Source organism: Cupressus sempervirens, chromosome 3 (genome assembly GCF_028749045.1).
Source record: "Cupressus sempervirens isolate cs-2001-9-10 chromosome 3, ASM2874904v1, whole genome shotgun sequence".
In the NCBI taxonomy this organism is placed as follows: Eukaryota; Viridiplantae; Streptophyta; class Pinopsida; order Cupressales; family Cupressaceae; genus Cupressus; species Cupressus sempervirens.
The window spans coordinates 223,266,346-223,410,524 of NC_143120.1; the positions used below are offsets into that span (position 1 = coordinate 223,266,346).

At 34.5% G+C, this 144,179-nt stretch overlaps 1 protein-coding gene across 2 annotated transcripts; it reads left to right on the forward strand.

Moving 5' to 3' along the window:
- Window positions 1-28,231: 28,231 nt before the first annotated feature.
- LOC149565640 (DNA-directed RNA polymerase 1B, mitochondrial-like) lies at window positions 28,232-92,089 on the forward strand. 2 transcript variants are annotated; one of them, XR_016362064.1, is made up of 21 exons: window positions 28,263-28,953; window positions 33,563-34,004; window positions 36,641-36,859; window positions 36,961-37,088; window positions 37,190-37,256; window positions 37,487-37,545; window positions 38,168-38,282; window positions 38,810-38,923; window positions 39,156-39,287; window positions 39,405-39,824; window positions 39,968-40,018; window positions 49,258-49,328; window positions 58,843-58,927; window positions 59,135-59,287; window positions 59,498-59,572; window positions 83,776-83,865; window positions 83,980-84,027; window positions 90,971-91,020; window positions 91,185-91,299; window positions 91,387-91,490; window positions 91,650-92,089. XR_016362064.1 is itself a non-coding variant. In XM_089819152.1 (20 exons), the coding sequence occupies exons 1-20, from the start codon at window positions 28,487-28,489 to the stop codon at window positions 91,758-91,760; spliced, it is 3,066 nt and encodes a 1,021-aa protein (XP_089675278.1). In that variant the 5' UTR covers window positions 28,232-28,486; the 3' UTR covers window positions 91,761-92,089. The 2 variants fall into 2 exon arrangements, 1 of the variants encoding a protein (XP_089675278.1); XM_089819152.1 differs by lacking the exon at window positions 90,971-91,020 and having other exon boundaries at window positions 28,232-28,953.
- The last annotated feature ends 52,090 nt before the right edge of the window (window positions 92,090-144,179 follow it).

A 144,179-nucleotide genomic window follows, 5' to 3' on the forward strand; every position in this document is an offset into this window, starting at 1 on the left:
ATTGAGTTTATCAATCAAGTCTGTTTGCTAAAGAGATAGTTAATTAATTTCAACGTCCTTTTCTTCTGTTTCTTCTTTGGTTTTGTCCTTTTTCCCCATGACTTCACAAAATTTGACTGATTGAATTTTTTGTTCTCTTTTCAACTTTTTGACTTCTTCCTAAAGAGTAAGATTCTTTTCAAGTAGATTTTTTATTGTTGCATCAACTTCATCTGAACTTATTTCTTGATAAATGTCTTCAATTCTTTCTTCAATGTAGAGATTGTCATTCATTTGTGCTACAAGATATTTTCTTCTTTCCAAGGATTGAAAGAGCTACTCCTTCATTTTCTTGAGTTGATCAATGGCCAATTGCAGATCCAACTTTTCACTTTCAATATCTTTCTCTAGTCTATAGACTCCCATTATCTCTAATCTTCCCTTAAGCTACTAAAATTCTTATATGAGAACCAATGCTCTGATACCAATTGTTGGAAATTTAGTATAGACTGGGTGACTGGGGGGGTTGGGGGTGAATCAGGAACCAATAAAACTTATACTTTAATTCACCAATTAAACCACCACCACATAATATGATATATTTTCATGCATGGAAGAATGAAAGCAATAAAACATTCATAACACTTGACATAATATTTGGTAACCTAGAAACCTTCCAAATAGAAAGTAAAACCAGGGTCGGAATGATATCCACAAATTGTATTACTACAGTATAAAGTTGGCTTGTTAAAGCTTGCAATTGATCACTTCTGATGATATGCCATGTTAGGAGCAATAAGGATTGTTAGGTCCACCTTGTGAAATGATTTATAACATACAATGAAGTATGCACTCTGTTAGGATATTTGAAATGAGACTGTTAAGTCCACCTTGTTAAAGGATTTGATTGATACACCTGTTAGGATGAATTAGTGGTTGATCTCTGATCTGTAACTTAGTTTGCTGAATGAGATTCCTTTAAATAACACCGATCACCTTGTTGTGATAGATAAGTCTCTACTTTTCCTTATACTTCTTGAAGCATTCTTTAATTCACACTCATTTGCTTCTTTCTTCTTCGATATCATTACATTAGATGTGAACCATATATTACATATATATAAAAATTCAATAAATTACCTTTTGGAGTTGACTATAATACCAAATTTAAACAATCTTCACAAAGTTGGCTCATTGTTGTAACTCAGGTTCTGAAGACCACTAGGGTGATGTTTTGACACTTGACAACACTTGTCAACACTCAACAAACTCTGGCACTTGGTTGATGTAGATGCTCAATCCGTATTGATCACTTGGGGTAATAGGAACTTGGTCAGTACTGGTTGACTCGACAAACACTGAATAACTCAGTAGACTCGTTTGACACTGCATGGCGTGATCAATACTACCTTTGTTCACTTTGTTAACATTGCAAGCTTGATAGATGCTACAGAGCTTGGTTAACACTATACTTTATCTCATATGCTCGATAGACATTATGAAACTTGACATGAACTATAATATGTCTGATTGGCTTAGTAGCAACTGAAACATTTGGCTTACACTAGTAGCAATATGATAAGCTTCAGTAGCAATGTAAACAATTGACTAAGTGTTGAGACGCTAATAGACAAATTATTTGACCATAAGGTTAATAGGTCACTATAAAACTTCTTGCTTGGAATACACACTGTCACTTGGTCGATACTAATGGTTGGTCAACACTGAGATTTTTTGGCACTTATTGTGGCTCGGTTGACACTAGCATCACTTGACATGTTCATCAAAATTCCATAGTCTTTTACTCTGTTACTCAGTCAAGCCTACATAAGTGATCTATCTTTGCTCACACTTTCAAGACTTGAACATTATTGTCTTCTCCTTTATCAACATGATTTAAACAATCACTTTTTCTTGTCAAAGTCTAACTAACCAAATGTCCATTTCTAGTTTCCTCTTCATAACTCAATCTTTCTTTTAGATGCTTTTTTTATGAACAACTTCTCAAATCCTCTCCATCAATAAAATAGATATGACATTTAGATCAGATAGCAAAGTGTCTCACCAATAGCTTTGACATCAATGACAACACAACAATTGTTCCAATTGTAGTTTCCAACACTATATTACTAATTTCTACAAGAAAATAACCCAAAAAAACCCAATAGGGCATCTTTTAAAACTAGGAAACTTGTCGAAAAATTGAAAGAAATGCCCTTGAACATTGAAGAATGGTGAAACACAATTATTTCCTTGGTAGCCAAAAGACTTTTTCTTTCTACCACAATATATTTAGCACGAAGGGGAAAAATACTTAATTACTTGGTTGGGAATGCAATCTTCCCACCATTTTGATCAATTTTTTCGTGTAAAAAATAGGTTTGTTTTAGAGGACTATGATCCCTAATGTGCTAAACTCAAATTATTGATCCATACAATCAATAATATAATTTCACCTATTTAATATGATGCTTATGTGTCTACAAATAGCCACAAAGGGATTCACCACAACCTTGGTTGAGGGAATTTGTCTAGAAAAACTTTCCTAAATATACTTCTAGATGAGGAATGGTGATCCTTGCATTTGGAACTTAGTTGCATCCCACCTTGACCTAGTTTTTCCTATAGAAAAAGGAGGATTCAACTCATAAACCCTTGGAAAAGAGTCATGCCTTTAATCTAAGGTTTCAAAGAAAAAGGCTCAATTTCTACACACAAGGACCTTATCTATTTGAGTTCCCAAGGAATGGTGATCCAATCCTCCATTTGTCATTCTTTATTGATTGATAGGGCTTGAGAGAATCTTAAAGAGTACAAAACTTACATAACTAGATTTTTGCATGTCTAGAGGAATGATGTTAACCTCAAAGGAAACCATACCAAGGAATGTAGAAAAAGAGAAAACTTATGTCTTGTTAAGAACCTATTGCCATTCTCCAATTTTGACATTGGTTATAGGATGTAATTTGTGAAGAGGAGTTTGTGTAATTAGTATTTTTCCCAGATATTTGTAAAGCAGTATTTATCCAATACATTCTTAGTTTTAGTTACACAATGAGTTTATGCCATATTTTTCTTAGTTTCATTGCAAAGCATAAAGATCTATTAATAAATTAGTCTCATCTTCAATGAAGTCAAGACTTGTGCAACAACTAAGAACTCTTGTGCAAGAAAAAATAACCAATTGAAAACAACCTAATTATCTTGTGTAGAAAAATCACAGCAAAAGCTATGGGTTTTCAAATGTCTGATGATGTAAAGAAAATTGGTTTTGCACTGCTTGACATTTTGGGTCTTCCAATTTTTGATACACATGCAGTATCTGCTCATAAGAAGGTACCTCTAGTTCCCTCAATTTAGATGGTTGGTTTAGGACATCTTGTTCAAAAACCCCATTCAAATAATCTTGAATCAATAGCTTGGGGGGGTATTTCTCATGTTGTTGTTGAAGGATCGAGCTCAGGATGGGAGGTGGCTCCATAACCATGCTCTGATTTTGGCTGGGGTCACTCAGTACAAACTGCTACAGAGGATGTCAAGGATATGGCAAAAAAATAGTTTATTAGCATTCTTCTTCTTTTTTTGACTTTTCTTCTAAACTTCATGCATGTTTTGTAAAAGAAAAATTGAAAATTTTGGTTGTTATGCTTGTTGTTTCAATATGTTTGAAAATGCAAAACTTGATAAAGGCTGAATTTTGGCGAATTTATGTTCTTTCCATCAATAAACTATGCTTGTCAAGATTGATGCTTGTAATTTGTATATATTGCGACGATGTTGGTTTTTCTTTACTGGTTCTTTCCTAGTTGAGTTCTTGAACCAGTTTTAAATTTTATATATATCAATGGCTTGTCCACTTTGCCAAAAAAAAATTTATCTTGTGTAGAAAATAGGATTTATATTATAATTATATGAACTCACATACAACACAAATACTTTATCATACACTACACAACAACACAACCTTTCTAATAATATTTAATAGGATCAAACTTCCATAACACCAGATATATAGCCTTTTTTTTAGTTGTGTGCTTTTGGTCAAAGGATTCTTCTCTCTTTTTCTTTTTGTCATAACTTAAAAGTCAATTTCTAGAGAAGTTTTAAAAAGGGATTCAATGGAGTTCACATTAGTGGTTTTCTTGAATATATATATTTTTTATTTCATAGAAGCTCACCACTAGATGTGTACAAATAAATATTTGTTGGAATAAAGGGTTTGAACTCCATTTAAGGGGGTTTTCATGAAAGAGGCAACATTTATAAGAAATGTAAAAGGTTGTATTTTTGACAAGAGAAAAACAAAGGGGAATATGAAGAAATCAAAGTGGCACTATCAATAGATCCTTTAAAGAGACCATCTCTAGCACCATTGGATCATTCAAATATCATTGTAGTTCAGCCCCCTTTTACCAAGTAGTATGCTTGAAAGAGACAAGCCAATGAGTTAATTAATATGACTTTTAGGAATTTGTTATCAATTGGCTTGTGGCAAAACCATATCTGCATCTAAAGGATAGTCATCATAATTTAACTTTTGTATTCAAATATTGTTGTTAGCCTTTTAATAAATTTCTTCCAACTATCTACTAGATAAATCATTCTTGATAATAATCTCAACACAGATAGAAGAATAACCATTAGATTCTAATCGTGACAAAAAATGATTTATTTTAATTTTTTTCAATAGAGGCTTTAAAAATAGATATATAGAGAAAGATTAACAAGTTACATACAAATAAGAGATATATAGGGAATTTTTTTAGTAAGTCAATTGAAAATAGGAATCCATAGTTTTAGACTAAAGAAAGTTTTATCTCAGAATTACATGTCTTCTTAGTGGAAGTATTCCCTATCGAAGGGGATTTATAGACTATGGAAACCAATATTTGGTATTTGAAAAAAATCATAAAATATTCTCTTTCTAATTGTTTAGAATGAGAAGTCAACCATTCGTGATGTTGTGCTAAGCTAGGTCATGTTCTTTGAAATTTCTAGAAGAGGATAACTTGCTTCAACTATTCTTTAAAACTTAGGTGTGGTTTATTTTGAGTTTTTTTCCTTTTCAATCATCTCCAGTCTTGTGATTAAAGTTTATGTACAACCTTTCCTATGTGTATGAATATCTCAAGAAGAGAATAAAATTTCTTGCAAGAGTTTTAAATAATTAGTGAAAAAATTCCTATAATCAAGATTGTAGCTATTCTCACTCCAAATGCCATTGTTTTTCTTTAGAAAGTAAGAAATTGACTAGCATTGAAAAGGGTTTTTTGCATCCTTGGTCAATTCAAAATTGTTAGAAGAATTATTGTTCTTCTAATATCAAAAAACCAACCCATGCCTAGACTTAAATTGATTCTTCGCCTGTTGCTTAGAGATTTAAGGGGGGTATGGATTCCCTATAAATGAGTGAGAGAGTATAAGAATTAATAAAAATGAAGAAATGATTTGAAAATTTAAAAAATAATTTATTTATTTTATCACTAATCAAATCTTTTATATTGATAACCAAAAGAAAGTACATGTATGTTGGAATTCTTTAGAATAATTGAGAGGGGATGCATCAGTTATCCAAGGTCCAAACGTACAAACAAAACTTTTCAGTGCTCAACAAATTTATATCCATAAAACCATAATATGCATGCATCCATTAGATCATAGAATACCTCAACTTAGTAAGTCATTATCCTGGGTCAAAATAACTTTGTAGAAATGTAAACACGAAATGCTACAAACTCATTCACACAATTTGACACAAGGATTTTACGTGGAAACCCAATTTGGGAAAAACCACTAGTAACATGCTACTCAATTTCAGTCTTCTGAAGTGATGCCCTATGAAAGGCCAACTCTGTTAAAGGACAATACACGCTATTAAATGTGACCTGGTTAAAGGATTTCATTAACCATATTAGGAATGTACCTTGTTAGAGGACTTCAGAACATTCCATTAGAATGTCACACAGTTAAAGGACTTAAAAATGACTATTAGGTCAACCTTAATCCAAAAGATTTATCCACACTGGTACAATTGTTAGAAAGTAACAACATGACTTGATTTGATAACAACTTACAAGTCACTTACAGATTACAGGTCTCTGGTTCAGTCCTCCATTTTGATTGGTATTCATACTCTTTATCTTTGATAGCTCATTAACCTTTCAAGCATTCATCCTCTAAAGCCTTCTTGATTTGTATGCCAACTGTTGTCTCCTCTATTCGGCCACTAGATGAAGCAACACCCTAGACTTCTTATCTTCCTTAGGTTCTGGCACATGATAACCTTTGCTTCTAGCCTGCTATCTCTATAAATAGAGAATTTAGATCTTTTTCTACTTAACCACAATCATCTATTTTAGGGTTAGGTAAGATTCAATGAATCTACCCACTTTTCCATTTTAGTCCCTTTAGAAACTTCTTCTACAATCTTCCTTGAATTTCCCTCAAAATGGTTTACCTTGAATTATGTGCCACCAACTCATCATAGTTATCTTCCACACGCTTCACATAATTAAATAAATCAAATTAGTCGGCTTAGATTCATCAAATCTTTAATTTAACACTTTTTGCTATCACTGGGCACTTACAGTATTTTGTCACTCAGCACACACTAAGGTTTACTGATGCTTGGCATCAACTAACTTTACTCGTCATATACTAACTTTCAATTGGATTTTGTTGTTTCTATTATTTACTTGACACCTATTGATTTTCACTCGACTTCTATTATTTTTTGCTCAGCTTGTACTATTTACAAACACATTTCTTTACTTGATCTTCTTCTAGTTTTTGCTTAAGTAAGCTTTCATTATAGACTTTAAGTAGATAAAAAATACACTATAGTATCAATGTCTTACTTGGTCTTACTACTCCTTTTATACACTTAAATAACTCAACCTTTCTCTAAGTTCTCTTGTTATCTTCTCTTTTCAAATCCTCTTCATCAATAAAAAAAAAGATAATATTTAGACCAAAAAGCAATTATCTCACCAACAAGTAGCAGATTTGACATCATTGACAAAATAATGATTATTCCATGATAGGTTCTACACTTCAAACAATCTCTTTTCAACAATATATAGAGATTGTCACATTGTGACCAAAAAGGATCTCCGCTAGTTAACCACCTACCCAACACTATCCAACCATTACACACTTCATTTACATTCATTAGAATGATCACAAAAAACTATGAACCCAAACCCCATACAAGAACCAGATCCATGACCAACTATCCCTAAGTTCAAAAAAACAAAACCAGTAGCCTACTCATAGGTGAACTTGGGAATTCCATCCCCGCCACTTAGTCTAGCCATCGAAGCACCACTCCTCTCCTCTACAACATCACCAGGACCCTTGAGTGAAACATCTACCCCCTCCACCACTCCAACCTGTCCACCGATCATAGTACCCAAAACCGCTCTTGCCACAACCTCCATGTTAAGCCACAAAGAGATGTTGATGAACTACCAGGGGCCCATCCTCGTCGATTGTAGCCATCAACCTAATTGGCATTTCCTTCCTTTATTTCTTGGCATTCAAACCAACTACCCTTGCATGATCACGAGTCTATAGAACCTCGACTAGAAGATGCCACCCCTTCTTTGTATTAGGATTCAACCACGGACAGAAATAACAATTACATGCAAATATAAACAATATCAAAAAATAATAGATCACATAGAAGAGAACACAAGACACCAAGATTTAACGTGCTTCACCCAAACCCTAGGCTACATCCACCAAACAACAAGTCTAATATTATTACAATCCAGTGATTAAAAATTGATTACAATTTGTAATCACTTACAACTTAATATCGCTGCAAGAAGCAATTTTTTGCATCACACCTTATGAAACAATCCCTAACCCTAAGCCCTTTTATACAATTTTTTTTGCTACTTTAGGATTAAAATTAGTTACAACATGTCAACCATAATTTGGTAAATAAATAATAACCAATTGGCGAATAGTAGCCAATTTTTTATTATTTTTTATGAAGTATGTACAATACTTCCTTGATCAATCACCACAAACTAACAATCTCCCACTTGGGGACTGATCAAACTCCACACTAGACAACAATCTCCCACTTAGAGACTGGTATGGGAGCAATACTGCTAGCACATGGGGCTCCCACTAGATCAAACCACCCTAGACTTTGTTGTTCTTTTATTCTGTTAAGTCTAGAAGACCAATCAAAGTTGAAGAGGAATTCAACTTCTCCCTTGTCAATACTTTTGTAAACATATCTACGAGATTGTCATATGTATTAGGGTAAAAGCACAGATCTATGTCACCGTTTAGGATACCAAAACCTGTTTTGGTCAAATCTCATTTATCTATCAAAACTCAATTTTTTTCAAAAACTAAAAATACCCTTTTATAGATCTCAAATTCAATATCATCATTATATAATTTTTTGAGTGTTTTGATTAGTTATAATCTCAAAATATTATAAGTTGGTATTTCAACATTTCAAAATATGCTCCCTCAAAAACAGGAAAAAAATAGTAAATCATATCAAAAAAATTTAAAAAATATATTTATCTCTATAGGAGAGAGTCCTCTTCACGAATATGTAATTTTTTTCAAGAAGGTGTAGGTTTGATAGGGAAATCTTGACGGGAAGGAAAAATAGTTGGATTTTGATAAGGTTGAGTTTGAGTACTTATAAAAAAGAAAATATACATCAAAAGTAAATATTTATTTTTTTGTTCCCTAGCTATACATGTCATCTATAAGATATTTTCAAATTAGAACAAAAAAAGATGATTTGCATATACTTGTTTGACAAGAACTATACTATATATTTTTTACAGTTAAAAAAGGGACTTCAAAATAATTTTAAAATGAACAAATTCTTACTCAAAATTTTTTTAAAAATAATAGGCATAAAATTCATCGAATTGTACACATTTCATTAGTTTACATCATCTTCAAATTCTAAACACAAAAACTCTTTTTTTGTCATTAATGTTGAACTGCCGCATTCTGATATCCTATTTCTTTATAAAAGGTGACACAGGTAAGTGCTTTTACCCATTATCTTGTCCAGCTTTAATTGTCCATCATTCAAAATTGATGAAATGAAATAGTACTGCAATTGACTGTGTTTTGTCTTTGAATGCATGGCTGAATTCTTTGCAAGATGAATGGTCCTCTGGCTATCTGTAAACAAATAATTATCCCTCTGAGGGTGTCCCAATTCTTCCAAAAAGAACTAAAGCCATATCATCTCCTTGGTTGCCTCTGTAGCAACAACATACTCTGCCTCTACAGTGGATAAAGCATTAACCTTCTATAACCTAGAAACCTAGCTCACTACTACCCCACATGTAGTGCCTACCCCTAGTTAACTTTTTTTATTTTATTACCAAACTCTTTTAGGCTAATATATGTTCCTGCTTAATGATTAGTAACCTTATTTTCTAGATTATTGGATATTTGTTTTGTATTTAGTTGGTTTTATGATAAGACTACTTGGTACAAGTGACTTCATGTATGCATAATTATACCTCGAGGATGATTATTTACTATGATTTCAATTATTTTATAGTTAGATGGATTATTTATACGTGTTTTATATGGATACTTACCTCGTACTGCATGTGTATGGTGTGCGTGTATGTTTTCCTTATGTATGACGTTTCTAATGTGGTTAAGGAAGGGAGTCATAGTCACTTGCTAGTTGAGATTTACACAATGCACCACTTCCTGCCATTGCTTGTTTAGTTTAGAATATATGTGTTTGTACATGCATGGATTTTATGCAAATTGTACGTATTAGGTATTGACTTCCTTGAATTGCCAGGATGAGCGTACCTTATCGCAAAATCTCAATGGTAAGAGAGGGGAGATAAATTCTTGAGTCCAGATCCTAACCTTTAAACCATTTGTCTTGAAAAATTAGGACAAGTATCTATGATGATTACCCTTTCAAATTCATTGTATGATGTAAATTCGTTATTTTAACCCTTGATTTTGATCTTGTATGTGGTATTTTATGATGGGTTCCCATATTTAGTCTTGTAAGTCTTTTGTGATTTTTCTATTAATTAGTCAAATTAAAAGATTTATTAATAATTTAATTTAACAGAATAATTTTATGATATTTTTTATATTTAATTAGATTTAATTAATTGGGAAAGGCATGAACAATGAAATTTTTTTGTTAGAAAAAGGATTACTCACTAAACAGGAGGATATATTATCCAAAGAAGAAATTTTTTGGAGACAGAAATCCAGAGAAAAGTGGCTAGATGAAGGGGATTGGAATACGACATTTTTCATAACTCCACCCTTTATAATAGATTGAAGAGTAAAATAACTAATATTAAAAACCTCCTAGGTGTTTGAATTGAGAAACCAAGTGAAATTGCAAACATCATCGTGACACATTTCCAAGAAATATTAAATAATTATGAAGGTTCGAATAGAGAGGTGCAAGATTAAATGCTTAAATTTATCTCCAAACTAATTTCATCCACGGATAATAAGATATTAAATAAACCTATAACTTTGGAAGAGGTGAGATCAATTGTTTTTAATATGAACTTGGATAAATCTTCAGGTCCTAATGGTTTTTAGGCCTTCTTCTTCCAAAAATGTTGGGATATTATTGGGGAAGATCTCTGGAAAGCCATCAAAGCATCAAGGAATGGTAGAGCTCTTTTATTAGAAATCAATTATTCCTTTCTTACACTGATTCCCAAAAGGAATGAGCCTAAGACTACAGAGGACTTTAGGCCTATTGCGCTATGTAACATGGTCTATAAGATTTTCTCTAAGATTCTAGCAAATAGACTTAAGGGTTTCCTTCCAAAGTTAATTTCTGAGGAACAAACAAGTTTTGTTCCTGGTAGATCCATTATTGATGGAATTCTTAGAATCCAAGAAACCATTCATTCTACTTGTAAGAGTAAAGAGTCTTGCATGTTCATGAAATTGGATATGTAAAAAGCTTATGATATGGTGGATTGGCGATTCCTGTGTAAGGTTCTTGAAGCTTTTGGATTCTCCCATCAATGGATCAATCTCATTTTTAAATTTATTTCTACTCCAAAATTTTTAGTACTCATTAATGGGACACCTGAAGGTTTCTTTGAAATTTTGAGGGGTATTAGACAAGGAGACCCATTATCTCCCTCCTTCTTCATCATTATGGTGGAAGCCTTCTGGAGAGTTGTGTCTAATACCTCCTATAATCATAAAATTTATGGCATTACTGTTGCGAGAAACATGCCCAACATCATGCATCAGCAATACACATATAATACTATACTACCTGGCAAAAGTACAATTTCTTAGGCATTGGGACTTAAAGGCATCATAAAATCTTATATGGTGGCATTTGGTCAAAAAGTAAATGAGAACAAATCTGAAATCTATTTTTTAAATACTAAAAAAGAAATAAAAATTAGATATGTAAGTTGATGGGTTATAAAAAAGGTCACTTCGCTTGTAAATATTTGGGCATTGCTCTAGAGAAGGGCGCATAATCTAGTAAGGTTTGGCATAACACCTTTGAAAAATTAGATGCTAGGATTGAAAGTTGGAAAAATAAATGGCTCTCAAAAGCAGGAAAGACTACTAAAATTAGTTATGTTTTATCAGTCATTCCTATCTATCCTCTTTCCTGCCTCTCTATCTCTTAAAGTAATCGCCTAAAATTTGAAGCCAAGCTTAGGAATTTCCTTTGGAAAGATTGTAAGGAAGACAAAAAATTGACGCTTATCAAATGGGAAAATATTTGTAAACCTAAGGACATGGGTAGTCTTGGGATTAAGAATTTGGAATGGTAAAACAAAGCCTTAGGAGCTAAATTAATTTGGTACCTTTTTAAAGAAAGAGATCATAAATGGGCAAAGATTTTATATAATAAATATCCCAATGTGGAAGACCCTCTGTCGATATTTAGAATGAAGAACCCTCCTAAATGTAAGGAATGTTGGAATTTATGTTAAAGTGTCATGATTTAATTTGCAAATTTCTCATCTAGGATGTCAGTTTGGGAGATGAGGCTTTATTTTGGGAGGACTCTTGGGATGGACACCCTCCTATAGTTTCTAGACCCTTCCCTAAGGAGCTCAAGGATAGATTAGTCTCTTTTTAGGATGTTAAAGTCTGAAACTATAAGACAAAAATCACCTCAAAAGGAACAAATAGACGGGTTTGGAAATCTTTGGTAGGGGTGGGAGTAGATGCTATGGCTATAGAAGCCTTTGAAAATATTTTTTTAGATAGGGAAATCAAGAAAACTAGAGGAAAGATGAACTAATTTGGGTAGCGGTGAATGATGGAAAATATAGCATGAGAAATGGTTACAAAGCTCTATTACATTCACAAAGATGGAATAAAATAGATATTCCTCTCAAGCTCTATTGGGATGCCACTTGTCTCCCCAAGGTAGGATTCTTCTTATGGGTTGCTTTCCAGAACAAAATTTTAACAGTAGACAGGTTATGCAAATTTGGCTTTTAAGGTCCATCTAGATGCGTGTTATCTAAACATAACAATGAAGATGTGAACCATCTATTATATAGGTGTTCTTTTTCTCAAGCATGTTGGGAATGGATTAGACTTAGGTTAGGGTGGTCTACACCTTTGCCAAAATCTTTCCTAGATCTCCTCAAAGGATGGCCCACAAATTTGGTTAAAGGTATCTATAGTAAATTATGGAATATATGCCCTTCAATCATTTCATGAGAAATCTGGAAGGAGAGGAATAGACACATTTTTCATGACTCTAAATTAAAGTATGAGGAGTTAATTTTAAAAATTGAGGATAGTATAGTGGAAGTAACTAATTCCCATCTAAGAAATTCTAGGAAAGAGGATCCTTTCCTACATGGGACGGTCTTATGAAGAAGAATTGGGTCAACTTGATTAACCCCCCTCTAGTTTACTTCAAGAAAAGTAGGGAGGCCAAGGAAAATTGTAAATGGTCTCCCCTCCAAAGGGTTGGGTTAAACTCAACTTTGACAGGGCAACTAGAGGCAATCCAAGTATGACAAGGATTGGTTGTATCATTAACAATGATACAGGCAAATGGATATCTAAAAAAGCTATGTCCATTCGGCCCACCTCTAACAATCTAGCTGAATTAGAAGCTCTAGAAAAAGGACTGCATCTATGTCATAAATTAGGGGTGACAAAAGTTATCATAGAAGGTGACTCTCAGATCATCTTAAATGTGATTAGGAAATGTACCACTCCTAATCGGGTCCTCAACTCTAAATTAGGCAAAGTTCTTGAGCTTCTAGACTAGTTTGATGAGAGTAGGATATGTCACATTTTATGTGAAGGTAACTAGAAGGTAGATCAACTAGCCAACAAAGGTGTTGATGGTGTTAATTTCCAAGTTGTTAATAAAGTATAACCGATCTTAGCTATATCTCCTTAGTCACTGGATTAATTATTTCCTCTTTCACAATTATTTAGCCTTTTTGATTTTAGGAGTTCATGTTTTCCTTGTTGTTTATTTTTATGACGTCCCTCCATTATGGAATGTTATATATGCTTTGATTGCCAACTATGTTAGTAACTATGATTGGTCCTCACCAGAGATTTTGAATGTCTCCCTTTCCACTAATCATATTGATAGGTGGCATCCTTTGTTATTTGATCTAAGTTGGCATTGATATCATGATTTTTGTCCCTATGGCTCCTACATCATTTTCCTTTTTGTTTTCCTCATGTAGCGATCTAATGATGTCATTGATTCATGAGGTCATGCCAGAGTGGCTTTCTAGACCCTTTGCTTGTATTTGTTTTATTCACCATGGTCATTTTCCTCTTACATTGTTTTGTGCATCCTTATCTACAAATGGAGTCCAACATCTATGTTTTTCATGCTAAGGAAACTCGTACTATGGCCTTCCACAACAATGTTAAACCAGAATGTTGGAATAGAATTCTACAACTGATGGACAGTATGTCAAGGATTGTCATGAGAAGGGCTATTGGGGAAGGAGTCTTTAACTATAAATTCACATGGAGGACAAACAGTGATATAATTAGTTCCTTCATTGGTTGCATGGCTAGAGCAAGGGTAGAGCATGAAGTCATAATCCGACTTTACTGTGATATTTTTGACCCAACCTAGAGAAAGGGGCTTGAGCAAGTGGTTAGGAGCATTGATGATAAGTTGTGGATTCCTCTGCCTGAGAAATACATGGATCTTCCACCAGGGTCTCCAGATCTAGAGGTTGCCTACCGTTGCCCTTTGTTAATCATTTGTGAGAACCTAGCCTTTTACAAGGAATGGCCCAAGATGGAGGCAAGTATCCATTTTCTTCTGCATTGGAGGGGCATTGTTGAGGAGGAGAATAGGGTTTGGCTTACAAATTACCTAAGTGTTTTCAATGCATATATTCATCCTGGGGTAGTATTTGACAATCTGGATGCCCTAAGTTTTTGTACCCCAAATTCAGAGAAGACCAGTCGGGCTAAATCTAGTTTCGAGTTCCCTCCCAACTTTCATATGGAAAACCCTAATGATATCTCTGAAGTGATTATGGTATTCCCTAAGTAAGGTTTTCTCAGATGTCTATAAATTTTTAGGTATTTCTAATAGTATTGATACCAATGTATCCTTGCTAAAGGGTTTTTGTGATGGACTCTACCGATGGCTTAGTCATTTTTAGCTACACTTAAGCATTTTGGTTTTATATGATACTCTGGGTTACAGGCGCATGCAAATTTTGAAAACTCTATTACCATGGACTTGTAAATAGGTGTATTATGATATCAATGATATAGATGTTAATGTCTGTTGGGGTGGCTCTAGCTCTTTAGTAATCGTAAAATGTGTGTTATAGTCTTCTTACTATTTTTGAAAGGTTCATTTTAATGTAGTCGAGATAGGGAAAGTATGAATGGAAGTAAGGTAGGTTGTTTATTCATGAATCTTCAATTAAATGAAGTGCATTAGCTTTGATTATGCTCATAGCTATTTGATTTACACTTATGGATGTATGTTTTACAGTATATAATTAGCTTCTTGCTTTAGTATTCCAAATTGATATCTTAGATTTAAAATTATGTATCGAAATTTCTTGGGAAATATGGAGGTTGTTCCTATGATTTTGTTTAAAGGAAGGTACTTCATTTTGTCTACAGTTTATCAAAATTTTGGAGATAAACAAGGATGGTGGCCTCATATCTCTCCTTAACTATGTACTCAACATTTCACTCGCATGCTATGTGCTAAAATTAGTAGAATTTATAATGTATTGTACTTAATTCAATGGCATTTGGCTATCTACCTCTATCCATAGTTGGTCTTCGATTTATGTTTTCATTGCTCTATTGCCATCCGATTTCTTCTCCTATTATGTTACTATTAATATTTAGTAAGGCAATCTCTGTGTTGGCATCTAAATGTTGGGCATGCAGTTTAGTGGTGTTGGCCAAAGTATGGAAAAAAGGAATCAGTGATGGATATTTCCAGTCTTCCTTGCTGGAATTGAGCAGTCAAATCTAAAGCTATATCTTGTTTTTGTTATTGCCATGATCTCGATTTTAGGCTTTTAATCATTCTTTATTGTCCTGTTTGGTTAGGCGTAATTAATTTTATGATCTTGATTTATATAGGAGATTTTAATTGCATCTATTGTTGTCCTATTTTTGTTATTTAAGTAGGATTTATGTACACTGATTTGCATTAGATGGAATTCTATCTTAATATTTATTATTAACCAGTTTGATTGCAAGATAGTAAGATAGGGATGAGCGCATTTGGTCTCTATTTATAAACAAAAAGGAAATATTGGAATCCTTGGCAAGAGGCATTGGTGGCTTCAAAAAGTGATGTACTTGATTATCACTATAAACAAATATTTACAATGTATTGTATAATTAGGATTTTTTGACTGGGGTATGCCCCTTTTATGTTGTAATAATATATAACTGAGGTCTCGAGCTAGACTAGAGGTTTTCTTTCCCCGTTCTTTCCTACTAGTGCCCGTTTGAATGGTGGAGCGCTATTGTAATTATTTTATCATTAATAATATAATATCATGGCCTTGGTTGTTTACCAATCAAAAAAGAAAAGAAAAAAAGAGGAAATTATAGTTCTATTTTGAGAGCATAATAATATTTAATTAATTTAATAATAATATATTTAGGAGATCATTTTTTAAATAAATGCTAAATATTATTATTACTTAAGTTAATAAATAGTATATTAGAAAACACTTCAAAAATTATTAAGAGAGAGTAAGCAATTAGTTAATAAAGTTTATTTTAATTAAAATGCATAAAGCTTATGCATGAGATTAAAATATAATAAATTAATTAAAAAGAGAAAGAAAATAAATTTAATAAAGATATTTAATATTGCAAAAAGTGTGCATGAAAACATAAAAGAAAAGTTAATAAAGAGTTAAAAGTTTGTGATTAAGGAGTTCCTTGGGGCGACCACACAATCAGTGCCCCAAATTTAGGAGAGAACTCCTTATTAGCAATTGAGGGTTTATTTTCCAAGGATGAAAGTTTTTTTAGAACTAGGAATTTTGGAGAAGGAATTTTCAGAGAGAAGAGATTTCTCTCACAATCTTTGGGTGTTTAACATCAGAACCAGGTAGATTCTTTTGTTTTGTCACTCAGTTAATTATGAAATTTAATATCCCTGTCTTCTTCATGACTATGAATTGTATATCAAAATTTCATTGTGATGAATCTTTCAATATTTTATCTTGAAATTACTGGTATGCATGTTGATTTCTTTTGTATACGTGAGGAGTTAAAATATCATTAAAACCCTCATTCTGTAGATTCATAGTTGCAAATTAAACCGGGAAGGGTTTTGAAATGAAATGGAAATTTTAAATTGAAAATTTGATTGGTTCATAATATTTTTCCTATCAGAGTATTGATAGAAATCTTATCCTATATATATATATATATAAGAAATTTATTGGGGGGGTTGTTATTAATATTTATTTAAAAAAAATTAAAACTAAATAAATATATAAACACACACACACACATAGTAATAACATTGGTGGGGAGGTGGGGCCATCAAACCCCCACCTCCCACCAAACCCCCCGCCATGGTAGCACAGGCTGCTAGTGGCCATTAAAGGTCGCATGACAGGCCTAATGCCATGAACAATAGGTACACTTGTTGTCATGGCAACAGGGCTGCCGCGACAACAAGAAAGGTCGACGAACCTTTAAAACATATAATTTGTTATTAAATTTTTTGTAATTTTGTTTTATTAAATATTATTAATATTAAATTTAATTATTATTTTTATTAATTTTATTTATAAGTTTTTATTAATTATTAATTTAATTATTAATGAATTTTTAAATATATTTAAATAGAGTTAATTTTAATTAGTTCTTAATAATTTTATTAATAGTTTTGTTAATTATTATTAATTAAAAATGAATAATATATTAATATAATTTCTTTCATAATTATTAGTTAAATTTAATGAAATTTTAATTAAATATTATTGGGTTAAGTTTAACTTTATTCATTATGTTATTATTTAATGATTTTGATTATAAAAATAATTATTAATTATTTAAATAATAATTTAATCACTAAATTATTAAAATAATGAATTATTGATTATCTCATAAAATAAGGATAATTGTGCTTTTTATTCAAATACAAGAAATGGGTTAAGTAGTAAGGGTTAAAATGTAAATCTTGTGTCAAAAACTTACATTGAAAACAAAAATTGAAACCTTACTGTTAACTCAACTATGTGTCTTCAAAATCAAATCAAACTATAAAACTACACTGTTATCTGTATGTTGTCTTATGATTTGGGTTTTGGGGTTTGGCTTAGCTTTGACTAGTCTTAGGATGTTACCAAAGGCTTAGGGGTTCTGTGTTTGTGATGTCATGATGATGATTTGATCTCGATCTTTTAAACTCAACCGTGGTAATGTGTCTGGTATGCTCTATGAAGAGTTTGGATTTATTGTTCATTATTTTTTTTCAATGTTCTTGTGTGAAACTGAGATGAATGCTATGACCTATTTGAGTTAACCTTTGAGTCTTCGATCAATTATTTTTGGGATGCTTTCCAGTTGCTTATAAGAACTGAGGTGTTATTGTGGATTATCTTTCGATTCTTTCTAGTCACTTGTATAAGGTTGAGGTGAAATTTGTGATTCTTTGATTTGTACTTTTATGAGCCTAGGGTAGGTAATCTATATGTTAAGTTGGGAAATGGTTTGCAATGGAGGCTGGGGCCCAAAGTGGTTGCCAGGGTAACCCATTGTAAGTTGTTAATAAGTGATAACACTACACTAAATGAGAGTAAAATGAACCTAATAAGAGTTTTTGTTTTCCTCATCCATGTCTCGAGTGCTAGTATAGACTAGGATGGGAGTAGAGATCACGCTTGGTTGCTACCATGCCTTATTAGTATGAAAGGATACTAGTGCCACATAGAGTCAGTAGGGGGCTAGAGGATTAAAAGACTAGTCAAGTAACCCTAGAGTTGGTTTGTGTGATGACACTTTCTGACTAGGAGTATAGATCTCTTACGTGTCTTTGTTTGCCTCTGGGTCTAAATGTCAACTTATCTTGGAACCTTTGAGTTAGATTACTTTTAGGGTTTTCCTTGACCTAGATATTGCTTTTGATTTTTGGGATTGATATCCTATTTGGGACTCGAGACTATCTCCTCAACATGGTGGGAGTAGACCTTTTTGGGTTACTACGAGGTCAGGGGGTAGTGCTTTTTAGTTTTACCATTGAGATTTGTTCGTTGATGCTATGGCTAGAGTTCTTTGTTCTAGATTTCCTTTCATTCTATCTTTGTGTATTATGATGGATGGTTATACCTATATGATGGATGATTTTACTCATTGTATTGTACTTTGTTTCATGGATCCGAAAGGGATGATGTAGTCTATTTTATAAATGTATATTATTTTAGCCTTTCATATCCTGTGACAAGTACAATGGATGATTATGCAATCTGAATCTATTGCCATGTGGCATTTAGAACAAATGTATATTATTTAAATGGATTAGACTTGTAATTATTCTTTCACGTGGATGTGTTATTTATTAGACTAAGTATTAATTAAACTTAAATGTGACTCAACGTCTTGAGATCCTTAAGGAATGTAATCTTTTATGTTTTCTTATGTATGGTTATATGTTATTGCTTATGCTACTTTATGATTGTTGTACATGTTATTCTTAAAAAAAAAAAATGTTTGGCAAATTTAATAAAACTTTAGGTTAGTTCTTTTGGATCCCTTGGCGGGGTGTTACATCACTAACAATAAATACATAACTTGTAGTACTCTACCTAGTATCAATATCCCCTTCCAAATTAGAGTCAACATATCCTTGTAAATCAATAGTAGAGCCCCCAAAGTGTAAACACTTATCAGATGTACCTCTCAAATATCTAAGAATCTATTTGACTTCATTCCAATGCTCAATTCCTGGATGACTCATATACCTATTAACGACTCCCACTGCATGTGCAATATTTGGCCTTGTACATACTATAACATACATCAAACTTCCTATAGCCGAAGCATAAGGTACCTTGGACATCTTATCTTCCTCTTCATGTGTCTTGGGACACATCTCCTTAGTCAACTTCAAATGACCAGATAATGTGTGCTGAAAAATTTAGCATTCTCCATAGAGAAATGTTGCAACACCTTTGCAATATAGTCAACCTAAGATAAAGTCAGTTTCCTATTCTTCCTATCTCTAAAAATCTTCATACCAAAGATTTATTTTGTTGCCCCCAAATCCTTCATAGCGAATGCATGTGTTAACTGGCATTTCAGTCCCTTAATGTGATCCATGTTAGACCCAACTACAAGCATATCAACAACATATAAACATAAAATAATGTAGTTTTCATTATCCAACCACTTAAAATAAACACAATGATCTGAATGACACCTACTATATCCATGCTCATGCATAAAACTATGAAATTTCAGATATCATTGTTGAGGTGCAAATTCTTTTACAACTAACCTGGCTTTAAATCTTTTCTTACCTCCATCCTCTTCTTTCAACCTATAAACCCACTTATTATGTAAAGCCCTTTTACTTGCAAGCAACTTACATAAATCCCATGTCTTGTTTTCCAGCAAAGAGTCTATTTTGTCTTTCATTGCAAACTCCCACTGAATCTTAGCATCCACCTATACAACTTCATCATAACATTCAAGTTCACCAACATCAGTTAGTAAAATAAAATACAAAGAGGGAAAAAATCTTTCTAGAGGTCTACTTAGCCTTGTTGATCGTCTAACATTCACTGGTGTGTGTGGTATTTATTATTGCGATTGTTACACATAATGAGGAATTGTTGGAACATCATCTTTTGGAGTATCATCCAACACTATATAATCATCTTCTTTCTTCTCATGTTGTTGCAACCGATCTTTGTACAACACTTTCTCATTGAATATGACATCCCTGCTTCTTACAATTTTACGATTTTCAAAATCCCAAAGCCTATAACCAAATTCATCAATGCAATATCCAAAAAAAACACATTTCTTTGACTTAGCTTCCAGCTTGGTTCTATTTTCAAAATCTATATGAGAAAATGCTTCACAATCAAAGGTTTTGAGAAAAGAATAACTCACCTTCTTACCAATCCATGCTTCCTCTAGAATACCACAACCCAAAGGAGTAGAGAGACCTCTATTAATCAAATATACAACAATATTAACAGCCTCTACCCACATGTTTAAGGGAAACCCGACATGCAACCTCATGCTCCTTGCACACTCCATTATAGTCCTATTCATTCCTTCAGCCACTCCATTTTCTTGTGGTGTCCTTAGAGTAGTTTTTTGTCTACGAATACCATTAGTGGAGCAATAATCTTCTAATTTATGACTGCAAGACTCACCACCATTATCATATATGAGACATTTTAATTTCTTACCAATATCATTTTCAACCAAGTATTTTCATTTCTTAAAAGTTTGAAATACATCATATTTCTATCTAAGGAAATAAACCCATAATTTTCTAGTTGCATCATCAATAAATGTAACATAATAATGAGAACCACCAAGGGAAGATACCTAAGCCAATCCTCATACATTTGTATGCACAAGCTCTAATTTCTCACTTTTATTTTCCTTCCCAATCTTCACAAAACTCACTCTCTTTTGTTTTCCATACACACAACTTTCACAGACATATTAACACATTTGAGACCTAGTAAAATTTTCTTTGAATGAAGTACTTTCATACCTTTCTGACTCATGTGCCCAAGTCTGTTGTGCCATAGCATTATATCAGAATCCACAACAACTATTTGTTCTCCTTGCTCAACTGTAGCAACTAATCCTGAACATTCATTTTTCTTTGAAACAATTAAAGTAGAAGGAACAATATGACCTGCACAACGATATAAAGTGTCTACTTTCACACCTTTTGCTACTACAAGGGAACCTTTTGAAACCTTCCAATTTTTATCATTAAAAGTAACTACACAACCCTCATCACCGAGTTGCCCTGCTGAAATAAAATTCCTACTCAGCCTTGGAACATTTCTTACCTCATGTAATAGCCAATGATTCCCATTCTGCAACTTAATCTTAACTTTTCCCTTTCCAACAATTTGACAGGGTTCATTATCCCCCAAATAAATAAGCACAAGATCCCCTTGGACATAATCAATGAAATAACCTCTATGAAGTGTAGCATGAAATGAAGCACCATAATCTAAAATTCATGAATCATCAACACTTTCTAAAGATAGAAGCAAAGCATCCTCTTCGGATTTGTTACTTACCACATTTGCCTCCTAGTCTCCATCTTGCTTTTCCCTTTCACTTTTCTTTTGAGTCCAACAATTTTTCTTCTTATGCCCTAGTTTCCCACAGTACCAGTAGTCATTTGTTCCTCTCGATTGAGACCTCTTCCTTTTTGACTTTCCTCTTGATTTCCCACAATTTTTAAGAATTACTTCCTCTCTCAGTCATTCTACCTTGACTTTGTGCATTCAAAGCACTTCCAGATGTAGATTCACTTGAGGTTTTCCTACATGTTTTCTCACTCAAAATAACACCAATCACACCATCATATTTTAGAGTATTAGATCTAGAAATGGAATTACTCACAACCATTACCAAGACATTCCAACTTTTAGGCAAAGAATAGAAAATAAAGAGAGCCCTAATTTCTCCATCAAAATTAATACCCATAGAAGATAACTGACTAGTAATAATATTAAACTCATTTGAATGATCTATAATAGATCCACTTTCTGCCATCTTCATATTAAATAAATGCTTCATGAGAAATACCTTGTTTGAAGCAGAGCACTTTTCATACAATTTTGCCAGGGTTTCCATGAACTCTTCTGTTGTCTTTGCTTTTGTAATGTTAAATGCCACTGTTGGTGCTAGGCATAATCAAATGCTTCCAAGTGTCATTCTATCTAAAAGATCCCAGTCGTCATTTGTCATAGATCCCTGATTTTTGGTTTTTCCTTCCAATGACTTCCATAAATCCTTCTGATAAAGATAGTCTTCCATTTGCATCTTCCATAACTGAAAGTTCTGCCCATTAAACTTGTCAACCCTCAACTTACCCTTGTCTTCCATCGCTACCACTCAATCATGAGACTTACCTACAAAGGATAATTGAAAAATAACCTCACTTGGATACCACTTGTTAGGATTTAATCATGAACATAAATAACAATTATATGCAAATATAAACAATATCAGAAAAAAATAGATCACACATAAGAGAACACAAGACACCAAAATTTAATGTGGTTCACCCAAACCCTGAGCTAGGTTTACCAAACAACAAGTCCAATATTATTACGATCCAGTGATTACAACCTGATTACAATCCATAATCCCTTACAACACAATACCATCACAAGAAGCAATTTTCGCATCACACCTTATGAAAAAATCCCTAACCCTAATCCCTTTTATACAAGTATTTTTGCTACTTTAGGGTTAAAATTAGTTACAACATGTCAACCATAAATTGGCAAATATATAATAGCCAATTGGCAAATAGTAGCCAAAAAAATTTATGAAGTATGTACAGTACTTCCCTAATCAGTCACCACAAACTAACACTATGCATTAGGGAAACACACTTCCACAGGACATACCAACAACCACATCAACAAGGGTTGGAGCTCACCATCACAACAACCAATCAACCTCCATGGACCAAGACCCATATGCAACCCTACACCAATTTCAACTCTATGCATATTGTCCTCCGAATCCTTTTCCCGTTTGGAGTTCTAAATAGGTCCGAGTCACATGTTGCACCTCCTCTTTCTCCCTTCTAACCATCAATGCTAGTGCAAGAAAGAGGGATGAGATGTCCAGATTGGAACGAGGGTGCCAATCATGAACCAAATCTGCTTCCCCAAAGACTGAAAACATAACCTTCCAAAAGTCTTCCCCATTTATTTTGAACACATTGGCAAGCTTCTTGACTGTGATCGACTCTGTAAATGACAAAATCTAGCCCAGAGACCACAAGGAAAATTTGCTTCCATTCTACTAACCCAACAAACACCACTGCAATCACAACCCTGATCAATGTAACCAAAAATTGGCAAAAATAGGGGTGTGAAAGCCAACAAAAGTCACCATCAAAGCCTCTAGAAAAAATTGTGCAATAATGAATGCACCATCATGTCAAAACCTATCGAAACACTCACACATGCTAGCCCCTTACATTTGTTCTAGACACTTGCCAAAAAATGAAAACTGCCACCACCATTTTGGATAAAACACAATACATGATCAATCCAACAACTTCATCTTGCTCAAAGAAGTTAAATCCTTGGGACAATAGAGCTAAAATCTCTAAAAAGTTCAAAGTTGTCACTTAGTTTCCTCCTTGCACCCACTTTTGATAGTTTGTTAGCCAAGGAACTAGCCTCCTTGGGGACACGAGTTACCCAAAAATCATCCATTTCATTCAAAACAACTCGAATATGCCGAATTGATTTATTCAAATACCATGTGTCCGACTCCACTATCATGATCCCATTGACCATGTTCTATGAATCACCTTCAAGGTGAAGTCTTTGGGCACCCAACTTGATACCCAACAAGACTGCCTCAACCATCACTAAGCATTCAACCTGATTATTGGTACCATATGTAATTCTCTTCACTCCAATGACTAGGATATTACTGTTTGCATTCTTGCCACAACTCCAACTCCCAATGGACCATGGTTCCCCTTTGAAGCTCCATCAAAGTTGATTTTAATTCATCTTGGATCAAGAGGCATCCAATTGATCTTAATTGCTACATCCACTTTCGAAAAAAGGATTATCCCTCTAAGACCCATTAACAAACAATTAAAATTGAAAATTTAATTATTAAATAATTACTATAAATTCTATTTAAGAATAGTCATTTTTATTTTAATTTGTACTAAAACTATAAAAATCTATAAGGCCTCAACTTTAAGCCAATTATTAATTTGAACTACATGAAAAAACACAAACAAACTTATTTATAAATAAAATACATAATCTTTATAAAAAGAATAGAATAATTTAATATAAAAATCTAACATATATTCTTTAAAATCTTAACATGATAAATATTTTAAATGAAGAGAGCTTCCAACACAATAGTAAATTGTGAGCTTCTTATCTCACAAGTCTTGAAATTCAATTTACTAAACAAATAATTATTATTTTCCTTGCCTTCGAAAACACACACTTAATTCTTATGAATTGTCTATATAATTAAGCCGATAGGCTTATTGTGGGAGCTTTGCTCCCAAATTTACTTTTTTCATCGAAAATGTTGTAAGACTTCTCAGTTTTATGATTTTTTGTTGGTGTAAAAAAAACTCGTTTTTGAAAATTGAAGTTTCCTTTAGCATTGTCAATCTTGTGGGAAAGTTTCTAATTTTTATTTCTTCTCCTTAAGGTTCTAATTTTCCCTCTATCTAACTTATATGATTTACTAATTAACCTATGTTTTTATCTCATTTTTGACATTGTGAAGGCTCTATTGGATTTTCTTTTTGATCACCAATTTCTATTATTTTCTCTTTTTGTGCATGTTCATTATTTTTGCTCATATATGTAGGGATTATAATGTCAAAATTTTATATACTGGTTTGAATTGGTTGACAAGTTTAACATCATGATAAATACATAGTAAGCAGTTACAAAATCCATGCATATATATATATATATATAGAGAGAGAGAGAGAGAGAGAGAGAGAGAGAGATGACAACAAAGAATTGTAAACAAAACTAAATCATATTAGTTATATTTTTTTTCTTTATTTCATGGAACTATAGATTTGTTTTAATTTCATGCTCAAATCATTTTTGAGAAGCTAATTTGATTTGCAAATTTATCCATCTTTCTGCAAATGTCACGTGCTCGTAAAAATGTGGTGTTTATGGAAGATCTTAGAATTGCATTATTTTTATCATCAAATATGTTGACAATGATTCATGCTTTTTATAAATCTTAATAATAATAATAATCAATTTATATGTTAGTTCTGATTTTAGATTGATGATTAAACTACTTATTACTTTATCTTAAAATTAAAAAATAAATTGTCTTAAATTAGAATTTAAAATGCAAAAAGACAATAGAATACAAAATTTATAAAAACAAAATTAAAAGATTGAATTTGTATCTAAATTTTATAGAAAAAATATAGAAAAAGTATTTTCATATAAGTTATAATTTGAAATGATATGCATCAAAACCATCAAATAGAATAGAAATATTTACATTTTTAGAAAAATATAGAAAGTTACATTATGTCTAGATTTTTAGTTTTTTAATTTTAAATTTAAGTTGATTCATTTTAGAAAATTGAAAATAGAAATTTATATAATTTTAAAATTTGAAATGACTTATAAGAAGAAGAAAAATTAAAATATATGTTTTGTAAATATTTCTTTTTCTTTTTTAAATTTAGTAATTATTAAAATAAAAATAAAATGCATGCAAAAGAAAATGTAGTTTACGTATCTTAGAAAGATTCTTTTTGTATCTACTTTTGGTTTTAAATTTATAGTTTAATTTTATCATTTGATTTGTTTTACATAAAACATTTAAAAGTTAGAAAAGTTTGTTATATATGTAGAATAATTTCTACCATTTTATTTTTCTAATAAAAATATTGTTTATAATAAAAATATAGAAAGATTATTTTCATATCAATTACAATTTGAAATGATATGGACCCAAAAAAAATAGAATAGAGATATTTCTTACATTTCTAGAAAAATATAGAAAGTTTACATTAAATTTGAAATGATTTATAAGAAAGAAGGAAAAATTAAATATATGTTATACATATTTATTTATATCTTTAAGGTTTTAAAAAAAAATAAATTCAGTAATTATTAAGATAAAAATGAAATGCATGCCAAAAAAATTTGTTTACATATCTTAAAGATTTTATTTTTATCTAGATTTTACTTTTGAATTTATTGTTTAATTTTATAATTTAAATTTTAATGCAAAAACATTTAAAATTTAGACATGTTTGTCATATAAGTAAATTATTTTCTACGTCTTTTTATTTGCATAATTATAACAATTATTTATTTATTTAAATAAATTAATTTATTGTAATGCCAACGTAATACATAATATAAATATCTATTTACCTATATTATAATAATGTATTTTAGGGTCACTATATTCGCACAACTGTTAGAACTATCGAGGCACTTGCTATGGTTCGCCTTTTAAGCTATCTAAAAAGAATCGAAAAAATGGAAGAGGATAGATGGCCGAAAGTTGTCTTTAGGGACACACTATGTAAGCGAAAAAGGACATGGATGCAACAAAACATCAAGTGGATGAGTAAATGGAATATTCATTTCAATATGTGCCCCACAAATAATAAAGAAATAAAGGTCTTTGTTATGGAGAAATTCTACAAGAGAAATTGGGGAAGCGAGATTGGGAGGAAGAAACTATATTATATATATGAGTTCAACCCCACTTGTGATCAACTCGAAAAAGCGTACATAGGAGCCAACATTTCTTGGAGAGCTAAAATTCTTATTGCTCAGCTGAGAACCAACTCTCACCAACTTCGTTATGAGACCGGGCATTGGAAGAGGCCAAAGGAGGCTTGGGAAGAGAGAATTTGCAAATTTTGCAACTTTGGGAAAGTGGAAACTAAACAACACTTTATTCTAGAATGTGAGGCCTACAAGGATAGTAGGGATAAGTTTGCGGATACTATATGTGACAGTTCTTGGCATAACCTATTCAACGAAGAGTACATTGAGCAATTGGGGGGGCTCATCATTAGTCTACACAAGAGGCGAACATCGCTACTTAAGTCTGCTTGAGTTGTCTTGCTGTCCCATAGGCTATTTTTAGCCTCGTGGACGTTAATTTTTTTTTATCTATCTATCTTATGTAAATTCTAACTATAACCACAATCTCAATCCTAACTATAACCATTATCACAATTCTAACCTTCATCATTTTTCCAAACCCTTACTCTAGGCTAAACCCCAATCCAAGCTTTAATCATAATGTAACTACAATGTGACCTTAACCATAGCTTAAACCTTAAACATAATTTGAATCCTAACTTAATTCGATTCTGTGTATGGCTTGAAAATGGTAAACACCTACTAAAAATATAAATCCATATATCTTAATAAATTAAGCATTGACTTAACATTAATCTTTATTAATTCAAAAGTAGAAATCAAATCCTTACTCTAAATAAAATTGAGTTTTCAATACCTTCCAGAATGTTCTCCAATTAATTAAACTTTGAACCTAACTCTAATTCTTAGACAAAACCAAGCCGAAGTCAAGATTAATTATCATATTTTGTGATTAATTAATATTATTATTTGTTAAGTGCAATAGATTCAAACCCAAGACCTTTTCAATAAAAAATTCACAATTTACCATTGTGTTGCAAGCTCTTGCCTAAATCTAAATAAATTAACCTAATCCTACACCATGTAATTTGTAATTTTTTTTTTTTGTGTCTCATAGCCTTAATCCTAAATAATATTAAAAATTAAAGATATATTTAATCATTAATTCATTTATACAAATCACTCTAATCGTTTGCACGTACATAAACGTGCAACATAGATTTAATATAAAACCCTTTCAAAGTTTTAACCGACTGGAAAAATCTGGTGAAAGGAAGGCTCTTAATTCATTATTATTATGAAATGCCGATAGTAAGTACATAGATTTATTATGAAACCCCTTACAAAATCCTTTTCATGGGACCGTAGGCCTTAGCATAGAGATAAAAGTCTTAACTAGTTTATCCTAATGTTATGTGGCCAAAGAACAATTTTGTTCAGATATTTTTTAAGGCAGCGAAGTGGGCGACGGTGGCGGCAGGTTTTTGCAAGGGTTTATAAATACGCTGACAGGCCTAAAACATTTCTATTTCCAATATTTATGGTCTAAACGACGGTTGCCTTCGGATAAATATAGTATATGAATTGTTCATAGTTTTAAGTGATTGAGTGAATCTGCCTGTAATTCATCTGCAGATATGTCAAATGCTTTGACAACACATTATTTATTTTCGCCCTTTGCCTGCCCTGTTTTTGCTGGGAGGCACAGAAATTCTGTTTACGTTAAAAATAAACCACAAGATGCAAAATTTAGCCTTATCTCTGACTTCTATATTTCTAGACCAGGAGTGCATCGAGGCTTGTTCAAAGAGAGTACTGCAAATGCAAGTTGTAATTCATATTCAGTGGTGCTTGAGCGCTCAGCTCAGGTGGATTTGCCCATGCTTAAACCAGAAAGTTTTGGTTTTGGAGGGGAAGAGGATCTTGATAAGGAATTTGCCATTACCACCACGACCCTGGTGGAAGAGGAGGAGGAGGAAAATGACCTTGATAAGGAATTTGCCATTGCCTCCACGACCATAATGGAGGAGGAGGAGGATGGGGCCTCATCCGTCGGCAGTAGCATTGGTACTAGAGGAGGTCATATAGACATCAAGCAACCAATGTGAGTACTCCTTACTCTTCTTTGTACTAACTTTAATTAGTTCCATCCGGAAAACACATCGCTGCAAACAAATCCCTCATGTAATTAGGTCTTTTCCCCTCGAACTTTATATATACTATTACGCACAAACGCCCAATTACAAGTCCATCACGAAGGTGCAATTTTGTCCTTTGGATTTGAGTTATACCATTACACCCGAACGCCCGATAGCAAGTCTCTTATCTAGGTGAGTCTCTGCCCTTTCAATTTTATTTATATTACTGAAACGCTCAATAACAAGTTCCTCGAGTACGTACGCCCCTACCTTTGAATTTTATTTATTTGAGTATACATATCGCCCATAAAAGTCCTTCACATTAGTACGTTCCTCAAGTACGTACGCCTCTGCCTTTGAATATGATTTATTTGAGTATACATATCGCTCAATAAGAGGACTTCACATCACTACGTTTCTGGCTTTTGAATTTCATTTTTACGAACTCCCGTTAACAAGTCCTTTATGTAAGTACTCCTTTGCCCTTTGAACTTTATTTATATTGTTGTACCAAATGACCCAATAACAAGTCCATTACATTGTTATACTCAACTGCCCAATAATAAGTCCCTCTCTGATGCAGCTATCCCTCATATAAGACTCACTCTTCAAAACAAGGAAAGCACTATGTATTTTTTTGAAAATTGTTAAATCTAAAAGATAAATTGCAAACCACAAAACAGAGAAAGAGAGATAGATTTATCCTGGTTCATCACAAATGTGGCTATGTCCAGACTGAAGAGCAGAGCATATATTTATTCAGTCACTACAGCTTACATACACAGGGATTTGCCCTTATATTTATACAATAGTCTTCAATAGAAGACAAAGGGTCAAGCAAGAAATAAACAGTTAGGGAAGATGAAATGAAGAGTTGGACTTCACATCCAACAGTCTCCCACTTGAAGTTCAACTCATGCTGCAACCTCATATCTGAACAACCTACCACTTAAACTCTGTTTTCCCTTACCAAATCCCATTGCAAGAAATTTTGCCAATAGACAATCATCACAGATGAAATAGCAACCACAGCCAATTGCTAATCATATCCAACCGATTATAAAACATCAATAGATTTATGCTGAAATATCCAACTCATACAACAGTGAGCAATGTCAACCAAAAATGGACTCAGTGTACCCATTAACACACTAAAGGTGTGACACTAACTTGAGCTGATCTGCAAACTGCAACCAACCTGCTGCAAAATATCACAACCTCTTCCAACTCCTTTCTTGGGAGGAACACCCATGCAAACCATAATATCAGAACCTCTTCCAAGTCCTTTCTTGGGAGGAACACCCATGCAAACCATAACTCATCCTTCTATGGTCCATAGTTGGAAAATTTGCCAAAGGCAAAAACTCGCCAAGCCTCCCAAAAGTTTAATCGGGAAAAACTCGGCGATTTATAAAAAAAAAACTCGGGAAAACTCGGGAACCTTAAAAAACTGCTGAAATTTAATCAAAAATACATTTATTTTGCAAAATTTAATGAGAAGATGCATTTAATAAGTTAATTAAAGAGAATACAAAAGAAACAAGCAGAGTTTAGATATATATAAATGCATAGTGCATACAAATGCAACAAAGAATAAAGAAAAACGAGTTTTTGCCCTTTTAAGCCGTCACAGGCTGCAGGCCAGGCAAACCGCGAGTTTTTAATAAAAACTCGCCGAGTAATTGGCGATTAATTGTGTTGCAGCCGAGTTTTTGGATTTGCGAGTTAAGTGGTGAAAAACTCGCCAAGCTGAAAAAATCGGTGATTTTTTAAAACTCGCCTAGTATTCGGCGATTTTTCCATCTATGTTCTATAACACCACTAAGTGCTCAGCTATGTCAAGTATGATCTCCTGTACCTCCCCAAATGAGAGCATTTACAATACCCATACAACATGGATGAAAGCTCCTATAAATAAGAAGATCAAACTCCAAACATTCCAAAACTAGGAATAATCTCAAACCATCTCCTAAACTCAAATGCACAAGAAGATAAATCTGCCAAGTAGACCAAGGGTGGGGAGTGAGAATGCTCCTCTAGGATAAACCAAGTCACAATGACTCGTCTCCAAGAACAATCTCCACTAGGTCCATAATGAATTTGTGTCCATCCATAGGTGTAAGTTCCTTGGACTTCATGCTGAAACCTCCAAAGAGAAACCGTCTCAACAAATGTTCTCTAAACCAAGAGAATTTTGTAGCCTCACCCAAGCCTCTTAGTTTTCAAGAGCACCTTCATGGCCAGTCTGCCAAAGTACACGATACCAAGAGTGCTAACCAAGATCAATAATCAAAACTCCCACCGCATTTCTGCATTACTTGGGACTGAACACGACAACTTGATCTACATAAATCAAAACCTTATGCTTTAAGGAGCAAAACTTGTCAAGAGAACCTCTATCATGCCAACGCTTTAATCTAGAATCAAGAGTTCACCATAGCACAATAACAAGCATCTCCAATCCAATGAAGGCAACCATCTCATGACAGCAAAAATTTCTTGCTAAAACTCCCACTGCAGTGTGACACCAAACTATTCATGATATCAAAAGCAAAATCTGAAAAAGGATACCAATCATCACACAATCAGCAGTGATGCCTGAAGCTGCAATTTCTCCATAATCTGGACAAGTAGAATGAGAAATTGACGTTTCCCAATAAAGTATTGAGAAGTCTCCCATAGCTGTCTCCTTATACAGGAGTACCTTGATCATCATTCTTTATTGACTCTAAACAACCGATGCCTCTGCCTCACTAATGTATTCAAACAATACAGAGTCTGCTGTAAAACTTGCTCTGTCTTCACTCGGAAGAGCATCACCATACCCACTCAAGTTGTTTGAAATTTGATGCTGGAGCACCACCATGTCCTTTGCTACCACCACTGAGCTGCTAGGCGAGTCAATATTCTCTATAAGACCTTGACTCATCGATCATAGCAACGGCACTGATTAGGAATGACTTGCAAGTAGTTTTGAAACTAACTTGAGCTGCTTTGATGGCAGTCAAATGGCACTCGGAACCAAAACATGTCTATATCTGATAAATCCACCTCTATTTCAATTCCATAGACACCCTGGACTCTTCACGTCCCAGTGCTTCCAGTCACCTAGTCAGTGTGCTCTGTTTGATGTTCCCTTACAGCTTTCTGTGCCTTCTCTAACACTGGAGCCTCCTTCTATTGTGCACTGAACTGAGGATATGGGTACTTCTCACCCATCTCTTTTGAAGGAATCCCAACAGTCACAGGTTTGACCCCAGAAATATCCTTTCCTCCAATTGCTTTGTATGCACGTTGTTTCTCGTTCTCCTTGCTAGGGAAGAGAGAAAATCGTCCATCTCGAAACACCTTGCTTTTCCTCATAACTACTTCTAATTCATCACTATGGCAATTTCTCATCTTCATCTGCAAACAATCACTGCCCGATCTCGCTCTCTGCTCCACCTCTCATCTCGAAGATGTCATTTTGAAGCATCTAGTGTTACCTCATTAAGCATGTGCCCTGTTTTTCCCCGCTCCATCTCTATCGGTGCTCTAACTTAATTGTCAAGGGAGCTGGTTCGGCTTAATCTCAATCTTAAGCAAACATAGGAGGCCATCAAACTTGCGGTCAAAAGCTTTATGAATTCCTTTCCTTAAAGATAGCCTTCCTTTAATTTTGTTGCAACATGATGAGGACCTTCCATGGTTGTCATGCCTGCGAAATCTCAGAAAATTATCAACATCTTCTCTGGGCAATTCAAATCAATTACTCATCTGAATCATCTCTAGTTTTGTAACACTGCACACGCGTAGTGAATCAGTTTTCCCCGTATTTGAATATGATAACCACATCCTTTGACTGAACTGCTCTTTTTGTCATCTCAGACCTCTTTTTCTGAGAGCACCTGCAATGGATCTTGAATAGGGCTTTTCTATTCTTATGGTCAATCCCATTCTTCCTCTGCAGTCTTGTGTTTTAACAGGCCTCTACTTGCCTTGGACTCTTGTAGTCTGCTCTCCAGGATCTTACATGGTCCGATACCAATTGTTAAATCTAAAAGATAAATTGCAAACCACAAAACAGAGAAAGAGACACATGATTTATCCTGGTTCACCACAAATGTGGCTACGTCCAGACTGAAGAGCAGAGTATATATTTATTCAGTCATTGCAGCTTGCATACACAGGGGTTTGCCCTTGTATTTATACAATAGTCTTCAACAGAAGACGAAGAGTCAAACAATAAATAAACAGTCAGGAAAGATGAAATGAAGAGTTGGACTTCACATTCAACAAAAAATCTAGCATTTGTTCTTCATGATCTGCATCTCCTATATTGTAAATCCAGAAAGCATCTGTTTAAAAAATGCGCATTTTTGACAATCTCTAGATTTTCAAAAAAAAAAAAATTCTTTGCCCTTTAGTGCTTGCTGAATAGAGATTTAGCCAGTGCCTTTATAACCTCCACTTTGAATTTTATTTTTCACAAATGTCCAACAAGAAGGCACTCATGTAAGTGCCACATGGTCCTTTGAATTGTTTTCTTCATTATGCATAAACCACTCATTGCTTCTCTCTGTTTTCTTCTTGTAGTTTTGGGAAGAGACTAGAAGAAATGGTGTGTGGAAATTCAAAGGCATCATATAAAGACCGTGTCTGGCAGAGAGAGCAGAAAGAGTTGAAAAGAAGGCAGTTGAAGATAGAGACTGATGCATGGGCAGGGGCAGTGGAGGAGTACAAGGAACTTCTCAGAGAGATGTGTGCAAAAAAACTGGCTCCAGAACTGCCTTATGTGAAGGCACTTTTGCTAGGGTGGTTTGAGCCTCTGCGTGATGCCATTGCTTCCGAGCAGGACTATCATCGGTCGAGGACATGCAAGAAGATTTATGGGATCGAGTTCTGTCAGCTGCCAGCAGATAGCATGGCTGTTATTACACTGCATAAGATGATTGAGTTGTTGATAACAGGGGAAGATTCCACCTCTATTAAGGTTTGTCGTGCCACACTGATAATTGGCGAGGTTATTGAGAATGAGGTATGCAGACAAACGAATTTTAATTTGTTATACTTTTTCTAGGCATTGCAAGTTTCTATGAACTGGATAGGATTTAAATGTAGGACTGTACCATGACTTTGATTGCAATGCTGGGTTGTCCTACCATTGATGTGATTTGGTGTGTGGTTTGTTGGCTGTGCCCTGCTTTGGTTTGCGAGGTTCATGTACAAGTGTACCTATCAATGTAGAACATGTTTGCTGCAGTTATTTGCTGTCTTATTGTAAGATTGAATCCAGGTAATTTTCCTCCAAGGAACACTCATTATCATTATTCCACGACCCATTGAATCAAAATTGACTTGATAAGGCAATGATTGTAGGAATCACCCTGCTTTTCTAATTGGTCCAAGACTTATCAAGGAAACTGTTAATACTCTCTAAGCAAGCATTAGATCATTTACACTTAATGTTGTTTCCTCACAGGCTAAGGGCAATTTCACCTTTTGTATTTATGCTGAAGAGTAGGACAAGGAATAATAAGCAATTTCAAGGCACAACTCAGACCTTCAAATGTTGGTCTTGGCAAGGGACACTTCGCCCAATATCCCTCGTTGACTTTTGAAGATTGTTTGAGCTACAAAGGCCCAACCTTGAACAAAGGGATCCCTATGAATCCACAAACGAATCTCTGCTTCTTCTGACCTTAAGACATCCCACTTGTTCCAACCAATCACTAATTAATTGTACTTGATGCAATTCAGTAGTGTCTCATTCACAATTAGGCTAACTAGCTGACTGAACAAAGGGCATTTTCAGATAGCCATTTGCTCCTCTATAACATACCTCACAATAGACTAGGGTTGTTTTGGAACTCCTCGCCTAACGATGGACTGGTAATCTGATGTGAGCCCCAATTAGCCCTATTCTACGAAGGAAGTATATCAAACTCTTACTTCCAATTCTCAATTTGAGTTTCAGAGGCTTAGGCAAGTGTAAAAGGGTCTGAATATGTCATTTGCAAGGTTTAGAATGGTACCCATGTCTCCCTTTTGCATAACCCTTATTCTAGCTAGTTGATAAAACAAGGAAATCAGAGAAAATGACACTAGGGCTTTCTCAAGCTCAATCAAAACACCATGAGGTCAACCTGCAATTTCCAAAATTAGTTAGCCCATTGTATATCCTTCCCAAACCCTGATTTTTAGAATTTTCCTTTAATGGCTTGTGCTTCAATCTCCAAATTTGTCGCCAAATCCTCCAAATAGTAGGTCTGTGGACTATTTTTACTAAAATTGCTCTAACTTTGTTCAAATACCGTGAAAATTGATCAAATCAGATGCAAATGAGAGGAGATTTATTATTCTTCCAATCAAACTTGGTTTCAACCACAATCTGTCCATACAATGCTCTGCAACTTTGAGAAATGCAGAAAATCAGTATACAATCAGTTAGTTTGTATTCAATTTCGCCTTAAGAACCTCCAACAACCTTGCCTTGAGGATTTTGAGGCTTATTAACTTGTTTTTCACTGAATTTCAACGGTTGGAACAACTTTTCAAATCCATGACCATTGTGCTACCAAAAATGCAAAAACACAAAAATTGCAAAGCAACTTTTGCAACTTTTGAGCATTATTGACAATACTCGATCTATGGACTCAAAGTGTCCCCTTTACATTAAAAAAAAGTCTCAATAGACCTTATTTGTACCAAAACTTTAACTTGACCTCATATGTACATCATGTTGACCACCCTAGACTAGGTGCCCATGCAACAATCTACTAGAAATATAGTGTGTTGCCTTTCTGTCAGATTTTCTCATCCATTACATCTAAATGCTAGAGTGCAGCAGTTCAGTGATTCAATATTTATAGCAGTTGGTACAACTAAAAAAGGTGTGCAGTGTCTAGCAGATGCACGTTACCTTGAAATTGATTCAATATGCTACATTCATGTTTCAACCTACGCGTCATCCATTTTCGTTTTATTGAAACCTGTTCAATGCATGTTGAAAAGCTGAGCAACATGAAAACATAACACATATCCACTACAATTCATTATTTGAAATTTAAATAATATTCTTGCGAGTGTTATTTATACAAATTTTTGGTTGCATATAATCCTTGTAAACAGCTTATGAATAGTAAGTTTAGAAATGGAGAACACAGGGCCAATCCATTCACATACCTAAATCGACCATATACCACTTTAATTGCATTATGGCTGAAAAATGCAAAAGCACTGATGCTTTGTTTGGTAGGTTTCAAAAAGCACCGCAATATGTCATCTCTTGTCTTTGGCACAAGAAATTATGTTTTGTTAATTCTAGTAGTGGCACCTTTTTTCTACGACTCTATGCTATAGGTTAAGATTGAATTGGTAACACCGGATAATTGTTAAAGAAATATATGATATGATGCAGCGTTGATCTAGCTTGTTCTCTTTTCATGGTATCCATACTGTAATTAATATTGTTGCTGTAGAAAGGCAGTGATGGTTATTTTTTAAGTCAATGAAGATTTTGGCTAGTTGGTAATAATGTAAATGGGTATTCTAGGTTCGTGTGTATGGCATTTCTTTAAGTTTTAGTCTCACCTATGGGTAAGAGGATTGTAAAGTTAAACACATGCTTCCAATTTGATTACTGCAAATTTAATTCTCATCTGTTTGTTCCAGATTAGGATTCACAAGTTTTTAGAGAAGGCAAAGAAAATTAAAACATCTCGAAGACCAAAAATGGTTGAAGGAGAGAAACATGAATTTTTAACTAAGGAACACAAAGTAAGTAGCAAAGTTGTAACAGACTTGATGGAAAAACGGAAAGGATGGCAATTGAGGAAGTTAATAAAAGGAGAGGATGATTCAAAGCCTTGGAGTGAGGAAATGCGGGTGAAGGTAAGGATTTGTCATTTAGGTTGCAAACTATGAATGGTATGTGATTCATATCTTTTAACTTGATGCATTATATGCGTTAACTTCTGTTATGTATTTTATAGGTTGGTAGTCGTTTGATAGAGATTCTACTACAAACAGCCTTCATACAACTTCCTTTTGACCAATCTGCAGAAGGGTTAGCTGATATTCGACCTGCATTCAAACACTCGATGAGGACAACTACAATTGGGTAGTAATAATGTGAATCCTGATTTTATCAGTTCATTCTACCTGTTCCAATCTGTAGATGAAATTTGCCATTCCTAAACGTTTTATTATTTTTATACATAGGAAGACTTGTAGGACATATGGTATTATTGAATGCGATCCACTGGTGAAGAGGGGCCTGGAGAGAACAGTAAGCTAAAATCTTGCCAAATCCAATTGTTATTTAGATTTTGTATCTTTCATTCAGATGATAAACTTTTTAAGTAGTGAATTAGTGGAGTAAATTTTTACTCACCATGTGTCTTGATTGCCCATAGAATGTTGATGGTTTTGACCGTTGAGATTATCTGAGCTTAAAGGATCCAACATGCTTATATGTTTTGACCATGCCTTACTAGAAATTATCATTTATCTTTACAGGCTGGGAACATCGAGATGCCTTACATGCCAATGTTGGTTAAACCTCATCCTTGGAAAGGGTATGGGTTGTTTTGCAATAGTTTCTGATGATATGATTTTTAATCAGTGACCAAATGAAGTGGTACTTTGCAGTTTTATGGATCTGTTCCAAATGCATAATATCTGACTTTAGATGGGCTTTACAAGCAGGATTGGGCATTTTTTCTGTAGCTTAATTAGCAAATGTATGCAATGAATGCTTGTTATATTCTGGGAACTTTTTGAGTCTTTTTTGCATATGGATATCTGTCCTACAAAGTTTAATCAAATGAGTTGTTATTAGAAAGAGACTAGTTAAAGTGAAGAGGGTTTTGTCCAATATGATCAACTTAGAGAAGCCCTGGCAATTTCAGGATATGATCACTTTTTTAAGAAGCTATGGTCACAGAATATATGTTCACTTAATATACGTCAGGTGGAAAAGCTTTGGATGTATAATGTGGATATTGGTGTTGTTCAAATTTGTTGTAAATAATTTTGCATTGTTTAGTTTCCTTTAAAACTCTATTTTATTTCTAAGTTGAAAATGAATCTTGTTGTTTTGTTGGCATTCAATACAATGGTGCAATTATTTTCTCTGTGTCAAGATTATTTTTTGTCAAGAACTGTGGTATTGAAGACTTTCAATCTAAATAATTGCAGGTTTTCAAAGGGAGGTTATTTATTCTTGCGTTCTCTTGTTATGCGCACCCATGGAGCAAAAGAACAACAAGAAGCTATCAGGAACGTAAAATGTCAGATGGAAAGTGTGTACAAGGTACGGCTGTGTTGAGCACTGTTGTAGAGTTGAATTTTCACACATTAAACTTGAATGTGACATGATGCTGGTTTTCAAGTAATGAATTTCAAAGAAATCCAATCTTCTTGAAAACCCTCTTTCTCAAAATTTGCTCCTCCAAACCTGTGTGTGGAGAAATGAGCTCTAATTTCTTAATAAAGAACTTTCACCCTTTAAGGTTTCGGTTTTACAATCATATAACTCTTTTCTTTATTATTTTATTTTATTTTAATTTCATGTGCAGACTTTTTGCATCTTAATAAAAATAAGCTTTATTAAATCTATTCTCTCACTCTTTTACTAAGTCACAAGACGTCTTTAATAATTTATACATGTGCTAATTTTCTAGTTTTTGACATTATAATGTCTGTGTGTAGGGAACTGAGGTCTTTATTGTCTTAAGGATCTTAGCCATTTGTTCTCCTTTGAATTTATCTAAGTTGCCATGACTTTTTTATGGTCTATTGAGGATTTATTATTTAGCTTTAATTCTTTTTTAACTTCAGGCATTGGATATTCTTGGTTCAACAAAATGGAGAGTGAATAAGAGAATTCTTGACATTGTGGATGCGATTTGGGCAGAAGGTGGTCGTCTTGCAGGCTTGGTTGACCGTGATGATGTATGTTTATCCTCACAATATTTGCACAAGTTTGAATGATTTCTTATCTGCAAGAGCATATAATGCCAACATTCATAGATTTTAAGATGATGCTTCACTATTATAGATTTTTATTGGTATTTTAGAAATTTAAATTAAGTGTGTTTCATTATTTTGTTGCCTAAATTTTGCAGTTGGTGTGAAACTTCTTAATTCATTCACACATAAATAATAAAATAATAATAATTTGTAGGTGCCCCTTCCCGAAAAACCAGATACTGAAGATGAAGTGGAAATAGGACGTTGGAAATGGAAATTCTACAAGGCGAGGAAGACAAATAATGAGAGACATTCTCGGCGTTGTGACATTGAAATAAAACTTGCTGTAATAAACTCTATAAAACTCTTAAATTTAGCTTTTTAACAGAGATTTCCAAATGAATGATCAATGTGTAGTTTCATGTATATGGACTTAAATTTCCATTCTTTTATATTCAAACAGGTGGCAAGAAAAATGAAGGATGAGGAAGGTTTTTATTATCCGCATAATTTGGATTTTCGAGGCCGTGCTTATCCAATGCATACACATTTAAATCATCTAGGTTCAGACTTGTGTAGAGGAATTCTTGAGTTTGCGGAGGGTCGACCATTAGGCAGGAGAGGGCTTTTCTGGCTCAAGATACTTTTAGCCAACCTATATGCAACAGGTGGTGTAGACAAATTATCTTATGATGGCCGGATTGAATTTGTTGAAGACAACATTGAAAGTATCATAGATTCTGCGGAGAGGCCACTTGAAGGGAAACGTTGGTGGATGGGAGCCGAAGATCCCTTTCAATGTCTCTCAGCTTGCATGAGTCTGTCAGATGCACTGAAGAGCTCTTGTCCAGAGAGTTTTGTCTGCCATACGCCAGTTCATCAGGTCAATTGTCATAGAATTCTGAGCAGTGAAGGCTTCACATAATATCTTCCAAGTTTGGCATTGTTGTTTCTATGTGCTATGACATCTTTAACACAAAAGTATATTCCATTTGGATGACACAGGCTGATTTGTCCTTTGTGCAGGATGGTTCATGCAATGGCTTGCAACACTATGCAGCCTTGGGAAGAGACAAGGTTATAGATTTATATTCTCTTGTTTTTTGCACAAATTTGGTTGTCTATATCTTCTTCTTAAAAGCAGATAGATTGCTTTTATTTTGATACCTGTATGCATCTTATACCTGTATGCATCGATGATTGGCATGATATATGTAGCATCTTACTGTCGTGTGTAAAGGAGTTTTTAACACTTTTTTTTATCAGTTTGGTTATAGTCTGTTTGATGAATAACTTGTGAACAGAGTTATATTCAAGGTACAAGGCAACCAATTATAATGTGTCTCCAATATACTAGTGGAATGTCTAAAGGAAAATTATTCCCAGCATGAGTAATACATTCATGATGTTTCTATACCTAAAATGATGATACGGTATTATGGTCAGCTTCAAAATTTGAAATACAGAAGGCATTTACATGCGCATGTTAAATGCATGCTCTCCATGTATGTGCACTTGCGCAGTATAAAGCTTTGGAAGTGTCAACATTGATGCTAAATAGTAACAATTCAAATATTGGAATGACTTTTAAGCCTCAGGCAGATGCTTTTCTTTGAAATATCGTAACTGGCAAGGTACTTAATTTTACTGTGAACAAAATTGTGATACTCAAGAATTACCTGTAGATTACAAAAATGATAATGAACATAAGTTTGCAATTGGTGCAATGAGTTGGGGAACATAAGATGAAACTTGGAATACTTAATAACCATATCCTCAATTTTTTTTTGTTTTATCCTGTCTTCTTTTATTGATGGAACAAATTTTAGGTTTTCCAGTTGATATTTGTTTCTGAAAGAAATTCCCTGGTTTCACACTTAGTATCAGAAATTCTTAGTTCCTTTGTAATGAAACTACACTTATAACGATTTTTTTCCTTCATATGGTCAACATTGGCTTGGGTAACTATATCTTATTTCCTGCAGTCATAAAATGGTGAATGTGATCTAAAATACTTTTTATTCTTGTTGGAACAATCTTTAATAAATTATATACCTGTGTCCTGGGTAACTATGATAACTTTCTGCAGTGGTAAAATGGTGAAATGTGATACTAAAATACCTTGCATTTCATGTTGGGTCAATTTTGAGTGAATTATATACTTGTGTCCGAAGATTCTAATTTTTCTGTTAATTGGATTGTGATCATGAAATTTTAGCAATTCTTATTGCTTATCTTTCTAATGATCAATTAAATTATTCAACTGTAGTTGTAGATGAAAACTTATATGTTTTTTCTTTATTCTTGCCCAGACATAAAAGTAAGAATCTTCTCTATCTATTTTTTTCTAGAGTAATTATATGCTTATTTTTATCCTAATTCTTTTTCCCTAATCTCATTGAGTCATTCAACATTGGGCCCATTATAAATCTTCTGAGTAGCTGGAAACTCCTGTCCCTCTTTCGGCATGCATATTCTCGTATTCATTTTGGAAACATATTTGATATGGACCAAATAAACATTAAGTATTGTACCCATGTGTACCCAAAAAAACTTGATTTTACAACTGTAAAAATTACTACGCGGTTTGATTTTTAAAATTTTTTTTTGTAAATCTTCCCAAATTTAAAAAACTTCATTAATGCAATTTTCACCTTTTTTTTTTTGAAATAAACAAAATCTGCACCAAATGAAATGTTTCTCTATTTATGTAGCATTTGTGTCTATATTGCTTTTGAATTAATGAAAATATCCTCTAATAATTTTGAAAATTGAGTTAAATAAGACTTTGTTTTTTATTAAGGTCATATCCAACTATATCAGTTGAAAGGGTGAAATTGTTGCAGAACTCTTGATGGTGTTGTTGCTGGTGCAGTGATCAGTATGGTTGTTGCTATAGAGTTGATGGTTTTGCAGAGTTGTTTATGTTTCTGTTGCAGAATTGTTGATGATTGCTGCTGTTTTTTATGGTTGTCATTAATGGCAACATACTGCTTTGGTGGTTGGTATTGGGCTCAATACTCATGATATATTGCAGATGTGGTTTTGAGGTTTTGTTGGTCTGGAGGTTGGTGCTCTGGATGGTTGATGTTTATGTGTTCCAGTGAGGTTTTAAGAGATCTTTGTGTCTGACTCTGGTTTGTGATTCTCTGATGTTTCGGATGTGTTACTGTTTGTTTGGGTTCATATCTGCAATATTCTAAGTTTGGGTTGTGTTGATGTTGTCCGGACCGGAGGCATGGTTACTAATGGTATTATTTTCTTCTTGGGCTCCGACTTTTGTGACATATGGATAATGTGTGTTTGGCGTGGTCCACTTTTCATTCCTCCCCGCCCAGAGAATGTTTAGTATGGACCTATTCCAAATCATGTTTTGTTGGCCGATTTGACGTTTTCATATTTTAAAATCAATATAAAGGATGTGTGCAATAGATTAGTAAGGAAATTGTCAGGAGGAAGATCTGTTAGATACCATGCAAAGTTTTTGCGAAACTGTGAAGTTGGGTTGTGAGCGGAGTGTGTGTTCTGTTGCTGTTAGACACCAGAGGTAGTGAGCCAAAAGTTTCTTCCGGCAGTGTAAAAGTAGATTAAATTTATTTCAGACTAGTTTCAATTTTCAGAATTTGATGGTTACTAATTCCAGATTCCTTATTTGCAGATTTCAGTCTTGATCTATTTCAAATGTATGTGAAGCAGATTCAATATTAACAAATACTGAATATCAAAGTATAATCGCAGAACTCCAAATAAGGCAGAGCATTTATCAATTTCAATGCTCTTTAGCCTATATGCATTTATATGGTGTGCAGGGTTCTGTTCTTGAGTGGACGTGTCTCCACAAAGTGGAGACATGCCCTTCCAATAACAACGATTAGTTAAGCATAATGTAACTGATTACAAATCGGTGTTTTGTTGTTTGTTTGTGATTACAAACCTCTACACCATATCACCAATCTCAAGGGAATATAATCAGACTTCAATTTGATATTATTTGCATATAAGGCTGATCATATGATCCTGGCACGATCAATGCGATGAATATGAAATGTCAAAGAGATGATCTGCAGGAGCAGATCAATTATATACTTGGATTCAAGATCTGATTAAATGATAATCGATTTCAATGAGATCAGTGTTATTTTAAACCAAATAACTATATATATATGTATATGTATATGTATATATGTATGTATATATATATATGTGTGTGTGTGTGTGTGTGTATACATACACATACACACACACACACATACATGCATATGTAGATTATACTATAGATTATCATTAATCTGACCGAAGCTATTATCCTCAACACTCCCTCTTAGCTAGGGATGATAAATAATCTAACCAAGTATATACATCACAATAGGCTCATCTAGTGTGTGAAGAGATATCACCTAACTCGTGATATCTAACCAAGGATCAATGGGATGAACATGAAATGTCAAACAAATAATCTGCAGGAGCAGATCAATTATATACTTGGATTCAAGATCTGATTAAATGATAATCGATTTCAATGAGATAAGTATTATTGTAAAACATATATATATATATATATATATATATATATATATATATATATATATATATATATATATATATATATACATACATGCATATGTAGATTATACTATAGATTATCATTAATCTGACCGAAGCTATTATCCTTAACACTCCCTCTTAGCTAGGGAAGATAAATAATCTAACCAAGTATACATATCACAATAGGCTCATCTATTGTGAGAAGAGATATCACCTAACTCGTGATATCGAAGGACTTGCATATCAAGTCACATGACATTCTTCTTATCTATCCAAGTTATGGTATATTCACTGAGATCAAGTTTCATGATGTCTACCGTAACCAATTACAGCATATCTACAGATACTCTTATCCACCATGATTTATCTCACAAGGATCATAATGATCTTCATTTGAGATGAAGTCTCATGATATCTATCAAAATGTTTGAGAGATACTATCATGACATGCCCACAAATATCAAGTCACATGATATTCATCATGATAGTGAACTAATCATTGTAAAGTCGTAATTTTACAATGTTAAACACAAGTGTTCATTATTTGAAAGATCACCTTTTAATAATGTACACAGGGGGCCCATAAAGTCATAGAGTCGCACATGACAAAAAGAGTTTACACACTATATATATATTAGTACAAGTGAACAGTTTGAGACTCAATCTCAATAATTTACATTTCAACCATATCAAGTTTCTTCCCTGAAATGTTTAACTTTCACTCTGGAGAGAGGCTTGGTGAGAATGTCTGTTGTTTGATTGCTTGTACTAATACACTCCAACCAGGTCACTTTCCTTTCTACGATATCTCCCACATAGTGGTAAGGAATCTATATATGCTTTGATTGATCATGGAATATTGGATTCACTTAAAGCTTAATACGATTCTGATTGTCATAGTGGATGGTGGTAGCTTTTAGGGGCTCAACAAATAATTCCACAAGCAATTTCCAAAGCCATACTGCTTCGCTTGGACCTATAGAGGCTACAATGTATTCAACTTCTGTTGAGCTTTGAGCCATTGAACACTGTTTCTTGCTTATCCAAGAAATCATAGCTGATCCGAGACTGAAGCAACATCTTGATGTGCTTTTCCAATTGGTTACACTTCTAGCCCACTTTGAATCAGATTATCCATGTAGATCTAGGTCATCATTTCTATATTTCAGATCATATCCAATAGTACCTTGAAGGTATCTCAGTAAATGTCTCGTAGCAACAAGATCTATCTCTTTTGGTTCACACATAAATTGGCTTCAAGCATTCATTGCATAGCAAATATGCGGTCTAGTGTTAACCGAGTACATCAGTGATCCAATTATCTGTTTATAGAGTCTAGGATCTACAAATTTTGACTTTGTTGTTGCTTCTTTCAATTTATGTAAGTTGGTTTCCATGGGTGTAGACGTTGGTCTACAATTCATCATTCCAAATCTCTTCAAAATATCAATAATATATTTTCCTTGATTTAAAATGATATCGTCCAATTTAAAAGAAAGTAATGTAAAATGCCCAAGTCCTTCACATCAAATTCAAAGCCCAGGTCCTTACATTGAACAATAAGTTGATTTTCCCTTGTAATTAGCACGTCATCAACATACATGATTAGTATTAACATATCACCCTTAATTGCTTTAAAATAGAGATTTGGATCTGCATCATTCTTTGAAAACCCTAGTCCCATAGGATAGTTGTTTATCCTTTCATACTAGGCTCGAGGAGCCTGTTTAAGTCCATATAGGGCTTTCTTCAATTTGCACACATCTGAATTTGCATTATGAATCTCAAAACCTTCGGGTTGTTCTAGATAGACTTCTTCTATAGCTATTACTGCTTGAACAAAAGTATATCGGGCAACAGGTGCAAACGTCTCTTCATAATCAATACCTTTCTTTTGTGAGAACCTTCTGGCAACAAAACATGCTTTATGTTTCTCTATATTGCCATCTGCAACATGCTTGATTTTGAATAGCCATTTGGAAGAGAACAAATCTCTCTCTATGTCTAGGTACTATATCCCATACATCATTTTTTGAAATGGAATGATACTCCTTTGTCATAGCATCTTTCCATACTTAATGCTTGAGAGCTTTTGTAATACTAGTAGGTTCTGAATTAATGATTTCACTCATAAAGGAAACACATCTTGAGAATCTGTTGGGTCTCTTACTTCCTCTGGAGGTTCCTTTGGGTGCTGCATAATTCTCAGCTTCCTCAATCATCTTTCTAGCCCAAAGTGGTCTCTTTTTGCTATTGTTACTAGGATTCACTTCTAAAGCAGCTTGGTTCTTTTTTTATGATTTCTTTTGGGTACTCCCTCTGAATCTTGGGAGCAGGGTCCTCCTCCATATCTATAGTTGATCCTTAATTTCTATCTCATTAGAGTTGTTTGCTCTCTTGAAGGCAATGTAATCCTCAAAGATGACATCTCTGCTTAGTTCTATTTGTCTCTGTTCAGGTATGTAAATTCAATAGGCTTTTGAGGTTTCACTATAGCATACAAATATCTGTTACTTTCTAGTAGGTTCTAATTTAGACCTCTTCTCTTTTGGCATACGGATGTAGACAGAGCAACCAAATACTCTTAAGTGACTTATGTTAGGTTTTACACCAGTAAAGGCTTCTTTAGGAGTTTTGTTATCTAGGTTGGAATGGGGACATCCGTCTTGAATATGGACAACTGTTCTAGATGTTTCTGCTCAAAATGAGGTCTCTATGTTTTGGTTGTACAACATTGCTCAAGCAGCTTGTACAATAGTTCTATTTTACCTCTCAGCAACACTATTTTGTTGTGGATTATAGGGTACAGCTACTCCTTCTAAATCCTGACATTTACACAAAATTCCTTAAAATTTTTTGATGCATATTTCTTCCCATTGTCTATTCTTAGTACTATAATTTTCTTCCCGGAAGAGTTTTTTGTAAGAGCTTTGAACTCAAACCTTTTACAGGTTTCCTCTTGATTCTTTACACTTAAAAATTTATATCTAGGCCTTTCTAGAGAAGTCATCCACAAAGATTACATAATATAAGAATCCTCCCATGGAGGGTACAAACACGGGTCCACATAAGTCAGAGTGGACTAATTCTAATTCATTTTTGGTTCTACTCAAACTATTTTCAAAATTCCCCTTTGTGTTTTTCTGTTGGGCCTACCCTTTGCGTGCTCTTGTATGAGTTTGATTTAGTTTGGGTAGTCTCGCTACCAAATTTTCCATTGAAGTTAGGGCACAAAAATGAATATGTCCTAACCTTCGATACCAAATTTCATTTGATTCAGAAGTTTCATGAACAGGGGTTCGATTTATTCTCAGTGCAAAGTTTGTATAGATATCCTTGTTTTATACCTATAGTTTATGCCAGAACTTTTCCATCCATAAAGGCAACCCTATATCCATTTGTCTTCAAGTGCAGATATGGATAGTAAGTTCCTCTTAATTCCTGGTACAAATAATACCCTAGTGAGTTGTATAGAGAGGCCAGATTTCAATTTGAAAGTGTAAGTTCCAACTCTTTTACTGGATGTGCAAAATCATCCCCAATTGTTACTTCTTCATCAGTTTTTTCTACCATAGTATCTCAGTGTTCTCTGAATTCTGTGATGTGTCTTGATGATCTACTCTCAATTACCCAGGTGTTAAGTTTATTTGATACTTGGTTACATCCTTTGCACTCATGTATGATGGAAATTTTGACATTCTCAAGTCAATTTACTTCAATTTGTTGGCAATCCATTGACTGGATCTCTCTGTTTGAATGCTGCTTAGATAACCTCTTTCTCCTTGCCATGAAGGGAATGATTAATTGAATGTCATCAAGAACATGCATTGACAAAACTGTTCAAGCTCTAAGATGAATTTCTAGTCTATGCAGTTATTGTAAATTGTCGATATGACCATTGTTAATCCTATTGTTTTCACAGGGCCTTATGATTTTCCATGACTGGTTGAGGGCATGTTCTCACTAGACACTGAATTAGAAAAATTACCTTGGTCTGTTGGCTGATAGGATTTGAGGTCTTAGCTCTAACCAAAAGATGGACCCTAAGGATCACTCAGTTTGGCGGTGTCTTGTCTATTGTGAGATCTGGGGTATAAGTGCTCTTGTTTGTTCATGGATTCAAGAGGATCCATGCAGCCTTCTATGTTATCCATATCAGATGCGTTTGGCCCTTTACCTTAGTGTCACATAGTTACTTTCATTCAAGATGCTGTATAGGAGACACTCAAATTTGGACCACTAGATTAACTAGTTATCTCATCTTGTTTCCTCTATTAGTTGGATCGACATTCTACCAATTAGTCTAATCACTAGCATAAATGAGGATTGATCCATCAGAGGACACCCGTTTCACAAGTGGTCCCCAAGCCAGCTCATACTTCTCATTCTTTTATCAGTTGTAGAAGTTGAACTACATTTCCCATTCACAGTCTAGAGCTAGGGGAGATGCAAATTTTCTCTAGTTTATCTCTATTTCTGTAGGATTTTAGGTAATACATTTAGGAGAAGTACTGTTAGTGCATTCTTAGCACAGTCTAATCTCTTGGGAACATCATTAGATATGTTATTGGTCTGTTTTTAATGATTTATGAGTTAACTGACTTTTGCATCTGTTGTGTTGATGCACTGGAACCATCAGCCATGGTTCCAATTGTTCCACTATCTTTCTTGCCTCTTCCAACAGTTAATTTTTGTAAATAGTGTTTGGGTTGACACTGATCAACGCCCATTGATTTGTCTAGCTCTTACCACATCTCATTATTATTTTCCCAGATTTAGTCTTATTTTGACTGTTATAGCTATTTTTAATATTTCTGATTAGCTATTATACTTACCTCAAAGTCCAATTGACTAAGCCATCTGTGGACATTTATAAACTGTCCCTTTTCATCTTACAACATTCAGTATCCAAGTAGGCAAGATGGAAATAAAATCGTTGGCTTGGTTGTGTCTTAGTAAGTCCAATAGAGGACGAATACAACATTTCAACGTTCAAATGAATTGAAGCCCATAGAGTACATTATTAAATCAAATGTAAATGGGGCCAAATTTTAAGCTTTACATTAGTCAGATTTTTTGTTGTGCCATTGAATTGGAATATGTCTGGAAGAGGTGAGTTCTTTATATTTATTATGTTAGGTAGTAGTGGTGTCTACCTTATTTCTAATCACAACACACTATAGCATTGGTGTATTTTTAAATTGTCAGGTGTTGCAAAATTTGTATTAATAAGATACTACATATGCGTAGCTTCTAATTCTGGTTATCATACGTTGTCCAGAATGAAAAACATATGAATTGGCATTTCTTCAATTGCTTAATGTATTAGCATAAGCACAAGTGTGTACATTTTATCTTATGATTATGCTTCACTTTTTACTTTAATTGTGATGTCAAATGTTGGAACCCCTATTAAATTTTATCAGTGAATATTTTCTTCTGATATACCAAGCTACAAGCATCTCATGCAATGCAAGCACTAGTCTTCATAAAATAGCGTATTGTTCTTCCTTTTACGTTTCAAAAAATCCAAAGGATATTCTCTTGACTAATGAATTCATTTCTCTATGATGGATTTCCACACTTTTTTTTGGGGGAATTTCTTATTTCATGGACTCTTGTAAATCATGCGTGATACAAACTATGTTGAATAAATTTAAAATTTATAGATTTTGAAAACAAATCAGCAATATAGGCATGTGCTTGCAAATCATTTAAGGAAGCTCTCTTTAAACCTTTTTTCTTTCTTTGGTGGGTTTATGACATTTCAGGAAGGAGCAGCAGCAGTTAACCTTATTTATAGTGACAGGCCTGCAGATGTCTATACAGGTATAGCTAATAGGTATGCTATGAGAATTATCTACGCCGAATATATTGTTATTTCAAAGTTCGAATTTCGAATATCACCATACAAACACTTGCTGAACCTTGTTTTATCTAGGGAGTTAAAATTCCTGTAGTTTAAATTTTTTATTTGATAACACTAAATAGATGTTCTTGTGGTTTTCTATTCAGAGAATGCATGCATACATATATATTGAAATTTTCCCCGAGCTGGGATATATCTGATTTTTACCCAAAGTACGATTTCCAAAGGAAACTTTGTAAGGAAACTTGGCAATAAAGAATATAACCGTTTCCACATAACCCATAATAGATCTGAAATAAACATGAAATTAAAATCCACATGCAAGAGAATAGACAACATACCCACAAAAATTGTGACACAAGATATACCCTGGGAAACCCTCATTGAGGAAAAAACTCAGCCTCCAAAAGCATCCATCATCATGTATTATTCAACAAAAATACCATTGCCATACAACCATGGAAGCCTTCATGGCCATAGCCACAACCGAGCAAACTATGTGAACAAGCATGAATCCACACATCCCATGCCATGCTTTCAACCTTCACAAATGCTCTCTTGGCTAACCTGTCAAGCCTTGTCCCGCTCGACTCTTGCCTTTTGTCTTCTTCTTGTTACTCTCTCTTCTCTCTCTACAACAACTACCCTTGTGGCTGCTTATATAGTAGCAAGTCCCACAAAACCACCAAGTGGTATTACATAAACCATGTGCTACCTAACCTACTGACCCCACATTTAATATTGGGCATTTAATTCTTTTCCCCAATATTAAATAATTACATCAAATATTATCACAATGTTACAATACAACTCATCAAGAATATTCCATGAGAATCTTTACATGTTGCACATCCATCTAGGTACAACATTACATAATAAAAATAAAATAATAAAATAACAATATTATGCAATGTGTGCAACACCCATTATCTCAACAATCTCCCACTTGTTGTATACATTGCATAGGGTCAATCTGTAGCCACATAAATGAACAAAAGAACAATCCCTCCCAGCACATCCACCATCATGGATCAAAATATACCAAGTGCTCCATCCTGGTACCCGCGACAAAATCAAAGTATCCAGCATCTCAAACATGAATGATCTCACATCCTATTATGCCACTCCCATTGGACATACATAGAAGCCATCCAAAGAGAAAAACCACCCAACCTGTCGCATTAGAAGATCATAAAATCCTGTACCAACTGAAATTCCAAGCACAAAAAACCTAATCCAAAGGTAATCACATGTATCCGTAGTTGTCAAAATATCCATAGCTGAAATAGCACCCACAGCAAGTGCCAAACCCATCCAACTATCCATACCTCAGAGGTATAACAAGTGAATCTCATATCACCGACATATCCAATCTATAACTTGCAATCACAAGCCTCAAGAGCAATACCTGCCACATATATACCAAGAAGCTCCCACTGCAAAAGATAATGTCAAATCTATAACCAATCCACTCAACACATCTCAAAAGAAGTGAATCCATGTAGTATCAAGGACATCCACAATACGTAAACTGATATCCTGCAAAGAAAAACTCTCATAACAAGTCTCCAATGCTCTCCCAAGTTCACCACAACCAACAGAGGAAAGAGAAAGAAAAAACCATGTCATCTCTCACATGACATACATGAGCACAAACCAGTGATCACAATCTCCAACCAATCTCAAATACAATGTAGGCAAAACTGAACATCCAAGAAGATAACCAAGACCAGAGAAACCATGCAAATCATAACCTGTATCATGTCCTTCTACACACACCTCTAGATGTAAACTGTGCAAGTATGATCTCCTCCATAAAACCCCAACAAGAAACCTCAACAACACCCAAACCATACCATATAACTCATCATCGGTGTAAGCCTCTCACAAGAAGACCAAACTCAATAAACCCATTCCTAAACCAAGGAATAACCATTCCTAATCCAAGGAAAATGCCCAATATAAAACCATCTCCCAAACTCAACCAGCATAACAACATATGCACATGGAGATAACCAATGCTAAACCATCTCTCAAATGAACCCTCCAGAATTAATTCATGTACCATAGCTCAAGATCCATATCCATGAAAGACAAGCATAAATATAATGCAACTGAGAGAAACAATGGGCTATACCTCTCAAGTAGCAAACCGCCGAGTAGACCAAGAGTGGGGAATGAGAATGTTCATCAAGATACCCAAGTCTCCAACCAAGACTTATCTAAGAACAATCTCCTCTCAAGTCCATATCAGGTGACTGCCCCTCGGACTTCCTGTTGAAACCAATAACCGTCCCAACAAATACTTCTCTAATCCAAGACAAATTAGCATCACCACCGTCTCTAAGTATCTATGAGCACCTGTAACCAATCAATCCATGCCAAATCCAAATGCAACATAGCAATATCATGAAGTATCCAGCTTATGATCAGTGTACTCAATACCAAGAAACTAAACCAAGATCAATGTCAAAGTTCCAACCATGGCCTCAGGAACATAAACATGACAACATGATCTTACCATCTCAACTAAAGAGATAACATGCTCCATATGAACACACCATAACATGTCACAACTCTAAACGCGTATCAAGAGTATACCATGACATAATAATGAAACCATCCTCACACCAAGGATAACATGCCAAATAAAAACATAAACCACACCTTTGCCAAGAACCCTGTGAGTCCTCAACATGCAACCATCTCCACACACCATGAAGAAAACCATCTCCACATACCAGGAAGAACTATCTCCACATACCATGAAGATAACCAAGAACTCCATGAGTCCTCAAGATCTAACCATTTTCAAACACCATGAAGATAATAAGTGCACCATGCAAATGTCAAAGACGCTTCTGCAGCAACAGGATCTAAGACAAACCTTCAACATCTGCAAACACTCAATAAATATATCAATGCCAACAACTCCCACTCAACCGTGGTACCAAGTCACCTATGGCATCATAAAATCCATCTCCTACTTGAAGATTCAAACCAAACCAGGAACTAATCCTGCACTGTCACCCCATCATTGTCACAAGCTCCCACTAAACCATGTATCCAAGCTATCCATGACATATGATGAACAAATCCATCCTCTAACCATGAGAATCAACCAAGGCATCAAACCATCAAAGAACTCAAAGTGCACATCATGAGCTCCTCAAAAGAAATCAAATAACCATGATCCTCAACCAAGAAAATATACCACCATAACTATATCAGAAATCCAAGCTAATGAACATCAAGGATGTACCTGTATAACCAATCATGTCATGCCAAAATCCATGACACCATGATCACATCCATGAACCGAGCATCTGGCTCTCAAAGTGTCCAACCTGTCAGCATAAAATAGTCAACCACAATCTTCCACCATGACTGTACCTAGTAACAACATCTCATCCCTTCTACATGAAGAAAGAATCAACAAATCCTATGACTTAGGGCATAGACAACCCAAATCCAAGCCACCAATCTGAATATGCATCAATAATGAAAGATCAATGGGCAAAGACAACCCATAACCAAGCTATAAATGCAACCTGTAAGTATAGACCGCTTACAACACTGCACAACTTGTAGACCCAACAAGTCATTATGCATATCCAAACCAAACACTAATAACCATATCATCATGAGACCAATCTGAAATATGAACTGAGTATACAATGACATCAAAAACTTAAATCTCCAATGCCATAAACTCACAATGTTACCATAGTCAAAATATACCTATAAGCTGTTCAAATAAATATATCACCAAATAAATCATGCCAAACCTGCACCAAATCTGAACCAATGTGTAGAGCTCTCCAAGAGCTTTCCGTTGACTACTCGAAGTCCAAAATCCGACTCCGTATGCCCAAGTTATGCCCTAATCCGTGCTCAAAATAAAAAATATTTGACTTTAGGGCTCTTAAAACCTGACAAAATTTCAAAATCGTAAAACCAAACCTACACCATCTTGTAGTGCTCTGAATTAGCTTTCCAACACCTGTAAGAACTCTAAAATCTGATATTCTGAGAAAAAGTTATGGCCATTTTACTAAGACAGTCTTTTTACCATTTTCGGTACGTTTTTTCATTTTTTAATTTTTTTTCAGTGACGAAAATTTCGACGGGATTAAATTTGACGGCCATCATGGGCTGAAACTAAAAAAATCTTTCATTTCCTCTTAACATGGCCAAACTAGGGCATATTATATATCAAAATTTATGGAAACGCCGACCCGGATCCAATGGTGAGGTCTGTTTTTTACCCAGGAGGTCATTTCTGCAAGCAACCCCCCAAAACCCTCATTTAAATGAAACATCCGAAAAATTTTGTTCCAACAATTTCACATGCCCAAATCTTTTAACATCCCATCATAACAGCAAATCCAAAACCCTCAGATCTGCAATAAATCATTCATATATCTTGCCCTTTCTTTTATCCTCTCATGCATTCCCATGGATTCAATCTAGGGTTACAATAATAAAACCATAGCTCTGATACCACTTGTAAAGAAACTTGGCAACAAAGAATATAACCGTTTCCACATAACCCATAATAGATCTGAAATAAACATGAAATTAAAATCCACATGCAAGAGAATAGACAACATACCCACAAAAATTGTGATACAAGATATACCCTGGGAAACCCTCATTGAGAAAAAAACCCAGCCTCCAAAAGCATCCATCATCATGTATTATTCAACAAAAATACCATTGCCATACAACCATGGAAGCCTTCATGGCCATAGCCACAACCGAGCAAACTACGTGAACAAGCATGAATCCACACATCCCATGCCATGCTTTCAACCTTCACAAATGCTCCCTTGGCTAACCTGTCAAGCCTTGTCCCGCTCGACTCTTGCCTTTTGTCTTCTTCTTGTTACTCTCTCTTCTCTCTCTACAACAACTACCCTTGTGGCTGCTTATATAGTAGCAAGTCCCACAAAACCACCAAGTGGTATTACATAAACCATGTGCTACCTAACCTACTGACCCCACATTTAATATTGGGCATTTAATTCTTTTCCCCAATATTAAATAATTACATCAAATATTATCACAATGTTACAATACAACTCATTAAGAATATTCCATGAGAATCTTTATATGTTGCACATCCATCTAGGTACAACATTACATAATAAAAATAAAATAATAAAATAACAATATTATGCAATGTGTGCAACACCCATTATCTCAACAAACTTGTTTACGAACAATATTCTATAATTAAACATATGATAGCTATTCAAACTTAATAAGTAATTAAAATAAATGACATTTCATATGTAGATTTAATTTATAGTTTTATTTACAATAAGCAACCATATTTGGGGTTGAAGTGGAGAGCATGATATGGTGCCCTATGTTGAATAAAATTAATATTTACTCTTATGCTTAAGTTTACTTGGGCATCTTTATTGGTTTTTTGGTAGCTTCATTTATCAGTTATTCATGGGCTGTACCTACTTGCCTTTATAAGTGTAGTTCTGTAACTCTTCCTTGACAGGTTTGCAAATCATCCACACTTTGTCATGTAATCATTGAATCTCACTTAGTGATCACTATCACGACAAGTGTCCTTCCTTTGCTTATTAACCCGTTGAAATGAATTTGTTGGTTGACCAACTTAGTTCTCACCGATCAGTGGAAGTATACTATGATTGCCATCAATGACAACCACTTGATAGTACATATGTAATGTCCCTACCTATAAGGATTATATATATTCCTGTATTCATGAAGATCAGAGTTAGAAATAATTATTTTCCTATTAATTAATATATTACTTATGTTCATTTCTTTTCATGATCAATATGTATTTATAAGCTAGCTCATCTAGGGTTGGCCAAGAAAACCTCGTTAAGTCTTCGGTAGAACCTTGGTCCATTGTCCAAGGCTTCTCCCATAGTGACTTCAATGGATGCTCGCCTTCCTCATTCGTTGATGCTATACCATACTCGAGTATTTAGGCCATCAATGACAAGCATTTGATAGTCATATATCTTTCCAACAAGAGAAATGGTTAGGTAATGCCAATTGTTTCCTTTCTATCTTCCAATGCCAATTATCTCAACAATCCCCCATTATCTCAACAAGGACCTATTTTGCATCTAGCTCATTTTGCACATAAGGGGTTGTTGGAGTAAATTAATATTTACTCTTATGCTTAAGCTTACGTAGGAATCTTTACTAGTTTTTTGTTAGTTTTATTGTCAATTATTTTCTATCTCTACCTCCCTGCCTTCATAAGCGAGGTTCTGGATCAATACTTTTGTACCTCAATAGATATTTCATCTTTTGGTGAAATACTCATCTCTAGATTGTAAATGTATCTTGCAAGTTGTGCTCTTGGGAGCTTCATTTCTCCAACACCCTAAAACATTTGCCACAAATAAGCCCAAGAGTGTGATACAACACCCCTTGGCCCACAAGCGGTAGGAATACGTCCATTCAACATGGGGTGTTCTACATAGAAGGGGAACCTGTCTCTGTCCTCCCTACTCGTGTTTCCTTATTAACCTATATATGATTTGCTTCCATCCTTTAGTTCACTTCTATAACTAACCATTATAGAGATTGGAGAGAAAGGAGAATAGAGTGCCTTGGAACATTTGCCTCAACTAAGTCCAATGGTGTGATACAACACCCCTTGGCACACAAGTGGCAAGAGCACACCCATCCAACATGGGGTGGTTTGGTTGGGAGGGGAACCCATATCTGATCTCCCTACTTGTATTTCTTGAGTAGCTTCTTCACAATTGTTTGTAGGTGGATAATTAAATTTTATAAACAAATAATGAGTCTAAATTGGTTAGGATTTCACATCATTAACTATACCAGATTCATAAGATTTCATTAAGTTAGGCAACATATTCATCGTGCACATGACATTACTTGCTCTAATACAATATGGCTGTATTTTGAAATGCAGTTTGCTTGTTTCCAATACTGATCTGATTCAGTTTCTTGATGTCATGAGCCAAAATTGATGTATGTTCAATTATTGTCAATGAACCATCAATATTTTGATAGAAATAACAATAATTAATCGATTTATAAATTTAATTACTTTTTCTTATTTATCAATATGATGAAAAAACATGTACGTAGATGTTACCAAATAATATTGATAAATTGCATATATTAATAATAATAGTGTTATTATTAAATAAGTATTGAATATATTCACACTATCAATAACATTGCTCAAATACTTAGCATGGGACATATACATTATAAATATTAACTATAATAAATTGATATCAACTTTTATATTGTTTAATGACCGAAAGCTTAGTCTAGCATCCAAGAGTTGTGTACCATGTGAAAAAGTTGGGTAGCTTGTAGATAATGGGGTAAGAAACGAATTCCATAGCCACCGATCAGCAAATACACTAGGAGCAAGGGCCATTTATTATCCAAATTAATTTGTTTAAGATCCATTTATTTCGCTTCGTTTACAGAGTTTTGGTTCCTAATCATGGATCTCAAACATGGCCAAGAACTTACCAAAATCATGGGTATTTTGGGTCGGAGAAAGTTCCTTGCAAGTTGCAAGCAAAGTCTGCTGAAAAATGGCATGTGCCATGAAAGGTTTGAAGGCCTTGAGAGCCTTAATTTTGGCCTGGTGGCTACAACTTAAGCTCTCAGTGTAATGTCCCCACTAGCAAGGACAATAATACCTACAAAACCAATATCAGAATTTATACAATAATAAAACATATTTCACTATTCCACCCTCTATCCTAACCCAACCTTAAAGATGTCTCCATATCGGGATCAATAACCCTCTTGAGGATCCTTAGATCCTTAGTTACTTCTCCGTCTTCTATGAAGTGCTCCTTTTAAGGTCCATCCTAGAACTGACATTCTCTATCCAGGGCCCTTGACACATATGCATATGTTAACATCTACGGAATATTCTGGCCTTATAACCATGTTAAGATCACTCTCTTCCTGGTGGGACTCTCTTGATCTTAATAATTAATTATTGTTTCCTTGTATATAAGAATTAAAAATAAATGAATATTTATGTTTCCATGATAAATCATCCTATTTCCATATAATATCCTTGCCTTGGTAATTTATTCACAAATCAATGCCCTTTTTGAAATTATTTATACCTTAATAGGTACAAATGGGTTTAATTGGTGGGCACAGACTCTGTACAACCGTGCACCCGTACTTCTGTCGATCTGATTGGATGTGAATAGCCCAACCTTTGTTCCTTGGGATTACCTCTGATTGGTGGTGAATGGGCCCGATTTCTGATTGGATGCTTAGACTGTTTACTTGATCATTGTTTGGTTGTTTTAGATTGTACGCTCGATCTCTGGTTGGTTGTTCAGACTGTATGCCTGATCTTTGATTGGATGCTCCGAGTCTTTTCTGCCTTTGTGCCCCTCTTTGTCCTTTCACCAATGTTTATTATATACATGCTCGGGATCCCACAAATGACACGACTCGTGGTACCTGTCCATTAACCATAGTATATTGCAGTTTATTTATGTTTATTTAGTAATTTAGATTCTTTAATAATGTTATTTAGGAAATTAGATTATTTAATAATGTTATTGAGGAAATTAGATTTTTACACTATGATTTATTAGTAAATTCACAAGCTTTTGTAATAATGGGGTGACATCATCATTATCAGCGAGGTTATATGAAAGACATCAATATTTAATTAAAAATATTATAATTTCATTATACAAACAAAACTCATAGAAATATCTTGATTAATAAATGGTATGAATTGATTTGATGGATAATTATTTACAACGATTTGGTAATGAGATCTTATAGTCTACTTAATACATAACTTAATCAAGGCTCATTGCACTCAGAACCCTCGTATTGTTACAAATTATGAGTAATATGCTTGGTGCACGGGCCCTCTACTCTACTGTGTGCTGCTCACATCTCTGATTTTAAAAATCAAGAGTACGAAAAATAAATTCTTTTGGGCTGTTTCAGATAAAAAGCAACATAATTTTCCTGTTTATTTGGCTTGAAATAACAAAACATCTTTTTTTCCTGTATATTCTATTAATTTTTCATTATGCTCTAGTTTACCACAGTTTTCGTGATTATGTCCTGAGTAATTGACCATTTGTCATAGTGGCTTGCAATTTCATTCCTATAATTCCTAGAAATGTTACGATGATCAACATTGACCTACATGTTGACTAAATTCATTCTAAATACTCCTCATGCATTATCTGATTTTTTTTATTACAAAGTTATGTATTTTTGCCAAGTCTCAGTTTTCAAACTATGTTTAATACACAATTCGCCATCCTATTGTCTTCCCTTTCACAGTTATTTTATTCTTCTCTTTACAAGCAACTGGCCTCCTGCTAATGCTTCAAGTCTGTATCTAGGCACATTCAATTCAATATTCATCCTTTTACAGAGTTGTTTTTGTCTTGAAGTCAGTGCAACTGATTTTTTCACCTTCTTGTTGATTGCTAAGGGTGGACGAAATCATGAGAAATGATGCACTGGAAGATCCTTTGACAAACCGTGATGCAACAAGTGCCAGGCTATTACTTGGGCAGGTCAGTTTACTGATTTCCTATTCTTTGCTTTCATTTACATGCAATTCCAACATTTTGGAGACTGGAATGACTCAGTTCGATATCATCTGACCAATGATGATACATCAAAGAAGAGCCAGAATATAGATGTCTCCAGGAATTTGCCTCGTGGAATATTTCTGTAAGAATCATAGAGTAGTCAGCTACCTAAGTGTTTGACTTGTACAGGTTGACAGGAAATTAGTTAAGCAAACTGTTATGACTTCAGTTTATGGAGTGACATTTGTCGGAGCTCGTGATCAAATACAAAGGAGGCTAAAAGAAAGAGGCTGCATTGCTGATGATAGAGCACTATATAGTGCTTCATGCTATGCTGCCAAAGTAAGGGAAAAGATGCCTATAACTTTTTTGATAGGAGAAGATATGGACTCTTCTCTAATGCTGTTTGATGTTTTGTCAAGTGGCTTGATTTTTCTGTAATAAGTTTTAGATAGGTTGAAGATGAGGGACACATGTCAATGCAGTAATTATAACATATTTGTCAAATTTTGTGCTGAGATATAACTGACCAGGCAAGTTCTATGGTTACAGACAACTCTATTTGCATTGGGACAAATGTTTAAATCTGCACGGGATATTATGACGTGGTTGGCTGACTGTGCTAAGGTATTTGCTTTCCTTTACCTAATTATCTCAACCAAGTTGCCTGTATTTTGTACTGAGGTATAATATTGACACTTGTTGAAGAACCTGTCTGTGTATCTGGCAATTCAGAGTCTCGTCGTAGTTTTGTCTCCATGTAGATTACTTTAGTCAGTAGTTTGTCCATGGCATAGTTTTGCAAACTCTGCAACTACTATCTGAGTTGCCAAGTACTTGTAAATTTTATTTGCTGGGCAAGTTTTTGTAAGTTCAACTCTTGAGTTTTTATAGATGCATGAAAAACAAGGGAAAAAATGCCAATGTATTTTCCTAATGTTGTTCTTGCCATAAAACCATGCATTTTCTCTTTCAAGATGTCAGTTATAATTTAATACATTTTGCAATTGAATTTAAACAAAAAAGGAAATATATTTGTTTAAGAGATTTTCATTTTTAGTAATTTCTAAGTTGCTGAGTTTTTACAGAGTCCAAGTCTTCAAACTAGGGTCCATAGAAGAAATGTTAGTTTTCTAATAACGACAACATTATTATCTTATGGGTGTGAAAACATGTAATAAAACAAATATTTGGACTTTCTCTAACTATAGGAAGCTATGCTACATGGAGTTTTGGGGATGGGGATGTTGTAGTGGACACGGATGTGTTTCTGGTACGAATACGGTTTAGGGCCAATTTTTAGGGGACGGTAGGGGATGGCTAGTAAAAAGTTGAGGAATTTTTAAATATAGAGAGAGATTTTAAATATGTTTATCATGATCTTGATAAACCATTCACCATACACATTTTAGAAGCTCATTACATAGAAAATTAACAAAATTCATATGCTTTCATTGTCAAGATATGACATACATATAGAAAAAATGCCCAAATGCTCCAATTTTTGTGCATGAAATGATATAAATTATTGAAATGTAAACAGTAGATATAAGTCTGTAACTAAAATATTAAACAACTCCATAACCAGCTGTCCATAATAATCATAATCATTAATGCATCTGCAAATATATTGCTGCCAATAAACAACACATGTTAAGTCTAGGAATCTAAATCCAAACCAGAGAAAGACTTTGAGTCACTGACAGGATGAGGATCTTCCTCATCCAATGGAACCCCAAGCAATTCTGGAGGTGTCTCATCCTCCTCAACCAGCATAGCATTTTCGGGATTGACATCCCAACTCAATACTTTGATAATATCCACACTTTGTTGATCGTATAGTCACATACACTGTAACTACTAACTTCTCCGATCGTCTAGGTGTAAGGTTATTCCTTTTAACTGATTGGATGAAGCAATATGTGGACCAATTCCTCTCTGTACCAGAGAAACTGGCAACCTGTGAAAGAAGATGAATGACAAGTATTCTTAGCTCAAGTGCATCCCTACCTTGCATGTCCACCATCCAATAGGGTCATTTTGAGCTAATGTAGCTCTATTCATTGTCACCTCTAGTTTGCTAAAGGTTGAACCACGAAAATTAATGAATACATGCCACTGACCCCAAAGTGTAGCAAAATCATTTTCATTGTACATTTTTGAAAGGGCCTTATAGAAGCCTTCCTTCACCTAAGTTGAACACAAAAAATCATTTTAAATAATGAAGAGATAATGATTTGCTTTGCTATTTGAAATTTAAATTGGAAACTTGAGATTTCAGATTTGAGACTCACATCCTCATTAGCAGATGAAGCGACTCTTATTAATGACCAAAAGGATGATGTGACTGTTTGTAGTCTTGATATATAGAGTCTGAAGAACTCCTCTGGAAGCCTTGACCACTGAGGTACTTATCAATTTTCATGTAACATGCCTTATGGGCCTACTTCAAGCCACAGAGAGCTTTCACTGAGAACCTGATGTTCTTTACCAGCCTCCTTGAAACCAGGAGGCTGCATCACGCAGACCTCTTCTTGTAGGTCACCATTCTGGAAAGCACTCTTGACGTCCATCTAATGGATCTGCCAACCAAACCGAGCTGCCATGGCTAGGACTAATTTGATAGTGCTCATCTTTGCTATAGGAGCAACAATCTCCTCATAATCAATGCCCTGATGCTGAGAAAAGCTCTTTGCAACTAAACGAGCTTTGTACTTATCCAAAGTATCATCAAACTTGTATTTTATTTTGTAAACCCTTTTGCAGCCAATAGGCTTCTTCCTTGGTGGAAGATCAAATAGGACCCAGGTGTGATTCTTCAGTAGGCTTTGGTGTTTAGATTGCATGGCCTATTCCCACTTTGAAATTCCTTTAGCCTCTGAATATGTTTGAGGTTCAAACACACTATGAATGTTGGCCATAAGAGCAAAATTAATTGACTTCGTGATGGCTGATTTTAGACAAAAACATTCCATTATTGATCACAATGCTAATCTTCTATTCTTGGTTGCAAAAAAATGGTGTATTCAAGGCAATGATGCCTTTTGCTGTTTTGTAGACTTTTAAAAGACCTTTGACACAGTACCTGTAATGAGCCTTGCTCAAACTGGTCACAAATTACCCTAATTTTCTACTTGTAATAAATGGTTGCAAGATCCACAATGAATGTAATTCTTTCTTTCATCTGTTAATGCACTAAAAGCATATGATGCATCCACAACCAAGACATCTTTACAAGATCTGAATACAAACTAATATAAAAGCCAAAACTCTGGTATCATATATATAAATAAATGCTTAATTCTGATAAAGACTAACACCTACAGCAGTAGCATATAATATGCATGAATAAATAGGAGAAACCTGGTTCTTGAAGTTGCTTTGAGTCTCCATTGACAATGCAATCAATATCTCTAGGTATTATGCCCTAATTACAAGGTAATACAATGTTCTTACAACAAACTCTTGTAGCAAATGCCCTACTTATTCTTCCTCTTCACACCTGGCCCTTGGCCACAAATTTGGCACAATGAAGTGACTGCAATACCACCTCCAATTGGCAATAATTCAGGTGATGTTTCACACCCTCAAAATTGCTATCATTGGGAGTTTTCGTTCCCAAAGACAAATTGATTATTTGCAGACCCTTGGCTCCACAAATACACATGCAAATGTTTATAACAAATCCGAATGCCTTCTCATGAGGCTTTCTCCTCTATTTATATTATTCCTACCCCCCCTTCTAGAAGAATCATAAGTGTTATCTTATCGCACTATTCTGGAAGCTTCCTCCTTTCCAACAATAGATGAGCTGTGCTTCTCGATGATTCCCTAATATTAAATTAAATAAATATAAAGTCATCTTTTTAATTTTTAAATTATTTAATGACTTTATAAGAAATCAATTTAATTATTTCCACTTAGCCTTTGAAGGATGAAAGGCTAAGAAATCTATTGAGAGGCTAAAGAGATGGGGACATTACAGTACCAAATGAACTTTGGGATAGAATGAAAGAGCTAAAATTCCTAATGAGCTTAGAGATGCAGTACACGGATTTTATGAGTAGGTTAAGGGAAAAATTAGAACCATAGATGGGATGTCAAAGTGCATTGCCAGTAACTTTGGTATCAAATAAGAGTGCCCTCTCTCTCTAACTTTATTTGGGCTATATATTGATAAGTTAGAAGAATGGATAAATAGACTAATGTTTAGGTGTGAAACATGTACATGGACGATACCTAAAGAAGAATGGAAAAAGAGTATATGGCTATTTAGTAACATGGGAGAGGCAGAGACTGTGATATTTTATAATGGAGTGCCCATCACACAATGACATTTGTTTCAACCATGTGGATATTCTAGAAGCAAACAATTTCAAGTACTTTATGTGAAGAAACACAGGTAGACAGAACAGAAAACCTAGTGATCAAAATTTATTGCAGAAAAGCTGATTTACATAAGAAGTTACAAAGGGTAAGGTTTTCACACCCTATTTTGGAGTGTTTGCCACTTAGAGAGTCCCAGAGGCTCCATCAGCCTCGCAAACATTATTAAATATTTCATTCATTTCCTAAATAAAAAATTTGACTCCACTCAAATTCCAAGGTCAATGAAAAGGCTTTGAATGGGCTCTGTACAATTATAAAGCCAATTCGAGTAGATTCTTAGAGTAGGGAACGATCCTCTCCAAAATTGAGATATTTGAATTTGCATGAGGGGACCTCTTTGCATAACATTAATGTAAGGTAATTTGGATTCGGTGACACTATAACAAATTAAAGCTTGCTTAAAGTTATACTTTTACATTTTTTACATTAATGATGAACAATAAAATTGAATTCTTGTTCACCTTTCTTCACATTTTAATTCCATGAGTAAAGTTTTGTTGCTAAGGTGCAAATCTTTCATAGGATTAACGCACATATCTTGAGCCATAAAAGAAACTCTTCAAGATGTGAGTGCCAGTGGAGTAAGTTTGAGCACATTCACCACAACAATGACAATTAATTACAACCTTCACTTTCATCACAAACAAATCTCATGGTCAAGTTCATCCTACATTACATGGAAGGAGCTGTATCCACTATCACATTGGATAACTAAAGTTGACAATTGTATCTTTACTAAGGATTACCATGTGTGGGTTAATCAACTTGAGCTTGAGGTAAAGGCATGAGCAATAATGCAGAGGAGATAATACAAGCAGATTCATTGGTGTTAAAGTTGTAGCTGCAACAGAGATACTTATATTTCTGGTGATGTGTCGTTCGTTTTCATCTTCTCATGTCTCTGCTGAGGCCGTGCTGCATCAACTCACTGTTCATCATATTTATTTCACGTGTCATTGGTTTCTTATCCATGTCGACAATTTTTATGGTACTGTCGGTTCATTCTTCAACATTCGCATATCCTTGCAACACCTTCCAGTTGAGCTTCCATCAAGACTCTTTGTCATCAGCATTTCTTAAGTCGGTCCTCAATGTTGAGTTGCTTCTTGGCACTTAAATCAGTTTTTGTTTGTGTATTATTGTGAATGATCTATATTTGTGGTATCGGCTTTCGGAAGAGAGATTTTTAGTTCTGTTGATGCTGTAAGTACTGCATTAGCAATACAGGCTGTATTTGGAAGAAAGACTTTCCTCTGTGTATTTGGGGTGTATATTTATTGTGCATGTGAAAGTCTTGTGCGCCTGTGAGGATTTTTGTGTAGCATCAGAGACATTGTGGTGTAGTATCAGAGACATTGTGCAGAAGTTTTATTTATTGAGTCATCTATATCCACTGAGTATATGCAGAGACATCAGTATTTGTCTTCATTGGCGAATACATATGTGGTTAATTGATTCCAGACAGCAGTGTGGGTTTTGATCATCATATGATCAACTGTTATATGAGCTTCTCAGTGTATTGTATGGCAGTATGCAGAATAATCTCTGAGAATTGTTTAGTTTAGATTGGCAATTAGTTAATGTCAATCACAAAGAGGAATATTTTTTTTGTATGTTTGAATTCAATCTCAATAGAGCAATCATTTTTGGTCGGCTGGGTCATTTCCCTCAGAGAGAAGAGTTTCCCCTAGGATAGCTTATTCTGTTATCTGAGTGTTTTGAATTATTGCATTTTATTTTCATTGCAATGACATGCTTCTAGTTACATTTTCAACAATTGGTTGTTGCTAACACACACAAATATAATGGTTGTAACAAGATTGAGAAATCAGTGAGACTGGATTAAATATTGGCCACTCTACGTGAGAGTTCATGACTCTATTGTGCATTTTAATTCCACTAATATCATAATCCATGATATTTATACCCCTAAAACATGTATATTTATATACTTAAAAAAACGTTTCCGCCATTATGTTTACTAGTGTATGATAAACTATGTTTTATCTTGATTTTGGTTAAGAGAAGAGTGCATAATAAAAAACATGTGCTTCCTTAAAGATTCTCCATATATCATGTTATTTTTAGAAATCTGTGCCATATCTAATTGTAAGCAACATTTATTTAAAGCTACCTACAGGTTTTCAAGATAAGTTACCTCAAGACTTGGAGGTCATTCCTATTAAATACCTGCTTTGTATATCATGTTTTTTCAAATTTTTGAGTATGTGCTACATCCAAATTTGGCAATAATTATTTGAAGTTACCAACTTCTCATGATAAGCCGCTAACACACAGAGGTCATTCTTGACATGTACCTATGTCAATTCACATTTGGTGACATTGATTAAAACTTGCCTACAAGTTCTAATGATAAGCTGCCAATAAACTTTGGGGGCATTCTTGTAGGTAACTTTTAATCAATCTTACCAAACTTGGATATGCCACAGGCTCTTAACGATTTGAGAAAACACAATAAATAGATAATTTTTAAATGGAGCATTTTTATATAGAGAACAAGATATAGGACACCACAATAAATCAATGTTGCCAAACTTGGATTGACGCTAACTCAACGATTTGAAAAAGAGTGATGTATACAGATCTTTTAAGGAAGCACACATATACATAGGCACTCCACAGAAATGATCTACACGTCTATTGGCAGTTTAACAAAAGAACCTGTAGCTAACTTTTAATTAGTTTTGACAAAATCAAATACAACATAGGCACAACAATTTGAATGAGCTTGGCTTTAACTGAGTGTTGTGAAGCAACAAGCAATCCACACTCCGAGCTTCCAAATGAAGATATTTCAAATCAAGATCTTGATCCAACAATTAAGAACCCCTTTTGAATATGTATTTCCTTGATTCAAAGTGAAAAGCTTCTTTTAGATAAGTGATTCTTGAGCTCAAAATAAAGATCCCATTTCCATCTAGTATTTGGGCTTGATTTCAGTAGATTGTTTTAAAAATATGGAAATTTCTTGATCCTCATGGATCTAGGTCAGTCCTTGATTTAGAATCCCATGTTTTGGTCTTTGAAGTTCATTGTTCCGGGCTTTCAATTGTGGAAAATTTATGCCTATTGGTTTCTCCATATTGGAGTAGGGTAGTTCTTCCTAGTTGGTTCAAGCACGGATTTGTTTCAGAAGAAATTTTGTTTGAAAGGCATTATTTCTTTGTTTTGAGGGAAGATGAAGGTTTCATATTATTGGTCTTGCTTTACGTGCATCATCAAGTGATCTGGTATCCTTACATTGTGGGTCCTACCTTATGGTGTAGTTTCATTAAACCTGACACAACTAACATAAAGTATGGGGTTTGTGACAAGATTAAATAAAAGGAGACCTTAATAGACTACAAATTGTGAGTTGTGCCTCATCTAGATCTATGTACTTCCGCAGTAACTAGTTGTTTATTTTGTAATTTTCTATCATCCATATCTAGCGTATCTTCCAATTTGAGTCATCGTTGCATGTTTTCCAATTTTTTCTAATGATTGGCTAATGTATCTAATACCTTGAATCAATAACCTTGGTTGGCGTTAAGTATAATTTGAAGACAAATATTTGTTCTAAATTTTAATAGCTGACATCATTTTCTCAAAGATCTAACATTAATTTAATCTGCAGTAAGAACAAACCTAAATCACAAGGTCCAAATTATTCAAGTTTGGTAATGATTAAATTTGGATGTAATTTGGCAAGGTAAAAAAATTGAAAATAAATTGGCATTAAATTCACCTTAGATTTATTTTCAATTTTTGTAATATATCCATAAAATAACCATAGTTCCAGAGAGAAATTTGACAAGGGGACATGGGAACATGGAAGCATGTATCAAGGACAAGGGCCTAAATTTGGGGAGGTCCCAAGTAACATATCTTGATGGAATAGTGAAAATAACTAAATAAGTGATAAATTGATAATAACTAAATAAAATAAAATCTATCATTTGTAGACAATGATTTTATGATCATATATTATTAATAGTTAAAAATTCATCATATCACTTTATTTTTGTATTTGTTTACTGGTATTTATATTTGTATTATTTTACATATAAGTGCATAGCAATTTTATATATTACATTAAAATTATATTTAATTTAATTCAATATCACAGTTTTTAATATTATACTACTCTATATAATTAATGAAATAAACATCTTTAGTTTATTATTAGAAGTACAAACATATATTAATAAATAGAATGGTGAAAAGTTTAACCTATTGAAATTCTATAAAACAAATAGACATTATGAAAGAACGCAGTGGAGAACAAATTGTAATCAAGTTTGAAATTGTTCAATTCACCACAAGGTCCCCACTTGCCTCTCCATCAAGTAGTAGTCATGAGGGGTTTCAGCACAACGATTCTTTCAACTTCCAAACACAAAAGAATTTTTAACAGCCGATTAAACTTCCAAATGCAGAAGATTCAAATGTGTGTTCAGAGTGAGAAATGAGCAGCATTTTTTAAAGATATAGGTTGAAAACCATAGAAAATATTTTTGAACACCTTAAAAAACAATATTTTTGAAATAACTTCGATGAAATTTTCCATATGACTTTAAGGCTGAATTTTATCAGACTTCATAGAAACATTTGAAATTTTGCAAAATTCAAATTTCATGGATGAAGTTCAGCAAATATTGCGACACATGAACAAACTGATAAAGGATGGCAATGATGTTGCATTCCATGACCATAAGGGTGTCAATTATATGCTACTTCACAACCTGATTGTCATTACAGGATATTACAGCCTTAGAAGACATCCTCTATGTGCTCCACAAGGACATGTCCCTTGCTTTTTTGCACTCACCTCTGTCTTGGAGATGGTACAGGGACGTGGAAATGGGATTTTGCCACCCCCAGAGGCATCCCTTCTTTCCAATAAAGGGTACCATTACCAAAATAGAGTTTTCAAACCCAAAGGAAATGCAGAGACAGAAACCCATACCAGACACGGCCTAGTTGACCCTTGACTTTCCCCGGGACAGTTCCTCAATGGCCAAGCAAAAAACAAAACGACCGAACACTAAAAAAATATTTTTTCCTTAATAAGAATTTACATGGCTTTGCGGGCACCTTGTGGGTTATAAAAGGCATTAAAAGACATGAAATCCTGTTTGAGGAGATAAAAAGACCAAAAAGGTAAAACCTTACTCATTTTACCACTTGCCAAGGACTTAGAGCAGCAGCAGCTGGTGAAGAAAAAATTATCTTAAGAGTTGAAAGAGGAGGCTTTGCCATCAAACCTTCTTCATTCCAGGTATGTTTTTCATTTTCCATTTGTTTATTTCAAGGTTGCATGGGTACTCATACCCACACCCCTGGCATGGGTACTCGTACCCACACCCCTGGTACTCGCACCCATGTACCCAAGTGCTGGGTACATGTATCCCAAGTACTAGGTACATGTATAGTATTGGGTACTTAGTGGAGAGCATCATAGCTAAGGACCTTGATTAAGATTTCTGATTTTTTTTTTTGGTTTTTTGTTTCCGTATCAGCTAGTTGTATATCAAGCTTAATTAAATACCTAATCAGTTTGAAACTTTGATACTGACTAACAATAAGCTTTATCACTGTTCAAGTCAGAAGTTTATCATTTGCAATATGTCATTGTCATATGATTTATGATCTTCTTGTTCACGTTTAAGTCTGCTTTCTTTGTTATGCATCTAAACATTTATCATATATTATTATTGCAAACATATAGCAAATCTGAAACTGAAAACAGTACATTACATTTGCCAACTTTATCACTGTTCTTGTTTTGAAAAAGCATTGTCATGACTCATTAAGTCAGATTTTTTATAAATATAAAAGTATAATTTTTAAATAAGGTTTGACATACCCAAGGGGACCCAACTACCTCCGTACCCTATTATGAAAAATAGCTGTACCTGTACCCTAAGTACCCCAAGTACACCTGTCCCTGTGCAACCTTGGTTTATTTTGACTTTGTGGGCAATTTCTGTCCATTTTCCATCTGTTTTGCAACATATTGGGAGGGCTTTTTGATTCAAATGTTGTTTTAAAAAACTTACAGCACTATATTAAATTGCATAATCATGAACATCAGTGAGATTGAGGGGAGTAGTGATAGCAGGGATGTTGTAAAGCAAGAAACTCAAACATCTCAAAGAAAAAGACCTAGCACTTAGGACAGTCATAGAGGTCTTCAGCTCATGCGGATGTAGCAGAGTCTGTAACCTCTAACTCATTCGAGTGCCCTCTCCCTCCCCAGCCTTTAAAAAGTTTGCAAGAGGGCCCATTCTTCCCTAAGAAACCTCTCCTATAATTTGTCACAAGAGTAGACAAGGATAAGAAAAATAAAATTAGGGTTGGTAGGGAACGGTAGTGTCATTTGTGGCACAAACATTATTTTGAGAGCTATACTAGGTTATATTGTCATCTTTTGTGGATAGGTGGTCAAGGGGTCAAAGGTTGCAAAAATAATTATACAAAAACAAAACTTGAGGAGACTAGATTGCACATGGAGGGGAAGGTATTTTAATCAGGGACTTCGTTAGAGAATGTGCAAGCTAGTAAGACTTTCACTCATCCTTCTCATAGTAAAGAGAGTGGTACACCCACTCCCACTTTCACTAAAGGAAAGGGAAAGAAGAGTAAAAGAGATACCAAAAATTTTGCAAGCAAAAAAGGTGGTTGAATCATCTATTGCCAAATTTCTTTTTGCTCATGCTATACCATTCCATATGCCATGTTCCACCTATTTTAAACAAATATGCAAAGATATCAATGTTGTCGGTCCCTTATTTGTATCACCTTGAGAAACAAAACTGCACACCGTCCGTCTTGATAGAGAGAACTCAAAAGTGAGCATTTTGATGGAGAATATGAGTCATGTTTGAGGGAGGGATACTCTTTCATTGTGGATGGGTGGACTGATATTAAACATCGGCCCTCATCAATCTTAGCTACTAGCACAGCTAGTCTTTTTTTCTTAGGGCTATATATTCTAAAGTAAAAGGTAAAGGAAGATGTTGGATTCACCAATGTTGTGCAAGTAGTCACTGATTCAGCCTAGGTGTTTAACTTAGCTAGATTGATGTTGGATGGACCCCATGTTCTGTACATGCATTGAACAATACCTTGAAGGACATTAAGAAAATTGATTGGATAAAGGCAATGACATCTAAGGCTCAAAATATGCAAATGTTTATTTGTAACTGTCACACATCTCTTGCATTGCTCAAGACATTTCCAACAAGGAATTACTCAAGCCCATGGAGACTTGTTTTGTTGAAGAGGATGGTTGAGGTAAACAAGAGCCTACACTCCATGGTGGTCAATGCAGAGTAAAGTAGATGGCATGAGCCCAACACATCAGAGAGAAGTGTGAAGAACGAAATCCTTGATGATGACTGGTGGTCAACAATGAGGTAGGAAAATTGTCATTGCTGATTTAATATAAATATTTCTTATTTTGCAACTTGTTGATTTTTTAAATTTAATAATTAAGAATTTTAAACTCTAAGAATATTCTAATTTGTAAGTTGCTTGCACTTGCAAATACATTTTCCCCTTCATTGTGCCTATTGTGTGGATAATTATTTATGTTGATACTGACTCCCCTAACCTTGGAGAGATTCGTGAGACCTTTGTAAGATCAACCAAACTATTCATAGAAGGAACCCTACTTTGGCATTTTATGAAGAGTATCTTAGACCAATTGTTCTTCACATGGCAACCTACGCTCTCAATCCCAAATTGTATGCTTCTATTATTGTCTATTATTATTCAATGGTTATCTATTTGTAATCTATTGTAAATATTAGAATGTTTCTAATATTTAGTTAGTTTCTAGTTAATTGATAGCTAGAATATAATGTTTCTATTCTTTTCGATCGTTTCCTAAGGAAGCAACAACAAGCAATTATTTTACCGATTACTTTGTAATATGGTATCAGAGCAAATACTAAAACAAAAATTCATTTTAAAAAAAATGCGAATGAAATTTTTTTGACTCTTGAAAAACAATTTTTTGTCTGCATTATTTTTGGGCTATGATTTAAAAAAAAGAAAACCAAATAAGTTTTTTCGTGCAAGGCATCAATTTGTATCTGGATTGTTTTTTTGTCTTTGTTCATGGGTATTGTTGCCTAGTCTATTACAATAATAGAAAAGCTTCTATTATTAGTTAATGGTTATCTATTTGTAATCTATTGTAAATATTAGAATGTTTCTAATATTTAGTTAGCTATAGTTATGTGTTAGCTTTTTTTAGCTTTCTTTTAGATAGAATAGAATATTTCTATTCTTTATAATCGTTTCCTAAGGAAACATTGCTTTATTCTTTTGTATATATAGACCTCTTAGTTTTTGTTAATAACAAGCAAGTATTTTACCAATTACTTTGTAATATGGTATTAGAGCATGGTTGTTATTTTCAATAATATAAGATTTCTTATCGAAATTTTCTCATTTTAATTTTTGAAATTAATCTTTTCCTGGTTTTAACTACTTCCTAAAACCGAGTTTTAGCTAGGGTTTTAAAGATGAATATCTGCAAATTTGTTTGAAAAAATTGCATTTTTTTTTTTTTGAAAATCGCCTTTTGCAAATTAGTGATTTCTTTGTTTGGAAAAATCGACTTCTATTGTTTGAAGCATCGATCTACAACCTCTATCATCTCTGCAAACTTGACTTCAACTCAACAAATCAGCTCGCATTCGGAACCAGAGCAAGGGTCGTTTTTTTGCGGATGTTTTTGCCACATTCGCGGATCTATAAGCTGCAAAATCTGTTGTTTGTGGTGTTAAATCTGCTGTCTTTGCTTATAGTCATGCTCTGGGAAACAAATAATGCCATTTTTTCTCCAAAAATTGCCATTTTTCTGCAACATATAGCTTCAGTAGTCACCAGCTAGGGTTTTACTTGGAACCCTAAATTTTGAGCTTGGAATTTTTTTCTAATTTCAGTCTTGGTAGGTTTCTGGAGAACTCAATTGGGTTGTCAAATTTTTTTGGGTGCCTCGATTTTTGTGCATTGATATTTGAGCCAGAGGATCAAAAACTCGACAACATATTCTTTCTAGGATTTTTGAGCTCTCTTTTGGGTGCCCCTTCAAATGTTTTGGGTGTTCCATTTTTTGCCTCGAAAAATGTGTCTTCATAGATTTTCACACATTTTCATTGAAAAATGTGCTATGGAATTTTTGACTAATATTATGCTTAAGAGTAATTCAAAATGCAATGGTCGAAATTATGGCACTTAGAAGTAGTGGATAATAGAAATTTTTGAATATCAGAATATCGATCAAATTGTTCTAGGTGTTACACGCGTCTGACTGCCTCTGGTACTAATTAGGATATATGGGATTTGAGTAATCGGGAGGTGATGATGCTTCTCAAATTTTTCGTAGTTGATGATCAACTCTCTCAAATTCCATCCGGGAATACAATTATTGAGATATGGGCACATCTCAAAAATCTTCATGAGACTTTTGACAAAAGCAAAGCTTTCTTCGTGAAAAACACTTTGTTTTCTATTATCATGGATGAGCGAACATTGCTTTAGGCTCACTTGAATGGGATTCAAGAAATCCGTGATTAGTTGCTTGCCATTGGTTGCAAGATGGAGGAATAGGACATTGGCGTTATCACTCTCCTAAGTCCTACGAGCATATTATCGAGATTCTCAACATTACATCTTCTAGTGTTGATCTGAAGCTCACTGATCTCTACACACTTTTGCTTAGCAAGAACAATGCAAATGACAGTCCGGTAGCAGTTCCAACTCCATCTCCACAGAGCAAGCCTTCATTGTTAAATCCTTTTAGATGGGTAAAGGCAAGTCTCAACAAAAGTCTTCTGCTCTAGCTTCAGAAGGGCTCCTGGAACAAGAATATTCAGTGCAACTATTGCCACAAGTTTGGTCACATGAAGGTTGACTGTCCAATCTAAGCAATTAGGTTTGCAACCCAAAGCGAATGGTACAAATTACACTGAGTAGACAAAATCTTCCTTTTATGCCTTCAGGTTAAAAGACCTGCAGATCATGTGAAGTTGTCTGCATGGTACATTGATTCAGGTGCCTCTCGTCATTTCACCCACCGCAAAGATTGGTTCACTGACTACCAACCTTACTCAGTTTCTGTTATTTTTGGTGGTGGAGAAGAGTACATCGTTGTCGATAAAGGCAACTTTTAGATTCAGTCTGTTAGGAGGAATCTTATTTTCATCAATGTGTACTATGTTCAAGGAATGAAACTAATTCTACTCTCAATCAGTTGCTGCAACATTCTCCACACTTGGATGCCACCTTTAGTTCACATTAGTGTACCATCATTGATAGGGCAACTCAATCTATTATTGCAGTAGGTCTTGAGGATCATGGTCTTTTCCAACTTATTGATTCTAGTAATGCTCGAGACTTAGCTATGGCTGCTCGACGGCCTTCTGTTAGCACACTTTGGCATCAGCGATATGGGCACTTAAATGTGCATTATCTCTCGCAAGTTGCTCGGGAAGAGCTTGTCCTTGGTTTGCCAGAGATTTGGACTCAACAACTTGGAGTTTGTGATGCATGTTAGGTTGGGAAGCAACATTACACACCTTTCCCCAGTGGCGATTCATAGCGAGCGTCTCAAGTACTTCAGTTTGTTCATGCCGATATCTGCAGCCCTATGGCCACTCCTATTATTGGGTCTAGGTATTTTTTGTTGTTTGTTGATGATTTCAATAGAAAAATGTGGGTGTATTTTCTTAAAAAGAAACTAGATGCATTTCCTATATTTTAGAAGTTTAAACCCGTAGTTGAAAAAGAGTTTGGGAAATCTATTATTACTCTTAGATCAGAGAATGGGGGGAATTTTGTTCTATGACTTCTCTAGCTTCTTGGATACTCATGGCATCAAACACCAATTAACCACACCCCACACACCACAACAGGACAATGTAGTTGAACGTCGGAACAATATTATCACCGAGATGGCTTGATCAATGCTAGAACACAGACATGTTCCGATAAAGTTCTAGGCAGAAGTAGTCAACACTACAATTTATCTTTTGAACCGGTCACCCTCAATGGTAGCCAAAGGTAAGACTCCGGAAGAGGCTTGGTCAGGTTGCAAGCCCAAAATTAGTCACTTGAAGGCTTTTGGCTTCCTTGCTTTTGTTTGGATCCTTGATGCATCACACACCAAGTTGGATGCCAAGAGTCAGAAACTCATGCTTGCTTGATGCAATAGCCTCCACAAAGCCTACCCCTTGATCGACACTGAGGGCCCATTTTGTAGTCAAAATTCAATGAGAATAGGAAAATCCGACTGTTAGAATTCGGAAGTTCAACGTTTGGTTGTAAACACACAAGGTAGAATTAGAATTTATTAATTCTATTTTTAGCCCAAAATGAGCATAACGAAATTCCTACTTAAAAGGTAGAATAGGAATAGCCTATTCCTATTCCATTTTTTTAAAACTAAATTTTATATCTCATCGGGTTTGGCCCTAAGTTGCATAAGCCAAATTTTTGGAGGGAAGTTATTTTTTGGTGAAATGTGGTGAGACAAACAACGACAGAGGCACAGTGGGGAGTTCAAACTGATTTTTCTAAAATGTATTGAGCAAGCCCAACTCCAAAAAGACTCGTTAATGTCATTTGATGCTCAAACTATTAAAATTAAAAAAACTTATTCCAATTTCAATTTCAAGTCTTGCAACCAAACATAGAATATGCATCTTTTGACTCCTCTTCCAGTTCAACAAAACATGTCCAAATGACATTCCAGAAATTATTCTAAGAATGCGCGAATTCTAGAAGTGGGCTTATTCCAGCATTATTGAATGTTGCATTCACCAATTCCTTGCAACCAAACGGACCTTGAGACATCTCGTCTCCTATACAGTTGTAGTCTTTGATGAGCAACAAGGACCATTCCTTCTTATTTCTCCTGTTCATGATCCAACAGACCAATCTATGAAGGCTTATGATTTGGGAGTTAGACTTCTGTTAGTTCCACCTGATGGGAGGGCTCCAGTAGCTCCTGTTATACCTGTGATCCCTGTACATACCTCCAGCTTCTCCTGCAAGTTCACCCCGATTTGTACATGCTTCACCTGAGTTTGATCCAAGTTCTTCTGATGAGGAACCTAATCACCAAGCATCTCCTGATACTAATGTTGGTCATTCTCCTCTCCGACTAAGTGGTGGGCTAAGACACTGATATTCATGATGATGGGCTCATTGATGGGAGAGTTGCTCGGAAAAAGAGCAAACTTACAAAGTTTGTTAACTTTTCTCTCATGGCCAACATTCATAGTGTTTGAACCTCAAACATATTTCGAGGCTAAAGGAATTCTAGATTGGGAACAAGCCATGACATTTGAACACTAGAGCCTGCCAAAGAATAACACCTGGGTCCTTTTTGATCTTTCACCAGGGAAGAAACCCATTGGTTGCAAATGGGTTTATAAAATCAAATACAAATTTGATGGTACTTTGGAAAAGTACAAAGCTCGTTTAGTTGTGAAGGGCTTTTCTCAGCATCAAGGCGTTGATAATGAGGAGACCTTTGCTACTACTGCAAAGATGAGCACAATCAGATTAGTCCTAGCTATGGCAACACTGTTTGGCTAGAAGACCATTAGATGGACGTCAAGAGTGTTTTCCTGAATGTTGATCTCCACGAAGAGATCTATAGGATGCATCCTCCTGGTTTCAAGGCCAACTATGTGTTCAGTTTGGGATTAGGTGTTGTCACATGGACCAGTAAGAAGTAACAGGCAGTTTCTCTCTCTTCTACAAAGGCCGAATACAAAGAAACAATCAAGGCCGGTAGTGAAGCTGTTTGACTTCTTTGGATGCTTGGGGAGATGTAGATGTCACCAGTAGGATAGACCACTTTGTTTGTTGATAATGAAGGCGTTATCAAGTTAGCATGAAATCCAGTGTTCCATGAACGAACCAAGCATGTGGATGTTCACTGTCACTACATATGACAACTGGTTGAAGATGAGACAATAGACTTGCAATATGTTCCTACCACAAATCAGACTACAAACATTCTCACCAAGCCTCTTGGTCCTGATAAGTTTCTCAAATTCAAAGGACACCTTGGTGTTGTGGATAGATTAAGGGAGGGTATTACGATAATCGATAAGCTTCTATTATTAGTTAATGGTTATCTATTTGTAATCTATTGTAAATATTAGAATATTTCTATTATTTAGTTAGCTGTAGTTATCTGTTAGCTTTCTTTAGCTTTCTTTTAGCTCGAATAGAATATTTCTATTCTTTACAATTGTTCCCAAGTAAACCTTTTATTCTTCTGTATATATAGACCTCTCAGTCTCTGTTAATAACAAGCAATTATTTTATCCATTACTTCATAATATAGTCACATTTTTTGCAGCAGTTATTTGTGGGTGTCTTTGCCTAACGAATTTTGGAAACTACAACTATTATTCTCTACAACTCGCTAGTTTATGAGCTTCGTTTTATCCTATAGCTCATGGGCGTTTTGCTGCATTTTTTGACCCAAATCATGGTCATTTTTCACTCTATTGTAGGCCTTTGGGTTTTTTACAAACCTCTATTGTTGACTTGCACCTAGAACCTGTTGTTTTATCTGCAAATCTGCCATTATTTTGAATCTTTTTTCAGCCCATGCCATTTTTTCGAAACCCTAATTTTCTGTACGGGATCCAAAAAGCTTGTACATATTCTTGATCAGTTTCTCGAGAGCTCAACTTGGTTGTCTGATTTTTTAGGTACCTCGATTTTGAGTTAACAAATCCAAAATTTGACAGCATATTCTTTTTGGGTTTTCTGAGCTCTCTTTTGGGTACCTCTTCATTTTCTTGGGTCTTCTAGTTTTTTGCCTCGAAGCATGAGCCTTAACTAATTTTCACCACTATGGAATCTTTGACCAATCTTCTGCTTGAGCGAAATCTGAAATTCAATGGTCGAAATTATGACACGTGGAAGTAGTGGATGTTAACAATTTTTGAATAATGAAATACTGATCAGATTGTTCTGGGTGTTACTCAACATCTGACTGTAACTAGTACTTAATGGATACATGGGATCAGAATAATCGAGAGGTGGTGATGCTTCTCAAATTATCAGTAGCTGATGATTAGCTCCCTCAGATTCCATCCGGCAAGGTACTTGCCAAGATATGGGAGGATCTTGAGAAACTACATGAGACTTCAAACAAAAGCAGGGTTTTCATTCTCAAGAATTCTCTGTTTTCTATTGTCATGGATGAGCAAAAATCGCTCTAGGAACACTTGAATAAGATTCAAGATATTTGTGACTAGTTGCTTGCCATTGGATGCAAGATGGAGGAAGAGGACATTGTGGTAATAACCCTCAAAAGTTTATTCAAGTCCTACGAGCATTTTATTGAGACTCTCAACATCACATCTATTAGTGTTGATTTGAAGTTCACAAATCTCTGCACACTTATGCTCCAGCAAGATTGGTGGAAACAACAGTTTGGTAGCAGTTCTAGCTCCACCTCCACAAAGAAAGTCTTTGTTGTTAAATCCTTTCAGAGGGATAAAGGCAAGTCTCATTCACAATAGTGTTCTTGTTAGAAATAGGAAATACAAGGTGGGGGGGGAATCAATATTTTACAAACTTTAGCCCAAGACTAGATATCCTTAACAACTTTATAACTTGCGTAAGAAAGTAAGCTAACTATGCTGAACAATAAACATAACCATGTAATAAAGTAACTCATAAGACCATATTTTGTTAACAAGGGAAACCCTGGCCAAGGGAAAACCCTGTTGGGGATGGTACCCACAAAATAATCCACTAATCAAAAGTATCTTGTGAAAGATATTGACCCTATTAGGAGTTTGTTACATCCGTATAGTCTCTCGGTCCATGTTAGAGGACTAGGCCTTGTTACAAGCCTCAACCTTATTAGGAGTTGATATATACAATTATAGAATGTATGCTAGATGAACCCACATTTATGTTAGGATGTTTGTGATAGGTTCCAACTTCATAGGAGTTATGATGCAGAATCTAGATTTTGGAGTAATTCAACACTTAGTCATTTTCAGCTCGGGGGTGGGATGATTTATACAAAAATAACATTAAAGTATAATACCACTTCAAGTTGTATAAATTATGTCAGGATGTTTGTGATAGGTTCCAACTTCATAGGAGTTATGATGCAAAATCTAGATTTTGGGGTTTTTCAAAAAATTCTAGACTTAGCCAAATTTCAGGATTCAACATGCCTTTAGCGATGTTACCTCCCTCAACCTATCTTTACTTTCTAAGATCGAATTGGAGTTGGAGCAAGAATTTTTAAAAAGTTTTGACTCTTTTCATACCAAATAACTTGGTTCAATTCTATATTCCTGACAAACTTAGCTCAACTCTTGCTTGCATCCCAAGTAGACATTACTTTCTAGCAAGCTAGAATTGCTCAAACTCATTTACTAGACTAGGAGACTTGAAAATGTTGCTAACTAAAATTACCTATGACCACCTAAGACCACGACTTCTACTATTGCTAAAGCAAAAAGAGGTTTCCCCATTTGCAATGGGGCAATGGTCTAAAAACCTCACAATAGGTCCATATTCATATTGGGTTGTTGAGTATTTGGATACTTTTTTTTAGTGTTGATAAGATAGTTGTTAGAGGACGATGAGCTATACCATCTAGTTTGAGGAGACCCACATAATGACATTATAATTTGATGAGTTTTAGTCATGGAAGAAAATTACTAATTTTTTTTCTTAAAGTTTAATCTGTTTATGGAGGAAATCAATTATATGTTACATAGGTTCAGCAATTTCCCTTTTTTTGAGATTTGTTTTGTATAAATTCATGTATTTTTTATCGTAATATAAATTTGTTGAGTTTTTGCTTAGCCGTGAGTTGTTAATTTTTATGGGTGTTTTAGGTTATTGCCAATTATGACTTTTAATTATGCTTTGTATGATGCGTTTTTGTTTTTGTTTTTCTTTCAATTCATGCTTGTTTTAATGTTTTAAGTATTAGAAAAATGCTCCAATATAAAATACTGAGCAATAAGTAGAAAATACAATAAATTAACAAATTAAGATGCAATAACATCATAGCAAAGGCGAGACAAGATTTATGTAGAGGGAAACCATTTGATGTAAGAAAACCTTACGTTTATTTATGAAAAATGGCAACATGAATCTTATACTGCTTACTGTTTCTCCACTTAAAAAAAGAGTTTCAAGAGAACAAAATAACTAGGTACCATGATGAAAGCACTAGTCTTGAATAACCCTTATTTCAAACGGGTAAAAAAAAGAGTTGTACATGTAACTCGAAAACTATTTTTGCCGCTTCAAATTGAGCATGTTTGTGTTACATTTTTCACGAGTGGTGTGCACACATGTGCAAAGAAAATGAGATAATGCCAATATTCTATTAAAAGAAAATACTAATACCTGAGAAATGAGTTATACACTTAGAAATCTTAGCTAATTATAATTTAAATAAATGCATAAAATATAAAAGTAATCCTAGCTTCCTATATAAGGACACGACCTCCTTAGATTTAGGAAAGTCCCTTATGCAAAACGGCAAAAATGCAAAGTAAAAATGTTACATAAAAATTCAAATAAATAAATAAATTTATTCCTTGATGTTGTTTTTCCAAGATCGCTGCAAATGTAATAACACTGCCATTCAATTTGGGTACGTGTTTTCCAATTGCAGCCACCTCTTACAGTTGTAAGCATGTAAGAAAATGGACATGTCCCTTCATGAGACATGTCAATTCATTAAGATATTTAAAATATCTTAGTTATATATATTATATATATATATATCTATAATATCTCTTTATATATATATATATATATATATATATATATATATATATATCATTTGTATACATATCTTGATGCAATTTATCCAAGTAAAGCTACAAGACATCAACACTCCCTCTTAGCTAGGGAGGATAAACACATGACTATATATTAACTCAATGCAATATATGAATATCTTTGATCAAAAGATATTCAACATTTTGATATCAAGAGTATTGGTCTTCAAGAATATCAATGATATTCACCAAATAATCAAATAAGGTTTGATATCACATCTGATATCATGAGTCCTCGTCTCTCAAAATATTGACATTCGATATCCACCAAATACTCAAAAAGTTTTGATATCACATCTGATATCATGTGTATTGGTCTCCCCGAATACATAATATTCACCAATTACTTAAAAATGTTTGATATCACATATGATATCATGAGTATTGGCATCCCAGGATTTCAATGATATTCACCAAATACTCTTTGAGTAGGCCTTCCAGAATGTTGAGATGCAAGATATTTACCAAATACTGTGAGTAATGGCCTTTTAGAACATCAAGTCATGTGATATTCACCAAGTATTCCGTGAGTAATAACCTTCCAGAACATCAAGACGTGTGATATTCACCAAGTATTCTGTGTAATGGCCTTCCAGAATATCAATATGCATAACATTCACCGTATACTCAAAATAATAATAAAAATGTTTATAAGGTATGTACACACACATTCTCATAATGCTTACCATATAGACATCCACCTTGCAAAGTATAATCTATCATGATCTCCATAGACATTGTAAGATATCCATCATAATATAAAATTAAGCTATTGTAAGATTGTCAGCTTTCAATAACTTTTTCAAATACAAGTGACATCATTTCTTGCAAAGTATAATCTATCATGATCTCCATAGACATTGTAAGATATCCATCATAATATAAAATTAAGTTATTGTAAGATTGTCACCTTTCAATAACTTTTTCAAATACAAGTGACATCATGATGTACATAGAGGGTAGACCCATTAAATCATGTAGTTACATGAAGTGAGAAATCCCTTTGATTCTAATACGATCAAGATCTTCAAGGATCAACTGAAACATATCCGCTATCTGCTTCTTTAGATGATGTGGTAGACTCCCTTTGAATATCAATCTTTTGAGCTTCTTATCCAAACTTGCCTTTATTCTTTGAAAAGATTAAGGCAAATAACTCTTATAGTAAAAATAATAATGCTAACATTAATTAGAATGTTAGTAATCTAACTCATGCCTATTACTAACAACATAAATGATTATAACATAACCCATAATTTTATGTTTTCAAATGCATAATACTTAATGATGTATAGAAGTCAAAATATAACTATGCTTCATCTTACCTTTTATACTTTCATAATGAATCTCTTTTTAACAAATATTATATTGAAGTATCAAATATCACATTTAAATAATTGTATATGAATAAATACATACATACATATATATATATCATATTTCATAATATTCTATGCAAAGCACATTATATATTTTACTTTTAAGTATCATATTCACATAAAAAACAGTTACTGCTACATCATACATTGTCCTCATCATGTGATATGTAAAGTGTTTGATTTCTTGCTGTATTGGTCAGACGTCTCTTTACATTCAAGGTCTGTGTTTATTATTCATCAATATCATTTAAACCTCCAGATCTGCAATCATTATGCACCGTTTGAATGAATGGCATTGGTGTTCGAAGACCTTTCGGTCCTTCCAATAAGGATCTTCCACAGCGAAAATCTATTGTCTCTCAGCAGCGGCTATTAATATTATTTCTAGAACTTTTGTCACATTGGCAATATTAATACAGACCTCTCAAGGAGCCATAGCTATCTATGCCCCACTCCTGGTCTACTTTTTTTGAAAAGCACAAGACGGCATATTAAAAAAAGCAGAGGCAGGAGAGGAGTATTTATCACACCAAGAATTCTTCCACAACTTTTGGCTTGTATAATTTAGATGTTGTATTACGAGGCACCTGGGGAGCACACACAGAGCTTGCCTCCACTGATAGGGTTTTACTAGGGAAACAATGTTCTCATTTCCCCTCAGATCAGTAAAAGCTTTGCTCTGGCAAAATAGATGGCTTGTTATAAGGTTTCTGTAAATCAGAATTTCCACAAGGGTTCCATTTTACTCCTTGTTTGATATATTCTGGCTTTCCTCCTGCTAGCTTCACCTGTGCTTTCCCTGCAAACACCACCTGCTATCACCTCATAGGTTTTGTATGCTTCTTATAATCACACCAAGTTAATATGACTCCAAGATGTGCTATATGATGTGTGTCATTACGATATCCACCAATGTATTCTGTATTACCCAATCTCGTGTGTAAAAACTAAAACAAAATATTTGTCAAAAACCGCAAGCATGTTAATCGCATCATTGGGTGTTCATAACTACACGCATGGAAATTAGAGGGGCGCCAGGCTCTGATGCACATATCCACGATGCTGGATACACAAAGCTTTTAACAATAAGTAATTGATGGTTTGTCCTTAAATACCAATGAATGTGATATAAGTCCTACCGTTTTTGCATACTATCAATGATAATCATCAGAGATCGGTACTATCCTGTAAAAGGATATTGAATTACAGACATATCTATAATAAATACTGCAGAGATGTGGATAGCTTTCAGCCATGATCCTTGCTTTTTTTTTTAATTTGTGTGATTTATGTTGTACTTCATCAATCGTTAGATAGCTGGCATAGATATCTCTTATCTTTCTGAATTTCAATACTAGTATTCGATAATAATTTCTTTGCAAGTCTTATTAAGGAATCATATCTGCTTGGTTATATAACTTATCTCTATTATTTTCATCTCTTTTCTTCATTTGCAGCATGGCTCTGATACCATGTTGTTTTTCCTAGATGGCTCAAATGTAATAGCACTGCCATTTAATTACGGTATGTGTTTTCCAATTGCAGCCATCTCTTAGATTTATAAGAGAGGAAGAGAATGGACATGTCCCTTCATGGGGCATGTCTATTCATTAAGATAATTAAAATATCTTAGTTTTATATATATATATCTTGATATAATTTATCCGAGTAAAGCTACAAAAAATCAACATTTGACACTAAGACTTAAGAAATTTGTTTCACAATCATAAGGAGCAGGATCATGGTACAGTAGGATCTTATGTATATATATCTTGATATAATTTATCCGAGTAAAGCTACAAAAAATCAACATTTGTCACTAAGACCTAAGAAATTTGTTTCACAATCATAAGGAGCAGGATCATGGTACAGGAGGATCTTGTGGATCATACTGAAGAAAGACTTCTCCAAGCTTCCAATATTGTATAAATTTCAGTTATATATTGAACTAACATGTCATGTATTATTTGTACTCTTAGAGAATTTCAATATAGTTTTATAATATTATTGTATGGGTAGGGAACAGATGCAAATATCGACATCTTTAGATAGATTATCATTGCAGGTTAGAGATAATCGCCCTCTTTGTATTAGGCATTTGTGCATTGCTTATTTGTTATCAATATTTCTGTTTTAGTTTGTGGTCGTTATTATCTTCCATCTAGATTGTATAACTTGGTTGAAATGGCAGCTTATTGCAGCTCAAAATGAATCAGTAAGGTGGATTACACCTCTTGGATTACCAGTTGTGCAGCCTTATAAAATACCGAAAAAAGAATTGGTATATACAGTTAACTTTTACCTTCTGAGATATTTTTTCCTGGCATTTTGTTTAGTTCCAAATTGATCTGTGCCTACAAATTGAATATTTATTGTTGTGATGGCCACTATGCAGATCAAGACATCTCTTCAGGTTTTGACCATTCACAAGCCAGGCAACAAGGTGGGTTATTTATTTTAATCATTGTACACTTAGGAAACAAACAAATTGTCAATCAAGCTGAAGTATTCAAATGACATTACTTTTTAGCAATAATTGTTAAACCATGATCCTGAAAAAAGGTGGAAAAACGCCTGGAGAATAGAGATGGAGAAATAATTATAATATCTGGAATTGACATTTGTAGGCCAATGCATCTCAAAATTAGAGCGACAATAGTTAATCAAGAATGGTACAAGAATCTTTAACAATGAAAGATTAAAAATTATTGGCTCTATTTAAATCATTCTAGATTTTTATATATGAAAGAAAGGAACCCAACAGATGGCAAATCAATTGTGTAAAAACTCGATAAACTGACATATGCAAAGCACTACATTAGCATAAAAACAATGAAAGACTCAGAATATTGTCTAGAAAGGACCTTACTAGGTCAACGAGTCTCAAAGATAGTGCAAATTACAATGGCTGATAAAAATGCTTCAAGAAATTATAACAACAAAGATTACAAATTTGAGAATTAGATCTAAAATAGTTCTAGGATTATATCTATGAAACAGAGGGACCCAATAAGAAATGGTAACATCAAATGTGTAAAAACAGTAAAACCCAGATAAATTAGTATATATAGAGCAATGTATATTATATTGCAAAACAATTCCATAAAAGGAATTTTCTATGCTAATAGGATAGCTGTTGGTAGAAACCGAAAGGAGTGAGCAAAAATGGTAACGATGTTTTAATTTGCATTAAACTCCAGAAGAAAAAAGGGCTGAGCATCCTCAGCAATTGTTATGGAATTATCAATACATAAAATGTTGACACCCTCGAGAAAGCCTGGGCTCAGAGTGCCTGATTGAACAATTTTGGGTCAAAACAAGGTACTTGCAGTACTTGTACTGGTCATAACTCAGAAAATTTATTATATGTTTCTTCCCTTGTAATCTGGATTGTGTACGACCAAATATATCATCCTCCTTGCCAAGGCTGAGAATAAAAGATCTTTGGTGCCAAGGTGGGCTCACAATGGGGATGATACTGTTGAATGTTTAATGTTCATGAGAGAGTAGGATATGTAATGTGAACGTTGACTCCTTTAAATGTGAAATAGGTTGAAACAATCAATTCATTGTTTAACATTAGCCCTAGAAGTACCTCTATGAGCTCAAAATCTGTAAATAACCTGTCCAAAACACATCAAAAATACTGATTGCCTCCATTATTTGGAATGAGGACCTAAGTAGGAACTTCCAATTCTCAAGGGTTTTAAAATTTTTTCTGGACTCCACAACTTGCATCATATAAGACATATGACACGTCAAGAGGACTGTGTTATTTTTTTGAAATAGAACCAAACTCAATTTAAAACCTCAGCCATTGAGGGGATCTGCACGTGTTAAGCGGCAACATGAATGGTTTGGATCTTATCTGTTGGATTCTGGTTACATTTTCACTTGATTGATAGCATTGATGAACCTAGGATTGTTAGAGAGGTTATCAGTATGGATGATGCAGATTCCTGCCTGAAAGCCATGGATGAATAGATAGCTACTTTGGAGAAATTTTAGCACGTGGGATTCGGTACCCTTGCATAAAGGATGGTAACCTGTTGGATTTAAATGGGATGTTCGAAAATAAATATAGTTGAGATGGCATTATTTAAATGTACGAGACACAATTAGTCATTAGGGGGCATTAGGTGGAGGGAATGGGCATGATGAGATATTCTCTTTTGTTGCATAGCATATCACTAGCAACAATGTATGATTTAGAAGTGGAACACATGGATGTGAAGACAACATCCTTCACAGTGACTTGGAGGAAAATTTTATTTTGTCATAGTTAGATCATTTAATTGTTAAAGGTAAGGAACATCTGGTATGCAAGTTAAAAAGGTCTTTGCATGGTCTGAAGGCATCTCGTAGGATGTGGTTCCAAAGAATTGACACCTATGTGTTGAGTTTGTAGTTTTTGAAATCTAAATTGTCCATTGTGTGTATTTCAAGTTTCATAATGGTTGCATTCTCATAATTGCATTGTTTGCAAATGACTTGTTGTTTTTTGAGAAAAGTAAGCGTATGTGTTGACATAAAGGTCAATTTGTCTATCAGTGACTCAACACTTAGTCAAATGGTTACATTGCTATTGAGCTCTACAGTTGCTACCAACCCTATCATTCAATTTGCAGTGTTAACCAAGTGTTTCAGATACTCCCGAGCCAAGGAGTCAGTTTGTAGTGTTTGCTGAGCTATACAGTGGTCACCGAGCTTCATAAACAATGTACATTGCAAACCGAGCTATTCAGTGGAAGTGAAGATCGTAGTGTTAACCGAGGTATGGTATGTTAACCAAGTTATACAGTGTCTACGGAGCCCGCAATGTTAACAATGTGAATCTAGTGTTGACCGAGTAATGCAATGTCAACCAAGTGATTCAGTAGCTATTGAGTTTCTTAGTGTTCATTGAGTCACACAATGCGGACCGAGTTCAAGCTACTTGGAAGTGATTAGTATGGACCAAGCTTCAAGTTCAACTGAGTGCCAGAGTTTGCCGAGCATTGAGAGTGCTTTCTGTGTATCAAAACATCATCGAGTTTGTCTTCAGAACCCGAGTTACAGTAGTTGGGCAGACTTTGTGAATTATGATAAAATTGGTATGGTAGCCGACTCCAATAAGTTATGGTTTGGATTGGTATAGATGTAATGCATTGTATCATATCCAAACACGTATGTGAAGAATATATGATGAGCAAAAGTGCGAATTAAAGAAGGCTACAAGTAGTATAAGGGAAAGTGGAGATTTATCTATCACAGTCAGGTGATCATTACAATACAAGGAATCTCAACTAACAAATCAGAGTTGCAGATCAGAGATCAGCCACCGGTTCATCCTAATGAGTGCACTAGTGAAATCCTTTAACATGGTAGACTTAACAGTTTTTGCTAAATCTCTTAACTGAGTGCATATTTCATTGTATGCTTGTAAATCCTTTAACAAGGTGGACCTCATAGTCCTTTTTGCTCCTAATAGGGCAGATCATCAGAAGTAGGCAATTAAAGCCTTAACAGGTTAACTTTATACTGTACTACAAAAGCTTGTGGGTATCATCCCCACTCCAGTTTTACTTTCTAATTGGAATGTTTCTGGGTTACGATATCTTGTGTCAAAGTGTTATGAATGTTTATTTGCGTTCATTCTTTCATGCATGCAATTAGATCAGAATATTATATGAAGGATTAATTGGTGAAGTAAGATAAAGTTTTATTGGTTCCTGATTCGTCCCTCCCCTCTCAATAACCTTGCCTACCTTATATTTCCAACAGTATGACGTTGCTAGGGGATGTGTTCCCAGCCTAAATGCCATGTCCTTGTCTTAGGGATGACTTGGGGACATCCCTGAGGTGTCTACTATCTATCTTGTTGTAGTGGGAAATGTCCACAAAATTGGGGTTAGAGGTACCTGGCCCTGGGGACGTCCAGGGCCATTCTAGGGGCAACTAGAGGTCCCCGATGTCAGGCACATGGAATGCCAAAAATAAAAAAGCCAGATTTCTCTATTTCTGCATAGATAGAAAGTATCATTTTGACTCCAGTATGTGTTTACTGACCCCTCTCTCTCAAAACGACGACTATGAAGGGCAAAATTTGGGAAAAGATTCAAAACATTATGATTTTTTTGCATGATTGCAATACAATCTGACATATTCTACCAATAGTCCTGGATTATCAAAAAGCATTGTGAAGTGTACTTCGATCAGTGTTTTCCAGTTTTCCAAAGACAGAATTATAGAGCTACATAGTGCATAATAATATTTCTCCTGCTCTTGTTTGGATGTCAACAGCTTATGAAATGTAATAATGAACCTTACCTTTCATAAAATTGAAATATGAGTAGCAATATCATTAAATAACACACACCATCTATTAAGAAAGTTGTAAAGATAAAGAAATGGAAATTAAAACCCGACATAGGCCTATTAACTCTGTTTTCTTTTTCCATCTCTTTCACATTCAAATATGGGGCAAAACCAGTTCAAAGAGTGGATGGAACCTAAGTCACAAGGTTTGAATTCGAATTCGAGTTCGTCAATCATAAAATTCGGATTAAATTCGGCAAGGGTGAAATTCGGAAAAAAATTGACATTAAATTGAACTTATATATATTTATCTATTTTTAAATTTAAGTAATATATCCAAAAAATTGTCAAAAAATTCCTGATTAATTAAACTAAACAACATAATATTATTTTAAAATGAAATAATCTTATTGTATTGTAAAATTTGAAGGAAGTTCAGAAAATGTAAAATTACGCTGAAATTTGGACTTCATGAATGGAATTGGGCAAACCCTGGGACTTAGGAAGGAACCATGCAAATTTCAGTTTTTATTTGACTAAGCATTTTTTAGGATTATTAGACAGAAATATAACAGTTGCATGCAAATATAACCAATAATGCAAAAGAATGAAGCACACAAAAATAGAACAGAGTACACAAAGATTTAATGATGTTTCTGTTCTTTTTGTTGTGGATTGTTCTAAATAGCCCATTGAGATGGAGGGCATGGTAGAGTACTATATGTGAGTGCTATTGGCAGTCTGATGTATGCTATGGTCTGTATGAGGCCAAGCATTGCCAAGCAGTGAAAGTTCTAAGTTGGTTTGAGGTTAATTCTGGATAGGTACATTTGGATGTTGTGAAGAGCGTTTAGGTATTTGTGGGGTTCAAGTATTCGTTGTGTTTTTGTCGTTATCCTACCAGACCTCGGCAGTCAATGAGTACTTGTGGATATGTAGTTTCAGATTGGGTAGTGATATTGACAGCAAAAGATGCACTAGTGGATATGTTCATGATGTTTTGCAGTGCTATTAGTTGTATAAGTGGCGTTACAGAACCAGGTACATGGCAGACACTCATGTTTGCAAGGAATTCATTTGGCTTAAGCAGTTGTCTTTTGATATTGTTTTTGATGCAGAGTGTATCATAATCTGTTGTGATAGTCAGTGTCATTTTACCAAAGAATCCTACTTTCCATGCCATAATAAGGCGCATTGCTGTTCAATTTCATTGTGTTCGTGAAATGGTGGAAGATGGAAATATGAAGTTGGAGAAGTTCGATGCTTTGATGAATGTTAGAGATGCATTCACAAAACCAGTGAGCACTAATAAGGTTAGATGGTGTTCAGAGTCTATAGGTCTCACAGCCTCTAGCAGTTAAATCCTGTTACTTGCATCGACTCTTCAAAGTTGTTTGACAAGTGGAGATTGTTGGGATTAAGGTGTCTCAACATTTTCTAGTCCTAGCATTCGATTGGTAGTTATATATCCTAAGATTATTTTCGTACATAATTATTTGTGCACCTGATGATGTCATTTGTTGAAGTAGCAAGTTGAATTGTGAGCTACAACTTGCAGTTTCTATTCTCTAAGAGCAGTCAAGTCTGGGGAGTTGCTATAATAGGTGGAGTTATACATGAAGGCATTTTCTATTTCATGTTTGAGTTTACATGAAAAGTGGGCCTTGGAGATGCAGTTACATTTAGCAAGGTGGAGTTTGCATGTGCAAGGGATGCTACAATTAGCAAAAGGGTTGCTACAATTAGCAAATTGCAATTTTTGCTTGTGCAACTGTGTTCAAAATTGGTAGTGGACAGTCATGCATGTTAGGTGCCTTCGAAGTGAAGAGGAATCTTTTGCATTGATAATTATGCCTTTTGCATGTTGAGAAGATATTAACTCAGCAGTTTATGACAAACACCGTGCGTGTTCAGTATTTTTGACAGTTGGAATATCTGCTGAAGTTTGGACCATTGTACCTCTTCCTTTTGCAGTTGCATACATGCAGTGAATGGAATGATCACACATGGTAGATTTGCCATCCCACTTGGTGGTCTATATATTTTTAGTGTGTTCATGCATTTAGTATTGCACTTTGATAATTTTCCAATACGCTGTTATGTTGTCGGAATTACTCCAGGATTCTGTCGTTTACAGTGCTGTAGGGCATTGCTAAGAGATTGTATTGCAACTTTCTGTCGCTGCAGATTATACAATTGGGCTGGGTGTTCTGGTGTGGGTTTTTAACTGAAAGGGTTTTCCCACCTAAATATGGTGTTGTGGTAGTATTCTGTTCCATCTTTGTTACATATTTTGAATGTGCATCTGAATTTGTAACAGTTTTAAGGGTTCTGGTTTTCAAACATCTTGGTAATCATTCTCCGTGTTTTACTTTTTCTAATATTAATGCAATGACCTTCATGACAACCAACTCTGGGACGAGCTTAATTAATGCTGCATGACATCCACTTGAATGCATTGTGAGTTGAGCCTGATAGGCTGGGTTGCTCATAACTATCACAAATGACTTTGCCAAGATATATAATTTTTAGAAAAGAGAAGGGCATAGAGAAAGCGACAATTTCTGTCAAAATCCCGAAGTCAGAAAGTTGAAAAAGCCTGAGTGTCCAATCATAAACTGTATTACTAATATAGAGAAAGCGACAATTTCTGTCAAAATCCCGAAGTCAGAAAGTTGAAAAAGCCTCTGAGTGTCCAATCATAAACTGTATTACTAATTTCTTAACCGACCCTTAGATATCAGTTTTTGTCAATTTTTATAGTCTCTATGGGGAGTTACCCCCCTAGTCAGAGAGTTTGTGTTAGGTTTCTTTGATTTCTAGCTTTTCAGTAGATGGCATAGTTTGAAAAGATCTGTGTGTTTTTATAGCAGTGAACAAAGATGGCCAGGCATCTCAACCATTATTGTTTTTTTTGGTCTTAAAAGACCATTGAGAGCTCAATGTAGTTTACATCCTTTCTGTTGTACATCATGTTGGCTGCTGTTTTATACACTTCACTTTGTGTAAACAGTTTTCATGATTTTTTTCACTTCATTCTTTGCTCTTATGCGAAGTGTTGATTGTTTCTTTCGTATATTCGGGTGTAGGAATTGATCTCTAGAGAGAGATATGTTTTGCGTTCATTCTGTATCATCTGGTATATATATTCATCTTATTTTCTCTCACATGTCAAGTTAATTTAAAAGAATATTGTTCGTGTTTGAGCATGGAATGTAAATGCCATATCAGGAGTGCATAACTAATTTTTGGTTTAAAGTATACCAGATTTATAATTTCGTCTTTTCTCCTGTTATTTTCCAGGTCGTGGTGAACCGGCAAAAAACTGCTTTCCCGCCTAACTTTGTGCACTCCCTTGATGGATCTCATATGATGATGACTGCTATTGCCTGCAAAGAAGCAGGCCTGACTTTTGCAGGTAAGTTGATTTTCTGCCTGTTAAAGGAAATTGTTTGAGGACTTGACCTTCTAGAGTTCAAATGTTTATTTGAATTTTATCATACAGGAGTTCACGACTCCTATTGGACACATGCGTGCGATGTGGACAGAATGAACCAGATACTCAGGGAAAAGTTTGTTGAACTGTACAATAAACCAATATTGGAACATGTAAGTTCTGCACTTGCATGAGTAACTATAATGCCGAGATTTATTCAGAATAAATAATTAGTTAGAATTCTGAAAAGATCATGTTTACTGATATATTTTGTGTAGTTTCTTGTTTTATTATTTTGAGCTAACATCAATTTAATTTAAATCAATGTGCAGCTGCTGGAATATTTTAAGACAACCTTTCCGCAAGTAGATTTCCCACCTTTACCAGCTCAAAGCGATTTTGATCTGAAAGAAGTCTTGAACTCTCCCTACTTTTTTAACTAATTCAGCATGGCAGTTTCGTCGCGTTAGATTCATACTCCCATTGACCATGATGGGGACCACTCTTGTAATATTAGTTTTCTTGGTAATCCCTTGTCATCACGCTTCTCTGGAGTCTGTCAAATACAATTTCTCTTATAGGGGGATGACATGGAATAGCCGATTAATGGTTTGGCTATGAGTTGATGCTAAATAATCTCTTGACAAATTTTGTTATGTAAGGCAGAGTTGTAGGAGGATTGTGCATTTCTCAAAAATATTCATTATCACCGAATTCCTCAGGATTGTATCATTCATGTAAATTGCTTAGTAAAAAAATTCATCTTATTGCATATTCTGAGTTTCCTTTCCTCTAAGGAGTTATTTTTGGAAATACCATCTGAATAGTCAGATAAATGAAATTTACGACTCTATTAAGGGTACAACATGCAGTTAACTTCTAAATATTTATACAAATTATTATTTTATATGAACATTAGTTTTCCTTGTATGAACATTAGTTTTCCTTGTATCATAGGACTTCCATGATTTAAGGTAATATGAGGCATTGACTCGGAATGTGGAGGAACAATGGACTTGGGTTTCTACAACTTGACCCAAGCCGACTTTCTGAGGAGGCCTTCCCCTGCGTGTGGGCACCACCTTCCTTCATAGCATTTACCCCGAACTTTGCTTGCCTTTATTTACATGTGATTATGGGCTCAAACATGCCAATCAATGGACTTTCAAACGTTTTTTTTTGGTCATATTCGGTAGAATTTTAATAATAATTAGATAATAAAGTTATTTTAATATAAAATAATGAAATAATAATTATTTAATTTATATATTATTAATAAAATAATATTTAGTATGATATTGTAAATAATTAAAAAATAATAAAATTTCAAATGAGTAAAGAAAGAAATAAAATTAAATACAAGAGACAATATTGTAGAAAGTATATTAAGTTTTTAAATAGAATTTTACAATAAATAATAATAAACACAACTAAGTAAGTAAATAAATAATATAACATAGAATAATATAAATTAACTAAATCTAATGAGTAGTTAAGAGAGATTTAACAAATAGAGATGACTCTTTAAAATAAAGATATAAAAAGGAGAAGGGTTTATTTTAGAGAGGGAAAAAGGAAGAGGAGAAGAGAGGAGTTCAAAAAGGAAAAATGGAAGAGAAAAGTAATATCATGAAGAAAATAAAGAAGTGACTTTTTGAAAATGTATTAATGATATTGAAATGATGTGAACCTTTTAAAGGGTCATAGTTATGAATGGTTGTTACTCTTTAAAAATATTGTGATTATAAAGTATTGAGATTTTTTCAAAGGATATTACCTATGAAGTGTTGTGATTTTTCGAAAGGATTATAACTATGAAGTGTTGTGACTTTTCAAAAGATTTGTATTATGAAAGGTTGTGACTCTTGAAAAATAAAAATGGTAATAAGGTAAACGTTTATTATTTTAAATGTTGTTTAATATAAATTATGATAATAATGAGGTAACATAATTATGTAGAAATACCAAGGTAATAAGAATGAACATTTTTTTTCATTTGACATAATTAAATAAAAGAAATAAACATATAATCAATCTAATTGATTAAGAGATGATAATGACTTGAAAACAATCCCAAGAATTATATTAATCAGTGAGAACTAGGTGGACAAGAGGGTAGGGTTGAATCCTAAGGCAAGAGGGGAATATATGGACTCTTGGGCTTAAGATTATCAAGCTATGGGACCCCACCACAATGTTCGAGGACTGAGGTATGGTATAGCATCTAAGCATGGTGAGGGATGGAAATCACTCATTTGAAAGGCGAGGACCAAGGTCCTGTCAAGTCTTTAATGCAGTCTCCTTGTCCAATCCTCGGGCGACCTAACTTATATGTACAATGTAATAGATTGGGTAAGAATATATACATATATAAATAATAATTAATAATACAATAATAACCTTTAAATTGATTATTTGAAAAAAAAAAGGACAATATTATAAGCCCTTGCAAGTAGGGACATTACAGTGGTATCAAAACATGATCTTGCCATCCTGTAGGGTTAAAGAGGATTTAGAAAAATAATTTATGTGAAAGACTAATGTAGAAATTTATTGACTATAAAAAATTATTCAAACATATCCATGATAGCAACTTAAGAATTTGGATTAAAAAAAATATAAATTTGAACTCAACAAAAGAAGTTATATAATTGCTTGAGGACAAAAAATTTGAGGAAGGGCAGACTGTCATATCCTCATTTTAAGATAGAATTTTAATAATAATTAGATAATACAATGTTATTGAATAAATAATAAAGTTATATTAAACTAATACTAAAATATAAAACAATGAAATAATAATTATTTAATCTATATTATTAATAAAATAATATTTAGTATGATATTTTAAATTATTAAATTATAATAAAATTTCAATGAGTAAAAAAAGAAATAAAATTAAATACAAGAGACAATATTGTAGAAAGTATATTAAATTTATAAATAGAACTTCATAATAAATAATAAAAAACACAAGTAAGTAAATAAATAATATAACATAGAGTAATATAAATTAACTAAATCTAATGAAAAGTCAAGAGAGATTTAACAAATAGACATGACTCCTTAAAATAAAGATATAAAAAGAAGGGGAGTTTATTTTAGAGAGGGGAAAAGGAAGAGGAGAAGAGGAGCTCAAAAAGGAAAAATGGAAGAGGAAAGTAATATTATGAAGAAAATAAGGAGGTGACTTTTTGAAAAGTGTATGAATGATATTGAAATGATGTGAACCTTTGAAAGAGTCATAATTATGAATGGTTGTGACTTTACAAAAATATTGTGATTATAAAGTATTGGGATTTTTTCAAAGGATTTTAGTTATGAAGTGTTGTGACTTTTCGCAAGGATTATACATATGTTGTGACTTTTAGAAAGATTTGTATTATGAAAGGTTGTGACTCTTGGAAAAGAAAAATGGTAATAAGGTAAATATTTATTATTTTAAATGTTGTTCAATATTAATTATGATAATAATAAGGTAACATAATTATATAGAAATACCAAGGTAATAAGAATGAACATTTTCTTTCATTTGACATAATTAAATAAAAGAAATAAACATCTAATCGATCTAATTGATTAAGAGATGATAATGACTTGAAAACAATCTCAATAATTACATTAATCAGTGAGAACTAGGTGGACAAGAGGGTAGGGTTGAGTCCTAAGGCAAGAGGGGAATATACTGACTCTTGGGCTTAAGTTTATCGAGCTATGAGACCCCACCACAATGGTCGAGAACTGAGGTATGGTATAACATCTAGGCATGGTGAGGGATGGAAAACACTCATTTGAAAGGTGAGTACCAAGGTCTTGTCAAGCCTTTAATGCGGTCTCCTTGTCCAATTCCTAGTGACCTAGCCTATACATACAACGTAATAGATTGGGTAGGAACATATACATATATAAAGAATCATTAATAATATAATAATAACCTTTAAATTGATTATTTGGAAAAAAACAAGACAATATTATAAGTCCTTGCAAGTAGGGACATTACATTTTTGCAATCCATAACCTTGACAAACCCTAGGGCTCACTCTTTCAAGCAAGTTTCAAAGAATGGACAAAAGACTCCAAACGGATTGAGGCTCATCAAGCAAATGAATTGTGAAACTACCAAAGCTTCGACTGATGAAGATAGAGAGGTAAGGGCTTCTCCGCCAAGGCAATCATTGTAAAACCTGAAATGTTTGTTACTATTGAAACAAAAAAAAATGTAGATTGAAAGATACTGATGTTATTTAGCTGCTCAAGAATTAAGTTTCGATCTTGAAATTTTTCAAATGAACGACTTCACAATGTTTGGGGTAAACACCTTGGGCTTAATTTTCCTATTTTCTAATGTATGAGAAACAATTAGTTGCTATGTCTCCTGTGTCTACTACCACGTGTGTTGCTGCTACTCCCAACCATCCAAATTTGAATGCTTGTGGGGCTCCTGTGTGTGTGCACACATCTCCTATGATTCCTACAGATGGTTCTCTGGGCTCTAACAATGTGCATTGTTTGTAGGCTGCAGTGGATTCTACAATGGTGAAGGTGCTCGTATTGGTGTGAATCCTTAGGAGGCTTTTCCCTTGGCTTTGGTTGTTGTGACTGGGGATGTGGGGATCCTTGTGTGTGGCCCCTCTTTGTGCATGTGAGAGGGGGATTCGTGAGGGTCTGGTCTCTTGTTCTCTCCACTAGTGCTTGCTGGAGACGATAGTTTGTGTCAAGAAAGGGCCTTCTTATGACCAATCTTACTGTAATGGTGGGGGTTTGGGAGCTGCCAGAAAATTAGTAGTTTCTGAACTATTTCCCACTAGTCTTTCAATACTATTGAACCTGTATAAAGATACCATGTCAGATATTGAGCAACAATATGATGCCCTTTTTGAGGATGTTGTTATTTGTCGATTTATGGGCTTTTGTCCCACTCTTCTTTAGCTCCATTCTTGGATCTCTAAGCATTGGGAACCACATATTACAGATTCTGTTCAAGTGTTTCCTTTGGCAAAAGGTTTTTCATTGCTAGATTTGACAAATTGGAGGATAGTGTTGTGAGGTTCTCACACCATCACCCCAAAATTTTGGGGACCACCCTTTTTTCTAGATTGCCTTGACAAATTTTTTGAAGTTGTTCAAAAAATTTTGATTTTAGAAAATTTTACACCTTGGATGCCTTCGGGCTAAGAAAAATGGTTAGATTTATTTTTTCACCTAGTTTTAACTCGATTTTCTGGAATTAGTAATTTTATCCTTAGGCTGAACAAATTTCAAGGAAAACATTTTCTCGACAGTTAGAACAATATTTGGCGGGGTAAAGTTACAAATTTTTGGGACTTAGATAATTTATTTTGAAAAATTGGATGTAGTTGTATAATCTCGACCATTTTCAAAATAAAGTTTTTTTTTTTTTAGGTTTAATTGTTTCGGAATTGTTTTTTGTGAAAAATTAATTTTGTGATGGTCAAATTTGAAAATTGATTTTGGATGCAAAATTAAAAAAAAAAAAATGATTTATTTTGGGTTAGAAATCAAATTTGCATTGTAAAATTGAAAATGGATTAAATTGCAAAATTTTGCATTAAATTAGGAAAATTGCCTTAAAGATTTTAAAGATATTAAAAATGATTGGTAAATTAAAATTGAAACATTGATTTTGGCTTGCCAAATATAATTTTAAATGATATTTAATACCTAAGACGTTATTAAATGAATTTTTGTAACATCTCCAAGGCTTTCTTAATTTTATTTTGCAATTTTGTTCCTAACCGACAATTAAAAATGCAAATTTCACTAAGGAAAAATTAATTTTCTAGCTTGGCATTTAAATTTGGACCATGAATGATGGCCTAATTAATTTTTTTGTCTCTCCTAGGGCTAGTCGGCTAGCTTTGGAGGAGGTATGGGAGTGTGATATAAGAAGGTTTCTCTCCTCTTCGATTTCTCATTCCACCACAAGCCTCTTCTCTACTTGGCGATTTTGCAAGCAACCTTCTACTTGGCGATTTTGGAGCAGATTTCTCTACTTGGTGATTTTCTTGGCAAGAGGTAGATTTTTCTTCTGTTTGGCAATTTTCCCTTAGAAGAGTAGCTCTCTAAATTGGCATTTTTTCTCTTGGAGGAAAAATTTGGCCTTGGAAGAATTGTTTTTGGGAAGCATTTTCTAAATTGGCAATTTTATTAAGGTAGATCTGTACTTCCTCTTGACTTGGCGATTTGGTGGAGGTCTGATTTTCTTGCAATGGACTGTGGTTTTATACCAAATCTGGCATTATTCTTTGGTAGAGGATGCTTGATTGAAGTTTGATTTTTTGGCAAGGTGTGGACAATTTCAAAGGGATTAAAATTCTGATTTTACAAGGAAGCTTGAATTTTCTTTAGAATCTGATCTGAACTTCAAAAGAAGACCCCACTACTGGTAAAGGTAAATCCAATTCATTTTTAGAGCTGCAGGTGGTTCTTAAGTAGATTTCACTCCTTGTTCTTGCTTGGTTTCATTCCTTTTATATTCTTCTTGCATTCATCATCCACCACTTCATCATCCCATCTATAGGTTGAAGATTGGAGAGATAACTATAGATTCCATGATAGGACATTTGGTGAGGCAAAAATGAGCTAGAACACCCTATGAATGAAGTTGGGAGATATAAGTGTAGTCCATCTTAAGGTAACAAAGAGGCAAAAATACGTGGTAATCCCACCCCTAAGTTGAAGGTTGGAGATTGATAAGTGTAGTGATAGGACTTGGTGAGACAAAAATAGGTTAGAACCCCTTGATAGAAAGGAGGTTGGAGATCGATAAGGGTAGCATAAATAAGTGTTTAGGATGGTAGATGTTAGTGCAAGTGAGAACCCTAAGGTAATGAATACTAAGAAAGACAAAGAGGACATGATGCCCAAGACCACCTTCTTTTCAAAAGTGAGGTGAATAATTGATACTAATATCGGTACAATAAACTTGATACAACTAAAGAACAGATCGAAGGAAGATCAATCCCCCACGACAAAGAAGATATACAGGAGCAAAATTGTACATGTGGCGGCCTTTCCTCCTACCTTGCCTTGTCTAGAATTGGTAATGGAATGTGCATCTAGGTTTGATTTGGTTACTAAATCCATCATTTTTGATGAAGGGAAGAGAGTGTTGGTCAACACCAGTGGACAAGTGATCAAAGAAGCATCTAACATCCCTCAATACAAAAGCATGACATTAGTAATGATGGACCAGGCGGCTAAGTTATTCTAGGACAACTAGGAGGCTTATTTCATTCATCTAAAGTAGGATTGGCTACACGAAGACAAGAAAGGACTTACCAGATCATCAAGGCTCACTGTATCAGACTTCAAATTAGAGTATGGAAACCTCATTGTGCTTCTCAGCCGGATCATGGGCCTAGATCAAGGTATGCAATTTGAAAACTAGATATACTTGTCTATTGATGAAATTGAAAAAGGAAAAAGAAGATTTGATTGGGCTAGGATCATAAGCGAGAATCTAGAATTGAAACTTAGAACCGTGTAAAATCAAAAGCAATTCTATATGGCATCCTATCTGTTCTATTTGATTGCAAGATTGTATGAGAATCTTGGACTTAAGGCCTTAGGAGAGATTGGTAATGGGCCGTGGTAACATTTGGTGCATGAATGCTATCCACAGCTTCATTTACACAACAAAGACTATAAAATGTTTTGTGATGCCTTTTCTGTGAAGAAATATGGGAGTTGGTTCATCCAATTTCTGCAATTCACCTATATTAGAGTAGTAGGAAGCACAATATGTCCCAAGATACTTCCAAGGTTCTCACCCAACAAGGTAGTTTTGATGGAGTTGACTAGGCAACTTGAGCATTATGACAAAATGATGAAACTCAAAGGTGAGATAGGAATTACCTTCTCATTTGGAATTGGCAATGATAGTTGCCCCAATCCTGTCACCTTTGCAGCTGTACAGAAATAATTAGAATGGTATCATCTAGCATGGTATAGAGCAAGGCAAGGATTTGATCCTAATGGTCTTATCAAGGCATCTCATGGAAATACATTCAAACATGTTCCTACTATAGAAGGTTTCTGGGCCAATGCAGGTGATGACTTTCACGTGAGGAAGCTAGCTTTCTCAAGATTGTCAGTAAACATGATGAGGGCAATGAGATGGAGAGGCCTTGATATTCCCAATCAACTGGAGGATGATGAAAATATGTTGAGAGAAAATTATAATACAGTGGAGGGAACAAAATTGAATCCAATGGATTGGAATGACCACCAGGATCCTTCCTTGGAGGCAGTTACAAGAGCAGTTAATTTGCACATTGAGTCACAATATAATGGGAAGTTGAGGAAATTAAAAAGCCAAAGGGTACACCTTACTTATGAGAAGATGAAACCACAGGAAGGTCCAACGGAATTAGTTAGACAAAAGGAAGTAGCCGTCAACAAGAAACAATTAGAAGCAAGAAGAGAGCTTTGGGGGTTGAGAAAAGTAAAGAACATTCAAAACCTCCAACAAAGAGATAGAATGTAGTGCCATCAAGGGAAAGTATAATTGAGGCTAGAGATCAAGAAGATAACACAAGTGAACAAGGGACTACGGTAGAGGTGAGCTCTGATTCAAAATCAAGTGGTTACAGTGATAGCATCGAGTACTCTCCTCTCTCAGAGAATCAACATGGAGACGACATGGTAGTTACTAGTGAAGAAGTAGATGGGCCAATTGATATTGAGGAAGTAAGCCAAGATCCCGAGGTCATTGGTGATGATTAGCTAATCGAACCAAATCCAGATTTGGGAAGATGCACTGCACCACTATGGTTAAGGCAAATGCTTATGCCAAGAGGTAAGGTAGTAACTACTCGAATAGTTGAAGACATCCAAGGATTAATGGAAAGGGGTGACAGCGAGAACCAGAAACAAATGGTAAAAATGGTGGAAAAGGTGATTAGGAGCGACAATGATAGTCACCAAGAGGTTCAAATTGCTATACCAATGATTAACAAGGCATTAGATGAAATTGCAGGTCAGGAATATGAAATTATAGAACATAACTTGGGAAGAAACACAAATGACATGGAATGTGAGGAGATCCAGGAGGGTATAGTTTCAATCAGAGAAAGGTTGAGGAAGGAAATGAAAGGATCATAAAATTGGAGGTTGAGAACAAATATTGGAGAGATTGCCAGCCTATCCAACAGTTGTACCAGGCATCCCTTCCTCAAGACAGCAGGAGCAACATAGAAGAGATATCAGCTTAGCTGCATGAAGTCAAGGATTGGATCCATGACACAATACAAGATAGGCAAAACTTCTTGCCTTCCTTTGTCTTGACATTCAGGGCATTAGTGGCCATTAGAAATAAATTCAGAACATTTGAAGCTGAATGGAAGATCTCCTTCCAGTCAAGGATTTAGCTATTCCCAGGCTACAGACATTCATCAGGCTACCAAAGAAAGATTTGCAAAGGGCCAAGTTGATTGATGAAGAAGGATTGAGTATGGTGGAGTCTTGGTTTGTTGCCTTGACTATCAGATTGAGAATATTTGAAGAAGTACTGAATAAGATTGCACGGCATAGCCCAGGCATTGACACTTCCATTTGAACCATGATGAGTAACATTAGGGTGACACTTGATTTTGAAGATATCAAAGAGGAGAACATCAATGAGATAGAATTTGGATCAATGTTGGATGAGTTGGGGAAGGTTGCCATCAAGAAGAAACATTTGGGCACCCTTGCAAAAGGGTGATAGTGAGAACCATAAACAAATGGCAAAAAAGGTGGCAAAGGTGATTAGGAGTGACAACGATGGTCACTGAAAGGTTCAGATTGCTATACCAACAATTAACAAGGCATTAGATGAAATTACAGCTTAGGAATATGAAATAGTAGAGCATAACTTGGGAAAAAAAATAGATGACATGGAATGTGAGGATATCTAGGAGGGTATAGTTTCAATCAGAGAAAGGTTGAGGAAGGAAAATGAAAGGATCATAAAGTTGGAGGTCAACAAAAAATATTGGAGAGATTGCCAACCTATCCAAAAATTGTAGCAAGCAACCCTTCCTCAAGACAATAGAAGAAACATAGAAGAGATATCGACTCAACTGCATGAAGTCAATGATTGGATCCATGACACAATCCAAGATGGGAAAATCTTCTTGCCTTCCTTTGTCTCGACATTCAGGTCATTAGTGTCCATTAGAAATAAATTTAGAACATTTGAAGGTGAATTGAAGGATCTCCTTCTAGTCAAGGATTTAGTTATTCCTAGGCTACAAACATCCATTGGGATACTAGAGAAATATTTGGAAAGGGCCAAGCTGATTGATAAAGGAGGATTGAGTACGGTGGAGTCTTGGTTTGTTTCCTTGACTATCAGATTGAGAATACTCGAAGAGTTATAGAGTGAGCTTGGACAACACATTCTAGATGTTGACACTTCTATTTCAACCATGATGAGCAACGTTGGGGATGCACTTGATTTTGAAGATATCAAAGAGGAGAACATCAATGAGACAAAATTCAAATCAAGATTGGATGAGTTGGGGAAGGTTGCCATTAAGAAGAAACATTTGGGCACCCTTGCCTCCCTCAATGCCTTTATTGGATATGTAAAAGAGTATGAGAAGGATCATGAGAAGACACTACAAGCAACAAGCAGCATGGTGAATTCAGATGAGCTCAAGATAAAATGCACACCTTGTCCTCCCATGAAGGAAGTCAATGAAAAGCTAGTTGAGTTCATTACTTTGGCTAAAAAGATGAAAGGGAAAGGTAGAACTATATTAAAAGATCAATTGATGCAAGCCTAAGTGGTAATTTCTCTTTCTTCTAGGATGGGGTACGTGTCTGATTTTGACTGGCCACCATTTTGGTGCCTTCTCATTGGTTGCCACTTTTCCTTTTTTTTATTGGTCCATTGATGAGGTGGTGTCTTCTCATTGGTTGATGGGCTGGCAACCCTAATTAGGGTTTCTAGGATCCAATTTAGATTGTTGGTTTTGCCTCTTTATCTCTATCGTTGGTTGTAAATGTTGGCCTCTATATAAGGCCTTTTCCTCTCATTTGTAAGGGGTCAGAGAAAATTGTTGCCGAGATAATACCAAAATCACTTTTCTTTCTCATTGTTGTGACCTGTATGGTGATTAAGAACTTTTGGTATTATTGCATGATTTCTACTCCCAATAGTTAGAATTAGATTTCTTTTAAAATTGTTAAAGTAGTTTTGATTTCAAGAAGTTAGTAAGAGTAAGAGTAGATGAATAGTTGCATGATGATATTAGTGAATGTTTGATAGGGATCTATAACTAAGCCACTAGCATCCTAGTGGCTTGTTGAGAAGCCTTGTGTGGTAAAATAGTTGTTTTCCCTTGAATCATTACATCTATAGAGGTAGAGCCGCTGGTAAAATTTCATTAGATTCAATCCCCATCCATTCACTAATCTTTCCATTCATATGAGTAGGAGTAGAATGGCAAGTAGTTGAGTAGTCAAATTTCATTCTAGAAAGTTAGGAAAGTAAAAGTCATTAGAAGCATTATTGCCTCCTCCTCACACAATCAACATTATATTGCACTACACCCACTGTCACCATCACCATCTCCATCAACATCATTTGGAACTCATACAAACCATCATCACCACCATCCCACCAAAAGTCCAAGTTGTCCTTAAACAAATAGCGTAAGGCCACTTACGTGATTACCAACAAATCACATCGATATACTAAGTTAGTATCCATAGGTGTAAGGAACATTGGAGTGTAGGTTGCCTACGTGATTACCAACAAATCACATCGATATACTAAGTTAGTATCCATAGGTGTAAGGAAAATTGGAGTTTTTCTTATGTCTTCATGAGTATTAACTTTTCAAGAGAGGAATTGAGGATTTGATATTCCATATTAGGTGTTCAATTACTATATGTTATGTAGTGGTACAAAATTGACATCAACATTATTTGGCACTAGAAGGAGGGCTTGAAAGTGTTTCATTTGAGAATTTGTTGGTATTCAATTACAAAGAAGAATGGTGCTTCCTAGATCAAATCAACCTATAGAAACTTGGGGAACACTTCAAGATCATATTGTAGCCAATTTGTACTCAACTGCTTGGGAGGAAAGTGAGAATACTAAAGAGTATCTAGACACCATTGACATATTGAATCAAGAAAAAAGGAAAGCATGAGCTACTAAAAGGAGAATTCATAAAAATTTGGAACGCTAAAGAGAACTAGAAAGGAAGCTTGAAAGAGAAAGCAAACCTGATGCAGGAGCATCTTGCATGGAAAAATGATTGGCAAAAAAAAAAAAAAAAAATTTCTGGAGGAGAGAGAAAGTGACGAAAATTAGAGGAGAAATAATAAATAAATAAAAAGGGAAAAAGGAGAAAAAGAAAAAAGGAGGAATTTCTATTTTCGAGGTGCATAGGTGGCATAAAATAAAAAAATAAGAAATTAGTTGTCATTCCATTAATCAAGGTGTGTAGGTGGCATCTTAGAAGCTTGTGGAAAGTTTCTTAAATCTTGCATTTAATATTTGTTGTGATCCATAAAGGAAATATAATTTTCTAATTGGGCCACATGGTGGTGCTTAGTTGTAATTCTAGAAGGTTATGGAAGTTGTAGAAGGTTGTGGAGGAATTCTAGAAGGTTGTGGATAAGTCATGTATTGGGTGGTAAGTGCCTATTTAAGCAAGGCATATGAACATTTCTAATCAAGCTCAAGGAGAAGCTCGAGGAGTAGAAGCTTGAGAAGGAGAAGCTTGAGGAGTAAAAGCGTGAGAAGTAGAAGCTAGAAGGTGTGAAGACTTCAAGGTGTGAAAGCTCTAAAGGTGTAGCTCTTAAAGTAGAAATTCTTGGTGAAGCTCTTGGTGTGAAGACTCTTATTTGGGATTTCTCTTATGTTGAAGAATTTGTAAACTTCTTTTTGAAGAAGTCATAACTATGATATCATCTTGTGGGTGTTGTAAGGATCTTCAAGTATAATAAAATTGCTTGTGAAGCATTTTTTTTTATTTCTCTTGGTCTCCATATTGTTGCACTCTTGATTGCGAGTGGGTAAGGGTGGTGTGGCCCTTCATCAAGTGGTATTAGAGCGGGAGTTCCTGAGTGTACAAGTAGATCGTCGAAGTGTGAGGCAATTTGTACCAGGACCTTGGTTGGGCAAAGTTTATCAGAGCTGGTGGACTGCAAATCTGTTGTCCTAGACTTGTGATTTGGTTCTTGATTGTTCATGCAAGGTGGCAAGTTGCGATCTGACTTGCAAACAATTCGAGGTTGTCACAAGGAGCGTGGGAAGGATTTGTTGCAGAGGGTTTACGAAGATCTTGGGAGATGGCTCCAAGAGGATTGGACCCTAGGATGATTGCAAAAATCCATGATATAGTGGAGAGGAATTTTTCTAAGATGATTTCTCGGTTGGATGCTAGATTGGCTGATCAAGCTAAGAAGGTCAAGGTGGAAGGGGATGGTTTTGCTGATCAGTTTGTGGAGCCTGATGCAGAACCTGCAGAGAAACTAGAGGTTGTTGCTAAAGATATTCCTAATGTTGTTGATGTTGGTACAGAGGTTGGTTTTCATGATCAAATGGTTGAGACTGACATGGAGATTGTGGAGCACTCGGTCGTGGATGATCTAGTTGATGTTAGTGGTGACTTGAATGTTGCAGAGCACTTGGTCATGGATGATTCGGTTGTTGGAGGTGAGTTATGTATTGTAGAACATCTTGTTGTGAGCAATGAGGTTGCTGGTGTTGAGAGTTTGGCATGTGTTGATGGAGATCTACATGTGGCTGTTGATGTGGGGTTTGTTGCTATCGGTGTGAATTCACTAGTTGCTGATGTGAATGGGAGTTTGGTAATGAAGCATTACATTCAGTTTGTTCTTGTGCATGAGCTTGTTGATTGGATGGTTGAGATGTTGGGGTGGAGGATTTGCATGGTGGTTTTGTTGTCCCTATTGAGGTGGAAACCTTTGGTGAAGATGAAGATGGTGGTAGATCTTTCTTTTGGCATCAAAGTGTGGGACACACTTTTCTATCTACCGGGAGAGTCTGATGCAGGAGCATCTTGCATGGAAAAATGATTGGCAAAAAAAAAAAAAAAAATAATTTCTGGAGGAGAGAAAGTGACAAAAATTAGAGGAGAAATAATAAATAAATAAAAAGGGAAAAAGGAGAAAAATAAAAAAGGAGGAATTTCTATTTTCGAGGTGCATAGGTGGCATAAAATAAAAAAATAAGAAATTAGTTGTCATTCCATTAATCAAGGTGTGTAGGTGGCATCTTAGAAGCTTGTGGAAAGTTTCTTAAATCTTGCATTTAATATTTGTTGTGATCCATAAAGGAAATATAATTTTCTAATTGGGCCACATGGTGGTGCTTAGTTGTAATTCTAGAAGGTTATGGAAGTTGTAGAAGGTTGTGGAGGAATTCTAGAAGGTTGTGGATAAGTCATGTATTGGGTGGTAAGTTCCTATTTAAGCAAGGCATATGAACATTTCTAATCAAGCTCAAGGAGAAGCTTGAGGAGTAGAAGCTTGAGAAGGAGAAGATTGAGGAGTAGAAGCGTGAGAAGTAGAAGCTAGAAGGTGTGAAGACTTCAAGGTGTGAAAGCTCTAAAGGTGTAGCTCTTAAAGTAGAAATTCTTGGTGAAGCTCTTGGTGTGAAGAATCTTATTTGGGATTTCTCTTATGTTGAAGAATTTGTAAACTTCTTTTTGAAGAAGTCATAACTATGATATCATCTTGTGGGTGTTGTAAGGATCTTCAAGTATAATAAAATTGCTTGTGAAGCATTTTTTTTATTTCTCTTGGTCTCCATATTGTTGCACTCTTGATTGCGAGTGGGTAAGGGTGGTGTGGCCCTTCATCAAAACCACAAAGACAAGCTCAGGCTGCTCTTGAAAAAAATTGAAATTAGAAAATCAATTAGGTTAGAATTATAGTCAAGCTGGATAGAAGAATTGGGTCTTTTTCCCTTGAAAGGTTTGAAAAAATACAATCTGATAGGAGACAAAGGATATTGAGATCTACACCACACTAGGAAGAGGATTTACTTGTGTTAGAATTTCATAAGAAATCAAGGAATCATTGGGTAGCTAATACTTCAAATTTAGCTAGCCCCTCAAGTCAGCCAATTCAAGCTCAAGTCAATCAAGCAACGATGACTCAACCACCATGAATTCAAAACAAAGCCTCACTCATTTCATTCCAAAAATATCATGATTTACCAAATAATTCAACGGTATTATGCTCCAAGTTCTTTTTTAATGACCCTAATTGTACAATAGAGGAGCATATCAAAGTATTCGAAGATGCATTGTTCAACAGAAGGATTCAACATGAGGATGTAGTGTGAAACCTTTTCCCTTATTCATTGGGGGAAGAACCTTACTACTGGTTTGTCAATCTATTGGTGTCATCTATAACAGGATGGGTTCAGCTCAGAGAAGCTTTTATTGCAAAATTTGGCATGCCCACCACACCATTGGAGTTACATAGGATGTTTTTGGACATTAGGAGACACGATAAAGAGTCAATAAGTTCCTTCAAAAATTGTTTCCATAAGGCCTGCATGAGATTACAAGCCCCTTACACAATGATGGAGGTAGGTGCTTTGGAAGCATATTACAGTGCCTTAGATAATTAGAAAAATATGTTTACAATGATGGAAAATCTTGCTCCCACAACGTTGAATGAAGCTTACACTAAAGCAATTGAAATAGGGAAGCAATTGGGCCAACAAGGAATGGAACCTGTTAGTGCTAGGTATTTGAATAATTTAGTTCCACAACATACATACCAGGCACCTACAAATCAGTTGATGGTACATCCAGGACCTCCATTATCTTAGGCACTTCCATCAATGCCAGTTTATTTGCAAAGTGCAAGTTCATCCACAAGAACACAAGAAGAAAAGAATGAAATGAAGGAATTGATCAATCAAGTCAAGAAGCTATTTACAAAAGTTACTTATTTGAGAAATCAAAACAATCAACTCCAAAGTTCCCATAGAAACAATGAAAGAAATAATTATCAAAATCATGGTGGAAGTTATCAAGGAGGGTATTAGAGAAATCATCAAGAAGGTGGATACCAAAAGAACTATTAGGATAGAGACTACTAAAGAAACAATCAAGGTGGTAGTTATCAAAGGAATTATCAAAATAATAACCACCAAGGTAACAACCAATCACAAGATCAAGGATATAACAATTAGTCTAACCAAAAGAGGACATGGAACATAGGCCCAAACAATGGAAATAAAGGCGTTGCCATTGGATAATCAATCTTCAGTGGATAGTAGGCCGATGGATAGAATATTTGTAGCCAAGTCTGCCATTTCTAAATATTGCAGATTCAATGAGACTGATCAACATTTAGAGTTAGGATGTGTTGAGTTCAAGAGGGCATCTAACCTGTTTCAAAACATAATAGATGAGTCAAAAAACCATGAATATATTAAGGTTATGGGGTATGAAATTGTCCCATTCTCAGGATATGATCAATGCTTGACTTTTGAGGAGATTTCTTTTCCACCAGAATTTGAAGCATATGAAGAACACCAAAGGAGATTTTGTCTCGAGTCAGCCAACAAGCTAGTTAACAAGGTAATAGATCAAAATGGGTATAAAAATGTGTTGGATTCTTTCCCACCTTTGGGAGGCACTATTCTAGTTCAAGGAACAAGTGGGAACCAAACATTTCAACAACTGGCTTGCAATGCAAGGTTTTATTAGAGGAACAATAAGAGGAATGATGGACCCTTCATGTCCTCTACACCCCCGAAAAATTTCAATATGCCTCCACACCCTAATGCAAGTAACATGCCAAATTCTTCAAGGGATGCACTTGAATATAGACAAGGTAACCATGGTAGTGGAAATGGACAACAAAATTTTCAACAAAGTGCACAACAAAACAATCAAGATGTTCGAGGACCACATAGTGTCCAGTCAACACAAGAAGCAAATACAAAAAGAATTGGAAACAATGTCATGAATAATTATGACTTGAAAAGATTAGGGCAAAGTGTAATAGAGGAGATGAAGAAGATCAAGATAAATCTCCCTTTGTTTGAATTGTTGAAGGTAACAGAGATTAAATATACATTCCTTAATAGTTTGAAGGAGTGCGAGAACAAGTAGATATTATGCTAGTGAGTGGATAGTGAAACAAGAATAAAATAAGAAGATTGATGAAGGAATTACATTCCTTACGAAGAGAGAATCTAAAAGTAATAAAAATTTTACTTGTTGGACTTGCAAAGATCTTGGTCATTTTTCATCTAGTTGTCCTAAAAGAGAATAGAAGACAAAACCTAGAAAGCCTTATAAGTCAAAGTTTACATAAGATTGCTTCTATTTTGATGATGATGATGAAGAATTCAATTTCAAGGTGTAAATTTCTTAGATAGTGATGATGAAGCCGATGAGCTCAGATTTGTTTCTATTAAAGAGAAAAGACCTAAAAAAGAAGGGAAAGAATAGGTAATAGAAGAGAAAGCTTGAGTATCACATAGTGACAATAAAAAGTCTGATTGGATTATAGATAGTTGTTTCTCTCATCATATGACTTGATATATGAATAAGTTTGTTGAGTTTAAGATTTATAATGGAGGGATAGTTAGAGTTGGAAATAATGCACCTTATCAAATTAAAGGAAAAAATGATTTATTACACTTGATGGAAAAACTAACATTGAGGATGTTTACTTTGTTGATGGTTTGAAACATAATCTATTTAGTATTGGACAACTTGTGGATAAGGTATATTAATTGCAATTCATAGAAAAGTCTTGTATTATCAAGGATAAAGATGATAAGTTGATGGTACAAGAACATAGACAAGAGCTAATATTTTTCAATTGAATCCTACTAAGATGACATGCTTTGTTGTAAAAGTTGATGACAATTAGTTATGTCATAAGAGATTTTGTCACATTCACTTTGATAACATTGTGAACGTAAGTACTACACATGTAGTTAGAGATTTGCCTAAGATTGTGAAACCTTCTAACATGGTTTGTAAGGAACGTGTGATGAAAAAGAAAATAAAGAGTTCATTTTCAAGCAAGATGTTTACTATTACAATGAAATTGGAGACTATGCAGACAAATTTGGGTGGTCGTACAAGAACAAGAGTATTTCATAGTGAATGATACTTTATGCTTTTTATTGATGGTTTACCAAGGATGATGTGGTTAACATTTATTAGAGAAAAGTTTGAAGCCTTTAAAAAGTTCTAATTTGAGAATAGAGTGGAAAATGAATATGGATTGAAGATCAAGTGTTTGAGATCTAATAGAGGAGGATAATTCATTTCAAATGAGTTTAATATGTTTTGTGAGAATAGCATAATTAAGAGACAACATTCAACTCTTAAGATACCACAAAAAGATGAGATATCAGAAAGGAGAAATAGATTTGCAAGTGAAGTAGCTAGAACAATGATGTCTGATAATAATATTTCACATATCTTTTGGAGAAAAGTAGTGAACATTATAATATACACAATGAATAGAGTGCATATAAGGCATGGTATTGGTAAGACACCCTATGAACTATGGTTTGGACATACATATATTGTAAAATACTCCATAATCTTTTGAAGTAAGTGTTATATTAAAAGAGATGATGATTTTGGGAAGTTTGATTGTAGAAGTGATGAAGGAATGTTCCTTAGATATTCATTGAAGAGTAGGGTGTATAGATGTTCTAATTAGAGATTGAAGACTATTCAAAAAAATTATTAAAAGAGTTTAACCAGAGATTATATCATATGCAAGGGCTGAAATAGGACTGTCATGAATAAGTCCTAAACTAGAACCTCCTAGAGGAATTTACATAACAGGACCAGAATGGCACACTATACTTATCAACTGACAATAAGAACCAAATCCTAGTACTACCAAACTTAGCTTCATTACATATCATCATCAAATCAATGGAGTTTATATACAAACATAATTGAGATACAAATAACATCCATGCCAAAAATGATTGAGGCTCAAAAATTGTCAACACAATAATAAAAACTAATTGGTGGTAGTAACTAAACTCTAGTAGATGCTCCATCAAAGTTAGATTCATGAGTGCAATTTCTGTTTTCCACAATCTTGTCTTAAATCTTTAGCTTCTACATATATTTATTTAAATTTTCCATTTCCCTCTGGTTAAGCATGTCTTTGTTCATAGTCAGGTATTTGCATGAAACCACATCCTTCTTATGTACCAACAATTTCCCTTCACTCATCAACATCATGAATTTATCTTTGGAGATATCCAATGTAGTAACAACCTATGACATAACATAAAAATGTGTGTTACAACCAAACTCAATAATTTGCCTCCTTTGCCTTTGGAAAATCTCTCCATTTCTATCATTCCAAAGGACCCACAAAATCCCACAAGTAAGGGTAGACCAAAAAAGGTTAGCTTTTAAATCAAATGAATCCACAAATCTAGATAGGATTTCGCTCCAGGATAAACCTGGAGCACTATTCCACTTAATAAGAGAGCCCAGAAAAATAGAACAAATTCCACAAGCATAATGACATTTAAAAGATAAGTGTTCATAAGTCTTAGGGATAGAAAAAACCTCACACATAATCATACTATTCTTATCATGAGGAATAGAGAAACCAACAAGTTTTCTTAAAAGAAGCAACCATCTAAAAAAAGACTTCTTAGGTTCACAAGGGGAGTGCTAGAAATAATCAAAGATAAAATGACATTTGGAAATAGACCACCCCAACCCCAGCCATGGTTTACTCTAAAAAAAATAAAATGATCACTTTTTATCATCTAATAGATCCTTTTAGTAGATATCGTAAGCAATTTTGTGCCATTCTTCCATTTAGCTCATTGTAGAAACTAGTTAGAATTCATGGTGACACTAGGACAATACATGCCCACAACCTTACAAACAAATAATATGACTTTCTGAGTAATAGGGATATTAAACTTGGCAGAGAGTTCCTCCCAAGTCTCCATCCGATTGTTAACTAACACATGTTGCACCATAGATATACTAAGTTTGTACCAATTCTTAGCAGAGTGACTCTAAGTAAGAGCTAGGGGTTTCCCTTTAGCCTCCACACTTTAACATAAAGATCTATCAATGATAGATTAGGTAGGAGATCCTCCAATAGCCTCCCTATTCTTGATAAAGCTCCTAGCAATATCCTAGGCCTTCCAAATAGATTGAAAAACTTTTAAACCAAAAATAGACAATTGAAAAGTACTAAAGACTTTTTCATATAGAGTGACTCCTCTCCAAGTTTTTACTTTCTTAATACTAGACTTTGAAATGTTGTTCCTAATTAGAGCCTTCCATGGTTCTTCTCCATAAAGGGATTAAATAATCCAATTTGAGGCTAAGGTAATCCCATGAGCCCTAAGATCTTTGATACCAAGGGCCCCCTATTTCTTAGGGAGACAACACCAATCCCATTTCATATAGTGTCTTTTTTTATTACCCAAACCATCAAACCTCAAGAAGTCCCTTATAATTTTCTCTAGGCTGTTAGATTGATATTTGTCAAAAAGCCAAGCAGAAGAAAAATAGATATGATGAACTGAAAACACCTTTTGGACAATCAAAATCCTCCCAGCTAGAGATAGGGTATTAGTTTTCCATTTCATATTTTTTTTATTATCAAATTTTGAATAAAGCCAAGCCACATATCTCTAAAAGAATGATCAATGGAGAAGGGGGTCCCCAAATATCTAACAACGAATCTAGGGCCAAGCCATTGCCACCCTTTATCAACCACCCATTCAGGAGGATTAGTTTGCCAACCAATTATTGAGGACTTTTGTGTAGTAACCTTTGAACTAGAAACCAAACAAAAGGACTACAATCTATTGACTATATTATCAAACTTAATTTTCTTCATAACCTCAAAGAGGGCAATATCATCAACAAATTGAGCACTCAGAAGAGTCTCATTGTTAGGAAGAGTAATACCACTAACCGAAGGGCCAAGCTAAGGAGATACGAGGATACAATAAAGTGCATTTTTTGCTATCACAAGTAGGGCATGAGCAATGGGGAAACCGTGTCTTATAAACCTATGAAGAAAAATATAACCTCTGAAGAAAAATACTATCTGTGAGATCACTACTAATATCTATAATCATTGAGGAATATTTTAAAAGGATATTTATCCATTTGTAGAAGTTGTGAGGGAAGCCAAAAGCACAAAGCATGCTCAAGAAAAAAGGCCACTCAATTATATCATAAGCCTTCTCAAAATCAATCCATACCATAGTTGCATTCTGCACCTCACACTTAGCCCAATGCATGGCCTCCCAACTAGTGATAAAGTTTTCTAGAATGAATCTACCCTTAATGAAATCAGTTCGAGTAGCGAAAATAAACTCACCTAGCAGACCTCCAATTCTCTTAGCAAGCATTTTGGCAATGATCTTATTAGACAAATTAAGTAAAGTAATAGGTCTCCAATTCCTCACTTGGGTTTTACCACCCCCCTTGGGGAGAAGTTTAATAATACCCTGGTTAATCTCTGTTCCAAGGGATCCTTGGTCAAAGACATCTTCATATAATTCCAATAGTTCATGACCCACCCACTCCAAATTATGCTTATAAAATTTAGGAAGAATACTATTTGGGTGTGGGGATTTATCATTAGCTAGAGAGTTGATGTCACTTTTAATTTCCTCTAACTTGGTAGGAGTGTCTAACCACTTAGCAATTTTGGTTGAAATTTTCTTGGGAATGAGCTTAAGGAAAGTATCCAGTGCTAAGAAGTTTTTATCATAATATTCTAATGTAAAGAGATCTTGGTAGAAATTATAAAAAGCTTCTTTGATGAAACCAGGATCTTCACAAACTTGTCCTTCAATCCTTTCCCTTTTCTACATAGCTCTTATAATCAAAGGAGTGACAATCAAAATCTTGAGTAGGAATTATTTTATGAACCTAACATTGATTTTTAGTTTGAGATACAAAGATAAGAACCTAGATCAAAACCAAGAGGAAAAATTAGAATTGAGCAAGGAACAACCAACATATATGTTGCAAAGAATCACCTTGTGGATTAGATCATTGGAAGTGCAAACAAATGAGTGAGTGAAGAATTATGTTTGATATCTCAAGTTGAACCTAAGACTTTAGATGAATCCTGTAAAGATGAAACTTTGATAAAGAATATGAAAGAATAACTAGAGCACATTGAAAAGAACAAGACTTGGGAATTGGTTAATAGACCTAAAGACCAAGATGTTAAATTGGAACTAAGTGGGTATTTCAAAAATAAGATGAATGAGAAAAGAGAAGTGGTAAGAAACAAAACAAGTTTAGTATGCAAAGGTTTCACAAAAAGAAGTAATTGACTTTGAGGAAACTTTTTCCCATGTTGTTAGACTTGAAGCAATAAGAATGTTTTTGGTATATGTAGCTAACAAGAATTTTAAGGTTTATCAGATGGATGTTAAGTCAAATTTTCTTAATTGTGAACTTGAGGAAGAATTTTACATTGAACAACATGATGGATTTCCCATGACATAAGACAAAGACATGGTTTGCAAATTGACAAAAACATTGTATGGACTGAAGCAAACACCTAGAGCTTGGTGTGCAAGATTGAATATGCATTTACATAATTTGGGATTCAACAAATATTTTCTAGACATTAACATGTACTTGAAGAAGAATGAAGATGGTTTACTAATTATTGTTGTATTTTTCGAAAAAATTATTTTTTAAGAAAATGATGAAGCTGGAAATTTTTTTTTAGAGGAAATGATGAATGAATATGAGGTGAGTATGATTGGTGAGATGAAAATTTTCTTGGGAATACAAATAACTTGTAATGAGGATGACATTTTTATATCATGGACAAAAAATCTTGAGGACTTGTTAAAAAGTTTGGTTTGGAGAATTGTAAACATGTTCGAACAACTATGGTTACATGATGCACATTATCTAGTAAGGATGAATCTTCTAGCATAGAACAAACAAGATAAGAATCTATGATCAAAGGACTACAATATTTAACTCATATAAGACAACATATAGCTAATGTAGTTGGAATTGTGACAAGATTCTAAACTTATCCTAAAGACACACATTTGGTAGTAGTAAAGAGGATTTTTAGATACTTGAAACGTACACCTGATTATGGCTTATGGTATGACATATCCTATGACTTTACCTTATATGCATATACAAATGCAGATTGGGCAAGAATTGTTAATGTCAAGAAAAACACAGTGGTGGTGGAGCATTTTTTTGGAAGGAAGATTGGTTTCATGTCTAAGAAACAAAATTGTATATCACAATATGCTACATAAGCCAAGTATGTAGAAACAACAAACAATTGTAATCAAATCATTTGGATGAAGCAAATGTTATAAGACATTGACATTAAATTTTCAAAACCTGTTATTATTCATTGTGATAACAAAAGAACAATTAATATGTCAAAGCATCTAGTGTTACATTCAAAGACTAAGCATATTGCAATAAAGTATCATTTCTTGAGAGAATAGGTAGCAAAAAAAGAGATCAAATTGGAATACGTTAGCACAAAGGAGAAAATAGAAAACATTTTCACAAAACTGTTGGCTAAGAACACCTTTGAGTACTTATGAGGTATGCTTGGGGTTATGCCCCAACCTTCTTTAGAGTAGTTGATGTAGGATTGCATCTGTCTAGTATATTTAGAGTTTATTCTTACATCCGAACTATGTGTTAGTAATGTTTCCTTGGGGGAGCAATCACATTTGGACAGAGTTATTGAGAACTCTTGAGAATTGATATAATGAAACCTTTCTTATTGATGTCAATGGTGGAGAGTAATAAATAAAAAACACCTTTTGTATTTAATTATTGATTTTATGAGATGTGCATTCATGGGGGAGAATGTCTTTGTTGTAGGTATTGTTGGTTGAGTTAAGTAGATGATGAAGAAATATGTTTTGGTAATTTTGGAAGTTTGATGCTTTTTACCATATGTTGCCATCAATGTCAAAGGGGGAGATTGTTGGCATGAATTTCCTATGGGGTTTGTTTGTATACTTTGGAAGATGTTTGAGTTCTTATGTGTTGCATTCTTGACTTGGTTTGGCATTGATGTCAATATATCAGTTTTCTAAAGAATTCATAGTTGTAGAGACAATTTTGTTTGGCGAGGTTTTTGATTGCAAAGTTATGTTTAGTGGGTTAGCAGTATGTTCATGGATGTTTATAGATGCTATTTCTATGTTCACAGGAAGAGTTGTGGAGTTTTGCAAGAGTTAACGCAAGTTTTAATGAAGACTTGTTGTAGGCAAGTGTAAAACTGTATGTTGTTGTTTGTGTTGTATCTTTTTGTTGTAGTTAAATCTTGTTCAATGGGTTTTCATTTTGGTTAGAAACATGTTCATGGTGCTATGTTCGAGATGATGAAATTTGGTTTGTATTTTGTGAAAAGTTGTGAAGGATAGCGTGAGTTATTCCTTGGAGGTAGAATAAGTTATATTTTTTTATGTAACTTGTATTGTAGCATGTGGAACTTAAATATGTGATGATGATCCTGTATTATTCATTGTACACTAGAGAAGCCTCAAGGCTGGGTCAATTGGTTATTAGGAGTTGGTATAAAGAAAATATTTTTTTTTGGTTGGAAATCATCATATGTGGTCATATGTTATTGATGTAATGTTATGCAAGCTTTGGATGAGAGTTTGTGAAGGTCAAAGTAGTGTTTGATGTTGAGTATTAGTTGTGGATTTCAAAGGAACTATATTGGAAAGATAAGTTGTTGTTTCAGTTAGTTCATTTTTCTTGGATGGTTTATCCTAGATTGTTTATTGAGAACAATTCTAAAGCAATTTGGAGAGTGGGTTTAGTTGACTTCTTATCAACTCCTAACAAGGTTGGAATCTTCTGGCATAGATTCAAAGTCTCATAACAAGGACTCATATGTACTGATTGCATTTATTTGACACCTAATAGGGTCACATCCTTTCACAAGGAACAATTATATTAGCACAACATCTTGTGGGCATCATTCCCACCAAGGTTTTCCCTCTGATCAAGGGTTTCCTTAGTTAGTATATCTTCTATCACTTTGCATGGTTATCATCTTGTCATTGAAATAACTTTTGGTTATATGTTTTAGATTTGACAAAGTTGATTTAAGCTATTTAAGAATATAACCAATTCACTCTCCCACCTCTCCCCCTCTCAATTAAATTGATGGACTTTACTTTCTAACAATTCCTTCTTCTATTGTTGTGCTGAAAGATGTTTATCCTTCTAGTTCTAGTCAGAAGGAGGCTATGATGCCTACTAGTTTTGCTGGCTCTATCTAAAGTATTGATTCCTCTAAGGGTTCTTCCTCTATGGATGTTGTCATTGATCCATAAAATGATGGTGAGATTGTTGATCCTACAACAATTAGCTCTGTTAATTCTACTATTGTCATTGTCTCTACTTCTCCTACTCCTAAAGTGCATGTTGTCCCTGCTACAATGAAGAATTTTGTTCCTTTTGGTGGTGTTGGTTTTACTTCCCTTGTTGAGCTTGCTTTCCCTATCACTATTAGTGCTGGCTTTGCTCCCTCAGAAAGCCTATTTCTACTAGCTCTCATAGTTTTGTGGATTCATTGGCTTGGTATTCTAGAGGGTGCTAAGGTTGAAGAAGGATGGATTATGGTTAAAGGAAAACATTCAAAAAATCCCTCCTTTTGGATCCCACAAGATGGGATCGAAGGGGAAATCTCAATGTTGTTTTCTATTATTTCTTTGTGGGCTTATTGCATATCTTTTGGTTTGAGTTTTAGGTCCATTTGTGCAAAATTTTCCTTGTATTGGGTCTCAAGCCCCCCTCAAAACCTGTTTTCTCTTAATAAAAAATAATTATTTTTATTTTATCTTGTAAATCCTAGCAATCAAAAAGAAATTATTAAAAGCTAGTTTTAGAGAATAAAGTCTTATGATTTCATAACCATTTCTTTCTCTTTGTAGGAGAGGAGGCTACATGAGACATTGTCATCTTAATTTTTTTTAAATGAATGGCTTCACGATGTTTGAGGTAAACATGATGGTGTTCATTTTTCCTATTTTAAAATGTTGGAGAAACGATTATTTTTATTTTTTCTTGTAAAATTAGTAATAAAAAATAAATTATTAAGAGAGTTTTGGAGAATATGTCTTGTGATTTCAGAGCCATTTCTTGGTTCTTTATGGCCATTCAAGAAGTGATCCTTGCCTTCTTTTTCCCTTGTTGGTTTACTATTGGTTATCTTCCATCATTCCTATGAAACCTCATCCCTCAAGTTTTGGAACCAAATGAAATTGTTATTAAGGTGGATAAAGATGACATTGCTTCCTCCTACTGATGCCAAGGTTCTTGTTTCAATGATTCTAGGTATTGATCTTCCCAAAGAAACTCTCTTAGATCGAGAAGGACAAATGATCTTGTAGTTTACACTTGCTTTCTTTGTAGGAGGGAAGGCTACATGAGACATTTCCATCTCAATTTTTTGCAAATGAATGGCTTCACAATGTTTGGGATAAATGTCTTGGGCTTCACTTTTCCTATTTTTGAATGTTAGAGAAACAATTATTTTTTCTTGTAAAGCCTAGCAATAAAAAAGAAATTATTCTCCATTTCTTAGTTCCCTGAGGACATTCAAGAAGAGATTTTCGCCCTCTCTTTCTCTCGCTGGTTTACTATTGGCTATCTTTCACCATTTCTATGAAACCTCATCTCTCAAGCATTGGAACCACTTGAAAATGTTATTAAGGTAGATAAAACCTGTACTCCACTCTCTCCCACTAATGCTAGGGTTCTTTTTTCCATAAACGTAGGTATTGATCTTCCCAAAGGAACTCTCTTTGATTTGTAAGGACAAATGATCTCTTGCTCTATTATTTTCTTTGAAGGGATTAAAATTTTCTTCCTTTGTAGGAGGGAAGGCTACATGAGACATTTCCATCTTGATTTTTTTTCAAATGAATGGCTTCACAATGTGGGTAAACATCTTTGGGCTTCTTTTTTCATATTTTTGTTATGTTGGAGAAACAATTATTTTCATTGTTTCTTATAAACCCTAGCAATCAAAAATAAATTATTGAGAGATAGTTTTGGAGAGTAAAGCCTTGTGATTTTAGAGTCGTGTCTTGGTCCCCTGAGGCCATTCAAGAAGATATTCTTGCTTTCTCTTTCCCTTATTGGCTTACTATTGGTTATCTTCCACCATTTATATGGAACCCCATCCCTTAAAAATTGGAACCAAATGGAAATATATTAAGGTGGATAGACTGACACTCTTCTTTGTCCCACCAATGCTAGGGTTTTTTTTTTCCATAAACCTAGGTACTGATCTTCTGAAAGAAATTCTCTTTGACCTAGAAGGTCAAACGATATCTTTCTCTATTACGTTCCTTGGAGGGATCAAAACTTGCTTCCTTTGTAGGAAGGAAGGCTACATTCGACATTACTATCTCAATATTTTTCAAATAAATGGTTTACAATGTTTGGGGTAAATGTCTTGGGCTTTTTTTTTTCTATTTTTGAATATTGGAGAGATGACTATTTATAATTTTTCTTGTAAACTATAGCATTTGAAAATAAATATTTAGAGATAGTTTTGGAGAATAAAGTCTTGTGATTTCAGAGCCATTTCTTGATCCCTCGAGGCCATTCATGAAGATATTCTTTCCCTTTCTTGCCCTCACCTAGTTACTATTAGTTATCTTTCTCCATCTTTGTGGAATATCATAAATCAAGCATTGGAACCAATTGGAAATGTTATTAAGGTGGATAAAACTGACACACAACTCCCTCCAAATGATGCTAGGGTTCTTGTTTCCATAAATCTAGGTATTAACCTTCCCAAAGAAATTCTCTTCAATTTAGAATGACAAATGATCTCTCTCTCTCTCTCTCTCTCTCTCTCTCTCTCTCTCTCTCTCTCTCTCTCTCTCTCTCTCTCTCTCTCTCTCTCTCTCTCTCTCTCTCTCTGTGTGTGTGTGTGTGTGTGTTAAGTTCCTTGGAGGTATTAATAGTTGCATCCTTTGTGTGAGGGAGGACTACATGAGACATGCTCTTTTCCAAAGAAAAAACCTTCTTCTCTCCTAAATTGATAGGGGAAACCTCTAGCTTGTTGGCTATGTGTGATGATTAAAATTTTCATATTCAAACCATGTAAGGAAAGATCTAAGAACTCAAAAATTCATAAGGAGAACCATATAAACTTCATAATAAAAGGAGAACCATATAAACTTCATAATAAGAGTAGTTAACATAATTTTTCCAATTCATTTGATCAAAATATTGATTGATAAAGCAATTAAAATTTCTAAAAAATACATACTAAGGTGTTGACCATATTGTCAAATACATTAATACTATCCATAATAATAATGATAAGTATCCAATACAACAAGGGATGTTGACCTACCTTTCAAGCATCAATACAACATAAAAGTATGTCTCATCCACTGCCCTATTCCATAGTAGGAGTCCTTGTCCTCTTCTCTTACCCTAGCCCCTTTCAATATAGGGGGTTAGGGGGTAGGCTTAGGGGTTTGGGATAGGCCCCTATTTCTATATTATTCTAGAGAAGATGTAATGTAGTTGTTAGAGCAATCTTGCATCACCCAAAAATATTTTTATTTTTGGCCTTTTCTATTTTAATAAGGACTAGTAGACGGGGGGGTTACTATTTTTGGGAACTTTCTATTTTTAGTAAGTTTTTCATAGGAGCTCAAAATGTTCTCATTTCTACATGAAGGTTCATTTTAGAATGATAAGCCTACCATAAAAATCTCATTGCTCCAGCTTAAGTATCAGAGAAGTTATTGTGGATTTTTGGTAAATTTTTTTGGAGAAAAATATTTGAATTCAATTTTGAAGGCATTAGAGGCCTTAGGTGAGGTTCAACAACTCAATGAAAGGGCACTTGCATAGTTTTGAGCCTGCAGGTCATGAGATGAAATTTCTGAAAAGTGGTTATACTATCCAATCAGAGCAATGGTTCAAGAGTTGTGGCCTTCCAAAGTTGGGCTACCTGAAATTTCTAAAATAATTTGTCAAAGATGTATTTAGTTGAATCTATATGTATTGTTAGGGTCTATTGGCCCTAGGTATTAAGTTTGAATGTCTAGAACCTTCCCAGGTGGTATAAAATTGCCTATTTAAGAAAGGCTCAAACATTGTCTAGGACAACTCTAGGTGGTAGTTCATGGCTTAGTCTTGTAGATTACTATTATGAAGGCACCCATGTGGGTTAGCATATTTTACTTGTGAATTCTATAATTCTTCATTTGTGGTGATAATAAGAAGTTCATATTTTATTCTCGCGTTTGTTGTTTTTCTTTGTTTTTGTTATGGGTTTATGGTATTAAGGGGAGCATCCTTCGTCAAGTGGTATCAGAGCTAAAGTTCTTGAGTGTGTGGAAAGATTGCCGACTATGAGACAGTTCACATCGAGACCGTCATTTGGGCTAAGTGTGTAGATAGATCATCAATTGTGAGGTAGTTTGCACTAGGGTTTCAATGAAAGCCCGAAAATGCCTCCACAAAGAGAGTGTGGTGAAAGAGTTGTAGGTGTTACACTTGAGGGTTTTAGAACCCTCCAAAGACAAATGAAAGTATTGGGAGAAAAAATGCATAGAGGAATAAATCTTGTCATAAGAGATGAAAGCAAGGATGAGGAAAAAGAAGAAGAAAATGCCAAAGCAGAGGTAGTTCTAAACCCAGAGGAAGAGAGAATTTTTAAGGGCATCTCCAAGATTGGAACAAGACCTGAGTTTGAGGTTCCCACATTTTCAAGAAATCTTAACCCAGAGGGGCTGATTGATTGTATCAATGAATTGGGGGAGTACTTTGAGTATGAAGATATTGAGGATCCTGATAGGGTCAAGTTTACAAAGGCAAAACTAAAGGGACACGCAAAGATCTGGTGACAAGAGCTTTAGTTGGAGAAAAATAGAAAGGGAAGGACAAAATCACCAGATGGGATTAGATGATAGCTAAACTAAAGCAACAATTCACTCTCATGGATTATGAGCTTGATCTATTGAATAAAATGCAAGGGTTGAAGCAAGCAGGAAAATTTGTTCAAGAATATATCAAAGAGTTCTATTGAGTTCTCATTAGAACTGACCATGTAGAAGCTGATAAGGAGAAAGTGGCTTGTTATCTTAAAGAGTTAAGGCCAAGTATTTAGAAAAAAGCTGAGTCTAGTTTGAATGAATAGTATTGAGGAGGCATACCATTTTTCCCTAAGAGTTGAGGAGAAACTGAGCAAGAAGTTTGATAACAAGAATAATGGAAGAGGTCATAGTGGAAGATCTGGTGAACAATAATTACAAGGTGTTTGATAAGTTGAGGGAAGAAAAGTTGATAATAAACTTCAAGAAGTGTAGTTTCATAAAGGAGTTGGTGTACTTGGGATTTGTAGTCTCAACAGAAGGTCTAAAAATGGATCTAGAGAAAGTGAAGGCTATCCTTGAATGACCTACTCCTAGAAGTGCAATAGAGGTAAGATCATTTCATAGATTGGCTAGTTTTTATAGAAAGTTCATAAGAGGTTTTAGTAGTATTTGTGGACCCTTGACTAAAACAATAAGAGGGGATAGGAAAGAACTTAAGTGGATTGTAAGAGCAGATAAGAGTTTTAATTTGTTGAAACAAAGTTATTGAGCAACCCATTTTAGCACTTCCTAATTTTAACAAGGTGTTTCAAGTAGACTGTGATGCTAGTGGTACTACAATAGGAGTTGTTTTGAGCAAAGAAGGTAGACTTGTTGCTTATTTTAATAAGAAGTTGAATGATGAAAAAAGAAAATATTATGTTTATGATTAGGAATTTTATGCTATAGTTCAAGTATTGAAGAAGTGGAGACACTATCTTCTCTCTAAGGAGTTTGTTTTGTATACTAATCATCAAGTTTTGCAATATATGAATAGTCAAGAAAAATTGAACCAAAGGAATTTGAAGTGGGTTGAGTTTTTGTAGAGTTATACATTTATTTTGAAACACAAGAGTGAGAAGTCTAATGGAGTTGCAAATGCTCTTAGTAGAAGACAACTTTTGCTAACAAAAATGCAAACAGAGGTGGTTGGGTTCAAAGAACTTAATACTTTGTATCCAAATTGTTAGATTGTGGTGACTGATCAAGAAAGTACTGTACATACTTCATAAATTTTTTGGGGTTCAAGGCCCAAATTTTTTTTGGGTCATGGCCGACATTGTAGCTAACATATGGCTGACATGTTGTAACCCTAAAATGACATAAAATACTTGTATAAAAGGGTTTAGGGTTAGGTATTTTCATGACGTTGTGATGAAAAATTGCTTCTTGTAGCGGTATTGAGTTGTAAGGGATTACAAATTTTAATCAAGTTGTAATCACTGGATTGTAATAATATCGGACTTGCAGTTTGGTGGATGTAGCCCAAGGATTGGGTGAACCACGTTAAATCTTGGTGCCTTGTGTTCATTTTTGTGTGATCTATTATTTTTTGTTATTGGTTATATTTGCATGTAGTTTTATTTCTGTTCGTGGTTTTATCCTAACAAGTGGTATCAGAGCCTAGTTGTTTTTTTCAGTTATCCTCTGTAGGAAAGTTTCATGGTTTAGTGGGAGTCTCGCGGTTGAGTGAGAGAGATGGAAGATGAGGGTAAGTTGAGGGTTGATAGGTTCAATGGGCAGAACTTCCAATTATGGAAGATGCAAATGGAAGACTATCTATATTAGAAGGATTTATGGAAGCCGTTGGAAGGCAAAGCGAAGAATCAGGGATCTATGTCAAATCATGAATGGGATCTTTTGGATAGAAAGGCACTTGGAAGCATTCGGTTATGCTTGGCACCATCAGTGGCATTTAATATTACAAAAGTGAAGATGCCAGAAGATTTGATGAAAACCCTAGCGACACCGTATGAAAAGCCCTCCGCTTCAAACAAGGTATTTCTCATGAAGTGTTTATTTAATATGAAAATGGAAGAAGGTGGATCTATTGTAGATCATTTAAATGAGTTTAATACTATTACTAGTTAGGTATCTTCTATGGGTATCAATTTTTATGAAGAAATTAGGGCTCTCTTGATTTTGTGTTCTTTGCCTGAAAGCTGGAATGGATTGGTAATGGCGGTGAGTAATTATGTTCCTAGATCTAGTACCCTAAAATATGATGATGTGATCGGTGTTGTTTTGAGCGAGGAAACTTGTAGGAAATCCTCAAGTGGATCTACATCAAGAAGTGTTTTGAATGCACAAAGCAAGGGCAGAATAACTAAGAGAGGAAGTAACTCTGAAAATTGTGGAAAATCAAGAGAAAAGTCAATGGGGAAGAGGTATCAATTGAGAGAACCAAACAACTGCTGGTATTGTGGGAAACTAGGTCATAAAAAGAAAGATTGTTGGAATCAAAAGAAAAATGAAGGAGATAAATTAGATGGAGGCAAGGAGGCAAACGTGGTAAATAAAAAATTCAAAGAGGATGCTTTGCTTTTGTCTTTAGAAAGCGTTGATGATTCATGGGTTTTAGATTTTGGTGCTTCATTTCATGCTACACCTCATAGAGGTTATTTCATTGATTATGTCCAAGGGGATTTTGGGCTTGTTTATTGGGGAGGTAATGAACCCTGTCAAATTGTAGGAAAGGAAAAAAATTAGATTAAGTTGCAGAATGGGAATCATTGGCTACTACATCAGGTAAGACATGTTCCAAGGCTGAGTAGGAATTTAATTTCAGTAGGGCAACTCAGCGATGAGTGTTGTGTAGTTACTTTTAATGATAAAAATTGGAAGGTTTCAAAAGGTTCCCCTGTAGTAGAAAAATGTGTGAAAGTAGGCACCTTATATCTTTGTACAGATCATATTGTTCCTTCTACTTTGATTGTTTCAGAGAAAAATGAATGTTCAGGAACAATTGCTGCAGTTGAGCAGAGAGAACAAATAGCTACTGTAGATTCTGATACAACACTGTGGCACAACAGACTTGGGCACATGAGTGAGAAAGGTATGAAATTACTTCATTCAAAGAGAGTTTTACCAGGTCTGAAATGTGTTAATATGGATTTATGTGAAAGTTGTGTGTATGGAAAACAAAAGAGAGTGAATTTTGTAAAGATTGGGAAGGAAAACAAAAAAGAGAAATTAGAGCTTGTGCATATAGTTGTATGGGGACCGGCTTAGGTATCTTCCCTTGGTGTCTCTCATTATTATGTTACATTTATTGATGATGCAACTAGAAAAGTATGGGTTTATTTCCTTAGACAAAAATCTGATGTATTTCAAACTTTTAAGAAATGGAAATGCTTGGTTGAAAATGAGACTGGTAAGATATTAAAATGTCTCAGATTTGATAATGGTGGTGAGTATTGCAGTCATGAATTTGAAGGTTATTGCTCCACTAATGGTATTCATAGATAGAAAACTTTTCCAAGGACTCCCCAAGAAAATGGAGTGGCTGAATGCATGAACAAGACTATAATGGAGCGCACAAGGAGCATGAGGTTGCATGCTGGATTGCCCTTACACATGGGTGGAGGCTATCAATACTGCTGTATATTTGATTAATAGAGGTCCCTCTACTCCTTTAGGCTATGGTATTCCAAGGAGGCATGGACTAGTAAGAAGGTGAGTTATTCTTTTCTCAAGACCTTTGGTTGTGAAGCTTTTGCTCATATAGACTCTGAAAATAGAACCAAGCTAGAAGCTAAATCAAAGAAATGTGTCCTTGTTGAATATGGCATTAATGAATTTGGTTATAGGCTTTGGGATTTTGAAAATCATAAAATTGTAAAAAGCTGGGATGTCATATTCAATGAGAAAGTGTTGTACAAAGATCTATTGCAGCAACATGAGAAGAAAGAAGATGATTATATAGTGCTAGATGATACTCCAAAAGCTGATGTTCCAGCCATTCCTCATGATGTGCAACAATCACAAAAATAAATACCACACACATCGGTGAATGTTAGATGATCAACAAGGAAAATTAGACCTCCATAAAGATTTTCTCCCTCTTTGTATTTAATTTTACTTACTAATGTTGGTAAACCTAAATGTTATGATGAAGCTATGCAGGTGGATACTAAGATTCAGTGGGAGTCTACAATGAAAGATGAAATGGACTCTTTGCTGAAGAATAAAACATGGGATTTATGCAAGTTGCCTGCAGGTGAAAAGGCTTTACAGAATAAGTAGGTTTATAGGTTAAAAGAAGAGGAAGGAGGTAAGAAAAGATTTAAAGCCAAGTTAGTTGTGAAAGGATTTGTACAAAAAAAGGGAATTGATTTTGATGAGATATTTTCTTTTGTTGTTAAAATGACTTCTATCCGTATTGTTTTAAGTCTTGTGGCTACTAAAGATTTGCATTTAGAGTAGCTTGATGTTAAAATAGCCTTCCTTCATGGTGATTTGGATGAAGAAATATATATGGCTCAGCCACAGGGTTTTGAGGTCAAAGGTAAGGAGAACTTAGTGTGCAAATTGAAGAAAAGTTTATATGGCTTGAAGCAAGCACCTCAACAATGATATTTGAAATTTGAAAATTTTATGCATGAGCATGGATATAATAGGTGTCATTCAGATCATTGTGTCTACTTTAAGAGGTTGGATGATGATAGATACATTATTTTATGTTTATATGTTGATGATATGCTTGTAGTTGGGTCTAACATGGATCACATTAAGGGGCTAAAAAGCCAATTAGCACATGCATTTTCTATGAAAGATTTGGGGGCAGCAAAACAAATCCTTGGTATGAATATTTGAAGAGATAGGAAGAATAGAACATTGATGCTATCTCAGGCTGATTATGTTGAGAAGGTGTTGCAATGTTTCTCTATGGAGAATGCTAAAGCTTTCAGCACACCTTTACCTGGTCATTTGAAGTTGACTAAATAGATGTGTCCCAAGACACAAGAAGAGGAGGATAAGATGTCCAAGGTACCCTATGCTTTACCTATTGGAAGCTTGATGTATGCTATGGTATGAACTAGGCTAGATATTGCACATGCAGTGGGAGTCGTTAGCAGGTATATGAGTCATATAGGAATTGAGCATTGGAATGTAGTCAAATGGATTTTCAGATATTTGAGAGGCACATCCAATAAGTTTTTACACTTTGGGAGCTCTACTGCTGATTTGCAAGGCTACGTTGACTCAGATTTGGCAGGGGATATTGATAGTAGGCAAAGTACTACAAGTTATGTCTTTACTATTGGTGGGGTAGTTGTAAGCTGGGTTTCTAGGTTACAGAAGATTAATGCTCTATCCACTACATAGGCAGAGTATGTTGCTACTACAGAGGCAGCCAAGGAGATGATATGACTTCAGTTCTTCTTGGAAGAAGTGAGACATCCTGAAAAGGATAATTATTTGTTCATAGATAGTCAGAGTGCCATTCATCTTGCAAAGAATTCAACTCTGCATTCCAAGACCAAACACATGCAGTTGTGGTACCATTTCATTCGGTCAGTTTTGGAGGATGGATTGTTAAAGCTAGAGAAGATACATACAAATGACAATCCAACAGATATGTGGAAAAAGATTGTAACAAGGGAGAAGTTGAACTCCTCTTCAGCTTTGGTTGGTCTTCTAGACTGAACATAAATACAAGAACAATAGAGTCCAAGGTGGTTTGATCTAGTGGGAGCCCCATGTGGTAGTGGTATTGCTACAGGCTTAGTCTCCAAGTGGGAGATTTTTGTTTAGCGTGGAGCCTGATCAGTTGCCAAGTGGGAGATTGTTACATTGTGGTGACTGATAAGGAAAGTACTGTACATACTTCATAAATTCTTCGGGATTCAGGGCCCAAAATTTTTTTTTGGGCTATGGCCGACATTGTAGTTGACACATGGTTGACATGTTGTAACCCTAAAATGGCATAAAATACTTGTATAAAAGGGTTTAGGGTTAGGTATTTTCATTGTGTTGTGATGCAAAATTGCTTCTTGTAGTGATATTGAGCTGTACGGGATTACGGATTGTAATCAAGTTGTAATCATTGGATTGTAATAATATCAGACTTGCAGTTTGGTGGAGGTAGCCTAGGGATTGGGTGAACCATGTTAAATCTTGGTGCTTTGTGTTCATTTCTGTGTGATCTATTATTTTCTATTATTGGTTATATTTGCATGTAGTTTTTATTTCTGTCCGTGGTTTTATCCTAACACAAATGATCCTAATTTTGGTGAAGCATGGAAGGCTTGTACAGTTGTTACAATTAATAGACAAAAGTGGTTTGATTTCATGATCTAGGATAGTATGTTGTTCAAAGGAAGCCAGTTGTGCATTCCCAAAAGTTCAATGAGAGAGAATCTCATCAAGGATAAGCATAGTGGAGGATTGGTTGGATATTTTGGCAAAGATAAAACCATAGCTTTGGTTGTCAAGAATTATTGCTAGCCACAATTGCAACAATATGCGAAGAAGTTTGTACATAGTTGTAGAGTATGTGAGATGGCGAAAAGAGTGGAGCAAAATACAGGGTTGTATTAACCATTACCTATACTAGAGAAGCTATGAGAGGATGTCAGCATGGATTTCATTCTTGGATTACCCAAGACTCAGTGAGGGCATGATTCTATTTTTGTGGTGGTTGACTAGTTTTCATAGATGACACATTTTATTCCTTGCAAGAAGACTAGTGATGTTGTTCATGTGGCAGAGTTTTTTTTAGAGAAGCGATGAGACTACATGGTCTACCAAAGAGTATAGTTTCATATCAAGATACCAAATTTTTTGGGTATCTCTAGCGTACATTATGGAAGAAGTTGAAGACAGATTTGAAGTTTAATTCATTGCATCATCCATAGACTGATGGACAAATAGAAGTGGTGAATAGGAGTTTCAAAAATTTACTAAGATGTTTGGTTGGAGACAAACCAAAAGGATGAGATCTAATTTTACCATAGGAAAAATTTGTATATAATAATTCTATCAATAGGAGTATTGGTAGATCACCATTCTAGATTGTATATGGGAGTAGTTCCAGAAATGCTTCTAAATTGTGACAATTGGATGAAGGAGAGATAAGTAGTGTTGAAGCAGAATAATTTGCTAAATATTTGAAGAACATCCATGAGGAGGTGAGGAAGTACATCATAAAGTTGAATACACATTACAAGGCTAAGGCAGATGTGAAAAGGAGGTACAAGGAATTTTATATTGGAGATGAAGTCATGGTTCATTTGAGAAAGGAGCATTTTTCAGTGGGTACATATAATAAGATGAAGATGAAGAAGTTTGGACTGTGCAAGATAGTGAAAATGCATGATTCTAGAAATGCTTATGAAGTGGAGTTGCATGTTGAATTGAATATTTCAGTAGTATTTAATATTTTTGTTTTGATAGAGTATTATGAAGGAGGTCATGGAGATAAAGTTGGAGAAGTGCAGTAGAGTATTCCAAGAGCTAGTTTGGCTCCATAGGAGATTGAGGAGATACTAGATAGTTGTGTTGGAAAAAGTACAAGGAACAAAACTTATGCGAAATACTTGGTCAAATGGAAAGGGAGGCTAATAGAGGATTCATCATGGCTAGCAAGGGATGAGGTTAACCATCTTGGTTTTCCTCTAAATACCCGAGACATGATAGAGTCACTTCTCAAATTACCTCGAGTCTCTGATGCAGGAGCATCCTAGGTGTAAGAGCAATCTTGGATCACCCAAAAATATTTTTATTTTCATCCTTTTTTATTGTAATAAGGACTAGTAGATAGGGGGTTACTATTTTTGGGAACTTGCCATTTGTAGTAAGTTTGTGATATGAGCTCAGAATGTTCTCATTTTCTACCTAAAGGTTCATTTTAGAATTATAAGCCTACCATCAAAATCTCATTGCTCCAACTTAATTATCAGAGAAGTTATTGAGGACTTTCAGTGGAAAACTTTGGAGAAAAATATTTGAACTCAGTTTTGAAGGCCTTAGAAGCCCCGAATGAGGTTTGAAAACTCAATGGAAAGGTGATTGCATAGTTTCGAGCTTGTAAATCAAAAGCTAGCATTTTTGAAAAGTGGTTATAATAGCTAATCAGAGCAACTATTCAAGAGTTATGGCCTTCTAGAGTTGGGCTACCCAAAATTTCTAAAATAATTTGTCTAAGATGTATTTGGCTGACTCTATATGTATTGTTAGGGTCTGTTAGCCCTCGGTATTAAGTTTGAATATCTAGAACCTTCTCGGGCAGCATAAAATTGCCTATTTAAGAAAGGCCCGAACATTGTCTAGGACAACTCTGGGTGGTAGTTCATAGCTTAGTCTTGTAGATTACTGTAATGAAGGTGCCCATGTGGGTTAGCATATTGTACTTGTGAATTCGATAATAAGAAGTTCATATTTTGTTCTCGAATTTACTCTTGTTCTTTGTTTTCGTTATGGATTTATGGTATTAAGGGGAGCACTCTTCATCAAGATGAGGATGGTTTTCCATAACATACATCAATGTAAATATATTAAGTATAAGACCATAGGGACATAAGACAAGTGCCAATCTACAAATCTTTTGTCTCTTAAGCCATCATATGTTTGTCCATATGCAAATCTTGAGACAAGAGTTTGGCTTAGACTTCTTTTTTTTTAACCATAGAGTGTTTAGCTCTCCTAGGTTTCATCTTGAAATGAAAAGTGCACTGACCCTATCCAAAAATCCTAGTAACTTGAAATTGATGGACCAAATTGATCTAGTGTAATTGTGAAACAAACTATTTTCACGTATTTCTAAGTAGAACTAACCAAAAATGTGGTGGAGAGAACCTATTTATGAAAATGTATATAAATATAGCTTTGGCCAAAGCACTAAACAACCAAAACTCTATTGGCAGGTATAAGAATATAAAATTTACCCTTACCTAGTTATCCCATGTAAAAAAAGTTCATATATTTTACTTTCCAAATCACTTAAAATTGTAGAAAACTAATAGACACATCCATATGTAATTTTTGTTTTAATTGAGTTTTTGATTAAGTGAAAGTAGGTTTTGAAAGGACTCTAAAATGCTTTACAAAAAATGTTTGAAAGAAACTTGAAACCCCATAATTAAAAATATTCAAGACTATGCACCAAATAGACTAGACCTAAGCAAGATGGGACCAAACCAAGAATATAGGGCAAGCCACACAAGATTCCTCCACAAAGCCAAGAAGTTGCATGAAAAAAACCCTACATGTAACCCAAGCCAAAAAAACATCACTAAGATTTCCCTTTTGACTTTTCCTTATAAATATGAATGGTCATATTAAACAAGGATTGATGAGACAAATTTTTTACTTTTAATAATTGTCCAAACCTCTTCCACTCTAGTAGTAGCATTTTTCCAAGAAATTAAATCCAAAATAGAAATACCTCCATCCTGGGAAGACAATAGAAGATTCTATAGAAGGACCAACAACAAGGACCAAAGACATCTGAGAAGGTGACACAAACTCAAAAGATCTAGTAGGGCCAACAAAAGTAGTAAGGCCAACAAGAATTTGAGAAAGTAAAGAAGGAATAATTCAAGAGAAAAAAATAAAAATAGTAGATGAAAAAGGGACAACATCCACGTGATCAGGAACAAAATTCCTACTAAGACTAACAACAAGTGAGACAACAAAATTGAGAGTATAATTAGAGACATCAACACTAGGAATAGAGGTAGAGAAACCAACACTAGGAATTGAAACATATGCTACATCAAGAGAAGAATAAAAGACAACAACACCATGAACATACATAAGTAGGGACAAAAACACCAAGAACAAAAAATATGGGCATGATTAGGAGAAAAATCAAAGATAACAACATTATCAACATAAGAAAAATCAACAACACCAACATCAACACATTGCCCACTATGGGAAACCATCTGGAAGAAGTATTTCTTCCAAACCATGCAATGCTCAGAAGGTACCCCTTTCCATTGAAATAATTTTTTTTTTCTATTTCATAGTGAGCTAAAACATGACTATCTTAAAACATCTACAACATCTAAAAGAAATTCCCTCATAGTCAATTGGTTGAATCCAATACCCCAAAGAAGAATCAATCCTTATCTCATAAAGAAGACCTTTACAAACATCTAGATCAACCAAAATGCAAGCATAAGTAGAGTACTTAATATCAAAAGATTCATCATCAATCATCAAAAATTCCCCAAGAGAATCGCCATTTTCATAAAGAACAAAATCTACCCATAGATGAAGGGGAAGGTTAGGAAACCTCACCCAAATAGGAATCTTACTAAAGAGTTTTGACAAAGGATTGAAATCAGAATGCCAAGGTTCGATCATCAACATATGTTTCTCATCCCAACTAAAGAAATGATCCCACAATATCTTAGTTCTATCTTTCACAACCTCAAATCTAACAATGAAGTAAATCTTTTGTTAGAAAGATGTGAACCATACATGACATGATTGGTTCCTAATTTTGGGAAATCCACTTGTGCAACTAAGAAAGCCTCAACTATAAACTCCTAAATCTACAAATAGAAACATGAGTTGAAAAAAATTGAAGTTTTGTTCACAATCTCCTTCTTAGCCTTCAAAGAAATCTTAAGGTAAATAAGAGTGCAAACCAGAATAACCCCCCACCCAGAGGGATTCTAACAGATGACAAAATCACAACGGAAAATAATGCTCTAGTTGATGGTAAGATCCCAACAAATGGTGAAATCTCAATAGATGAAAAATCCCTTAAAGAGAATGAGACCCCAACATGTGGAAAAACCCTAGGTGATGGAAAAAACCCAACATATGATGAAATACCAACATATGATAGAACCCAAGAAAACATGAAAATACCAACTGACAAAGTAGAACCAACAAAAGTACCCACAACACCAGTTAAAAAACTCAAACTAGATCTAAAGGAAGCCTTAAAAGAAGAAGTTAAAACTTGTTTAGGATGCAAAACCCCTTCAAAAGATGGAACCCTCTCTGACAACAACATCCCAACAAGATGCAAACTCCTAGCCAAAAACACACCACACTCCAGAGAAAGAATACTACAGCTCAGGAAAGGCCTAACATCAAAGGATTATGAAGCACTAGTCACCCAAACACCAAAAATTGAACCTCTCGAAGACAACGAAGCTCCAACAACTGTAACATCAAGCATCAAAACACCAACCATTTTGTAGCTTTCCATATTAAGCTAATAAAGTGAGCAATAAAGTGAGTTACACTAATAAAGTGAAACCCAACTTCCTTTTCATCATTTTAAATTTCCACATCAATAATTTATAGATCATCATCTAATTATCAAGCTTATGCTGAATGAGACTTGAAAACATACTTTTAAATATAGACAATAAAATTAATAATTGTTTTTACAATCACAAGCTTATGATCAAGCCAAAATAAATTGAAAAACATATACTATTAATTTGTGGAATAACTCTTTCTAATCAGACACATCAAACTCAAAATAAGCACATAAGTCTTTGGTGAACACACAACCTTCATAACCTGCATGTACTTTCTAGAAACTATAGTTTCAACATTTATTTTTCCCTTAGTTTTTTTATATAGTGAAGAATAAAAATAATATTTATGGGTTTGTAAATGATACTAAAGGAACATTTTACTAAAAAATGAATGGCATAACAAGATGTTCAAAGGAATATTATTTCAATTAATGCACAATGTCAGTTAAAAAGAACTATGCAATTTAAACATCCTTCCTATGTGGTCAATCACAACACCTAAAGGAAAAAAAAAGATATAAAAATCCTATAATTCTTCAACAATTAGGATATAAGGAACTGTTAGAGTAATTAATTAATTATTAATTATTTATTCTATTTACTTAAGCTTACTTAGGAAAATGCATTTATTAGTTGTAGTCTAGGAGTTAGTTATAAGTTGTTGACAATATGAGAGTTTGTTCTCTCCTAAGTCATACTTATCCTCTCACATTGTTCGAAAACTTTCCACCTTATGTGGATGTATGCTTAGTTGTCACACTTATCTCCTAGCATCTTCTAGCTCATTCTGGAAGATTCCTTGAGCTCTTTATATTCGAGCTCCCTCATTGTATTTTCACATCACTTCTTACATATTGTAAATACATATTTTCTTGTGTTTCAATATCTTGTGGTCTCTCGTGTCTGTTTAGGGTTTTTCCCTTACTCCACCCTCTTCCTTCCTTGGCTTTTCTTTGACAAGTTTTCACATGCAGGTGATCTTGGGCATCTTCAGAGTTGGCTTTCATCAACTCCAACATGGTATTAGAGCCTCCCTGCTGCTACTTCGTTGAAGAATTTTGAAGCCGTGATTTGGAGTCACAAACCCTAGTTTGTTTATGCATTTTTTCTTCAAATCAGGGCATCAACAATTTTTTGGAGCACTTTCAGCCCAAATGGATGCTACCATTAGATCCGGAAGGCTGTTTGCAGTTAGGATTCATATAAAACTTACTATTTTTGGAGACAGGGCTCCAGGAGGCAAAAAAAAATTCATTTCAGGAGGATCCGTACGACTGTACAAACGAATTTGCAAAAAAAATTAAAAAAATATTGCACAGAATGCGCCACTGAGGCTCACCCATCGACCATTGTGAGGCTGCCCACACTTTGCCTACGCCTCACTGCGCCCGGCTACGCAGCTAAGACTCAGCCTAGCCCCGACCATGGTGGTGCCCCCCTTGGTGCTCCTCCCCATCGGTGGACTTCTCTTGTCTGTGCCGCTCCGTCAGAGTTCACCACTGTCCGCTCTCCTTCACCTCCTGTCTTTCACTCTCCCACATTAGCACCCTATCACTAGTTCATGGCATAGTCTGCAGTTGACACCTGTTCCAGTCAGCAGTAGTTGTGGTACAGTCAGCAGTAGGTGTGACATGTGGCACGTGTGCCATGTGGCCTTGCCACATCACACCTGCCATATCATCCATACCACCATGTGGCATCCACGTGGCACTGCCATGTGGCCTCTTTTTTGTGCTGATGGCTAGGAGGCCATCAAATTTTATCCCATGAAATGTTGACGTTAGCATGATGTCAACACTGCATCAACACCTTGCTTGCACTTCTCCTCCTAGGTCATTTTGGACCTACCTTTGATTTTTTGGCCATAACTTGAGCATACGGATGTATTTTTCCGATTTGAAAGAAGTGTCAGAAAGCTGGTTCTAAGATGGAGACTTTGGTGTAGGTATTTTAAGGTTTTGATGCATTTTCATTGCTTTTTTTAGTTGAAGTCCAAAGTTTTATTTTTGACTTTGGCTTGCATATCTTTTGCATCCCATGTCAATTTTTTGAAAACTTTATATTTTTGGAAAGCTGGTTCTGTCAACTTTTCAAAAATGTGGTCTTTTTTCTTTGATTTTGGTCCATGCTCTTTTTATCATAGTTTTGGCATTTTTGCTATATGGTGGATATCTTGAGTATTTTAGGCTCGAGGATCATTTTCCTGGCATGGTTTCCTTTGTTTTAGGCTGTACTATGTTTTGTTGCAGCTTTTTTTTAGTTTTGATCATTGTAGCTCTCATTTTGAAGCACTTTTATGTATCACATTGAGATAAAGTGCCCCTTTTGCATTTCAGGTTCATGAACGTTGTTTTGAGTCAGTTGTACATGCACTATTTTCATAAAGCACCATGGGGGGGATAGTTTTCTACTATTTTAAGGCCTTCTCCCTTTGTCAAGTGAGTGTCCCTTCCATGATATTAGCTCGATGCAGAGTCATTTTGACCATGTCTTTATAGGTGTTTGTACCTCTTCCTCTCTCGTCATTCTTGGTTCGTCTGTAGGAGACTTTGGCCCACCTTCTGAGTTGCCTGTCATCTCACCTCGTCTACATTAAGGGGGGGTTATGCTATTGTTCTAATGCATCCTTGGTTCGATGGTTCAATAGTGTGGACTATGTATTTAGTGGTTGATCCTATATACAAGGCAATTGCAATGGCTGGCTACCTATGCATTTCGGTGAGATGGATCATCTACCATATAGACACACTCGGTTCGTGCCTTCTTCTTCCATGGAAGTTCTTCAGATCAATTGTTTGGCAGATTTTACAGCTTCTACATGCTTCAGTGATGCTCTTTATGATCACTCCCTATTCCTGTTTTAGGGGACATTTCCCTAGTTGGAGGCTTCTTCAGTTCTTCACTAGGTTACCTCTTTTTGGGGGAGGGTTTTTCCCACGTGGTTTTCTCTCTTTCCCCATTTTTAGAGTTTGCATTCTTTTGCATTGTACATGGGTACCTAACATGGCCTCATTGTCGGGACCCATTTTGCATTTTCATCTTAGTTTTGTGAGCTTAAGGCATTCCCCTAAGTTACACTTAAGGGGGGATGTTAGAGTAATTAATTATTTATTAATTATTTATTCTATTTACTTAAGCTTATTTAGGTAAATGCATTTATTAGTTGTAGTATAGGAGTTAGTTATAAGTTGTTGACAATACGGGAGTTTGTTCTCTCCTAAGTCATACTTATCCTCTCACATTGTTCGAGAACTTTCCACCTTATGTGGATGTATGCTTAGTTGTCACACTTATCTCCTAGCATCTTCTAGCTCGTTCTGGAAGATTCCTAGAGCTCTTTATATTCGGGCTCCCTCATTGTATTTTTACATCACTTCTTGCATATTGTAAATACATATTTTCTTGTGTTTCAATATCTTGTGGTCTCTCATGTCCGTTTAGGGTTTTTCCCTTGCTCCACGCTCTTCTTTCCTTGGCTTTTCTTTGACAAGTTTTCGCATGCAGGTGATCTTGGGCATCTTCGAAGTTGGCTTTAATCAACTGCAATAGGAACTACAAAACAAGATAGTCTAATAGTAATCAAAGGTACAAAAAATGCTTTTTTTAGAGGCTCTCAAAATAAAACAATTTGGGTAAATACATGTTGACGAAGATCAATGATGTTGGAAATAGATTAAGTTTTTCATACTAATCATCAAGCACAAGGTTTTTAAAGACATCCTTAGAAATGATTGACCATATAAGGAAGACATGTGCTAGTGAAAGAGTAAAATGAAAGAGAAGAATATGAAAACAACCAAATTCACACTTCTACAACAACATGTTTAACATAAGGAACTTTTCAATTGTGTGGAAACAAATTTGTATGCAAAGCCTTGGACAACAAAAAAATTGGTGAGCCTATTCATAGAAGTCTTGTCAATTTTATTTGACAAGCATGTAATTTGGTTGAAACTAAGATGGGAAGAATTTGAGCAAATCTCTATATGTTTTTTGTATTTCATAGAAATATGTTTGATTTTCGTGGTGAAGTGCAAAGTCCTTTGCTTGGAACATAATAAAAATTAGCAAAGTGTTATGAGAAACAAAATATCCCACTTTAAGCAAGAGAGCTTCTATCATACAAGCAAGTCTCTTCCCAAGACATTTCATGTTTAACCCAAAATGAAATATCCATAGATCACAAACATTTTTAAAAATGGTCTTCCTTATCAACAACGTAATTCAATAAGATACATAATGCATATTGAAAGGTTAAACATAGTTGAGAGAAAAGTTTTAGTTCAGAAAAGTTCACATGCAACATACAACTTAAACTAGTACACCTTTCAATTCTATTGAACCACTATTCATAAGCTAGTTAAGAAGTGGTCCAGTAAAGAACCTTAGAGGTTACAAAGTTGAATTCTAATGAGACACAATCCTTTAAGCACCCAAAATGATTTCATGTTCCAACTTCCAATGCTATTCTTTTTTCAGCTTCAAAATCTATGTGTGCATTTGTTTAATCCTTCTACCATGTTGAGACCTATTTTTTCTTTTTCATTTTAAATCCTAGTTCATGTTCATTTTGATTCCAAATATGATTGATTTATCATTTTTTTCATAGGAATAGTTATTGTAGTTTTGTCCTTGTGCAAGAAGAGGATAATATGGATGAATAAACAAGTCAGTGATTTTATGTGTGGCAAGGCCCTACAAGTACATTCCATTGGTATAAAAGCAAGGAACCTGGGCACTCAAACAATCACAATGGGTCTTTTATTTAGAGTGTGAGGAGTTCTCTATTGCTATATCAACCAAGTTGTAAATATCAAAATAACCTATTTTGATGGAATGCACATGGGTAAAGAATGAAGAAAATAATAGGGTTAACATATATCAAAAAGAGTTTCTTACGTATGAAAAGAAAAATATCAACAACACATATACTGATTGTAGAAATTAGTAATAAATTGACATCAGAACATGTCCTGATAAACTTCATTGGAACGACTTACACTATTGGAGAAGTAGGACTTTTTTCATGTCAAAGACATGATGGAGATTATAGAAATAACTTTCACCAATGGAAAACACCATGGTGAAAGTAATCGAAATAGCTTACAAAGTTGGGTTAACAAAATTAAAGTCTTTCTGATACCCAATGGGAACATTAGGATATTGTACAATGATGACATGTTATGTAAGAGATGCAAACCTATTAGATTGACTCTTAGTTATTATCAAAATAGCTAACATTGTTGGGTTAGCAACATATGGCTTGAACATCACACATAAGACTTGATTCCTAGACTAAAAGTGTTAAATAGTCAAAATTGACTTATTTTTCCAAACTTAATTTCTTCCTTAGTGTGTGATGTTTAAGGATGGCCTGTTAGCAAACATAAATCTATTTGAAAGACTCAATAAAAACATCAAAATAAGATATGCCAAGGAAGGAATTGAATGGACATCAGGGTACATAATACTGATGAAAAGGATTGAGATCATATATAAAAAACCATAGGAAAATATATGTTGACAAGGCAGTTTTATGATTAGGATTTTCTATATGGATACGTGAGCATCGAGATAACATACACTAGTAGGATAGCAATAGAAAAATATACATAACCAATGATGTGATTTACTTATACCAATGAATGCACTAAAAGGAGTTTTGGGAGTGCTATGATGATACTACCAAAAGGAAAAAAGTTTATCAGAGGATCATATGGTGATATAGACATATTGTAATTAATGTTGCTTTGGGAAAACAAGACTGTTTTGTACAAGTCATAAATTAATTTGCACAATCAAAATGGAATGTTAGCCAAAATTATGTATGTTGACGACACCTCAAAAATGTTAATTAGTCAAAAAGAAAACCATCATGAGATAAATGAGGACCATTTTGATGTTTTAATATATGATAGAAAAATAGAACAAGTTAAGTGATATATGTAAATTATCTAGTCGTCTTGGAATCAAGTTGTAAGATATGCTACATTGAAGGTCTTGTTACTTATCAATGAAAAGATCTTTCTATTTTTAATATAGATCAATTGCATCTTATATATCAACAATTTGTAGTTCAAATTTTTGACTAAATATTATTCTTGGTGATATTTATTTTAAGAAGTAAAAGCCAATAATGTGTTGTCTTATGCAGAGTGCATTGATTTATTTTTAATTTGATCATCACAGTAAAAGAGTGGTCATCACGTTTCATTTTATCTTATTAGCCTTCAAGTAAGTTGCATTCAATAAGACTAATTGTAAATTGTTTAAATATGTAAAACAAACATAAACCTTTTGGTTGATGGTATAAATACTATTTGACTAACTTATACATTAAAAATTTCTCATAGATCTTTGCAACTCTAACTTGTATATAAGACATTAGTCTATTTGAAGTCAATATGATATAGTTTGAGGCAATCTGATAGTTTCTTCAATAAGGTTGATGAAATACTTCTTTATATTCATTCAATTACATAATTCATATAGCAATAAATAAGAAGATTCAACTGACAAGTAATATACAATTTGGCTTACTCACCAAGAAAGTAATTTCCATCCTGGAGAGAGTAAGTACTAAGTAATTATATGCTCATTATCTTCTATAGAACACATCCATTAAACAAATTAAGGTTGAGGAATAGGTCTACTCGCCTAGGTCCTATAGAGGTTGAGGAGAAGGGGAAGTAGATTATTACAAAACATTTTGATTAGTTGTAAAATTTTGGTCATTGAGTAGGAATGCTCATAACACTCCAATCAGTTGATTTGGGCACCACCGGATTGGCAACTTTGTTGGGGTATTGTCTTGAGATAAGTTCACTAAAAAAATCAAACTCTACTGGAAAGTTTTCTTAACATAACTTCATTAAAAAAATCAAACTCTAATCAAAAAATAACTCAACAATACAATAATAATTTCCCCTTGGAATAGTGGTGTACGAGCACCTAGCCATCATATAATTAAAAGAGACCATAATTGACTCTTTAATGATTTATGATCATTCATATATGTTTCAATGTCATTCTATGTAATATAATCCAATTGAAAAGAAAAGTTGTAACAAAAATGTAATGTTGTACACATTTTCATAGTTAAGGTCTTAATTGGTTTACTATGTAAAAATTTGTAAAATGACCCTTGAAATGATAATAACCATATAAAATGTTATTAAATGGTCATTTCAATATGTATTTAATGTTTATGTAAATTGATGGCATCACATTTGTCAAAAGTCTCAAAAGCTTCCAAGAAGGTGAAGAGTTACAAAAAAATGCAACAATGCAAAATTGCATTAAAGTTGTAAAAGGAAGTCCAAAGGTCATGGGTGGTATTTTTAAGGTCTAAAATGATCAATAAACTATAAAATTAATTGTAAGGTCAAACCAAATCAGAATGGAAGGAAATAGTAACATTTGAAGTAAAATTTAGAGTGATTCTAACTTGTTATTTTAATTGGCTTTTAGTTTTCTTATTGTTTTTGGGCTTTGTATAGCCATGTATAGCCTGAAAATGATGAATTATTAATATGGTAGAGTAGGAAAATGAATAATCCTTCCATTTCTTTTTGTTTGAGTTTATTCCATGTAGATTTGAGAAAGTTATGAGCATTCTATGGATGATAGTTTTAATACAAAAGGATATAGGAAACAATTAGAGAAGACAAAATATTCACCAATAGAATATGGGAAATGTTCACAAAGGACAAAATGTAAATCAAAATGTGAGACAAGAAAGAAGAGCACCCATGATGATAGGATGATGGAAATAATTCAACTTTGATGGTATGGTTGGATACCCAAATCCCATATCTAATGAATATAATCCCCCACATAAAAAAGAAACAAGCATGATTCAATACTAAACATATAAGTCCTCTATTCAAACCAACAAGTAAGGAGAAAAATGAAGAGAAAAATAATTGTTCAAGACATAATGGAACTAATGATAGAGGAGATCACATGGCCTAACTATGACTCAACATATTTAGAAGGGACATGGTCATAACCAATAGAATATATGAAACAATCAAAGAAGACAAAATATTCACCAATAGCATATGGGAAATGATCACAAAGGACAAAATGTAAATCAAAATGTAAGACAAGGAAGAAGAGCACCCATGATGATCGAAGATTGCAAACGATTTGAATTTGAATCAATGGTCGGATACCCAAATCCCATATCTAATCAATTAAGATTTTCCATCCAAAAGTTCTCTAGAAATGAAATTGGATCCATTGAGCATCATATTATTAACTTGAAAAATATTATTGAAGAATTGCAAGAAAAATATGAGGACGTATTCATGAAGCTATTTGTCTAATCCTTGACTAAGGATTTTGTCAAAAGGTACATGGTGTTTCCTTTTAGATCTATTTCAAGTTGGGTTGAACTTGTGAAACAATTTGTTGTAAAAATTGGTAACTATAATGATACCTCTTTTTCTTCTCATCATTTGACCAACATCAAAAACAATATCAATGAATCAATAGTTAAGCTTAATAAAAAATTCAAAAAAGTGCTAAAGATAATACCAAGGGATATCACACCTATGGAGTTGTTGTTGATTTCTTTTTAATTGAGTACATTTGATAGTAAGACCCGCTATGGAATTAGATCTCATAAACCAATTGCATTGCTACAATAATTGAGAATGATAGAAATGTTGCTAGAAAAGTGAGTAAACAAAGGACCCAAATTTTTATAATCCAAGGGCCCTAAGAAACATAAAGATGAAGATAAACTAGATAGGCTGATGAATCTTATCAACGAATTATGCTTTTAGTAGAACAATGGAGATAAAATTTGGTCTAGTAAGAATAAATGTCCTTATTTCAATAGGGATGAGAGATTTAGGTTGCAAGAAATTCCCTATAATACCACTTGGAAGGATGGAAAGCCAATAAATGTAAAGAAAAATGACAAGACTCCTAATCTACTAAGGAAGAGTAATAATTTTAATGTAGGAGCATCCAGGGTGTAAGGGTAATCTTGCATCACCCAAAAATATTTTTGTTTGTCTTTTCAATAAGGGTGTCATAGTGTAGAGTTCCTATTTGTGGAATCTTACTATTTTTAGTAAATTGGTCATATCAATTCAATATATTGCAATTTCACAAGTTCATCTTAGATATATCATCCTTCCAGTTGAGTTTCATTGTCGTATCATATGTATTGGTGAAGTTATTGAGATTTTTTGGTATAAAAAATTTGAGCTCAATTTTGAATGATTTGGAGGCTCCAAAAGGGATCAAACCTTGGCTAACTAGAGCTTGCTCAAGTTAGGCATTGTAGATTAGGTGTTTTCATTTCCGAATAAGTGGTTATAGTAGCCAATCAAGTCTATGGTTTATAAGTTATGGATCCTAGAAGTTGGACTACCTAAAAATATGATTTTAAATTTTTTTGTGCTAACTCTAATGTAATAAATATGATAATTTTAGGGTTAGTTGTTCTCAAGGGTTAGGGATAATGTGTAGAGCCTTCTGGGGAGGTGAAAATTGCCTATATAAGGAAGGCCTATAGTGTTTTCTAAGGCAATTTTTTGTAGTGGTTTAAAGCCCTGTCTTACAAAATATTGTAAAGAAAGTTCCCATGTGGTTTTTCATATCATATTTCTAAAATCTATAATTCCATAGTTTTGGAGATGATAAAAAACTCATTTTTTGTTCTTGCAATATTGTTGTTGTGTATCTATTTTTGTTAGTTTTTGAGGTATTAAGAGAAGCATCCTTCATCAAGTAGTATCATAGTGGGAGTTCTAGAGTGTGTAGACAAATCACCGATTGTGAGTCACTTTACACTAGGACCATAGTTTAGGGTTGAGTATGTAGACAAATCATCGATTATGTTGCACCAAGACTGTGGTTTAGAGTTTCAACAATAATGTAATGCCTGCCCCTAGTTTACTTTTCATGTTTTATTGCCGAATTCTTTTACACTAGTTTTATGGTTATGTTTTATGATTAGCAGTACTTGGTTACTAGATTTCATTGGACGTTATTTCATACTTAGTGATATATTTGATGAGCCACTTGATGCTTAGTTATTTCTTGTGTTCATGATTATTCTTTCGATGATGATACATGTATGTTCATATAGTAATTTCAGTTATTTCATGATGACAGTTAGATGGATGATTTATATGTAGTTTTCTATAGTTACTTACCCCATACTTGCATATGTACTTGAAATTTCTAATGTGGTTGGGGGAGGGAGTCATAGTCACCTACTAGTCAGGATCTATACAATGCACCACTCCCTGCCATTGCTTGTTTAGTTTAGAATTATATGTATATGTACATGCTTAGATTTTATGTAGATTACAGGTATCGAAAATCAACTTCCTTGAATTGCTAGGATGAGTGTGCCCTATCACAGTATCTCAATGGTAAAAGAAGGGAGATAGTTCTTGAGCCCAAATCCTAACCCTAAGCCAATTGTCCTAGAAAGTAGGACAAGTATCTGAGTTATTTACCCTTCCAAATTCATCAAGTGATGTGAATTTATGATTTTGACCATTGAGTTTGATTTAGTACTTTGTCTTTTAGATGGGTTTTCTCATTTATTTTATGGGTCTGTTGTGATTTTCAGTTATAATTAAATCAAATAAAAAAGATTATTAAATGATTTAATTTAATGAAAATTTTATTTTAAAAATGATATTTAATTATAGTTAATTAATTGAGAAATTAATTAAATTTAAAAGATTTAATTAAAGTTCTAATTTTGGCATAATTATATTTATTTAATTTAATAATAATTTATTTAGGAGTTTCATTTTAATAATAAACTCTAAATATTATTATTAGTTGAATTAATAAATATATTATTAAAGGCATCTTGTGATTTAATAAATGAGAGAAAATAAATTTAATAAAGTTTATTTTAATTAAAATGGAAAAATGTTTGCACATGAAATTAAAATAAAATAAAATAAAATAGTAAAGAATAAGGGTTCATGTGATTGCAAAATTGAAGCCTTAAAGGGAGAAGGCTATTTATTAAGAAATCAAAGCTCATTTCTCCACACACAGGTTTGGAGGGGCAAATTTTTGAGAAAGAGGATTTTTGAGAAGATGAGAATCTTTTGCAAGCTCTGAGCATTTGACTAACTAGCATCAAATTGAGGTAGAATTTTGTTGAGTTTTACGCAGTAATTTCCTCTTGGAAATCTCTCTGTCTTCTCTGTATTTGTATGGATCTTTTTTGAGACTTTAATTAGGGTTGAAACCCTTATGTTAAAATTTACTATTCTTTGAAAACATCTATGAAAGAATTTGAGATTAGAAACCCTTGTTTGATAAATTTTGAAATTTGTAAATGGGGTTTGGAAAAGATTACCAATACTTTAATTTAACAAATTTGATTACTTGTTTATGTTTTCCTCTTAGATCTACACTAATAGATTGGTTTAAAAAAAATATTTGACAAACTTAGTGAAACTTTAGGTTAATTTATTTTGGGTTCCTTGGCGAGGCATTGCATTTAGTATCAGACCCCAAGTTTCTACATTGAGAGCTCTTGGTATATTAGAATGCTACTAGATGACAACTAGTTAAATTGAAACAAAACTTGAACAACTATATGTATCTACTACAACATGAACACTTTGAACTTCAAACTTGATGATTTGACCATGGAAAAAGGCAAAAATTGAATAACTCTTGAGATGGATTTCAAACATATTTTCTTATGATTGTGCTTTATGGTG

Coding starts and splice junctions, on each gene's coding strand:
- LOC149565640 (XM_089819152.1), top strand. CDS start 28,487: ATGTCAAATGCTTTGACAACACATTATTTATTTTCGCCCTTTGCCTGC. Junction 28,954..33,562: donor ATAGACATCAAGCAACCAAT/GTGAGTACTCCT, acceptor TTCTTCTTGTAG/TTTTGGGAAGAGACTAGAAG. Junction 36,860..36,960: donor GTGAGGAAATGCGGGTGAAG/GTAAGGATTTGT, acceptor TGTATTTTATAG/GTTGGTAGTCGTTTGATAGA.